This window comes from Mobula hypostoma, chromosome 3, assembly GCF_963921235.1.
Source record: "Mobula hypostoma chromosome 3, sMobHyp1.1, whole genome shotgun sequence".
Classification (NCBI taxonomy): Eukaryota; Metazoa; Chordata; class Chondrichthyes; order Myliobatiformes; family Myliobatidae; genus Mobula; species Mobula hypostoma.
The window spans coordinates 171,797,837-171,927,383 of NC_086099.1; the positions used below are offsets into that span (position 1 = coordinate 171,797,837).

Genomic DNA, 129,547 nt, shown 5'->3' on the forward strand with positions numbered 1-129,547 from the left:
CTTTGACCTCTACCTCCCCAGTCTGGGTCTCTGAGCTAAACTCTAATACACTCTTCAGTATTAGTGACTGACACGCTCCCGTGTCTCTCCAGATCCGCACTGGAACTGGTTTTAACCTCTCCTTCACTGACACCAGTCCGGCCGAGATAAACCTCTCGCGCCCTTCTTGGACTTTTTCAGACCTGTCCTTCCCTAGCGGTTCGCTTAACAGCTCAATACAGCCATTCAAAATTTCCGCTTTTCCTTTCCCCGTCTCCTTCCTTGGGGCAAAGCACCTGGACGCAAAGTGTCCGACTTTCCCACAATTATAACAGACGACCCCAGGAGACTTCCTACCAGACTGCTCCCGGTCTACCTTATCCTTTTCACTAGTCCCCGGCTTACTTTCTGACTTTTCCGGTGGACTCTCCCCGCCGTCCTGACCACCCTTCTGGTAGCCTTTACTCGGGGCAACCTTCATTTTATGCGTCAACGCATACTCATCCGCTAACTTAGCAGTTGCGGCTAACGTGGCTGCCTCTTTCTCATCGAGGTAGGGTCTCATACCCTCAGGGACACAACCTTTAAACTGCTCAATCAGAATCAGCTGCAGCAGTCTGTCATAATCCCCCTCTACCCCTTTCGAGGCGCACCAACGCTCACAATATGTTTGCATCTCGCGAGCAAACTCCAAATACGTGCGGTCCCACCGCTTCCTCGCATTCCGGAACCTCTGCCGGTATGCCTCCGGGACCAACTCATAAATCCTGAGGATGGCCTCCTTCACCACCTCATACTTCTGGGCATCTTCCGCGGATAAAGCGGAGTAAGCTTGTTGGGCTTTCCCTTTCAGTACACTCTGAAGTAAAACAACCCACTTATCCCTCGGCCATTCCTGACTTATAGCCACCTTTTCGAAGTGGAGAAAGTACCGATCCACATCGGTATCGTCAAATGGGGGAACCAGCCTAACCTCCTGGGTCGCCCGGAACCCTCCACCTTGGTTCGGCACGAGCCCCTGCTCGGCCCTTATCTTTAACTTCTCCAGCTCAAATTCCCTTTCCCTCTGTTTCTCCTCTCTCTCCAACTGTCTGTCCCTCTCTCTCTCTTCTCTCTCCAACTGTCTTTCTCTCTCTTGCCTTTCTACCTCTTTCTCTCTCTCCCGCCTTTCTAACTCTCTCTCTTTGTGTTCTAACTGCCGTACCCGGAACTCGTGCTCGAGTCTCAGTTTTTCAAGCTGTACCTGTACCGCGTCTCCAGCAGGTTTTTCAATAGACACCTCCCCCAGCTCACCTTGGGGAAACACACCTTTAGATACATAGTGCTCTACAATAGCTCTGTGTATCTCCTCTCTCCTCATTGTCGACTTCACCTTAGCAAGATTCACCCGTTTTGCCACAGCTATCAATTCCGATTTCCTGGCATCCTCTAATGCCTCCAAGGTCGGCGCCTTTATAAATTCCTCAACCTCCATTTCTGCTGTTTGTCTTTTCTTTCTTTCGGGAATTTTAACCCAATCAATTTACTCCGTCCCAAATTTAGCGTTCAAAATCGCGGACGAGAACCCCACTTATGTTACGTACCCCGTAACTGGGTTGCCAAACCAGCAGAAATGGATCACTCAGTTGGAGTCTGGAGTACTAGAACTAAGAAAGTTTTATTAAAGAAACAAGCAACACAGTAATCGAAAGGATAATAAATGCAACAATTCAACAATGATAACCACACATGTACACAGAATTAAGATAACAGCATCAATCAAGCTCTATCGTTGTCTAGGGGTAAATGACCAATTTCAAAATGACTCAAAGTTTAGTCCAGTTTGTAGTTCAGTTCGCAGTAATCGTTGCCATGGCGATGGACAAGGTGGGGGAAGAGAGACATAGAATAGGAACAACTGATCATTCAGAACGGCTTCACTCACAGACCAGCGGGATGGCTCACAAACAGCATTTGGGCGGGTCCTTGGTGATGTCACCTGAGGTCACCGACTGTGACCCCTCCTCCAGATGCGGTCGATCCTCTGCAGTGAACCCGGCACCCAGGCAAGGGCGGACACACACCGGGTTCCCGCTGATCGTACCTTTCCACCCTGGTCGTTGTCTGGCACTTCTCACCCACTCGTGAGAAGCGTACCGCTTCCAGGGTCTCGTTACCTCGGGTGGCGTGTGTGTCTGTCTTAGCGAACCTGTCCCTTTTTATCCCCCTGCTGGGGTATCGCCTGTCCATCACTTCAAACAGTTCAGGGTTCAAAGGGGGGAGCCGCTCCAGACAGCTCTTCCTCCCACATCCCTTCATTACACATCTCCAGACGCTGCTCCATTGTTCCTTATCTCTCCTTCCCCTGAGGGCAGGTGGCAGACCAACTGCTGATGCCACTGATGCTAGCCCAGGCCAGCAAACATCTTAATTTTATGTGTATTCTCGTAACAGTTGACAGACAAAGCCTTCAGGCGCTCTTTTACAACTCTCTTAGCCCTTATACAATTATGTTGAAAAGTGGCCCTTTTTAATGCTTGCCCTGGATTTGTCGGCCTGCCACTTTTACTTTTCTCTTTCGTACTTTTTGCTTCTACCCTCACTTTACACCCCTCTGTCTCTCTGCACTGGTTCCCATCCCCCTGTTGTGAACTAACCTCCTCTCGCCTAGCCTCTTTAATTTGATTCCCACCCCCCAACCATTCTAGCTTAAAGTCACCTCAGTAGCCCTCGCTAATCTCCCTGCCAGGATATTGGTCCCCCTAGGATTCAAGTGTAACCCGTCCTTTTTGTACAGGTCACACCTGCGCCAAAAGAGGTCCTAATGATCCAAAAACTTGAATCCCTGCCCCCTGCTCCAATCCCTCAGCCACGCATTTATCCTCCACCTCATTGCATTCCTACCCTCACTGTGGCGTAGCACTGGCAGTAATCCCGAGATTACTACCTTTGTGGTCCTTTTTCTCCTCCCTTCCTAGCTCCCTATATTCTCCTTTCAGGACCTCATCCCTTTTCCTACCTATGTCATTGGTACCTATATGTACCTCGACCTCTGGCTCCTCACCCTCCCACTTCAGGATATCTTGGACACGATCAGAAATATCCCGGACCCTGGCACCAGGGAGGCAAACTACCATCCGGGTCTCTGGACTGCGACCATAGAATCGCCTATCTGATCCCCTTACTATCGAGTCCCCTATCACAACTGCCCTCCTCTTCCTTTCCCTACCCTTCTGAGCTACAGGGCCGGACTCTGTGCCGGAGGCACGGCCACTGTCGCTTCCCCCGGGTAAGCTGTCCCCCCCCAACAGTACTCAAACAGGAGTACCTATTGTTAAGGGGCACAGCCACCGGGGTACTCTCTATTACCTGACTCTTCCCCTTCCCCCTCCTAACCGTGACCCACTTGTCTGCCTCCCGTGGCCCCGGTGTGACCACCTGCCTGCAACTCCTCTCTATCAACTCCTCACTCTCCCTGACCAGACGAAGGTCATCGAGCTGCAGCTCCAGTTCTGTAACGCGGTCCCTTAGGAGCTGCATCTCGATGCACCTGGCGCAGATGTAGACGTCCGGGAGGCTTGAAGACTCCAGGGCCTCCCACATCCGACACGGAGAACAGCAAACTGCCCTCACACTCATACTGCCCCTCTCCTCAAATAACAACAGAAAATGAATGCCAAACCTTCCTCGCCTCGCCCGTTTCCGCCTAAGCCCGTTGAGCCGAAGTCCTTAAGTCTTCACTCTGCTCCCGGCTCACTCCGCCGCCTGCAAACTACGCTGCCCGCTCTATGAGGCTCTGTTCCTTTTAAATCTGCCGCGCTGCACTGCCCGACGTCACACGCCTGCGCAGTCCCTAGGAAGATGTAAAATCTTTGTGGGTACAGTTACGAAACTGCAAAGTTAAGAAGACCCTCATAGGAGTTATTTACAGGCCTCTGAATAGTAGCCAGGATGTAGTCTACAAATAACATTGGGAGATAGAAAAAGCATGTCAAAAAGGCTATGTTACAGTAGTAATGGGGAATTTCAACATGCAGATAGAATGGGAAAATCAAGTTGATGCTGGATCCCAAGAGAGAGTTTGTGGAATGCCTCTGCGATGGGTTTTTGGAGCAGCTTGGAAGCTGTGGTTGAGCCCACTAGGGGATCAGAAATTCTGGACTGGGTGTTGTGTAATGAACCAGATATGATTAGGGAGCTTAAGGTAAAGGAACCCTTAGGAAACATTGATCATAATATGATAGAATTCTCTCTGCAGTTTGAGAGGAAAGAGCTAAAGTCAGACATATCAATACTACAGCAGAGTAAAGAAAATTACAGAAGCATGAAAGAGGAGCTGGCCAAGGTTGATTGGAAGGGGACACCAGTAGGGATGGCAGCAGAATAGCAATGCCTGGAATTCCTGGGAGCAATTTGGAAGAGGAAGTTCAAAAAGTTCAACGTAAAATTTATTATCAGAGTACAGACATGTCACCACATACAACCTTGAGATTATTTTTCTGCAGGCTTACTTAGCAAAACTATAGAACAGTAACTGTAAACTGTAAACATCAGGAACTGTTAGTGGTAAATAAACTGTGCAAATGCAGATATAAATAAATAGCAATAAATAACATGAATGAACTAACAATATATCACTATAATATAGAAATATTCTAAAGGCAGGGTGATACAGGAGTGGCTCACTAGGGAAGTCATAGCCAACATAAAAGCAAAAGAGAGGGGCATTTAATAGAACTAAAATTAGTGGGAAGTTAGAGGATTGGGAAATGTTTAAAAAGCAGACAAACTAGTCAATAATATCAAAATGATACCAAAAGTTTTTTCTAAATATATAATGAGTAAAAGAAAGGTGTGAGTAGATATTGGACCACTGGACAGTGATGATGGATAGTAACAGGGGACACAGAAATGGTGGATGAAGTGAATAGGTATTCATTCTTCACTGTGGAAGACACTAGTACTGTGTCAAAAGTTCAAGAGTGTCAGGGGAGAGAAGTGAGTGCAGTTGATATTACTAGGGAGATAGTGCTTGGGAAACTGTAAGGTCTGAAGGTAGGTAAGTTACCCAGACCTGATGGACTACACCCAGGTTTCTAAAAGGAATAGCTGAAGAGATTGTGGAGGCATTATAATGATCTTTCAAAGATCAATAGATTCTGGCATGGTTTTGGAGAACTGGAAAATGGTAAACATTATTCACTCTTCAAGAAGGGAGGGAGGCAGAAGAAAGGAAACGATAGTCCAGTTAGCTTGACTCAGTGGTTGGGAAGACATTGGAGTTGATTGTTAAGCATGCGGTTTCAGGGTACTTGGAGGCACATGACAAAATAGGCCAAAGTCAACATGGTCTCCTAAGGGAAAATCTTGCCTGACAAATCTGTTGGAATTATTTGAAGAAATAACAAGCAGGAGAATTAGTGGATGTTGTGGACTTAGATTTTCAGAAAACTTTTGATAAGGTCCCGCACATAAGGCTGCTAAACAAAATTAGAACCCAATGTATGGGATTTGCCTGGTGGCTGCTGATGGAGTAACAGCTCTCTGCTGGTGCTCCTAACTTACTTACTTTTGTCTCCAACCTTTTGAAATACTACTGTTAGATGGGTTATTATATTACTATGACTACCAAAGCAGCTTTGGAAGCTATTCAAAAGCTTACTGAGGAGTTTCAACAGTTCAGAAAAGAAGCGTCGGCTGATTCGCAATAAATCAGTACTGAAATTAAACAAATAGGTACGAAATTAGATGTTCAAGCAATCCTAACCGAACATGATAAGAAGATAAAGGAACACGAAGAGGTTATTACTATACTGGACGAGAGAATGAATGATTTGCAAAAGCTGTATGAAAAACAATCCAAGTCCAATGAAATACTGGGAGAGAAGATTATTGTTTTGGAAAACAGGAGTAGGAGAAACAATTTACAAATCTTGGGACTTAAAGAGCAAACAGAAGGAGATAATCCTAAAGAATTCCTTGCAAACCTTTTGATGGAATTATTCCTTGATATTATAAAGTCTCTGCCTTTGACTGATCATGCTCACAGATCGCCTATCTACGGATCGACTTCAAAATCAAAACCAAGATCAGTCATTATATGTTTCCATGAATTTCAAATAAAGGACCGTCTGATTCATGATGCCCGTGGAAAAGGTATGATTGACTACCAAGGTCAGAAGATTCGTATTGTTGAAGATTTTTCATCAGGAGTTATGGCAGAACTTGTTAAGTTTAAAAAAGTTATGGCGGAGCTATACAGCCAAAATTTTAAGCCTTCACTTTGTTTTACGGTTTGACTGAGAATCACAATAGAAGATGGATCATTTAAATGGTTTTGTGCGAAGGAGCAGGCGCAAGAATTTTTAGATTCAAAAAAAGACTCTGTGTGTATATATATAATGAATAGATTAAAAATGTTGCAAAAACAGAAATACTACATATTTTTAAATGATTTTAATATTTTTCAGTTTGAATAATTGCTCCTTCTGTTTGATAAACCTGTCTAAGCTTGTTTTTTTACTGTATATTATTTAGTCTTGGTTGGAACAGTAAATAACCTTAAATTCTTTGGAGCGGTTCCAACAGGCTTTCTAAGAGGATGTTTTCAGTGAGGGTAGATAGCGGTTGTTCTCTGATGGATTTTCTCTCTTTGGGGGGAGGGAGGGGGATGGAAAGTTCTTTTTTCTTGAAGCTGATTTGGGAATGTAGTCAATTCTGTTGCTTAGTTAATATATCTCAAGGTATGTTATTTGGGTTTAATATACATTTCCTGATTGTTTCTTTAACCTTTCTTATAGATAGTTTTAAAATGGATCAAAGTATTAATTTACTTAGTTTTAATGTGAAAGGGCTAAATCACCCCATGAAAAGAAATAAGATTTTTGCCTATATTAAAAAACTTAAGGTACCAATTGTTTTTCTTCAAGAAACCCATGTACGTAAGTATTACAATTCACACCTTTTTAATCGATGGAGGGGCTCTAATTCCCATTCCTTGTTTCAGGCCAAAGCCAGAGGGGTTTTGATCCTTATAGATAATAAAGTTCCCTTTGTTCAACATAAAGTAATTTCTAATACTAATGGGCAATTTGTTATAGTATCAGGGAAACTAAATAACAAGCTAATGGTATTTGCCAATGCGTATGCTCCAAATATAGATGACCCAGGTTTCTTTGAGCGTTTCTTTTTCATTTTTGCCAGACCTAAGTCTGTATTCATTGGTGATGGGTGGAGACTTTAATTGTTGCTTAGATCCAGCTTTAGATCGTTCATCTTCTAAACTAATGATACCAAATAAATCAGCTGTGTTTATTAAATCTTTTTTTAATGAAATGTGGTATTATTGATGCTTGGCCTTTTTTTCATCCAGTAGACAAGGAATACTCATTTTTCTCTCATGTCCATCATACATCCTGGAAGAATCCATTCCAGGATTGATTGTTTTTTTATTGATAGCCAAATGATTCCATCAGTTCGATCCTGTGAATATAAAGAGATTGCTGTCTCAGATCATGCTCCTGTGCTCCTATCTTTAAATCTCCCTGGTCTTCTTCAAACAAATGGGTTTTGGCAATTTAATTTAACTTTGTTATCTGATAAAGATTTTCTAAAGTTTATGGAGAGACAAATTACTCTTTTTTTTTTGAAGAGACTTAAGTTAGAGGAGACTTCTAGTCTTATCAGATGGGATGCCTTTAAGGCATATATATTTTCTATAGGCATCCATTAGTCTCATGAGACCATGGATCTGTGCCTTGGAAGGTTTCCAGGGCACAGGCCTGGGCAAGGTTGTATGGAAGACCAGCAGTTGCCCATGCTGCAAGTCTCCCCTCTCCATGCCACTGATGTTGTCCAAGGGAAGGGCATTAGGACCCATACAGCTTGGCACCGGTGTCATCACAGAGCAATGTGTGGTTAAATGCCTTGCTCAAGGACACAACACACTGCCTCAGCCAAGGCTCGAACGAGCGACCTTCAGATTGCTAGACCAACACCTTAACCACTTGGCCACACGCCAACACACAGGGCAGATATTAGAGGACAAATTATTTCTTATACTTCAAGTATTAAGAAAAAGGCTAATAAAGAGAGAGGTGATTTAACTAATCAGCTGAAACAATTAGACCAAGTGTATGCCTTGGCTCCAGAACCTGCCTTATATAAAAGAAGTGTTGAAACTAAAACTAAATATGATCTCCTTTTAACCTATCCAATTGAAACCCAACTTCTAAAAGATAAAGTCAATTTTATATTCATGGAGATAAAGCAGGTAAATTATTGGCTGATCAAATTAAAAACTTTATAGCTAAATGGCAGATTAAAGAAATATGCAAAGCTAATGGTGATAGGACAACTGATTATTTAGAAATAAATGATACTTTTAGAGAATTTTATTCTAAACTCTATAGTTCTGAATCTTCTAAGGATAACACTGTAACGAACATTTTTTTAGACCAACTAAACATTCCTACAATTTCTGCCGACAACAGAAAGTTGTTGGAACAACCTATTTCTTTTGAGGAAATTTTTGAGGCTGTGCGCTGATTACATTTGAGGAAAGCTCCGGGTCCAGATGGATTTTCTGGAGAGTTTTACAAGATCTTTTCCTCACTGCTTATACCTCATTTATGTTCAGTTTTTTCAGATTCATTCAAGTCGGGCAGACTCCCTCAATCTTTTTATGAGGCTTCCATTTCACTTATCCTGAAAAAGAATAAGGATCCAACTGAATGCTCTTCTTATAGACCAATTTCTTTACTTAATGTTGATACTAAGATCCTATCTAAAGTTTAGGCCCATAGGATTGAAAAAATTTTACCATCTGTCATTTCCGATAACCAAACTGGATTTACCAAAAATTGATATTCTCACTTTAATATTGCTGCATCGGCAAGTTTGCGGCACTGGAAGCTCATGGCAGGGAGAGTTTCTCCCTCCTACTATCTGTGTGAGATGATGGGACTTATGAGAGACTTTGAGACTGTTTTTTTTACTGTGCCCATAGTCTGTTCTTATCAAATTATGGTATTGCTTTGCACTATTGTAACTATATGTTTTAATTATGTGGTTTTTGTCAGTGTTTTTAGTCTTGGTTTGTCTTGTGTTTCTGTGATATCATTCTGGAGGAACATTGTATCATTTCTTAATGCATGCATTACTAAATGACAATAAAAGAGGACTGCGTGTCCTCATAATCTAATCTAATCTAATATTCATCAATTATTAAATATTATTTATTCTCCTTCTAACATGATATCGGAATGTGTGGTATCCCGAGATGCTGAGAAAGCTTTCAACAAAGTTGAATGGAATTATTTATTTAAAACTTTAGAAAAATTCAATTTTGGACCCATTTTCAAACAATGGATTAAATTACCTGATTTAGCTCCTTCCAGTAGGGTTATCACTAATTTTTATAATTCCAAACCATTTAAGCTTCAACGTGGCACTAGACAAAGCTGTCTATTGAGCCCTTTGCTTTTTGATCTGGCCTTAGAATCTTTAGCCATTGCCTTTCGAGAATCTAATGATATCACCGGTATTTTAAGGAGAGACACTTTTCACAAAGTCTCGCTGTACGCTGATGATCAGCTGCTATTTATTTCTAATGTTGGGACTTTGTTACCCCATGCGCTTTCTTTACTCTCCTGTTTTAGCTTGCTCTCAGGTTATAAATTAAACCTACATAAAAGTGAGCTTTTCCCTTTGAATAATTTGATACCAACAAATTCTAACCTTCCTTTTAACATTGGAAGAAACCAATTCACCCACTGTGTAACAATTACTAAAAACTATAAGCGTCTATTTAAAGAAAATTTTCTTACCCATTGAATCACATAAAAGGATACTATCAAATTGGTCGCCTCTTTCGTTATTGCTGATTGGCTGAATTAACTATTAAAATGAATATATTACCTACATTAATATATCTTTTTCAGGCATTGCCTGTTTTTATACCTAAATCTTTCTTTGATTCTCTTGACTCTATTATATCTTCTTATATATGGAAGAATAAGCATTCTAGATTAAATAAAATTCATCTTCAGAAAGATAAAAAGAATGGAGGATTAGCCTTAGCAAACTTTAGATTGTATTATTGGGCAGTTAAAATAAGAAATCTTACGTTTTGGTTATATTACATTAATCGTGAGGATTGTCTGATGTGTGTTTTTTTAGAAGCTAACTCTGTCAATAAATTTTCTATTATTTCTCTTCCTGGATCCTCACTTCCTTTGTCTCTGAGTAAGTTAACTGATAATCTGGTAGTTAAACGCACTACGAGAATTTGGATACAATTCCGAAAATAGTTTGGCTTATTGAGATTTTCTCTTTCCAGTCCCATTTTTTCTAATTATTTTTTAAAACCTCTATGATTGATGTGGCTTTTAAAGAATGGAATAGATTAGGTATTAAATGCTTTTGTTTGTAGAGGAAAGTCTCTTTTTCTTTGAACAACTGTTAACTAAATATAGTTACCCAAAACTCATTTTTTTCAATACCTATAAGTAAGAGATTTTTTACGGTCTCAAATAAGTACATTTCCTAAAAGACCTGATAAGAATCTATTAGTTGTAATTTTTAATTTGAAACCTTTTTATAATGGATCTATATCTAATATTTATAATATGCTGTTGGGTATGAGAAATGTTCCTTTAGATAAAATTAAAAATCTTTGGGAACAAGATTTACAGACTTCAGTTTCTGAGGAAACTTGGAATCAAATTTTTAAATTGGTTAACACTTCATCGTTATGTGCCCACCACTCTCTCCTACAATTTAAAGTGGTCCATAGGGCCCATATGACCAAGGAAAGTTGTCTCGCTTCTATTTAGATATATCTCCGTATTGTGATAAATGTAATAATGGAGAAGCTTCACTCATTCATATGTTTTGAACATGCCTGAGTCTTGGAAAATATTGGGCAGAAGTATTTTAAACTTTCTCGATACCTTTCAATGTAAACTTTAAGCCTAATCCTTTGACCACTTTATTTGGTATTGATGGAGGAAAGGAGATCATTTTGGAGTCATCTGACTTGCACATTTTGTCTTTTATTTCTCTTATGGCCAGAAGGACGCTCTTGCTTAAATGGAAAGATGCAGCCCCTCCTATTCACGCTCAATGGTTACATGATGTGATGTCATGTTTAAATTTAGAGAAGATTCAATGTTCAATCTCTGAATCTAGCCAAGACTTTCAAACATTGTCAGGACCTTTTTTGAATTATTTTCAAAACCTTTGATTTGCTGTTAAAGCACAGATGATGACTAATAATATTTTTTTCCTTTTTTCTTTACTAATCAGCTTCGGTCTTGGTAGTGGGTTAGATTTTTATATAATAAAATTACTATATTTCAATTTTACAAATTAATTAATCTGTATGAATATAGGGTAAGGAATCTTTATAAGTGATTTAGTATAATGTATTGATATATATTTTTTTCTTGTACTCTGTATTCTTATATGTAAAATTAATAATAAAAATATTGGGAAAGAACCAAATGTATTAGAGGAAAGATACTAGTATGGATAGAGCGTTTGCTGATTGGCAGGAGGCAAAGAATGGGAATAAAGGGATCCTTTTCGGATTAGATGCCAGTGACTAGTGATGTTCTACAGGGGTCTGTGTTGGAACCACTTCTTTTTACATTGCATGTCAATGATTTGAATGATGAAATCTTAGGCTTAGTGGCCAACTTTGCGGGTGTTACAAAGATTGGTGGAGAGGTAGGTAGTGTTGAGGAAGCAGAGAGGCTGCAGAAGGACTTGACAGATTAGGAGAATGAGCAAAGAGGTAGCAGATGGAATACAATATCGGTAAGTGTATGGTCATGCACTTTGGTAGAAACAGTAAAAGCATAGACTATTTTTCAAGTGGGAAGAAAATACAAAAATCTGAGGTGCAAAGAATTTGGAAGTCCTCACGCAGAATTCCCTGAAGGTTAATTTGCAGGTTGAATCAGAAAGGCAAATGCAATGTTAGAATTCATTTCAAGAGGACCAGAATACAAAAGCAAGGATGTAATGCTGAGGCTGTGTAAAGCACTGGTGGAGTCACATTTGGAGCATTGTGAGCAGTTTTTGGACCCTTATCTCAGAAAGGATGCGCTGACATTGGAGAAGGTTCACAGGAATGATTCCAGGAATGAAAAGTTTATCATACAAGCAGTGATTGAAGGCTCTGGGTCTGTACGCACAGGAATTCAGAAGAAAGAGGTGGATCTCATTGAAACCTATTGAATTTTGAAAGGCCGAGATAGAGTGGATGTAAAGAGGAAGTTTCCTTTGGTGGGGGAGTCTAAGAACAGAGGGCACAGCCTTAAAATAGAGGGATGTCCGTTTAGAACAGAGATGAGGAGCAGTATCTTTGGCTAGAGGGTGGTGAATCTATGGAATTCATTGCCACAGGAGGCTGTACAGGCCAAGTCACAGGGTGCATTTAAGGCAGAGGTTGAAGGGCTCTTGATTGTCAAGATGTGAAAGTTATTGAGAGAAGACAGGAAAAAGGGTTTGAGATGGAAATGGTTCAGCCATGATGAAATGGCGGAGCAGACTTGATGGGCTGAATGGCCTAATTCTGCTCCAATGTCTTATAGTCTCATGGTCTAAAATACTGATATGAATTCTATTGAATATCAAAGCTAGTGAATGAGACAGTCCTTTATATGTAATGGTAATTGTGCATGTTACCTGTCACTAATCAAACCAGATCAAACCCACGCATGAGAAGCATATAAAATCTCAGCAAACAGCACATAACAGAAACAGCACATCTTCTCACAAACCACCCGCATTGACAAGCATTTTCTACCCCAGCTATAGAAGACTTTAAAAATTCTCACATTGGCCTCTTCAATCACTGTGTACACAGAAATTGAATCATCCTCAATATCAAAGGATTGCCCAAGAAGATTACCTTATCTGTGCCATCTGGGTGGTTTCTAAGCAGAAACCAAGAAAATGAAACAATTGCTATAGTCTTCTAGGACCTTTGCACACCTAAATGCTGTTTATCTCAACGTATTGCATCCAAAGTGAAGAACTTGTGTTGCAATTTGGGAGGTTGGATATCAGGGTAAAGTACACTCAGTTATTTATTAGGTTACTTTATTAGATACAGCAGGTACATTCATAACTTCCACAAGAAAAATATAAATTAAGCACAATTTTTAAAATTATACTAAAAGTAAAGTGTCTTAGGATCAAAGTACTGAAAGTGGCCATAAGTAGCTAAGGCAGCAAAGCTGGGGTACAGCATGCTTGTCTTTATTGGCCAAGACATTAAATATAAGGGTAAGGAAGACACTTCTACAGATTGTTGAGTATGATGTTGTGGCCATCACTGAAGGATAGTTATAGTTGGGAGATGAATGTCCAAGGTTACACATTGTATCAGAGGGATAGGAAGGTAGGCAGAAAGGGTGACATGGCTCAGCTGGTAAAGAATAGCATCAAATCATTAGAAAGATGTGACATAGGATCAGAAGATATTCAGTCCTCGTGGGTTGAGTTAAGAAACTCCAAGGGTAAAAAGACCCTGATGGCAGTTATATATAGGCCTCCAAACAGTAGTTGGGATGTGGACTACAGATTACAATGGGAAATAGAAAAAGTGTGTCAAAAGGACAATGGGATAGTCATGGGAAGAGTTTAACAAGCAGGTAGATTGGGTAATGGATCTCAAGGGAGTGAATTTGTTGAATGCCTAAATGTCATTGAGCCTACTAAGGAATCAGCTATACTGGATTGGGTGTTAGTAATGAACCGGAGGTGATTAGGGAGATTAAGGTAAATAAACCCTTAGGAGGCAGTGATCATAATATGATTGAGTTCAACTTGAAATTTGATAGGAAGAAAATCTGACTGTGGAGTAAATAATATTACAGTGGTATGAGAGAAGAGCTGGCCAAAGTAAATTGGAAGGAGATGCTGGCAAGGAGGAAAACAGAACAGCAATAGTGTGAGTTTCTGGGGGGAAATGAGGAAGGTGCAAGATAGATGTATTCCAAAAACAAAGAAATATTCAAATAGCAAAATAGTACAACTGTGGCTGACAAGGTAAGTCAAAGCTAATGTATAAGTAAAAGAGAGGGCATACAACAAAGCAAAAATTAGTGGGAAAGAGGATTGGGAAGCTTTTAAAAACCTACAGAAAGCAATTAAAAGAATCATTAGGAGGAAAAAGATTAAACATGAAAGCAAGCTAGCAAGCAATATCAAGGTGGATAGAAAAAGCTCTTTCAAATATATAGATGAGAGTGGATATAGGATCACTAGAAAATGAGGCTGGAGTAAAAATAACAAGGGATAAGGGTATGGCTGATGAACTAATGAGTATTTTCCATCAGTCATTGTGGAAAACACTAGCAGCATGCCAGGTGTTGAAGGGTAGAAGGGAAGAGAGCAGTTACTATTATAAGGAAGAAGGTGCTGAAAAAGCTGAAAGACCTAAAGGTGCGTAAGTCACCCGGACCAGATGAACTGCACTCTCGGGTTCTGAAAGAGGTAGCAGTAGAGATTGTGGAAGTATTGGCAAAGATCTTTCAAGAATCATTGAACTTTGGCATGGTTCCCGAGGACTGGAAAATTGCAAATGTCACTCCACCTTTTAAGAAAGAAGGGAGGCAGCAGAAAGGAAATTATAGAGCAGTTAGCCTAACCTCAGTGGCTGTGTACATGTTGGAGTCAATTTTTATGGAGTACTTGGTGACACAGGACAAGCTAGGACATAGTCATATGGTTTCCTTAAGGGAAAATCTTGCCTGACTAACCTGTTTAAATTCTTTGAGAAAATCACAAGTAGGATAGATAAAGGGGATGCAGTGGATGTTGTGTATTTGGATTTTCAGGCGGCCTTCTGGATTTAGATTTTCAGTGCCAGAATGAGGCTGTTTAACAAGTTAAGAGCCCATGGTATTACAGGAAAGTTACTAGCATGGTTAGAGCATTAGCTGATTGGTAGGAGGCAGCATGTGGGAATAAAAGGATCCTTTTCTGGTTGGCTACCAGTGACTAGTGGTGTCCCACAGGGGTTAGTGTTGGGACTGCTTCTTTTTATGCTGTATATCAATGATTTAGATGATGGAATACGGATTTGTTGCCAAGTTTGCGGATGTTATGAAGATTGGTGGAGGGGCAGATAGCGTTGAGGAAACAGGAAGGCTGCAGAATGGTTTAGACAGATTTGGAGAATGGGCAAGAGAGTGCCAAATGAAATACAATGTTGGAAAATGTATGGTCATGCACTTTGGTAAAAGAAATAAATGTACAGACTATTTTCTAAACAGGAAATCCAAAAATTTGAGATGCAAAGGGATTTGGGAGTCCTTGTGTAGAACACCCTAAAGGTTAACTGAGTCGGTGGTGAGAAAGGCAAATGCAATGTTAGCATTCATTTCAAGAGGTCGAGAATACCAGAGCAGGAATGTAATGCTGAGGCTTTATAAGGCACTGGTGAGGCCTCACCTTGAGTATTGTGAACAGCTTTGGGCTCCTCATTTAAGAAAAGATGTGCTGGCATTGAAGAGGGTTCAGAGGAGGTTTACAAGGATGATTCTGGGAATGAAAGGGATATCATATGAAGAACATTTGATGGTTCTGGGCCTGTACTTGCTGGAATTTAGAATGATGAGGGGGGATCTCATTGGAACCTTTTGAATGTTGAAAGGCCTAAACAGAGTAGATGTGGAAAGGATGTTTCCTATAGTAGGTGAGTCTAGGACAAGAGGGCACAGCCTCAGGATAGAGGGGTGTCCATTTAAAACAGATGTGGGGAATTATCTATAGGCAGAGGGTGGTGAATTTGTGGAATTTGTTACCACAGGCAGCTGTGGAGGCCATGTCATTGGGTGTATTTACGGTCGAACTTGGTAGGTTCTTGATTGGTCACAACATCGAAGATTATAGAGAGAAGGTCAGGGAATGGGACTAAGGAGGGGAAAAGAAGGATCAGCCATGACTTCATGGTCTAAATGGCCTAATTCTGCCCCTACGTCTTATGTTGCAACTATGTAAAGGTTGTTTATGCCGCACCATTTGCCCCATTACAGGAAGGATGTTGAGTCTTTACAAAAGGTACAGAATATTATCAGGTTTAGAAGGTACGACCCATAAGGGGAGATTGGACAAACTTAGGTTATTTTCTCTGGAACATACAAGGCAGTGGGGAGATCTGATAGAGTTTATAAAATCATGAGTGGTATAATCGACAGTCAGAATCTTTTTACCAGGATACAGTTGTCATATACCGGAGGACATGTATTTAAGGTGCGGGGGGGGGGGTTGTGCAGGACAAGTTTTTTTTTATTAACACTGTAAGTGATAGGTGCCTAAAACAGGCTGCCAGGGTTAGTGAAGAAAGCAGATATGATAGTGCCATTTTAGGTAGACACATGAAATGCAGGGAGTGGAGAGATATGGATCATGTGCCGGCAGAAGAGATTTAGTTTAATTTAGCATTCTGTTTGACACGAACACTGTGAGCCAAAGGGCAAGTTCCTGTTCTCAGTTTTAGGATCCGCATTCTATGTTCTGCAAAAGTAGTCTGATTGTTTCCTGCAACCATAAGACTCTTAACACCTAGCATGGCAGCACATGCCTTTAATTATCCTGAAAATATAATTTTACAAACATGGACTCTCATTTCCAATGAAGAAATCAATATTGTAGCCATTTAGAACATGTGAAAATTAAATGCATTAAGGTTTTTAAGTAGTTCACTATTTAACTAATGCTCAAATTAAACTAAACAAGGAATGGTATGAAAATGAATCAACTGAATATTTTATTACTGTTATGTTGTAAGTCTTATGTTAAAATAAAATACTTACTAAAAGAATAAATTGATTTTATCTGCCAGTACTTAAAGTTACTATTTTGTCAGTTTTTGAAGTGGAAAAGCCACACTGTTCAAGTTCAAATTTATCGTCATTCAACCATACACATGTATACAGCCAAGCGAAGCATCATTCCTCTAAGCCAAGGTACAAAACTCAATACATATTGTACAGCCACACACAATACACATAGTTACGACCCAGTCCCAGAATAATATTAACACAAGTCTCTGAGTGGTATTGCCTGAAGTTGATATCAAGTGCAATGTTTATGTTTATGTAAGGCAGTGTAATGTTACTGGCACTATTGTAATAAAACGAGCAGGAGTAAAAGTGTGTGAAACTGCAGCAATAAAAGATGGGAAGTGACCAGTGCAGGATGAGAGTTTGTCCAAGTTGTAGAGTGAGGAGGTGGGGGATGGCAGGATATTCATACAGAGTGTACATATGTGCTGAGTGTCAGCAGGGTGTTAAGAAGTCTGACAGCCTGGGGGAAGAAGCTGTTACCCAGCCTAACAGGGCTGGTTTTTATGATGCTTATTCTTGCAAATACAGTTCACTTCCACTGATGAAGCTGCTGAAGTGAGTACACCTTTCCAGGAGTCGTCTGCAATGGAACGGAAATAAAAAAGGGTAAAACAACTTTTAAAGAACTTATAGATGACTAAGAGTACTTTTAGAAAAAGAAAAACAATAAAAGTTTTGAAATGAAAATAATCTGGTGGATTTTTCCTCTTTTAGAAGTATGACCAAAACATAAAATAAGAACATTGCAGTAAGTATGGAATAAATCCTTTTACTTTGACTGGAATGGGATCATTCATTTGGTTTGGCCAATGTATATAACATTTCTTCTACAGAACAAGGAACAAACTTAATTGAAACAGATTTTGGAAACAAAATCACATGAAGCATTACCAACTTGCTGGAATTTATTACTCATTAACATCAGGGGCTCCAGAGTTCAGCAACAATAGGCACATATCAAGAAGCAAATACATTTTAAACTGAAAACAATTTAAACTGATGACTACTGAACCATGAATAAAAGACATGAATCCAGAAGTGAACTGAGAGGGCTGATTTTGAAATTCATATGGCATTTGCTGATATGTTGAATCAAGAAGAGCTGGTTAAACTGCAATCACAGGAAGTTGCTGGAAAAACACTCCGCTGACTGAGGTCAAATCTATCATATAATAAAATATTTGTAGTTGTTGAAAACAACATGATTTTGCTGCCGTAGCAACTCAGAACAGTGTTTTAAGGGAACCCATTTCATCAATAACCTTCATAAGTGTAAGCAAGACCTGGACAACATTCAAAATTATAATGATAGGCAACTGGTAGAAACACCCAAGTGCCAAACGATAAGAATCTATAAAACACACAGTTGAACCACTTCTCTTGATAATGAAAGGTATTAACAGCATTGTATCCCTCACCAAGTTCTGGATTAAGAGTGGGCAGTAGCACCAATAGGTATTAACAACTCAGTCTAGCCCGCTTCCCATCCAGCCAACTAGAAGATATATCAATGGATTAGACATGGGCAGAAATGAGACACAGGGAGTCCCGTCAAGAATAGCATCGGGTAATAAATTTGGGAAATGCATTCAAACTTGGCAAGGGTATATGTATAAAGTGGCAGGACGTTAATGTTCAGAGTAAAAAAAAATTGGCAATGCATGACAGTCAATTCCTTAAGGTACTCCAACATGTAGATAAAGTGGCAAAAATAGCTAATGACATGTTAGATTGCTCAACAACTTGTTGGAGTGGTATAAGACATCAGTTACATGCAGTTCTTCCCTACCTCATCACACAAAGAACGTGAAGAAATTTAAAAGACTGACTAAAACTGACTTTACCCAATCATCTTTTTCTGCATTACCTAAAACTATCCTTCAGGTAGTTTACCTCTACCACTGAGTATTATACCTTTTATTTGGAACCTACCGTGTAGCCTTTGAGGCTTTGCCTTCTGTTATATGGTGCTATCGAATATATCCAATTTTAGAATCATTGATAGAACTGCCGAAAGTATATGCTCTGAATATAGGTAATAAATGCTCACAGTCCTATTTCTGCTCACATTTATTTGTTGATTTGTCCCCACTCTTAACATATGGACCAATATATTCTACGATTAGTATAGATGAGTGTGGTGGGCCAAAGAGCATGTCTGCATTCTATCACTTAGCTGATCAGAAAGAGCTGTTTTTAGCACTACTGCTCAGCAATGCATGAATCCCAAAAGGAAACATGAGATTATGGACATTTTGTTTTAATTTAGTAAGAATTTAAGATGCTTCTCAGAAGCATAAGCAAATAAAATTTCCCACCAAACGACAGTACAACAAGAACATAAGAAACAGAAGCCAGAGTAGACCATTCAGCTCCTTAAGCCTACTGTCCAATATCTAATAAGTTATTGATCAGTTTTGATTAAGCCTCCACAGTTCCTGGAGCAGAGTATTCCAAAGCTTCATCACTTTCAAAGTGAAGAGATTTTTCCTCATTATCCTAAATAATCCCAATTTATCTACAACCTATGAAGTATTTTTACCTTCTGATTGATTAGTATTCACATTGCTGTCCATCGCCAAACTTGGAAAAATGTTGCATTTGATCCTTGGCCAAACTGTTTACATACAGCCCCCAAGACAGAGAACCAAAGCCTTTGAGGAGGAAAGGAAGACTGAGATTTGGGGAGTGGACCCACTGTCAAAGAATAAGTCTTTGTTATCAAAACCACAAATGGAAGAGCAATTAAGTTATTGGATACTCAGACGGCTAAAATCACAGAAATCACTAAAGCTGTGAGGCTGGAGGAGATTCATAACTATTTCAGAGTAAAGCGTCGAAAGAATTTGTAAACAAGGATAGCATTCTAAAATTGAAGTATTCCTGAAATGTCCAAGGCAATGTTGATCAGCAAAGAAATAGGTAATGGGTGAAGGGGGCTTTGTGTCAGTAAGCAAGTAAGCAGTTTTGGATGACAGCAGAGTGAGGGAATCTTCCAAAATGCGGTGGAACAGACAAGTCTGTCGGTAACAAAGGCACGGACCAGTCTTTCAGCACCATTTGAACTGAAACTGAGACACCGTCAGTAAAAAAAAACAATGTGTGTTCTTATTGGAGTATAAGCCTCGATCACTGCAATCTTTACAGCACCTCCCCAGCAGGAACAGGAATCTTGTGTGCGGACTCCTCTATCCCAGGGGTATCTCCTTTATCTAGAGCTGAGCAGGGGCGGCCTGACCCCGCCCTGTCTGCCGGCTCCTCCTGCCGCCGTCTCTCCCCCCTTTCTCTCAGTACGTGAAGATGGCGCCGATTGAGGCCAGCAAGTCCCGGAGACGAACCGCTAATCACCCGGCGGCGACGCAGGGCAAATGTGCGGGCACCGGAGAGGGAGAGCAGCAGCGGAAACGGCGAGGGGCGGCCGGAGAGGGAGAGGAGGAGGAGGAAGAGAATAACTTGTGGTAAGACGCTGATGGCCATACCCGGCCCGCTCTCTGCGCCCCCGAGCCGCGCTCCGTCCTGGCCGTACTGACCCGCCTCTTGTCTTGTAGGTCCTCCATCCTGAGTGAAGTGTCCACCCGCTCTCGTTCCAAGTTGCCATCGGGGAAAGCCGTGCTGGTGACGGGTGAGTGCTCAGTCCCTTCGCTCCTTCTCCCCAGCTCCCGCTTCTCACGGCCCTTTGTCAGCGGTGACTCCCCAGGGGAGAGAAGGAACCGACCCTTCCCCACCACTGGGCCTTGCTCCTTCCCGTCGGCTGCCACTCATCTGCTCTTCCCCGGTCACCGGGGTTTTGTGGGACCCCAGCGGCGCTGCCTCTTCAGTTGGTATTGGGGGAGGAGGGTGGTCGTCGCGCCTCAATGTACGGCCCGAGCCACTGCCCCACCGGCGCTCCGAGGGTGATTCCACTCCTCTCCTGACCCTGGCCGGAGCGGAGCGGCGATAAGGATTCAGCCCCTTCAGTCGGCGGCTGCAGGCTCGACGTCGCCATGGCAACCAGCCTGATGAGCAAGGAGGCCGGGGCACCCTTCGGTTTTGACAGGCTCGTGGCTTTTGTTTTATTATTTTGGTGACCAAAGAAGCCCTTTACAGAATAACTCAGAACCTTGTTTTCCCTATGTCTTGCGGGTTCAAATAAATTAACGTTATTGTTGGTGTTGGAACCCTCGGATGGGAATCAAAGTATTTGTAGAAATATGATTTTGCTTTGGTTGTTTGATCTAGTTCTAAACGGTCTCCCCGCCTGTTCGTTCAAGCCTGTGTGGGGTGTGTTTTGTGCTTGGGCGGAAGGAACTACACAAAAAAAGGAAACTGCAGTCTTGACGTTATTTTGAAAGTGTGGTTTCAAGAACTATTCAAATGTCATGTGCTGAGTATAGAATATAGTATGTTCAATTGAGTTATTGTTGCATCTTTTATCATAATCTTAATCACGGTATTTTGTTTCTTCCATTCCCCTCACTTTTATTTCTTTTATATATCCAATTCTCTTATCAGTGTAATTGATGTATTTACCACTGTTTCAGGAAGATCATTCTGAAACTTTCTCGTTAGGATCCTTTTACAAGTGATTTAAAATCTGTGGCCTTTTGATCTATTGTCCCTTACAATTGTTGCATATTCCTTTTGATTCACCAGGTCTAAACTCTTTTACAATTTTAAAAATTTCTTTCAAATATTTTTCCAGCCTATCTGCTGTATCTAATTCCCCATCTTCATAACCACTCTAGATGTTGCTCCTTTTTAGCTTGTTGAAAGAAATGACGTCCTCACGGCTGAACCTTTTTGCCAAATAAGCTATTTGTATTGAATGAATTATTTTGTTGCTAATTGGAATATCTCAATTTTTTTAAAATTATGTATATTTTGTTCTATAGACATATATTTTTATTCACTTATTTCTGTTGATAAAGTGTATTTTTGTTGGAATGTGTATTATTAGGAAGTTAAACTTCTATCTACATATTGACCAACAAAGTAACAACAACAAACGTAGGCAGAATCAGCAGGGTGTACTAAAGGAAAAACCTTGCCTGACAAATCTTTGAAAAAATAACAAGCAGGATAGACAAAAGAGTCATTGGATGTTTACTTGGATTATCAGAAGGCCTTTGACAAGGTGCTGCATGTAAGGCTGCTTAACAAGATAAGAGCCCATGGTATTACAGGAAAGATACGAGCAAGTATAGAAAATTGGCTGACTGGCAGAAGGCAAAGAGTGGGAATAAAGTGGGCCTTCTCTAGTTGGCTGGCAGTGTTGGACTGCTTTTCATGTTGTATGTCAATAATCTGGATGATAAAATTGATGGCCTTGAGGCCAAGTGTACAAAGAAAGGTGGAGGGGTTGGTAGTATTGAGGAAGCAGAGAGTCTGCAGGAGGACATGATTTTGAGAATAGGCAAAGAAGTGGCAGATGGAGTACTGTGAGAAAACTACATATATGGTTATGCACTTTGGTAGGAGGAATAAGGGTGTAGACTATTTTCTAAATGGGGAGTAAATTCAGAAATCAGAGGTGCAGAGGGACTTGGAAGTCCTTGTGCAGGATTCCCTGAATTCCCTGAACTTGCAGGTTGAGTCGGTGGTGAGGAGGGCAAATGCAGTGTTAGCACTCATTTCAAGAGGACTAGAATATTTAAGTAAGGATATAATGCTGAAGCTTTATAAGGCATTGGTCAGACTGCACTTGGAGTATTATGAGCAGTTTTGGGACCCATATCTAAGAAAGCATGCGCTGGCATTGGAGAGGGTCTGGGGAAATTCGCAAGAATGATCCCAAGAATGAAAGGGTTAATATATGAAGTGTCTTTAATGCCTCTGGGCCTGAATTCGCTGAAGTTTAGAATAAGGGGTGATCTTATTGCAAGGCCTAGATAGAGTGGATGTGGAGAAGATGTTTCTTCATTGTGGGCAGTGGAGGGGTGTCTAGGACCAGAGGGCACAGCCTCAGAATGCAAGGGTGTGCTTTTAAAACAGAGATGAGAAGGAACTTCTTTAGCCAGAGGTTGGTGAATCTGTGGAATTCAGTGCCATAGATAGTTGTAGATACTGTTATTGGGTATATTTAAAGCAGAAGGTGATAGGTTCTTCATTAGTAAGGGTGTCAATGGTTACAGGGAGAAGACTGGAGAGTGGGGTTGAGAGGGATAGAAACCCACCATGATGGAATAGCAGAGCAGACTCAATGGGCCAAATGGCCTAATTCTGCTCCTTTTTTTAACGGTTTTATTGCACTTTTTTTTTCTGAACCACCTCTGTGGCAGCAAGGTCCACATTCTTGCCATTCTTTAGATAAAGTTATTTCTCAGTCTTGCATTAGTGTATATCATATATTTACTACAGGAGCTCATGTCATATGAAGATGCAGTATCCGTACTGAGATAGTATCCTCCCCCAGCAGATTCTAATGGATTCTAATGGTCAGATTCAAAGACACAATCAACCTGCCATTGGCTTGTTTAATTTTTAGGTCATTCTCAGCACAGCCATCATGGTAGGCTCACTTAGAAGTTGAATACACTACTTGCTGCGCGTGATGGTGGTAGAATTAGTTGCAACAGGGCCGCGACGTGAACACTTCTACCTTGGCCCCACTTGACAGAGCTGTTAGAAAGCATGCTTCAGAATCACCGGTTCTACGTTGAACTAGGTGGGAAGCACAGTAGGTGGCGTATTCAGAAGAATGGCCTTCTTCAGGGAAGTGTGCTTGCACCACTGCTGTACGACATCTACACGAATGACCAACCTACAGATGATATCACACGCCATTTTATATGTGCTGACGACTTGTGCATCACTGCCCAAAGCACTGATTATAACACCATGGAGAAAATGCTTTCTGAGGCCTTGGAGGGACTAACATCCTACTATGAGGAAAACCACCTCCGCGCAAACCCATCAAAGACGCTAGTCTGTGTATTCCACCTGGAAACGTGAAGCCAAACGACAGCTTAAAGTGACCTGGTGTGGAGCAATGCTGATGCATTGCGAGCACCCTATCTACTTTGGAGTCACCCTTGACAGATGCCTCACTTTCAAGAACCACATCAATAAGACAAAGGCAAAAGTGAGCACACGAAACAACATCCTAAATAAGCTCACTAACACAAAATGAGGAGCAAGATCGAAAACATTACGAACCAGCGCACTTGCTCTTTGCTGTTCCACTGCTGAATATGCCTGCCCTGCATGGGAAAGATCTACTCATGCTAAGAAGATGGATGCCGTTCTGAATGCAAGCTGCTGACTTATCACAGGTTGTTTAAAACCAACAAACACCAACAGCCTATATATCCTGGTGGGTATCGCTCCCCATGATATAAGGAGAACAGTAGCCAGTAAGAAAGAACGACTCCGTCAAACATCAGATGAGAGGCACCCTCTACATGGTCATACACCTACACCCAGCTGCCTAAAGTCAAGAAAGAGCTTCATGAACAGTGTTGTTCCATTACAATCAACTCCATCTGAAGCCCGCATCGCCTTGTGGAAAGACGGTCTTGCCAGTCTCAAACAACCCCCAACGATGGAAATTCCACTGGATGAAAGCCTTCCCCCAGGAGCTAATTGCAACTGGGCAACCTGGAAGTGCCTTAACAGACCTAGGACTGGTGTAGGTCGTTCAAAGGTGTCACTGAGCAAATGGGGATATACAACCAGCCTGACAACTTGTGAATGTGGAACTGAGCCATAAACTATGCAACATCTCCTTCAATGCCCATCGCTAGAGGAACCCTGTACTGTTGCAGATCTTGCCGAATTCAACAACAAGGCGCAAAAATGTGTCCAGTTCTGGCTGGACCATGTATAGACTATCCGTGGACACGATAAGAAGAAGACTTAGAAGTTTAGGATGCATGGGATCCACAGTAATTTGGCTGAATGAATTCAGAACTGGTTTGATCATAGAACATAAAAGGTAGTGGTTGATAGTACTTATTTTGGATGGCGGTCTGTGAGTAGGGGTGTTTGCCAGGTATCTGTATTAGAACCTCTGCTGTTAGTTATAAAACTCATATCAGTGGGAGGGTTAGTAAGATTGGTAGTGCTGTGACTTTGCAAACTAAGTGGCGATGTTTTGTAAAATGGTCAGCTAATGGCATTTTGTTTCTCCAGTGTAAAGGAAACAACATCATTCAAGTTTGTTTACTGGCATCTAACTGTACATATGTACAACCAAATGAACAGCTTCCCTCCAGACCATGATGCACCCACAAAACATATATCACACACAGCATGTAAAGCAAAATATTACCATGAATGAGTTAATAATATATCGTTCAAAGTGTATGTCGTGTGAAGCACAAGTAAACAGCTTGCTGTCCTAGTGACAAGGCCTCAGGGGTGGCAGGGTATTCATTAATCTAACAGACTGAGGGAAGAAGCTATTACCTAGTCTGGCAGTCCTGGTCCGGATGCTCCTGCACCTCCTTCCTGATGATAGTGGGATGGGTGGTAGAGATCCTCACAATGCTTCGGGCCCTTCATCTACAATGCTCCTGGGAGGAGGGAGACCCCAGTGATTCTCTTGGCAGTTTTATTATCCTCTGAAGGGCATTGCAGATTCCGTACCACACAGTGATGCAGTCAGGCAAGAGGCTGTGGTGTTCCTGTAGAAAGGGGGTGGGGAGATTTACATGCCTAAATCTCCTTAGAAAGTATAAACACTACAGTGCCTTCTTGACTAATGAGAAGGTGTTGTGGGACTAGGTTAGATCACCCATTATGTGCACACCAAGGAACTTTGTGCTCTTCACTCTCTCTACTGCAAAGCCATTGATGTGCAATGGGGAGTGGTCAACCTGCACCTTCCTGAAGTCCACAGTCATCTCCTTTGTCTTGTCCATGTTGTTCTCACACCATTTGACAAGCCTCTGTATGAAGTGAAGTGGTTTGTCATTTAACTACATACATTTGCATAAAATATAATGGTATACAGAAACAAGGTACAGAGCAAATTAACCAGTGGTGACACTTCGAATATGATACGGCTGGGAGTTCAGAAGCCTAATGACCGGGGGGGGGGGGGGGGGGGGGTTGGAATTGGAGGAATTGTTTCTCATCCTGACCATTCTTGTTTTTATGCATTGTAGTCTCCTGCCTGATGGTAGAAAGTCAAAGAGGATGCTGAATGGATGCGTGGGATCCTTGATAATGCTAAGGGTCTGTGTAAGCAGCGCTCCTGATAAGTGTTCCCAGTGGATGGTAGGGAGACCCCTATGATCTTTTCCACTGTTTTCACAGCCCTTTGTAGGGACTTCTGGTCCAATGCTCGACTGCTCCGATATCAGATGGAGATGCAATTGTCAGGACACTCTCAATTGTGCTCCTGTAAAATGCAGTTCAGATGGCGGGGGAAGGGGGGTGCCTTGCTTGCCTCAGTCTTCTTAGGAAGTGGAGGTGCTGCTGTGCCTTGTTCAAGGAGGTGATATTAAGGGACCGGGTGAGGTCATCTGTGATGTGAACTCCCAGGAACTCGGTGCACTTAGCTCTCTCTATGGAGGAGCTATGTATTCACAGAGGGGGATGGTTTGTCTGCGCCGTCCTGAAGCCCACAATGATTTTTTTTGTCTTTTCCGTGTTCAGGCTTGAGTTGTTCTTCTCACACCAATCCACCAGCTGCTCCACTTCCTCTACTTACTGTCTTATCATCTTTCTTGATAAGGCCAACCACTGTTGTGTTATCTGCAAACTTGATGCCCAGGTTTGAACTGGATTCTGCAACACAGTCGTGCGTCAGCATTGTGAGCAGCAGAGACTGAGCACACAGCCTTGGCCGATTCATTATTGATCAGAATAATGCCGACTCATCTTTGTTGCTGATGAGGCCAACCATTGATGCAGTTTGATTTGGATCTGGCAATGCAGTTATGACTCAACAGCATGAACAACAGCAGGCTGAGTACACAACCCTGGGGGTACTCACCAGTGCTCAGCGTGATGGAGCTTGAGTTGTTGCTGCCAACACAGACTGATTGGGGTCTTTCTGTCAAGAAGACAAAGATCCTTTTACAGAAAGAAGTGTTAAGTACCATCGAGGACAGTTTACCCACCAGCCTCTGAGAGATGATCATGATCACGGAACACAGTACATTAGAACAGTACTGTGAGCAAATAATTGAATAGTTGAAATCTTTTTCATCCTGAAAATTCCAGTGGTTAGTTTAGATCAAAGCTTCTTGAGTTCTAGTAGAAATTCTTATGTTTTATCATATCAAGCTTGCATGCTAAATAAGGAGATACATTTTGAAGTCTCAATGGATTTTGGTTGTTAACTTGCATGGAATGGATTATTTCTTTGGGTGTGAGTTTTGGTAGAATGAAAGCCAGCTCCTAATGTTTTCATTTGGATGCACTTGATGATATTGATACCCACCAGGGTATTCACATACACATTTGTTTGAATTCAGAACTATCCTAACAGAGTATGCTTACATTGCTATTTTGTAACTGACAATAAACTGCTATTATAAAAGAAGCTCTTCTACCAGCAATTTAATGCTACAGACACCAAAAAAAGCAGTGGTTTTCACAGGTGCCATCAGTGACACAAAGACTTTCACAGTCTGAAATTACCATATTTGGAGGCTGCTACTCAGCTTGGTCATAAAATGCCCATTCAAAGGGCTTGCTAGGTTCTATGGATACTTGACCAACATTTGAGAAGATACAGTGATGCAATTGTGCTCAATTACCTAGAAAGCATTTCAGCATTTATAGAACCCACAAATTTTAATTGCAGTTTAATTTCTAACGCGTTCACAACCGGAAGCTGTTTGTGTATAATTGCTTCCAGGAACTCTTTTTACATAAATGTGCTATCAATGACCAGTTCTAAACTACTAAGTTAGTTTAGAGATATAGGAGATTGCAGATACTGCAATCTGGGGCAACACACAAAGTGCTGGAGGAACTCAGCAGGTTAAGGAGCGTCAATGGAGGGAAGTGAACAGGTGGATTTTCAGGTCAAGAAATGTCGTCTACCCATTTTCTTCCAAAGATGAAGGATTTTGACTTGAAGTGACAACTGATGAAGAATTGTGACCTGAAATGCTGACTGTCCTTCCCTCCATGGATGCAACCTGACCTGCTGAGTTCCTCCAGCACTTTGTATGTTGCCACTAAATTAACTTAGTTATTTAATAATTCCAAATCAGATATAATAAACTTTGTAATATACCAATTAGTATGTATTATTCACAAAAAAAATACAATGTTTGTTTCTGGTGAGCAAGTAACCTTTTTCTGATCTAGAGAGAGAAAGTATTGGTTATATTTTGATGTGATGTTTTCAGATATGTTAATATTTTTCTCCCATTATTTATTGGCCAGGAGAAGATGGATCTGGTAAAACCACTTTAATAGCAAAACTACAAGGAGTGGAGGACTACAAGAAAGGACGAGGAATGGAATTCTTGTACCTGGATGTTCATGATGAAGATATTGATGGTGAGTACCATTCCATGCTTGAAATTTTCCTTCCATTAGTTCTCTGTGCTTGGATGCTCTTGGTGTTTTTTTTTACCTCCTTTATATAAAACATAAATATTTGGGTCTAGAAAGTAGTAATTAACTTTACAGCATTTATAATGTCTGATCAGGCTATCATTCTCCAGAGTTGCTCCTTCATTATCCAGATCAATGGGACTGCTGTACTTTAAGGAATTATAGTCAAAACACCCTCAACAAGGGCTTCTACTTCAGGCCCTAAGCATTATCCTTGGAGTCTGCCATGTATCCTGTATTCACTGGAGTCCTTATTAAAATATGTTGCCTCTTTGCAACATATTGTTGTTTTCACTCAGTCCCTCTTCATGCCAACACCCAGGTTATGAATTGCTCTTAAGAGCAGAGCCCTGTAGTAGCCTCCAAATGTAACAGCCACCAGCCAAATTGAGTTTACTTTTGTGTGTGGTACTGAGCAAACCATCCTCTTGTTTTCTATAATTTTAGGCATATTATTGTTAGTTTTTCCCAAGTACCTCAGGTAGACTTGCTTTAGGAGATAGATGTGTTTATAAGCATCTAGAGCAATTAACCCCAAATCTGAATTAGAGATAAATGTTCCTGAAATTGTTGTTGAGCTACAGACGTGATCAGTTTTTGTTTTATGGGTTACTTTAAGCTCCTGATAGATTTACCTAACAGGACTGAATAGTGCAAACACGAGGAATTCTGCAGATGCTGGAAATTCAAGCAACACACATAAAAGTTGCTGGTGAATGCAGCAGGCCAGGCAGCATCTCTAGGAAGAGGTACAGTCGACATTTTGGGCCGAGACCCTTCGTCAGGGCTAACTGAAGGAAGAGCTAGTAAGAGATTTGAAAGTGGGAAGGGGAGAGGTATATCCAAAATGATAGGAGAAGACAGGAGGGGGAGGGATGGAGCCAAGAGCTGGACAGGTGATTGGCAAAAGGGATATGAGAGGATCATGGGACAGGAGGCCCAGGGAGAAGGAAAAGGGGGGGGGGAACCCAGAGGATGGGCAAGGGGTATAGTCAGAGGGACAGAGGGAGGAAAAGGAGAGTGAGAGAAAGAATGTGTGTGTATATAAATAAATAATGGATGGGGCACGTGGGGAAGGTGGGGCATTAGCGGAAGTTAGAGAAGTCAATGTTCATGCCATCAGGTTGGAGGCTACCCAGACGGAATATAAGGTGTTGTTCCTCCAACCTGAGTGTGGCTTCATCTTGACAGTAGAGGAGGCCGTGGATAGACATATCGGAATGGGATGTGGAATTAAAATGTGTGGCCACTGGGAGATCCTGCTTTCTGCAGCGGAACAAGTGCTACACATGCCCTTACACTTCCTCCCTTACCACCATTCAGGGCCCCAGACAGTCCTTCCAGGTGAGGCGACACTTCACCTGTGAGTCGGCTGGGGTGATATACTGCGTCCGGTGCTCCCGATGTGGCCTTCTATTAATTGGCCGGACCCGACGCATACTGGGAGATCGCTTTGCTGAACACCTACGCTCTGTCCGCCGCAAAAAGCAGGATCTCCCAGTGGCCACATATTTTATTTCCACATCCTATTCCCATTCTGATATGTCTATCCACAGCCTCCTCTACTGTAAAGATGAAGCCACACTCAGGTTGGAGGAACAACACCTTATATTCCGTCTGGGTAGCCTCCAACCTGATGGCATGAACATTGACTTCTCTAACTTCTGCTAATGCCCCACCTCCCCCTCATGCCCCATCCGTTATTTATTCATATACACACACATTCTTTCTCTCAGTCTCCTTTTTCTCCCTCTGTCCCTCTGACTATACCCCTTGCCCATCCTCTGGGTTCCCCCCCCCTTTGTCTTTCTCCCCAGACCTCCTCTCCCATGATCCTCTCATATCCCTTTTGCCAATCACCTGTCCAGCTCTTGGCTCCCTTTCCTGTCTTCTCCTATCATTTTGGATCTCCCCCTCCCTCTCCCACTTTCAAATCTCTTACTAGCTCTTCCTTCAGTTAGTCTTGACGAAGGGTCTCGGCCTGAAATGTCAACTGTACCTCTTCCTAGAGATGCTGTCTGGCCTGCTGCGTTCACCAGCAACTTTGATGTGTGAGGACTGAACAGTGAATGCTTTTGTGATGAGAGGTTTATGTAAAAGTGATGTAAGTTGTTCTATAGGGGTAGAGGTGGGGAAAGGGGAGGAGGGGTGGCAGTACTGGTCAGGGATACTATTACAGCTACTGAAAGGGTGGGTAATGTAGCAGGATCCTCTTTTGAGTCAGTATGGGTGGAAGTCAGGAACAGGAAGGGAGCAGTTACTCTATTGGGAGTATTCTATAGGCCCCCTGGTTGCAGCAGAGATACCGAGGACCAGATTGGGAGGCAAATTTTGGAAAGGTGCAAAAATAACAGGGTTGTTATCATGGGTGACTTTAACTTCCCTAATATTGATTGGCACCTGATTAGTTCCAAGGGTTGGATGGGACAGAGTTTGTTAAGTGTGTCCAGGACGAATTCCTGTCACAGTATGTTGACAGGCCGACTGGGGAGAACGCCATACTAGATCTAGTATAAGATAACAAACTGGGTCAGGTCACAGATCTCTGTGGGTGAGCATCTGGGGGACAGTGACCACCACTCCCTGGCCTTCAGCATTATCATGGAAAAGGATAGAATCAGAGAGGACAGGAGAATTTTTAATTGGGGAAGGGCAAATTATGAGGCTATAAGGCTAGAACTTGCGGGTGTGAACTGGGATGATGTTTTTGCAGGGAAATGTACTATGGACATATGGTTGATGTTTAGAGATCTCTTGCAGGATGTTAGGGATTAATTTATCCCGGTGAGGAAGATAAAGAATGGTAGGGTGAAGGAACCATGGGTGACAAGTGAGGTGGAAAATCTAGTCAGGTGGAAGAAGGCAGCATACATGAGGTTTAGGAAGCGAGGATCAGATGGGTCTATTGAGGAATATAGGGTAGCAAGAAACAAGCTTAAGAAGGGGCTGAGAAGAGCAAGAAGGGGGCATGAGAAGGCCTTGGCGAGTAGGGTAAAGGAAAACCCCAAGGCATTCTTCAATTATGTGAACAAAAGGATAACAGGAGTGAAAGTTCGATCGATTAGAGATAAAGGTGGGAAGATGTGCCTGCAGGCTGTGGAAGTGAGCGAGTTCCTCAATGAATACTTCTCTTCGGTATTCACCAATGAGAGGGAACTTGATGATGGTGAGGACAATATGAGTGAAGTTGATGTTCTGGAGCATATTGATATTAAGGGAGAGGAGGTGTTGGAGTTGTTAAAATATATTGGGACAGATAAGTCCCCGGGGCCTGACGGAATATTCCCCAGGCTGCTCCACGAAGTGAGGGAAGAGATTGCTGAGCCTCTGGCTAGGATCTTTATGTCCTCATTGTCTATGGGAATGGTACCGGAGGATTGGAGGGACGTCAATGTTGTCCCCTTGATCAAAAAAGGTAGTAGGGATAGTCCGGGTAATTATAGACCTGTGAGCCTTACATCTGTGGTGAGAAAGCTGTTGGAAAAGATTCTTAGAGATAGGGTCTGTGGGCATTTAGAGAATCATGGTCTGATCAGGGACAGTCAGCCTGGCTTTGTGAAGGGCAGATTGTGTCAAACAAGCCTGATAGAGTTCTTTGAGGAGGTGACCAGGCATATAGATGAGGATAGTGCAGTGGCTGCGATCTATATGGATTTTAGTAAATTATTTGACAAGGTTCCACACTGTAGGCTTATTCAGAAATTCAGAAGGCATGCGATCCAGGAAAGTTTGGCCAGGTAGATTCAGAATTGGCTTGCCTGCAGAAAGCAGAGGGTCGTGGTGGAGGGAGTGCATTCGGATTGGAAGGTTGTGACTAGTGGTGTCCCACAAGGATTGGTTCTGGGACCTCTACTTTTTGTGATTTTTATTAACGACCTGGATGTCGGGGTAGAAGGGTGGGTTGGCAAGTTTGCAGACTACACAAGGGTTGGTGGTGTTGTAGATAGTGTAGAGGATTGTCAAAGATTGCAGAGAGACGTTGATAGGATGCAGAAGTGGGCTGAGAAGTGGCAGATGGAGTTCAACCCGGAGAAGTGTGAGGGTACACTTTGGAAGGACAAACTCCAAGGCAGAGTACAAAGTAAATGGCAGGATACTTGGTAGTGTGGAGGAGCAGAGGGATCTGGGGGTACATGTCCACAGATCCCTGAAAGTTGCCTCACAGGTAGATAGGGTAGTTAAGAAAGCTTATGGGGTGTTAGCTTTCATAAGTCGAGGGATAGTGTTTAAGAGTCGTGAGGTAATGATGCAGCTCTATAAAACTCTGGTTAGGCCACACTTGGAGTATGGTGTCCAGTTCTGGTCGCCTCACTATAGGAAGGATGTGGAAGCATTGGAAAGGGTACAGAGGAGATTTACCAGGATGCTGCCTGGTTTAGAGAGTATGGATTATGATCAGAGATTAAGGGAGCTAGGGCTTTACTCTTTGGAGAGAAGGAGGATGAGAGGAGACATGATAGAGGTATACAAGATACTAAGAGGAATAGATAGAGTGGATAGCCAGCGCCTCTTCCCCAAGGCACCACTGCTCAATACAAGAAGACATGGCTTTAATGTAAGGGGTAGGAAGTTCAAGGGGGATATTAGAGGAAGGTTTCTTACTCAGAGAGTGGTTGGTGCATGGAATGCACTGCCTGAGTCAGTGGTGGAGGCAGATACACTAGTGAAGTTTAAGAAACTACTAGACAGGTATATGGAGGAATTTAAGGTGGGGGGGCATTATATGGGAGGCAGGGTTTGAGGGTCGGCACAACAATGTGGGCCAAAGGGCCTGTAATGTGCTGTACTATTCTATGTTCTGTCTTTACTTCCTCTATACTAACAGATCATACGCGCTGCAATGTTTGGATCTTGGATGGTGACACTTACCATAAGGGTCTCCTGAAGTTTGCAGTTACTGCTGAAAATGTAAAAGATACTCTACTAATGCTGGTGGTGGATATGTCTCGGCCTTGGATGGCCATGGATTCATTACAGAAGTGGGCCAGTGTTGTTCAAGAGCACCTTGACAAATTGAAAATACCTCCAGAGGAAATGAAAGAAATGGAACAGACTTGTAAGTACAGAGCTGAATGGGCGTAGATCAATTTAGAGGGTGTGAAAATTTACTGCTGAAACTATACACACACAACACCTGTTTTTATAACATTTGAAACAAATCCATATTAAGGTTTGTTTTATATGTATTGAATATGATTAACACAAAGCCTATAGCAGCAGAATGAATCTTTAACAATATTTTTAAAGTTTATTGTTCTTTTTCCATACAATTAGAATTGGAAACCAGGGCACCACAGCATTTTGTTAATTTCTAGGGTTTCAAAAACTACTGCAGTTGAGGTAAATTTTGCAGATGTCTTCAGAATTTATCTAAGGTGTCAATATTCAGGAACTAAAATTGATAAATTGATATCCATAAGTTCAGCAAATAAAATACCAGTTTAAAAAATACAGCGTGATTGAACTTTGGGCCAGAAGTAGCTAGCCTTGAATTTGTGATATTGAAATAGATCAGGTTTATTGTACAATGTCTGTAGTATTGACAATCCATAATGAGCATTACCTTGATATATCCAGTATGTGTAATTTTTACAGAAAGGGGGAATTAAGTAAGGTTCTAAGTATCTTAAATTCAAGGCTATTGATTTTCTACATGAGGATTCTTTGCAAATGGTCATTATTGCAAACTGCAGATCAAAACACCTTTTGTCAAACTGATAACTGTCATCCATTCTATTTTGTGCAGCCTACGATAATGTTTTATAAAAGCTTGTGAGAATATAGATCGAGCTATCTCTTCACAGTAGTTATCAGGAACTCCAAAATGCTGGTTTATTGTAAAATCTTAAGTAGTTTTGTATGTATTCTGCAAAAATATAAACTAGAAGTCCGTAGAACGTCTTTATCCTTGTGTGTTAAAATGCATATTGGATATCAAACAAGGAAAAATGTCAAAGGAATTGGTTTTATAGTGATGAGGTATAACCCTTTCGGTCAATAGTACGAAATATGCCTCGCCTAAATAATAAACATGGTACAAAGATGACCGTTGCCATTTCTGAAATCTGTCTTTGTCATCTGCTAACACTTTCCAAAAGTGAAAATTAGTATGAAGCTTAAGAAAAAGTTCGCTTCCTAGAAAAAAAAGTTTTCCATTATATAGAGAGTATTGTTTTAAAAGTAGGTTGTGGCTTTTGAGTTACCTTGGCTTTTTTGCAAAGTTGCACAACATTTATTTTTTGTGAGAAGATGAAAGAAGAGGAAAGGATTGTGGTGTTCAAGCTTCCAGAAATAGATCTGGGACTAATCACGAGTGAGTCTCATGTCACTGGTAGGAAAACTAATGGAGAAGACTCGGATTTATCAATTTAGAGAAGCATAGCCTAATTAGGGAAAATCAATGTGGCATTATGCGGGGCAGGTGATGTCTGAGTAGTTTGAATTTTCCGAGAAGTAATGAAGGTGATTGAAGGTTGAGCAATGGGTTTTGTATATACTTTAGTAAAGTATTCAACAAGGACCCACATTGTAGGCTCATGCAGAAAGTTAGGATGCATGGGATCCATGGTGACTTGACTGATTGGAATCAAAGTTGCCATGCTCATAGAAGATAGGGTAGTGATGAATAGGTCTTATTTTATATGGCGGTCTGGACAACTCCTAAAGAACAGAAATAGCCAGGATTCCTTTTGTTTATTTGGGAAACTATGCTGTTTCATTGGGACAGGATCTTGTTGCCAAACAGTTTCTAAATAACTTGTGTGGCCGTTATACACTACACTGTGCTTGGGTCAGCCATTATTTATAGCATTAGTTGCTTGTGTTTGTGTTCAAAAACTAGTGATTTTGTCACTGATAATTGAGGAAAAAAATGAGCAGTAAGACAGTTTAGAAATAGAATTGTTTTGCTCACTGTGGTTCCAAACGTTCAGGCTGGGAGATGCCTAAAATGGCCAGAAGTGAAAATGCAACAAGTTTGGAACTACAAAAAATTTGAAGGTATTGAAAATCAGTTTTGAATGTTACAATGAAAATGAATATTTGGAGGATGCAGTTGTTGAAAGCATTATATGAAGGCAATCCATTATCTGCACTAGGTGTTTGCATCAATTTTGTTCACTTATGGTCAATCAAAAGTGTGTTGGTCATCCATTGTTGACAATTATAAAGAATCCTGTATTGGTGAGTTTTTAAAGTGGAAAAGCTGTTGCACTTGGGCAGTTACACTGTGTTGACCTCAGAAGTCCGGGTCCAGTGGTATGAGTAGTTGTCACAAACTTGGGTCTTCCATGTTACGGTGGATAACTGTGACTACTTCTGTGCCTTATCATGCCCTTTGCTCTCCATGAAGTTTTGCGGAGCTGTCCTCTTGGTCGTTGGATCTCATCTGCCAGTCCACCAGAGCTGATTTCACATGCTCGGACGGACATGTCCCTATTTCACTGGGGTATGAGGCCTGCCGGTGACCCTCACCTGGTTTAGCCCACCTGTCAAAGTGGTGTACCGGTGTGACCGCTGTCACATGCATACAACTACTTGGAGCCACAGATGAGAGCTGAGTGTCTGGTAGGGAACAAAGGTGAATGAACTGCCCCAGAATGGACACGAAAAGACTCTTTACCAGAGGTGCCACCCCTCCCTGGAAACCTCATAGACAGCATCATTCACTGAATATATTCCTCCATCAATTGTTATTAGGAACTAATACAGTTTTATAGTAGTAACCATAGAAACCATAGAACACTACAGCACAGAAAACAGGCCATTCAGCCCTCTAGTCTGTGCTGAAACGTTATTCCGCTAGTCCCATTGACCTGCATCCAGTCCATAACCCTCCAGACCTCTCCCATCAATGTACATATCCAGTTTATTCTTAAAACTTAAGAGTGAACCCACATTTATCACGTCAGATGGCAGCTCGTTCCACACTCCCACCACTCTGAGTGAAGAAGTTCCCCCTAATGTTCCCCCTAATCATTTCCCTTTACACCCTAAAGCCATGTCCTCTGGTATTTATCTCTCCTAATCTAAGTGGAAAGAGCCTATTCACATTTACTGTGTCTATACCCCTCATAATTTTGTAAACCTCTATCAAATCTCCCCTCATTCTTCTACGCTCCAAGGAATAAAGTCCTAACCTGTTCAGTGTTTCCCTGTAACTCAACTCCTGAAGACCCAGCAACATCCTAGTAAATCTTCTCTGCACTCTTGCAATCTTACTGATATCCTTCCTATAGTTAGGTGACCAAAACTGTACACAATACTCCAAATTTGGCCTCACCAATGTCTTCTACAACCTCCCCAACTCCTATGCTCAATACTTTGAATTTATGAATGCTGGGATGCCAAAAAGCCTTCTTTATAACCCTGTCTACCTGTGATGCCACTTTCAGGGAATTATGTATCTGAACTCCCAGATCCCTTTGTTCCTCTGCACTCCTCAGTACCCTACCATTTACTATGTATGTCCTACCTTGATCTATCCTTCCAAAATGCAACACTTCACACTTGTCTGCATTAAATTCCATCTGCCATTTTCTGGCCCATTTTTCCAGTTGGTCCAGATCCCTCTGCAAGCTTTGAAAGCCTTCCTTGCTGTCCACAATGTCTCCAATCTTAGTGTCATCAGCAAACTTGCTGATCCAATTTACTACATTATTATCCACGTCATTGATATAGACAACAAACAACAATGGTCCCAGCACAGATTCTTGAGGCACATCACTAGTCACAGGCCTCCAGTCTGATAAGCAATCATCCACTACCACTCTCTGTCTTCTCCCACACAGCCAATTTCGAATCCAGTGTACAACCTCTCCATGGATACCTAGTGTCTGAACCTTCAGAACTAACCTCCCATCTGGGACCTTGTCAGAGGCCTTACTAAAGTCCACGCAGACAACATCCACAGCCTTTCCTTCGTCTATTTTCTTGGTAACCTCCTCGAAAAACTCAACAAGATTCATTAAACACGATCTACCACACACACAAAGCCATGCTGACTATCCTTAATCAGCCCTTGGCTGTCCAAATACTTGTATATCTGATCTCTCAGAACACCTTCCAATAATTTACCTACTACTGATGTCAGGCTCACTGGCCTGTAATTACCTGGTTTACTTTTGGAGCCTTTTTTTAAACAATGGAACAACATGAGCTACCCTCCAATCCTCCGGCACTGTACCCGTGACTAAGGACATTTTAAATATTTCTGCCAGGGCCCCTGCAATTTCTACACTAGTCTCTCTCAAGGTCCGAGGAAATATCATGTCAGACCCGGGGGATTTATCTACTTTTATTCGCTGTAAGGCAGCAAGCACCTCCTCCTCTTTAATCTCTATATGTTCCATGACACTGCTGCTTGTTTCCCTTCCTTCCATATACGCTACGCCAGTTACCTAAGTAAATACTGATGCAAAAAAATTGTTTAAGATCTCTTCCATCTTGTGAGGCTCCACACATAGACGACTACTTTGATCTTCTAGGAGACCAATTTTGTCCCTTACTATCCTTTTACTCTTAATATACTTGTAGAAACCCTTTGGGTTTACCTTCACATTATCTACCAAAGCAACCTCATGTCTTTTTGCCTTCCTGATTTCCTTCTTTAGTATTTTCGTGCATTTTCTATACTATTCAAGTACCTTATTTGTTCCTTGTTGCCTATACCTGCTATAAATCTGTCTCTTTTTCTTAACCAGATCGCCAATATCCCTTGAAAACCAAGGTTCCCTATGCCTGTTAACTTTGCCTTTAATCCTGGCAGGAACATGCAAACTCTGCACTCTCAAAATTTCGCCTTTGAATGCCTTCCACATACTGAACACATCTTTGCCAGAAAACAACTTATCCCAATCCACTCTTCCTAGATCCGTTCTCATTTCCTCAAAATTGGCCCTTCTCCAATTTAGAACCTTAACTCGAGGACCAGACCTGTCCTTATCCACAATTAACTTGAAACTAATGACATTATGGTCACTGGACCCAAAATGTTCACCTACATATACTTCTGTCACCTGACCTGTCTGGTTCCCGAATAGGAGATCAAGTATTGCATCCTCTCTCGTTGATACCTCTATATATTGATTCAGAAAACTTTCCTGAACACATTTGACAAACTCCACGCGATCTAACCCTTTCACAGTGTGGGAGTCCCAGTCAATATGTGGAAAGTTAAAATCCCCTACTATTACAACTTTCTGTTTATTACATCAGTCTATCACGTACAAACCTTTGATTACTGGCTATACATGCAGTCCTCGCATGACTTTTATCCTCCTCCACCTCACTATCTGCTCTAACACTCTGGTTCCCCTCCCCCTGCAAATCTAGTTTAAACCCCTGGAGCAGCACTAGCAAACTTAGCCGCAAAGGTGTTAGTCCCCCTTCAGTTCAGGTGCAAACCGTCCCATTGGAACAGGTCCCACCTTCCCTGAAACAAAGCCCAATTGTCCAGAAACATGAAACCCTCCCTCCTGCCTCATCTCCTTAGCCACGTATTTAACTGCATTATCTTCCTATTTCTAGCCTCATTAGCACGTGGCAGGGGTAGCAATCCTGAGATTGCAACCCTGGAGGTCCTGTCATTCAAATTTGCACCTAACTCCCTAAACTCTTCTTGCAGGACCTCCTCCTTCCTATCCACGTCATTGGTCCCTGTATGGACCACAACATCTGGCTGCTCACCCTCCCTCCTGAGAATACCGAAAACTCGATCTGAGATATCACGGGACCCTGGCACCAGGGAGGCAACAGACCATCCAGGATTCTCAATCTCTCCCACAGAACCTCTTATCTGTCCCCCTGACTATCAAATCCCCTATCACTACTGCTCTCCTCTTTTCCCTCCTTCCTTTCTGAGCTGAGGGTCCAGTCTCGGTGCCAGAGATGTGACCACTACAACTTGTCCCTGGTAGGTCGTCCCCACCAACAGTATCCAAAACAGTATACTTATTATTGATGGGAACGGCCACAGGGGTGCTCTGCTCATTCTGTCTACTCCCCTTCCCTCTCCTGAAGTCACCCATCTTCCTGCCTCCTGACTTTTAGGGGTGACTATCTCCCTGAAGCTCCTGTCTATTTCTGCCTCTGCCTCACGAATGATCCGAAGTTCATCCAGCTCCAGCTCCAGTTCCCTTACTCGGTTTGTCAGGAGCTACAGCTGGATGTACCTTTTATAGGTGTAGTCATCAGGGACGATTGTGCTGTCCCTGACTTCCCACATACTGCATACAGAGCACTTGACTGCCCTAACTGCTGCCTCCATTACCTACTCCTAAGTTAATTAAAGGAACTTACCTGGCCTTACCTCACTGGGAACAGGCTCGTCCTCGGCCTCTGCTCGCCGAAGCCTTTCGAGCCAAAGCCTCAAAGTTCCACTCCTACCCTGAGCCACACACACATTGGCCGCTCCTCTTCAGTTACCCCTCCTTTTATTTGTCCCTGCCAATTATCTCGTACTCACTCCCTCTAATCAACTAATCAACACTCTGTTTAACCCTTCAGTTGCCCTCCACATTCCTTTTTAAAGCACGCTCACCTGAGCTGCTTCCCAGCACTCAGCGCCCTCCCAAGCCTCTCACTCCTCCTCCTGCTCTGACCGTTCCTCGATCACAGTAGTATTAGTAGTGTTCTAATGTGTTCCGTATTTCATTTAAATATGATTTGTTACTTAGTTAAATAGTAGTTTGTCTTTTGTTAATACCTTATTAAATATCTTTGTGAAACTTGGCTAATTGAGGCAACAATTTAATTGGGACAAAATGTGTTGGTACGGATGTGTCCCATGAATCCACTGTGCTCATTTAAAAAAAATAATCTACCCTGGTACATGAGTCACACAATGGTTCCTGCAACATTCCAGCGACAAAATTCTGCACATCTTAATCCCAGCCATTGCATTTGGCTTGTAATTGTGAGGGGTAGAGGAAGTTGTGGTTTGGTGATAATGAGATAAGGTCAAACAGAAAAGTGAGTGTTAGTTCCATGGAAATTGAGTCTCAGGAATTAATAACAGAAAACATAGAGATGTAGATGAATTAAATGCATATTTTGCTTCTATCTTTCCAACCAAGGTTGTAAATAAGATCCTAGATATACATCTTAGTCTAGAATTGGAAGGGAGAAACTTGGGGAAATTATCAGAGGAAATACACTGAACTACAGACTGACAGGTGGGAAATTGTTGGGAGACAACGGACAGGTCTCCAAAGTTTGTGGAGTATTAGATAGGATGACGTCCAATTGTCAAGTTTTGTAACATAGAAATGGGCTCTTTGGCCCACCTAGTCCAGGCTCATCTTTTCGGCTTTCTACATAGTTCAGTCTAAAATCACTGGATTATGTCTAAACAATAGAAACTACAATGGGATGAGTGAGGATTTGGCTCGTGTAGACTAGGAACACAGGTTATATGGTGGGACAGTTGAGGAACAGTGGAAGACTTTCAAAGAGATTTTACATGGTGCTCCAACAAAAGTGTATTCCAATTCAAAGCAAGGACAGTAAGGGTGGGGAGGGACAGCCTTGGACAACTAAGGAAATAAAAGAAGGCATCAAACTAAAAGCTCCTGTATACAAAGTCGCCAAGAGTAGTGGGTAACTGAAAGATTGGGAAAACTTTAAAAAGCAGCGAAGAACCACTAAGCAAGCGATAAAGAAAGGAAAAACCGATTATGAAAATAAACTAGCACAAAATATAAAAATGGATTGGAAAAGTTTTTATAATTATATAAAGTGGAAAAGGTGGCTAAAGTGAATGTAGGTCCCTTGGAGGACGGAAGGGGCAATTGATATTGGGTAATGAGGAAATGGCTGAGGCTTTGAATGACTGTTTTGTGTCAATCTTCATGGACACATCTAACGTGCCAAAGTGAGATGTTACGGATGTGATGGGAGGTGAGGACCTCAATACAATAGTTATTACCAAAGAGATGGTGCTGAGCAAATTTGTGGGCCTGAAGATAGATAAGTCCCCTGGTCCTGATGGAATGCATCCCAGGGTACTGAAAGAAATGGCAGAAGTTATAGTAGAGGCTTTGATGATAATTTTCCAAAATTCTCTGGATTCTGGGCAGGTCCTGGCAGATTGGAAGATGGCAAATGTCAAGCTACTGTTCAAAAAAGGATGTAGGCAAAAAACAGGTGACTATAGGCCAGTTGGTTTAACATCTGTAGTTGGGGAAAATGCTTGAAGCTATTGTTAAAGAAGAAATAGGAAGACATCTGGAAAGAAATGGATCCATCAGGCAGACACAGATTGACTTCAGCAAAGGCAGGTCCCTTTTGACAAACTTACTAGAGTTCTCTGAGCATATAATGAGCGCAGTGGATAGAGGGGAACAGATGGACGTTATTTATTTGGATTTCCAGAACGCATTCTATAAGGTGCCATATAAAAGACTTATCCATAAAATAGGATGCATGGAGTTGGGGGTGATGTATTAGCACAGATACAGGATTGGTTAACTAATAGAAAGCAGAGAGTTGGGATACATTGGTGTTACTCTGGCTGGCAATCAGTGGTGAGCAGTTTGCTGCAGGGGTCAGTGCTGGGCCTGCAATTGTGCACTGTATACATTAACAATCTGGAAAAGGGGACCGAGTATAGTGTACCTAAGTTTGCTGATGATACTAAATTGAGTGAAAAAGCAAATTGTGCAGAGGATACAGAGAGTCTGAAGAGACTCTCTTCAGACTCTCTACGTGAGTGAGCAAGGGTCTGGCAGATGGAGTACAATGTTGGCAAATGCGCAGTCATCCACTTTGGATTGAAAAATGAAAGTAGATTACTACTTAAATGGTAAAAATTGCGGCATGCTGCTGTACAGAGGGACATGGGTGGGCTTGTGCATGAATCACAAAAGGTTGGTTTGCAGATGCAGCAGGTTATCTATCAAAAAGGCAAATGGAATGTTGGCCTTCATTGCGAGAGGGATTGAATGTAAGAGCAGGGAAGTTATGCTGCAACTATACAGGGTACTGGTGAGACTGCACCTGGAGTACTGTCTGCAGTTCCAGTCTCCTTACTCAAGGAAGGATATACTGGCTTTGGAGGCGGTGCAGAGGAGATTCACCAGGTTGATTCCAGATATGAAGGGATTAGACTATGAGGAGAAATTGAGTCACCTGGGACTATACTCGCTGGAATTCAGAAGAATGAGAGGAAATCTTATAGAAACGTACACAATTATGAAAGGGATAGATAAGGTAGAGGCAGGAAAGATGTTTCCACTGGTCGGTGAGACTAGAACTAGGGGACAAAGCCTCAAGATTCAGGGGAGTAGATTTAGGATGGAGATGAGGAGGAACTGCTTTTCCCAGAGAGTGTTCAATCTGTGGAATTCTCTGCCCAATGAAGCAGTGGAGGCTACCTCAGTAAATATATTTAAGACAAGGTTGGATAGATTTTTGCATAGTAGGAGAATTACTGGTTATGGGGAAAAGGCAGGTAGGTGGAGATGAGTCCATGGCCAGATCAGCCATGATCTTATTGAATGGTGGAGCAGATTCGCCGGGCCAGGTGGCCTACTGCTGCTCCTATTTCTTATGTTGTTATGTACATTAATCCCATTTGCCTGCATTTGGACAAGTATACTCAGAGACCATAACTCTTTGCAATATATATTACTGATCTGACAAAAGAAACAAAGGTATTGTGGTCAGATTTGCAGACGATGCAAGTTGTGCAGAACATGCATGTAGTTCAGAGAGATAATGACAGGGTAGGCCAGTTGATAAATGGGGTAAAATGTGAAATTGCTCATTTTGGAAGGAAGAACAAAACAGCAGTGTTATTTAGATGGAGAAATGTCGCACCCTTTACAATGAAACATTTTAGCGCTTCAACGTATTTATTGTAACAATCAACACAGAATGGAAGTCAGTAGCTCACCCTTAATAAACCGGCGACCCGCTGAATGCCGATGCTGCCTAGTTGAAACATTGTTTTGCCATTGTGCATGTCAGTTGCTTTGACTGCCTGACTTTGTTTACTTGTGTTGTGAGTTGTCACTTGTGTTTGCTTGATGTACATATTACCAAAAAAATGCCATGCAGTTTTCAGGCCATGTAAAAAAAAGTTCCTGGTCAGAGCAATGGTTGGTCCGAACAGCTGTAAAAATAAATTATTGGGAATTTTGGCATCTGCTGCACTGAGATTGCAATTAGAAGTAACAAATATCAAACAGTAGGACAGCATAAGTGGATTGAAGTTTGTTGTCAACATTTGATGTTTGCTGGAAGATTCAGATTTCAGCACTTCTTGCCAAGTTCACCACATGATTTCATAACACAGTTTACCAAGCCAAAGAGCTTGGTGTTTGTATGTGTTGCTTAGAGTTATAAAGATCAGGCCAGCAACTGAAATATAAGAAATTTCCCCTCCAGTATTTTTCCAACCATTCCCCTGAAATCCCTCCCAACCCCTGGAGATGATAATGAAGTTAATAACAGCATTAGCCCCATATCCCATGATCTTTTTGATATTTAAAAACTTCTCAACAAATGTCCTGAATGACACAGCTCCTTGTTTAGAGAATTCCAAAGACCCATTATTGTCTCTGTGAAGAAACTTGTTCTCAAATGTCAACTGAGTAGCCAAGCCTTATTTTGAGACTTTGACCCCTGATTCCAGACAATCTAGTCAAGGAAAACATTGACACTATCGAGCTCATAAGAACTTTGAATGCATCAATAAGATCACCTTTGACACAAATTCAAAAAAAATATAGATCCAATCTGCTTTATCTCTCCTCGCATAAGAAACCCACAATTGCAATCAGCCTGGTCAATCTTTGCTGCATTCACTCTGTTGCAAGTAGATCGTTCCTTGGTTAGGGAAATTAATCCACTGTCTTTCATATGTGATCATGACATTAAAGGTTGATGTGCTGTTTGCCTTCCTAATTTATTGCTTGTACTTTCACTTGAACTTTTAGTGATTCATATACAAGATACCAAGATCCCTCTGAAAACACCTTAAAATGTTTTCCCAACATTTATTTTAAAGAAGCGTTAACCTGTTTATATTGCTACCACGCCTGCCTTTGCTGTGTTAGATTCATCAGTCATCTCCTTGTCTATTGACTTAACCTCTCAGTAATTCCCTGGAGCATCACTTTGCTCTCCAATTGTGAAAGTTGCCATAAGAAAAGGATTAAAATGGTGTGCTAACAGAACAGAGTACAGACACTTTACACAGCCTTTTATTGCTGCAACTTCCACACTGCCGCCCTGTTTTGCCACCTCATAAATAAAGCATGGATATATTACATAATCCTTTCCTTGGATCACTGATGTACTCCGTGAAAAGCTAGACTCTATCACTAAGCCCTCTGAACCCCTGATATTCACAGGCTCACAACTCAAAACTGAACCTTTTATTAGTATTGTTTTCCGTACTTAAAGTGGCCACTGAGTGTATGTTCGTTGGTTTTTGCTGCTGTAGCCCATCCATTTCAATCTTCATGTTGTGCGTTCAGTGACACCTTTCTGCACACCACTGTTGTAACGTATGGTTATTTAAATTACTGTCAGCTTGAACTAGTCTGACCATTCTCCTCTGACCTCTCTCATTAATAAGGTGCTTTCACCAACAGAACTGCAGCTCACTGAATGTTGATTGTTTTTTGCACCACTGACAGTTGTGCATGAAAATTTCAGGGAATCAGCAACTTCTGAGATACTTAAACCACTCCATCTGGCACCAACAATCGTTCTACACCATTAATGAGCAGGTGTTCAGTCTTACCTAATAAAGTGGTGGCTGTGTGTATAGTGCTCAGTGCTGTAAATAAATCTCATGCATATCACTTTATTGAAGGCTCCCTGAAAAAAAATCCAAATACACCCCAGGTTTGTTCTTAACCTCTTCTGCATGTTACAGGCTGTTTTTTTAAAAAAATTGAAACTGATCTCCCCATGTTCAGAACTGAATTTATTTTCTAAACACCCTGATGTGACATTATTCACTCGTTTTCCCTACAGCTTGTGTCAAACTAACTGGACTATAATTCCCTGTTTCTCTCTCTCCCCACCCCCCACCCCATTTCTTAAGTAATGGTTACATTTTTGGAACTGGTTAAATATTTTGGAACTGATGTTTTGTTAAATCTTGCAAGATGACAAACAATGCACCTATTTTCTTCATAGGCACCTTTCTCAATTTCCTGCGTGCAGGTCATTGAGTTCTTAGGATTTATTGCTTCATATTCTCTGATATATAGAAAACTATGGACCTTATGTTATGAAGTATGGTGAAATGTATACAATAGCCCTGGTACATTTTGAGAACATTTGGAAGAAAATTCAAAATATTTACAATCTGGGAAATGATATTTTTAATTGGAGGAATTTTTTTTAAAACAGCGACTCATTTTTGGTTTTATTAATGTATTTACACCATTTGTTGCCAATAATTTTAACTAGATACATGTGCATCAACAGCACAGCGTTAAGTTGCAATCGGAAAATCTTTCACAAAGAACAATATCGGGTTTTGTTGATGGGCATGTAGGGGAGGATGGATTACGTGGAACCAAGTAGGGGAAATAAGATTGATGGCAATATTGTATGAGTGGGCATAGACTTGATGGGCTAAGTAGCCTTCGCTATTGAGTACGTATGAAGGAAAAATTATGCTAATTTGATGCTTTATTATTTAAGTCTCTCTTTTTGTTTCCTATCTACAGTAGTGAGACAGTTTCAAGAATATGAAGAACCAGATAAAGAAATACCAGTATCTCCACAACGAAGGAGTACAGTGTCACAAGAAACGAGTGAAGAGAGTGTGGTCTTGCCTTTAGGCAGTAATACACTTACACATAATCTTGGCATTCCAGTCCTAGTAGTTTGCACTAAGGTATGTTATGAAAACATTAACTTGATGCACAATAGCTGGAGTAATTTACAGAGCCTGTCCTCCTTCCTGCTGTAACCCGTGTCTCTGGAGAAAGTACTTGCATTTAAAGAGTGGGTTAGATTGTTTATCTGGATTGAGCTGCAAATTGTTGATAATCCAAGCTTTTTCAGTTTTTACAGATACTTATAATTTACATTTGTTAGTTTGTGATCTCACTCTTCTAGTTTTTTTTAAAGCCATACCATATAACTGGCAAATCTTTAATACCACCATGTTAAATTAACCAAGATAAATTTTGACTTAACTGTTTAGTTTTATGGAAGCCGATGATAATATCATTTAGATTTGTAAAATAGGTGGATTTGAACCTTTCAGTCCAATAAATGTTTTCAAGCAAATGAGGACCTCAGTAGTTAAAACTGGGTATCTAAAATACTAAATTTTGATGAACAGAATTTTCTGGAAGACAAAAAAGAAACAGGAGTAGGCCACTTAGCTTATCATTCAGTATTGTGGTGAGCATTTGGTCCACAATAACAGACAAGGAAGCTCTTTAACTCAACAACAGTTTTATTGTGATAGACACAAACAGACCAGGTACCATGGCCCGGAGAGTGAATCCAACCAGTCTCACACAGACGGGGGGAGGTGACCATCACACACCCCAGTTACAGTTCGGGTGACCCACAAATACACGAGTAAATAACTGTATAACCCAAGCTAAAATGTAGCAATAAATGAACTGGAACTTCCCACCATAATCCTACAAAAGCATTTTAACATAGGAACAGTAAACAGTACTGGTCATTAGAAATGCAGGGGCAGGATGTCGACCACACCCCCACCCAGAATGTCACAATATATTCATGGTTGTTCATCCACATCAGTACAATGTTGCTGCCTTCTCTTCATATCCCTTGTTCCCTCTAGCATTAAGAAATATTCTTAGTTCCTCCTTGAACATACTTAGTGACTTGGCATCTGTGATAGTCATAGTCATACTTTATTGATCCCGGGGGAAATTGGTTTTCATTATAGTTGCATCATAAATAATAAATAGTAATAGAACCATAAATAGTTAAATAGTAATATGTAAATTATGCCAGTAAATTATGAAATAAGTCCAGGACCAGCCTATCGGCTCAGGGTGTCTGACCCTCCAAGGGAGGAGTTGTAAAGTTTGATGGCCACAGGCAGGAATAACTTCCTATGACGCTCTATGTTGCATCTTGGTGGAATGAGTCTCTGGCTGAATGTACTCCTGTGCCCACACAGTACATTATGTAGTGGATGGGAGACATTGACCAAGATGGCATGCAACTTAGACAGCATCCTCTTTTCAGACACCACCGTGAGAGAGTCCAGTTCCATCCCCACAACATCACTGGCCTTACGGATGAGCTTGTTGATTCTGTTGGTGTCTGCTACCCTCAGCCTGCTGCCCCAGCACACAACAGCAAACATGATCGCACTGGCCACCACAGACGCGTAGAACATCCTCAGCTTTATCCGGCAGATGTTAAAGGTCCTCAGTCTCCTCAGGAAATAGAGACGGCTCTGTCCCTTCTTGTAGACGGCCTCAGTGTTCTTTGACCAGTCCAGTTTATTGTCAATTCGTATCCCCAGGTATTTGTAATCCTCCACCATGTCCACACTGAACCCTTGGATGGAAACAGGGGTCACCGGTGCCTTAGCTCTCCTCAGGTCTACCACCAGCTCCTTAGTCTTTTTCACATTAAGCTGCAGATAATTCTGCTCACACCATGTGACAAAGTTTCCTACTGTAGCCCTGTACTCAGCCTCATCTCCCTTGCTGATGCATCCAACTATGGCAGAGTCATCCGAAAACTTCTGAAGATGACAAGACTCTGTGCAGTAGTTGAAGTCCGATGTGTAAATGGTGAAGAGAAAGGGAGACAAGACAGTCCCCTGTGGAGACCCAGTGCTGCTGATCACTCTGTCAGACACACAGTGTTGCAAGCACACGTACTGTGGTCTGCCAGTCAGGTAATCAAGAATCCATGATACCAGGGAAGCATCCACCTGCATCGCTGTCAGCTTCTCCCCCAGCAGAACAGGGCGGATGGTGTTGAACACACTGGAGAAGTCAAAAAACATGACCCTCACAGTGCTCACTGGCTTGTCCAGGTGGGCGTAGACACAGTTCAGCAGGTAGAAGATGGCATCCTCAACTCCTAGTCGGGGCTGGTAGGCGAACTGGAGGGGATCTAAGTGTGGCCTGACCATAGGCCAGAGCAGCTCCAGAGCAAGTCTCTCCAGGGTCTTCATGATGTGGGAGGTCAATGCCACCGGTCTGTAGTCATTGAGGCCGCTGGGGCGCGGCGTCTTCAGCACAGGGATGAGGCAGGACGTCTTCCACAGTACAGAAACCCTCCGGAGCCTCAGGCTCAAGTTGAATACATGGCGAAGTACTCCACGTAGCTGAGGGGCACAGGCCTTGAGCACCCTGGTACTGACACCATCCGGTCCTGCAGCCTTGCTTGGGTTGAGACGTTTCCGCTGTCTTCTCACCTGTTCAGCTGTGAAGCCCACCGTGGTGGTTTCGTGTGGGGAAGGGGTATAGTCATGAGATCAGGGTGGGGGACTGTGAGGAGGGGTAGGAGGGGTGAGTGGAATATGTGTTGGTTGGGGGCCGACAACAGATGGCTCATGTGGGGGATGGGCAGGGCCACAATGTCAAATCTGTTAAAGAACAGGTTAAGTTCGTTGGCCCTGTCCACACTGCCTTCAGCTCCTCTGTTGCTAGTTTGCCGAAACCCAGTGATGGTCCTCATCCCCTCCAGATCTCTCTCATAGAGAATACCTTGGGTTCATCATCATCTGGATGAAGAAATTTCTCCTCATTTCAGTTCTAAATGCCATATCCTGCATCCTGAGGCTGTGATCTTTGATTGTGAACTTTCCAGTTATTGGGGAATACGATATCTAGTCTGTCTAGTTCTGTTAAGAATATTGTGGGTTTTTATATGATTCCCTCTAATTCTAAACTCTAGAGTTTAAGCCTAAGCCACCTAATTCTTCCTTGTAAATCAGTCCTATTATCCCAGAAAGCAATATAGTAAAACTTTGTTGCATTCCTTCTATAGCAAGTACATCCTCTGGGAGACCAAAACTGCACACACAACTCCAATAGGGGTCTTATCAAGTCCTTGTACCGATGCAGCAAGATATTCTGCCTCGTACTCATGTCCTCTTGCAGTGATGTCCACCATACCATTTGCTACATGTGACTGCATGTTTTCTGCTAATTGTGTAGAAGGACACCCAGATCTAGTTCACCTCTCCTACTCCCAATTTATCACCATTCAAATAATCTGTTTTGTTTGGGAAAAAAGAACTTGTTTATTTTACATTTTTTAATTGTTTCCTAATTTGTCAAACAATTCCCCAGTTTTCAATTCAAAGTTCAAAGTATGTTATTATCGAAGTAGATTTCTGTCATCATATACAATACTGAGATTCATTTTCTTGTGGGCATTCACAGTAATATAAGAAATACAATAGAATCAAAAAAAAACACACCCAAAAGTTTGGACATACAATGTGCAAAAGACAACAAACTGTGCAAATACAAAAATAAGTTACAATAAATAAATATTGAGAAAATGAGATTAAGAGGCCTTGAAAACGAGTCTATAGGTTGTGGGAACAATTTACTGATGGGGTGAGTGAAGTTATCCCCTCTGGTTCAAGAGTCTGATGGTTATGGGTTAATAACTGTTCCTGAACCTGGTGGTATGGGTCCTGAGGCTCCTGTACCACCTTCCTGATGGCAATTGCGAGCAGAAAGCATGGTGTGGATGGTGGGCATCCTTGATAATCAGTGTTCTTTTCCTACGACAGCACTCCATATGGATGTGCTCAATGGTGGGCAGGGCTTTACCTGTGATGAACTAGGCTGTATCCACTACTTTTTATGGGCATTTCCATTGAAGGGCATTGGCGTTTCCATACCAGACTATGATGTAACCAGTCAATATACTCTCCACTGCACATCTATAGTAGTTTATCAAAGTTTTAGATGACATGCTAAATCTTTGCAGACTTTTGAGAAAGTAAAGGCACTGCCGTGCTTTCTTCAAAATGGCACTTGTGTGCTGGACCCAGGACAGATCCTCTGAAATGATAACACCGAGGAGTTTAAAGTTGCTGATGCTCTGCGCCTCTGATCCTCTGATGAGGACTGGCTCGTGGAGCTCCAGTTTCCTCCTCCTGAAGTCATAATAAGCTCCTTGGACTTGCGGACATTGAGTGAGAGGTTATTGTTGTGGCACCACTCAGCCAGATTTTCAATCTCACTCTATGCTGATTCGACCAACGACCGTGGTGACATCAGCAAACTTAAGGATGGTATTGCAGTTGTGCTTAGGCTCACAGTCATAAGTATAAAGTGAGTAGAGCATGGGGCTAAGCACACAGCCTTGTGTACCTGTGCTGATTGTGGAGATGCGGTTGTCAATCCAAACTCACTGGGGTCTGCAAGTGAGGAAATCGAGGATCTAGTTGCACAAGGAGGTATTGAAGCCAAGGTCTTGAAGCTTACTGATTAGTTTTGACGGGATGATAGTATTGAATGCTGAACTGTAGTCAATAAAGAGCATCCTGATGTATGCATCTTCACTATCCAAGTGTTCCAGGGTTGCATGAAGAGCCAGTGAAATGGCATTTGTTGTGATGGTAGGCAAACTGAAGCAGACACTTCTCAGACACAAGTTGGTGTGTTACATAACCAGCCTCTCAAAACACTTCTTCAATGTGGATCCATATGCTACTGAATGATAGTCATTGAGACAGGTCCCCGGCATTCTTTTTAGGCACCAGTATAATTGAAGCCTGCTTGAAGCATTTGGATACCTCAGATTGTTGAAACAAGAGGTTAAAGATATTGGTGAATGCTCCAGCCAGTTGATTAGCACAGGATTAGTCAACCAGGTACCCCACCTGTATCATATCAGTATATTGTCCCAAATTCTATATGATCATAAGACATGGGGACAGAATTAGGCCATTCGGCTCATCAAGTCAGCTTTGCCATTCAGTCAGGGCTGATTTATTTGCCATCTTATTAATCAAGAACCTATCAACATTTGCTTAAATATACCCAATGACTTTTCCTCCACAGCTGTCAGTGGTAACGAATTCCACAAATTCACCACTTTTTGACTAAAGGAATTCCTTCTAGTATGGGTCCTAGACTCTCTCACTATTGGAAACATCCTCTCCACATCCCTGATATCTAGGCCTTTCAATATTCGATAGACCTCAGTGAGAGCCCCCCTCATTTTTCTAATCATCAGCAAGTACAGGTCCGGGGCCATCAAACACATTAAATGTTGTGCTATTTCTTTGCTTCCAATTTAGGATACTCTCCAATTCTGACTGAGAAACCAACATTTGTTTTTACTTTTTCTCCTCTTCATATTTTATGAAAGTGTTAAGAGATAATTTTTATATTTCCTACAAACATGCTGTCATATTTCATCTTTTCCCTCTTATGATTAAGAAACTTGATTTTTTGGGGGTTTGGGGAATGCACTTGTGAAATTAAGATTAGAACATAGAACAGTACAGCATAGGAACAGGCCGTTTGGCCAAACATGATGCCAAATTAAACTAAATCTCTTCTGTCTGTAGATGATGCATGTCCTCCACCCATGTATATTCATGTGTCTTATCTAAAGGCCTTTGAAACACCTCTCAGATGGCTGCTTTCACCATCAGCCCTGACAGCCCATCCTAGCACCTACCACTTTATATATAAATAAAATTTGCTCCAAGCATCAGTTTCAGATGACGTTTGCCAATTAAACCAAATTAAAATGCAATACACGACAATCTGCACCAGACAATGGCTTTGCCTACTAATGGCAGTTAATAATTGTGATTAAAACAAATAACTCAGATTCACTAAATTATAAAAAAATCTTCATTAACACTTTTTAGTTAAAGAAATCTGTTTTAGCAATTTTGTAACTTTCTAAAACTCGTTAACTGTACTCAGATATTACTTGCTCTAAATTAGTGATTCCCAGACCTTTTTGGGTTGCTGCACCCTTGGCTCCCAGACCACATCCCCAGCGCCACCCCTCTCCCTTTCCAGTCATTACGTAAAATTTATAAAGAATCTTGATTTACAATGCACAGTGAAAGAAAATAGGAACTGCTAATTCCAAGCTCTGACAAATAATGGCAAAAATTATTCAAATATATTTACAGCTACAAATGAAATTATTTGTTTAATTACAGTAAAAACAATTTTCAACAATTTTGGAGCATACATCAGTAGTACAACTATTCAGTATTCCATTACTTTTCAACCTTTCAATGAGATGGATGAGTTTGGTGCAGTGATAACAGCTTTTCAACATCAGGCTGAATGTCACTCAGATACTCTCATTCAGTAATTTGCATTCTGAAAAAAGTTAGGCAACTGTACTAAGCCCTGCTCCACTAAATATGAGATGGAAAGGCAATAAAGAACATCTTGGCTGTTTTTCCACAGTGAAGGATAGCATTCAGAGATATCCTTCTGCAAACAAAAGTCTTGAAATGATTTTTTGAATCTCAGCTTCAGCGCAGTCATTTGGTAGCGAGATCAGATTTTCTCCATTCTTCCTATTAATTCCTCATTACAAGTGTTGTGGGTGGATTTATTACCCAATCTAAAATTTGGATCAAGAGAAGATCCTAAAATCTCTCTGACATATCTTTATGCAGCTCACCCAGATAGGAATAGTATACTTGAAGATCATCATCTGGAATTCTTTCTTTCTCTCCCAGTTCAGTGAGGCTCAGTAATTTGAAAAGGTCACAATGGCCAATGTTCCACTTAAATAAGGTTAACTATGTGATGACTGATTTGACTTTAATAAGATTCACTTCATTTCCTTGCAATTAAAGATTGATTTCATTAAACTGTATGAATAATTCTGACAAATAAGCAATATTTAGTTCTTGAGTTCATTACTGATCAAAGCATTCGAGACTTCAAAGTATTTTTCAGTTTCCAAAAGTGCGTAAAAACGTCTCAGACAGTTTCCTTTTTGGAGCCATCTGACTTCTGTGGGTAACTGCAAGCTTTCAAACTGTTCATCTTTCTCAATGCAAAGCCTTCAAAATAGTTGAGAATTGAGAGCATGTGACTTGAGTTTATTTACAGTTTTGGGATAGTGAGGTCAGCTGAGAAGATCGTCGGGGTCTCTCTTCCCTCCATTACAGACGCTGCACCCGTAAAACCAACAGCATTGTGAAGGATCCCACGCACCCCTCATACAAACTCTTCTCCCTCCTGCCATCTGGCAAAAGGTACCGAACCATTCGGGCTCTCACAACCAGACTGGGCAACAATTTCTTCCCCCAAGTCATCAGACTCCTTCATACCCAGAGTCTAGACTGACATCTACATCACTTATTATTATATTGTAATTTGTCCTCTACTGTGCCTGTTGTCTTGTTTATTATTTATTGTACTGCCCTGCACTGTGTTGTGCACTTTATGTAGTCCTGTGTAGGTGTGTAGTCTAGTGTAGTTTTGTGTTGTTCCATGTAGCACCATGGTCCTGGAGGAACGTTGTTTCGTTTTTACTGTGTACTGTACCAGCAGTTTATGTTCGAAATGACAATAAAAGCGACTTGACTTGATAACAGTATTTAATGATTTGTGCAGCTGATCACTTTGGTTTCTTTGTGACAAGATGTCTGTGAATTACAGTGAATGGTAAATATATTAAGTACAGCTTTTTTCAAGAAAGAAATCATGCCACGGTGGCGTCCTGCATTAATGGCACATCTGTTGCACAAGCAAGAATGCTGGTGTGTGGAATGTCCTTCTCTTTGAAAAACTGCTCAACAACTCAATATATTGACTCCCCCTGCCCCCCCACTTCGTATCTGTTTTCAGGCCCCTTGCAAATAATATCTCATGAACTATGCTTTCAACTTTAGTAGAGCGAACATAACCAAGAATTAGATAGGTTACCTGGCAAAGTTGACTCATCCAACTACAAAGCAAATTGTTATCCCAAGTACATTACAATGCATCTTCCACATACAGACATTTCATCTTTGAACAGATTTGTTGCTGACCAGAATCACTATTTGGTCTGATGACTTATACAAAGCTGTACTCAGAACCTCCCTTAGGGCTGACAGAAGTAGTTCTTTTCCAATTGTATGGGGCTTTCCAGATTTAGCAATGAGCAATGAAATGTTGTTCTTTGAAGTATTTTTCATTTCTGAAAGTTTTCACAAAGTGACTGTAAATAAGCCAAATTCCTGTTTGTTTTATCAGCGTATTCTCTTCAAATGTTCAAGGAGCCTGAACAGTTTCATTCCCTCATTTGAAAATAACTTATTCACACAACAGACACATTGGCTAATGTTGGTTACTTGGTGCTAGTATAAATCAATATTCAGATATTCCATACTATACAGATTACTTTAGACACATTGGCTAATGTTGGTTACTTGGTGCTAGTATAAATCAATATTCAGATATTCCATACTATACAGATTACTTTTCTTTTTTGTTTAGTCTGCTTCTGCCATTTTCATTACAGATAACAACCACAGTCAGTCATCTATTGTTTAAGTCTAGCTTCAAGTGCTACCATCAGTAAAGGCGAAAATGTTGATGTCATCATAGCTCAGATAAAACCTGGCTCTCTGCTAGAAGGTACATAAAGTGGGACAGCGGTATTTTGGTTGGGCCTTGGGCTGGAGAAACATGCTCAAGACCATTCGAAAGGGCAGATACGGATCTTTACCCCATTGAGAGCCATGTCTGATTCACAGGAATTGCTTCACTGTGCGATTAGAATATGGGAATTGTACTAACTAATTGTAATGTGCAGACCGGACCTGGAGATAACATCATATCTCATGTCTAGATTCCTTTTGATACGACAAGTACAGAAGTGTCGTATTGCTTTTCAACAACTATAATGTGCTTCGAGGGAAGTAGTATCTATCATCAAAGATCCTCACCACCCAGTTAATGTTCTTTTCTTGCTGCTCCCATCAGGTAGAAGGTACAAGAGCCTCAGGACTCACCACCAGGTTCAAGAACAATTACTACCCCTCAACCATCAGGCTCTTGAACAAAAGGGGATAGCTACACTCACCTACCCATCTATTGAGATGATCCCACAACCAATGATCTCACTTTAAGGACTCTTTATCTTGTTATTGCAAGTTCTTGTTATTTAATGCTAATTTATTTATGATTGTATTTGCATAGTTTGTTGTCTTCTGCGCTCTAGTTGATCTTTCATTGAATCTTGTTATAGTTACTAATCTATAGATTTGCTGAGTATGCCTACAGAAAAAAAACCTCGGGTGTATATGGTGACATATATGTACTCTTGATTATTTACTTTAAACTTTGAAATTTTACAAGAATGGTGAGTTAGCAAAAGATGAGGTGATTACATGATCATTGTAATCAATTATGAGGCACTGAGTATCAAATGCTTATAATAAGTAATTATTTCTTAAATTAAGCCTGTAATCCCTTAGCTGCCCTCATTACTACCAGCACCTGGATTAGTCCGTTAGAAACTCCCACCACCCCTAGGGGGCAATATCACCCACTTTGGGAACCATTGCTCTAGGCGAACGTGGCCAGCATTTTATGTGGTGAATTCCTCTCTGACTTAAACTTGGGGGTTTTCTCCTGAGATTGTTAGTCTCTGGAGTTACTGCTATCAATTATCTCATAAGTTAGTTTTTATATATTTCTTTGTAAACTTCTAAGACATTGTTTTGCTTTTATTACCAATTATATGACTATAAGTTTACTCCTTCCCCATACATAAACTCCTTTGATACTTTTGAATTCTCCTTGATTCCCATAATCACTTTGGCAACTTGGTCTGCAATTATCAGATAAAGGTAAAGATAAAAATCAGACTTGTACAGTTTTGTCCCTGGGATATTGTATGTGTCTCCTGGAATCAGGACTAGTGGGGAGAAGTACAGGACTGTTGCTGTCTCAGGTGAAAAAATTAATGCAGTTACGTTCTCACACTGACCAAACATTCAGATGTTAATGCGAGCCCACATCTGATCATCCCTTCAGCTTCATACTGACCTTTTGTTCTTTTCAATACTTCCACCTAACTCTTTCTTATCTCCTCAACTGTCTATACATTTTATCTCCTACCTTAAATTCATGTGCTCTCATATATGACATTTCTACCTTGGGGAAAAAATTCCGACAGTCTGCCCTATCCCTCTCATAAACATCTGTCAGGTCTCCCTTCAGCCTCCAATGGTCCAGAGAGAAAACAACCCAAGTTTATCCTACTTTTCCTTATAGCTAATACTTTCTAATCAGGACAGCATCCCAGTAAACCATTTCTGTACCCTTTCCAAAACCTTCATATCCTTCCTGTAATAGTGCCACCAGAATTGCACACAGTATTCCAAGTATAGCTTAACCAAGGTTTTATACAGCTGCAACATGACTTGTACTCAGTGACACCTTTTTTGTTGCTTAAGTAGTGATTTTCTTTGTTTTTTAGTGGGGACCATCATGTTAAAATCCAAATTGGGATTTCTAGGTCAAAACTTTGGTCCATTAAATGTAAATTTATGCAGTAAAGGTTACTCTGTTCTTGGATATGCCTGTTAATCTGAGTTATCCTGGAAAATATAAACACAAGAAACTCTTCAAGTGCTGGAAATTAAGAATGGCAGACACAAAATGCTGGAGCAACACAGCAAGTCAGGCACCATCTGTGGAAAGGAATAAAGAGTGATGAAGGCTCTTGGCCTAAAAAGTTGACTTTTCCCATAGATGCTAGTTGCCTTGGAAAATTCTTTATTTTGGCAAATTGGAATAAATAAAGACTTTGCAAAATGCCTTAGGCTAGGAAGCCAGAAAAGAAGCGAGCCAAAAATTTTGATTTTGGCAGAAAACAATACAGTGGATTCTGGTTAATTGGGCCATCATTTTGTCTGGACAGCTGCTTATTTGGGGCAACTCTTCAAAAACCCATTCTTCATTTACTAGGGCCATGATGCAGCTTTATTGGGTTAGGAAACAGTTACTGAACAGTTTCTGACTAGCGTCACCACTTATGTGGTTGTTAAACCCTACACTGTGCTCAAAGCAAACGGTTTTTAAATAGCATCAGCTATATGTGCTTGTGTTGTGTTATCCATTTTGGCTGACCAATGCCGATTCAAAAGGCAGTGATTTTTGATCATTTTTTTTATTTTGACTTTCAAAAATTTCAGACCCTTGCCATGGTACTATGAAAAGATTTGACACTAGCTGAAAAAATTACCCTACTGGTCCAAATTAAAAAGCCATCCGCCTATCAGCACTTATTTAATGTTGGAGTACAACACCACTTTATATAGGAAGGCAATGAAGGCAGGCCATTGCCTGTACTAGATGGCTGATTTTGTTCGTTTACAGTCAATTTAAAGAACATGGTATCATACACTGGAATAATTCCTCCGTTAATAACTATTAGGAACTAATACACAGTCTTGTAGTACTCTAAAGCTGTTATAATTTGTTCTGTATTTCATTTAAATGATAATTTGTTACTCAGTTAAACGGTAGTTTGTCTTTTTTCTTATACCTTTTGAACTATTTCATGAAACTTCGACTAATTGGGCAGACGCTAAATTGGGCCAAAATGTACATGTCCCAATTAACCGGAATCCACTGAATTGACTGTAAATAAAACTTCTGCAATATTTGAAAATATTCCTTCGTCCTGGCTTTCATCTCCTCTTTTTCAATCCAAGTACTAAATTGATTATCCACTGAGAGTGAGATGCCCCATAATGGCATTTAGTGCACTCCAGCATTGTGTATCATAGTTTTGTGGATGGCTGCAACATAGTTATTGCCATTTTAAAATTGTACCTTCAATGACTGAGATGATGCGTTAATCAGCTAAGTTTTGTTTTAAGTACAGGAAACAGCTATCTGATTGGGAGGCTCAGTTCTTAATTTATATCAGTTAGTACTAGAAAGAGCTTGTTCAATAATTTTTTACTAGTGTATTTTTTCTCTTCCCTGCAGTGTGATGCGATTAGTCTGCTGGAAAAGGAGCACGATTACAGAGATGAACACTTCGACTTCATTCAGTCACACATTCGAAGGTTTTGCCTTCAGTGTATCCTTTTCAATCTTCTTCCCTGAGTGTTATTCACATGATATTTGTCTCACTCCCAGGTTATAATGTTTAACAGTAGGTGATGATAAAACAATGAACTGATTTCATTCTGTAGCATTGTGCATCCTGGAAAGAAATCACCTTCTAGTCCAACTTTGTGTTTTTTTAAAGGTTTAAGATGTAATACGTGAACAAAAAATGCACAACGTTATATTCTGAGACAGGAGGAACTAAGTAAAAATATATCATAATGTCTATCCAAAATTTATTGGAATTTTCTCTAGAAGTGTTGAGTGAAAAGTGATAGATGATGTAAAAAATGGCTTTGGAAAATGGACATTGGATAAGAAACCATAATTCATTCATTTTAAATGAAGGAAGTGAACTAAAGGCGAAGGATGCTGTTCTGGGGAATTACTTTAACATAAACTTAAAGCTGCATTAATTTGATTTGAAAAACCACAGCTATCATCTATGTCAGCCAGTAGAAGTTGCATCCATAAGGGTATAATTTTACCAGTAATTTATTGGATGTGAGCATTGCTTGCTGGGTCAGCATTTAAGATCCATTTGTTCCTTAAAAGCTGACCTACCAAGATTGAGTGATTCACTGTTGTATTGGGCTACTGCAACTCCTAGTGAAGTATTGTTGGGATGGATGAGTCAGAACTATATAGCACAGAAACGAGCTGTCGTCCCAATTGGTTCATACCAACAGTGATGCCTGTCTGCGCAAATCCTACTTGCCTGTATTCTTTTATTCAGTTCCTGTCGAAATACGTGTCCAAACGTCTTTTAAACATTTTGCCTGTCTCTACTACCTCTTTTGGCAGTTCATTTCATTCAACCCGGCATATGAAAGGTGTGCCCCTCAGAATCCTTTAAACTTCTCTTCTCTCACATTAGATTAGATTAGATTATGAGGACACGCAGTCCTCTTTTATTGTCATTTAGTAATGCATGCATTAAGAAATGATACAATGTTCCTCCAGTATGATATCACAGAAACACGAGACAAACCAAGACTAAAAAACTGACAAAAACCACAGAATTATACTAATTTTTTACCCTTAATTGATCATATTACTCAACTTTCATTTAAATGGTCTCCATTATATTTAACTTTGGTCGGTCGTTAAGATGTTTATTCTGCCTAAATTTTTATATATATTTCAGGCATTACCGATTTTTGTTCCAAAATCTTTTTTTGATAAAGTTGACTCTAAAATTTCTTCATTTATTTGGCAAAATAAAAACCCGAGACTGAGTAAAATACATTTACAGAAAGCTAAGAGAGATGGAGGTTTAGCATTACCTAACTTTAGGTTCTATTATTGGGCAATTAATATTCGACACATGAAATCTTGGTTACTTGACCAAGATACACTATCCATTCCTAAATGGGTAGCATTGGAATTACAATCTGCTCAAGGTTATGCACTTGGCTCTATTTTAGTTTCTTCTCTTCCTTTTGATTTGAAACGCCACAAACAGGTCTGTAACCCGATAGTTAAATATACCTTACGTATTTCGTTTCAATTCAGAAAATTTTTCGATCTTAACCAATTTGGGCTAGCGATCCCTATTTTAGGTAACATTTTTTCCTCCCTCTTTCACGGATCGTGCTTTTCAAATTTGGAAGACTAAGGGTATTTCACGGTTTTTGGATTTATTTTTAGATGGTTCCCTTATGTCTTTTGAACAATTATCTAATAAATATAGCTTACCAAGAATTCATTTTTTTAGATATCTCCAAGTTAGAAATTTCCTAAGTACTATACTTTCTTCCTTTCCAATGCTCCCTCCTACATATATTTTAGATACTATAATTAACCTTAATCCATGTCAGAAAGGTGCAACGGTTATTATTTATAATATTATTATGAAACTTAGGAAAGCTCCATTTGATAAGATTAGGTCAGATTGGGAACAGGAATTGGGTTTTATTATTTCGGCTGATGACTGGGTGCAGATTTTACAACTAGTCAATACTTCCTCTATCTGTGCTAAACATTCCCTAATTCAATTTAAAGTTGTCCATAGAGCACATATGTCCAAAGATAAATTAGCTCGTTTCTATTCTCATATTAATCCTTTTTGTGATAGATGTCAGGGGCAGATAGCTTTTAACTCATATGTTTTGATCCTGTCCTACTCTGGAAACTTTTTGGAGAGACATTTTTAATATTATCTCAAAGGTATTGAATATAGATATCTCTCCCCATCCTATTACTGCCATCTTTGTATTACCTAAAATCTCCAGTAATCTTTCTCCTTCAGCCCGTAGAATGATTGCATTTCTTACTTTAATGGTGAAAAGATGTATTTTACAACATTGGAAAGAGACTAATGTTCCAACTATGTTTTTTTAGTTTTCCCAGACGATATTATGCTTAAATTTGGAGAAAATTAGAAGTAATCGTCATGATTCTTCAGTTAAGTTCGATCAGACCTGGAGATCTTTTATTCAACATTTTCATTTAATGTAATTTTTTTTTCTCGGTCCATATTTATATTCCCTTGTTTTTTTTAACTTTTTAATGGAGCTCGGGTTTGAGGACGTGATTTTAAGTTCCTTAACTCTACTTGTTTCCTAGTTAGCCCATCGCTTTGCTTTGTTTTTTAGTTTAGTTCACACGGTGGGTTTTTTTTTGGGGTTTTTTCTTTTTCTCTATTGATATATATAAAATTTAGTATACTATTATATTAACTTGTTATTTTATGTTTAAATTGCACTGTTTGTATTAATTTTTTTCTGTATTAATATTTCCTGTAATATATTATATTCTAACAGTGTATTAGTGCCTATATGGTTTACCTTCTGTGTACTTACTCAATAAAAAGATTTAAAAAGAAAAACCACAGAATTATAACATAGTTACGACAGTGCAAAGCAATACCGTAATTTGATAAAGAACAGACCATGGGCACGGTTAAAAAAAAGTCTCAAAGTCTCTTGAAAGGCCCATCACCTCACACAGACAGTAGAAGGAAGAAAAACTCTCCCTGCCATGAACCTCCAGTGCCGCAAACTTGCCGATGCAGCGCCCTGGAAGCACCTGACCACAGCTGACTCTTGAGTCCGTCCGAAAACTTCGAGCCTCCGACACCGAGCACCGAGCGCTTGGACCCCGGCCCCGGCAACAGGCAATAGGCAAAGCCGAGGATTTGGGGCCTACCCCTCCAGAGATTCTGGATCGCACAGTAGCAGCGGCAGTGAAGCAGGCATTTCAGAAGTTTCTCCAGATGTTCCTCCATGCTTCTCACGTCTGTCTCCATCAAATTAAGTTCCTCGGGGTCAGTATCACAAATGACCTGACTTGGTCCAACCAAGCAGAGTCCACTGCCAAGAAGGTCCACCAGCGCCTTTACTTCCTAAGAAAACTAAAGAAATTTGGCTTGTCCCCTAAAACCCTCACTAATTTTTATAGATGCACTGTAGAAAGCATTCTTCTAGGGTGCATCACAACCTGGTATGGAAGTTGTCCTGTCCAAGATCGGAAAAAGCTGCAGAAGATCGTGAACACGGCGCAGCACATCACACAAACCAATCTTCCGTCCGTGGACTCACTTTACACCGCATGCTGTCGGAGCAGTGCTGCCAGGATAATCAAGGACACGATCCACCCAGCCAACACACTTTTCGTCCCTCTTCCCTCCGGGAGAAGGCTCAGGAGCTTGAAGACTTGTACAGCCAGATTTGGGAACAGCTTCTTTCCAACTGTGATAAGACTGCTGAACGGATCCAGACCCGGACCTGCATCTCGGTTTTTTTGCACTACCTTACTTCTCATTTTTCTATTTTCTATTTATAGATTTTTAATATTTACTATCGATGTATAATCCAGGGAGCGGGAAGCACAGAATCAAATAAAGCTATGATGATTGTACGTTCTAGTATCAATTGTTTAGCGACAATAAAGTATAAGTATAAATCAGGATTATGCATGGTACCTACTTAACAAATACTGATATCATTTCGGAGCGGCCGCGCGCACTGTGTCGCGCTGCCATCTTCTCCTCCCCTCCCCTCCCTCTTTAACACTATGCCCTCTAGTTTAAGACTCTTGTACCCTGGGAAAAAGACTCTGACTATCTACCCCATGGCCTACATTATCATATCCGTCTCCATAAGGTTACCCCTCTACCTCCTGTGCTTCAGTGTGAATGAATACAGCTTGTTCAATCTTATACACAAATCATGGAGGGAGGAGAAGATGGCGACGCGATGCAGCGCGCGCGGCCTCTCCGATGAAATTATATCGTATTTGTTAAATGGGGCCGTGCACAATCCTGATTTGATAGAGACGGACGTGAGAAGCACGGAGGAACGTCTGGAGAAACTTCTGAAATGCCTGGTTCGCTGCCGCTGCTACTGTGCGATCAAGAATCTCCGGAGGGAAGGCCCCAAATCCTCGGCTTTGCCTGTTGCTGGCGGGTGGGGCTGGGGTTGAAGCGCTCGGCAGAGATGGTGCTCGGTGCTCGAGGGCTGGTCAGAGGCTCAAAGATTACGGACTGACTGAGAGTCGGACTGTGGTTGGGTGCTTCCAGGATGCTGCATCAGCAAGTTTGCGGTGCTGGAAGCTCATGGCAGGGAGAGTTTTCTTCCTTCTACCGTCCGCGTGAGATGTTGGGACTTTCAAGAGACTTTGAGACTTTTTTTTTACCGTCCCCATGGTCTGTTCTTATCAAATTACAGTATTGCTTGCACTGTTGTAACTATATGTTATAATTATGTGGTTTTTATCAGTTTTTCAGTCTTGGTCTGTCTTGTGTTTCTGTGATATCACACCGGAGGAACATTGTATCATTTCTTAATGCATGCATTACTAAATGACAATAAAAGAGGACTGTGTGTCCTCATAATCTAATCTAATCTAATCCTTCCATTCTAAGCAACATCGTGATGAATCTTTTCTGCTCTCTAATCCTAGATCTTTTCTGTAGTGTGGTGACCTGAAATGTACGCAATACTTAAAGTGAAATCTAACTAGTATTTTATGCACCTACAACATGACATTAAGCTCTTACACTCCAAGCCTTGATCTATGAAGACAGGTGTGTCAAACTCTTCTGCACTACCCTATCTGCCAGTTTTACTATTTTCAAAGAATTACGAACTTGCACCATAAGGTGTCTCCTTACATCAATGCTCCTAACATCCCTGTGATGTATTTTTCATGCCAGTATTTGATGTCCCAAAATACATTGCCTTGGGTTGTTCAGTGCCAGAAGTGTGGTGATGCTGGGCAGGCTGCCCAGCACAATCCTTTCAAAATGACACATTTCTCTGTATGCTTCAATGTGCATGTGATAAATAAAGCAAGTCTTTCTTTTATCTTTCTTTTCTTACATCACACTTGCCTGTCACTACTCCATCCAGCTTTATAGCTGATCTATGACCCTTTGACAACCTGTTTCACTATCTATGATTCTCCCACTTTTCATGATCTGCAAGATTACTAATCAGACCACAAATAACAGAGGTACCAGCACTAATCACTGCATGGTCAAAGAGTTGGGATGTATTACAAATTTGGAATGCTGTGCAACTTGGAAGGGGGCCTACAGCTGATGATATTTTACAAATGCTGTCCTAGCTTGTACAGGTTATGTGTTTGGAGGCATGGGACATTTGAATGGCTTTGACATGTAACTGAAGTGTGTTTTGTAGGTAGCACAAACTGCACCCATGATATTTATTATGAATTTGGTTCCAATCATGCAGGCTATTTTGTCCAGTACTGTGAACCAAGTTGAAAGTTTGAGCATGGCTTACTCTGCACTGGCCTGGATTTTACATCACTTTAATGATTTGTATATGGCGGAGTGGTTTAGGGAGTCAGAAGGTGAGTCACTCACCAGGATATGTAATCTTTGGTGTAATTTGTGGTTGGTGCACTTAAGTCTCTTCTCACTGATGACATCCAAGATACTGACGATAGAGGTTTAATGATAGTAATGCTGTTCAATATCAATCGTATTTGATTCGATTCTCTTTTGTGGAGATAGTTATTGCCTGGTACATGTGTATTACTACTTACCTGATCATTCCTGATTTTTGTCCAAGTCTTGCTGCATTAAGGTACAACGCTGATCTTTTTTTGAAGAAGAATTGTTAATACTATTGAATCATGTATGAACATCCCCACTTTAAACCTTGTGACAGAAAGAAGGGATTTTTTTCCCCCCAAAAATATACTTTATTCAGAAAGGTGATGAACCTTAAACTGTGGTCCTTCTCCAATGGGCCTTCGCGGTGGCCGCACCAAGATTGAGTGCATTCCTCAGCATGTATTCCTGCAGGCGAGAATGTGCCAGCCGGCAGCATTTAGCCACGGACATCTCCATGTGCTGGTAGACCACCAAGTTTCGGGCTGACCAAAGGGCGTCTTTCACCAAGTTGATGATCTGCCAGCAGCACCGGATGTTAATTGATGAGGCAAGTGAACCTTGGGACACTGCCTGCAAAATTCCTACGGTAATGTTCTAAGACTGGGATGATTGACTATATGACAACTGTCATGCTGTTCTACATTATGAGTTACCATACAATTCTAAACTGCCTACCAACGTTCCAGGCAGCATCTCTAGGAAGAGGTACAGTCGACGTTTCAGGCTGAGACCCTTCGTCAGGACTAACTGAAGGAAGAGCTAGTAAGAGATTTGAGAGGGGGAGGGGGAGATCCAAAATGATAGGAGAAGACAGGAGGGGGAGGGATGGAGCCAAGAGCTGGACAGGTGATTGGCAAAGGGGATATGAGAGGATCATGGGACAGGAGGTCCAGGGAGAAAGACAAGGGGGGAGGGGAAACAGAGGATGGGCAAGGGGTATAGTCAGAGGGACAGAGGGAGAAAAAGGAGAGTGAGAGAAAGAATGTGTGTATAAAAATAAATAACGGATGGGGTACGAGGGGGAGGTTTGTCTCCAACTTTCACCCTGCCCTCAAGTTTACCTGGTCCATTTCCGACACCTCCCTCCCTTTTCTAGATCTTTCTGTCTGTATCTCTGGAGACAGCTTATCCACTGATGTCTATTATAAGCCTACTGACTCTCACAACTATCTGGACTATTCCTCTTCTCATCCTGTCTCTTGCAAAAATGCCATCCCCTTCTTGCAATTCCTCCGTCTCCGCCGCATCTGCTCTCAGGATGAGGCTATTCATTCCAGGACAAGGGAGATGTCCTCCTTTTTTAAAGAAAGGGGCTTCCCTTCCTCCACCATCAACTCTGCTCTCAAACGCATCTCCCCCATTTCACGCACATATGCTCTGACTCCATCCCACTAGGAATAGGGTTCCCCTGGTCCTCACCTACCACCCCACCAGCCTCCGGGTCCAACATATTATTCTCCATGACTTTCGCCACCTCCAACGGGATCCCACCACTAAACACATATTTCCCTCCCCACCTCTCTCTGCTTTCCGCAGGGATTGTTCTCTAAGCGACTCCCTTGTCCATTCGTTCCCCCTCCCCCATCCCTCCCCAATGATCTCCCTCCTGGCACTTACCCTTGTAAGCGGAACAAGTGCTACACATGCCCTTACACTTCCTCCCTTTCTACCATTCAGAGCCCCAGACAGTCCTTCCAGGTGAGGCGACACTTCACCTGTGAGTCGGCTGGGGTGATCTACTGCGTCCAGTGCTCCCGATGTGGCCTTCTATATATTGGCGAGACCCAGCGCAGACTGGGAGACCGCTTTGCCTGACACCTACGCTCTGTCTGCCAGAGAAAGCAGGATCTCCCAGTGGCCACGCATTTTAATTCCACATCCCATTCCCATTCTGACATGTCTATCCACGGCCTCCTCTACTGTAAAGATGAAGCCACACTCAGGTGGGAGGAACAACACCTTATATTCCGTCTGGGTAGCCTCCAACCTGATGGCATGAACATTGACTTCTCTAACTCCCGCTAATGCCCCACCTCCCCCTCGTACCCCATCCGTTATTTATTTTTATACACACATTCTTTCTCTCACTCTCCTTTTTCTCCCTCTGTCCCTCTGACCCTTGCCCATCCTCTGTTCCCCCCCACCCCGCCCTTGTCTTTCTCCCTGGGCCTCCTGTCCCATGATTCTCTCGTATCCCCTTTGCCAATCACCTGTCCAGCTCTTGGCTCCATCCCTCCCCCTCCTGTCTTCTCCTATCATTTTGGATCTCCCCCTCCCACTCCCACTTTCAAATCTCTTACTAGCTCTTCCTTCAGTTAGTCCTGACGAAGGGTCTTGGCCCGAAATGTCGACTGTACCTCTTCCTAGAGATGCTGCCTGGCCTGCTGCGTTCACCAACAACTTTGATGTGAGTTGCTTGAATTTCCAGCATCTGCAGAATTCCTGTTGTTTACCAATATTCTAGTTTCTTAATTACTCTACTTTGTTACTTTCCTTAATACAGATATTTTAGATGGTGCTGCACTTATTTATACTTCAATAAAAGAAAATAAAAATATTGATTTAATGTATAAGTACCTTGTCCATAAGTTATATGGATTTCCTTTCCATTCACCAGTACTGGTTGTAGAAAAAGATGCAGTATTTATGTAAGTTCAGTTTTGAATTGCAAACATTTTCCTCATACATATTATAAATGAAAAGCATTTGTTTGGCAATCAATTGTTTTTTCATTCAATTCTGGGTTCGATATTTTAAGATGATTTATCCTTTTTATCTCAAGTAATACAGGCAATCCCAAGTTAGGTCAGAGTTTCAATTCCTGTGAACATGTTCATAAGACAGATATTTGTGTTAGTCAGAAATGAACAAGGACTGTGTGTAAGAGAGGATTACAGAAACATCTGTAATGGAAGATCAAGCAGGCACAGGAAAAGCGACCGGCCAACCTCACTGACTCAGTGAGCCTGCTCAGCTCAACACCCGATTATTGCTCAAGGAGGAATGGGGAGAGATGGCACATAGAATTGCCCTTTCCCCCAACTGACAGAAAATGCCCGCAGCCCTGCAGCAGGTGGCAAATCCATCCCCGTCCTTCTTGCCGGTCTCCAGAACACTTATTTGTATGTACTGAGTAATCATGGAGAGCCTATAACTTAAATGAGCCAGCTTGCTGCTCTTTTTTTAACTAAACAGTTTTAAAAAATGTGACAAAATACAAATCATTTCACTTTTACTAGATATGCAGAATGATTGTTTTAATAATTGATCCTGTAAAAATGAGCCTATGAGCCAAATTCATATCTGGTGTCTTTTTATTATGTCACTGAGGACACGTTTTTGCCTGTAAATCAAGGGGCTTGAGTTTGCGGCAGTAACTCCTCGCTGTTTGAGCAGGAGTATTTTTTTAAGATATAATAGATTTCATTAATTGGGACACATCAGGACCAGACATTTTGTCCCAATTAAGCGGCTGCCCTAGTTAGCTAAAGTATCATGGAAATAGTGGAAAAAGTTTTTTAAAAAGATAAACTATCATTTAACTGAGCAATAATTTATGTATTGAATTGGAATACAGAACAAATTACAACACTACCAATACTACTACAGTACTATAAAACTGTATAGTACTATACTATAAAACTTAATAGTAATGGTCAGAGGAATTAATCCAGTGTATGCTGCCATGTTCTTTTAATTGACTGTAAATGAACAAAATCACTCAGACACCTAGTGCAGATAATGGATTGCCTTCATACAATGCTTTTGATAATTGCATCCTCCAAATCTTCATTTTCATTGTAATATTCAAGATTGTTGATGCCTTCAAATTCTTCATAGTTCCAAACATTGCAAGTAGTAAAATAATTTTATTTTCACTTCTGGCTGTTCATGGCATCTCCAAGCCTGAATTCTTGAAATGGCAATGGGCAAAACAGTTCTCAATTCTCTTACTGCTTATTTCTCGCCAACTATCAGTGACCCAAAAAAAATCACTGCTTTTTGAACACGAACACACACACACACACACACACACACACTCTCTCTTTAAAAATTGTTGGCTCTAAGCATGGTGCAGTGTCTTAACAGCCACATGACTGACTGTAGTTAGAAACTAGCAAAGCTCCTGTCTCAATTAAGCGACATAGTGTCCCAAATAAACAAAGGGGATTTTGCCTCAATTCGATTTTGTTTTTCTAAGTAGTCCCAAGAAGGCAGCTGCCCCAATTATTTGATGGCACAATTAGCTGGAATCCTCTGTATTTCAGAATGTTACTTATTGACTAAATCTTTTCCTCATTAAATGTGATTAAAATGTGCAAAGGGTCTATAAGCTACTGTATGTTGTTGAACAAGTGAATTACAAATATTCTTACAAACATTTGCTAATACAAATTGAGCACTCCTTCCCCAAAATGCTTTGGCCGGATGTGTTTTGGATTTCAGATTTTTTTGGATTTTGGAATATTTGCATATATTTAATGAGATACCTTGGAGATGGAACCCAAGGTGGCAGGCTTATGCTCTGTGTGACTATGAGTACTTTGTTTTGCACCTTGGCCCTGAAGTATTGCTGTTTTATTTGGCTGTATTGATCAATATTCATGTATGTTTGAATGACAAATTGAACTTTGGTAAGTGTAACATGAAATCCATTTACAGTATGTATACAACTTATACATAGTATAAGCTGGGGGTAATATTAAATAACATTATGCATAAAACAATAATGTGTACATTGAACCGTCAGAAAGGTAAACTGTCACTACCTTGGCCATCTAGTTGGACAGTCAGTGGATGTTTGGAATCACCATCATTACTGATTCTGAATTTATGTGCTACTAGTAAGCACTCTTTGTCTTCCACTTGTTCATCACATATATGTACTGATATAGCCAATCAGCATCTCAGATTTTCATCAGCAGCAATCTCGGTAAAATCATCAATGAATTTCCCAAACACAAGGAAATCTGCAGATGCTGGAAATTCAAGCAACACACACAAAATGCTGGTGGAACGCAGCAGGCCAGGCAGCATCTATAGGAAGAAGTAGAGTCGATGTTTTGAGCCGAGACCCGACAGGTCTTGGCCGGGAACGTGGACTGTACTCCTTCTTATAGATGCTGCCTGGCCTGCTGCGTTCCACCAGCATTTTGTGTGTGTTGCTTGAATGAATTTCCCAGCTTCTTTGTGATTAGCAGATGCATTATCACTACCAACCTTTAAAAATTTAATGCTGTACATTTCTTAAAATTCCGTAACCAGCCTGCTAAATATTCACATACATTCAATTTTCATTTCCTCATGATCGACCTGTGCTTGCTTCATGATCAGCATACCATTAAGCAGTATATATTCACTCCAATGCAGATGAATTCACTCTTTCACTACACAATCAAGACTTTCAGTTTTCACTTTATGCAGTGTTTTTGTGTTTTTCATTCACTTCTGTTCATTATATATGTGAGGTCACATCTCAAAAGTGTCTGCAGTGCACAGAGACGTGTGCATTGCCTGGAAACCTTCCTAACACTTTGTGGAATTTTCCATTTGTGACATCATGTCAGTGCTCAAAAACATCATTGAATTTCAGATTTTGGAATATCTGATGAGTGCACAACCTTACAGACAGATCTATTTTCAAATTCCACTTCATATTCTTTCAAGAAGATATCATAGTTTCCATCATTTTGAAACTCGGGTCATATAATTATAAACGTTTCAATGGCATAAGCTTTCCTGGTATTTTAAACAGGAATGTTATTAGTTCATATTTTTAAGATTCCAGGAGAAATTTTAACATATTACCAGAGCAAATTAACTTCGTGTAATTGACTTGGCATTGATTTTTATACAAGTAAAGAATATTTAGACTTTATTTCCATTTTGTGCCATTCTTTAACTCTGTGTGTTAACACTTTCTGTAAGACCTTGTTAAAGGGTTGATCATTTTATTGCTTTGGTTATTGTTTGAAATCAAATAATCTTCCGTAGTCCTGCAGGATGGGACAATGAAAAGAAAATAGGAATTTTGTATGAAAATTTTCAGTCGTTAAAACCTGATGACAAATTTGAAGATGGCATTATGAAGCCTCCAGTAAGAAAGGTATCTTTTTCCATTTTTGTCCTGATACTAAATCATTCTAGTGGATTGCCATATCATTTTATAGATGAATTAGGTAATAAGGAAGCAGATTGAATAATTTTGATGATTAGAAGACTTGAGATTCACTCATGACATTTTGGATGCTACTGTCTGAGTTGCTATTTAAATTAGCTTACAAATCTGTCTAATTGTTTTGTAGTTGTACTGCTTTAAGAGTATGTACCATACACTTAATATTTAAAGATTCCAGTTTGCAGTATGCTGTTGAACTTGCATTTCAAATTAGACTGTGGTAACCAGTAACATCTTTTCATCTAACTACCACGAGAAGGCAGACTGCTAACTTCACAGTCTTGATGAGGCAGCTCATAAACTGCATTGTGTCATTCAGTGCAATGATCTGTGGCCTTGAGTGGACAAGAAAATTATTTCATTTATGAAATAATGCCCTTTATTCAAACAAAACGTTAAAGCTGATGGAATAGAAAATGTTACAATTTTTTTTTTAGTGAAGTTATTTTGCAGTTATTGATTTAGACCTCTAAAGTGGGTACTAGACCTATACAAGTGTTTTGTATATCTTTAAAAATTATCTAGATACATTATTCTACTTTAGGGCAGCAATTTCAGCCTTCCTTCTTTTCTCTTGCAGTTTGTACATGAAAAAGAAGTTTTATCAGAAGATGATCAGGTCTTTCTTATGAAACAACAGGTAAAATACTTATTCAAATGTTAAAAACCAGGAGTTGGGGAAATCTCAAATTAATACAGTAATAGGAAATAATAGAAATAATCAGGATATCAGACCAAGTGGAGAGTTTTGATGTTTAATGTTTTGTTCTTATGTTTCAATTACAATGCCTTGTAAAAGTATTCAGCCCATTGTTCACATAAATGGTATTACAACCAGGGGTTTTAATTTAACTGAGAATTTTTATTTATGAATCGCATACAGGTTTCCCCCGCCATCCGAAGGTAGAACGTTCCTATGAAACGATTCGTAAGCCGAAATGTCGTAAAGCGAAGAAGCAATTACCATTTATTTATATGGGAAAATTTCGAGAGCGTTTGCAGACCCAAAAATAACCTACCAAATCATGCCAAATAACACATAAAACCTAAAATAACAGTAACACATAGTAAAAGCAGGAATGATATGATAAATACACAGTCTATATAAAGTAGAAATACTTTTCCACAATCATTACTGAACTGTTCTCCATAGCGAAAATCTCACACAAGCGCCGTTGGCAGAAAATCTCACGCAAGTGCAAAAACCCGGCGCAAGCGCTCTCCAGTAACCTTTAAGCTAAGCTGATGCCAAACCATACCAAACAACACGTAAAAATACACAGCCGATATAAAGTAGAAATAATGTATGTACAGTGTAGTTTCACTTACCGGAATCGGGACTGCACCGAGCACACTGGTGATGGTGTGTTAGACTGAGTTGTCGCAGATTGGCTGGTGCAGTGGCCCCCACCCTCTGGGCCGCCGACAGATACATTGCCGTGAAGCATGCAGGGGTCCAGCGTTAGCCGGGAGGCATCCAGCACATCATTAAGAAAAAAGCCGAAATAAACATGCTAATTAACTAGGTGCTGCCGGGCATGTAATTGTCGGCCCAGATCAGTGCCCATTGCCAATTGCATCGCCTTTGATCTGGGCCGACGTTTAAGTGTGGGGTGGCACCTAATTAATTAACATGTTTATTTCGGCTTTTTTCTTAAAGATGTGCTGTGTGCCTCCCGGCTACTGCTGCATTCTCCACAAATCGGTACAGTATCTGTCCGCGGCCTGGGTGTTGGGGTGGTGGGACACTGGGGTGTCATCTCGTCATCTATTTCCATTAGAGCAGGCAGCTCATCTTCTCCTATGACTGCCCACCTCGATGTCAAAGGTCGAGGTTCGTCGTCTGCTGTGGCTGATGTGGAAAGCTTGCTTGACTGCTGAGCCTTGCGCATTTTTCTATCACACAGTTCTTTGTAAGGACTCAAACCATGCTGCAAATATCTCCTAAACCTACATTCCCTTTCAAAATTAAAGTCGTACTTATCATTGCAGCGAAAATCTCACGCAGTTGCTTCACGTTCATTTCGCTACTGCACTCTGTTTCGATTGTTATCCTTTCCTCTTCCAATTGCATCAGCTCTTCATCTATCAGTTCTTGGTCATAGGATGCCAAAACCTTTTCAACATCATCTTTGTCAGCTTCCACAAGCCAAACTCACTTTGTCCTTACTTCGTTCACCATGATCGAAATGCTTAATTATGTCTAGTTTTACGCTAAATGTAACACCCTTACGAGCTCTTTTAGGCTTTTCCGACACCATAGTACTCATCTTGCAAACAGCTGCTTGGGGCGCACGCTGAATTTTTTGTCGCGCGCTGCTTTTTTTTCGTAACGGTGAAACCACCTTCTGAAAGCGAAAACAGGGTACTAATGTTGGTCTTTCGTAACAGTGAGGTTTTGTAAAGCGAACGTTCGAAAAGCGGGGGACACCTGTACTCCTTTTTTCACAGTAGAGCCCAAAAACAGGGAAAATTGTAAAGCATGAAAAAGTAACAATTCAAAAAACTGAAATGTCAGCAGTCCGAAACTATTCATCTCCCTTTGCTGAGTACTCAGTTGAACTACCTCTTGCGGCTATTACAGCCAGTAGTCTTTTTGGATAAGTCTCTATTAGCTTTGCACAACATGACAGGGTAAAATTTCCATTGCTCCTTGCAAAATTGCTCAAACTGTGCCTGGTTAGTTGGGAAGCAGCAGTGTATAGCAATCTTGAGGTCCTGCCAGAGATGTTCGATCGGCTTAAGGTCAGGCCACTAACTGGGCTACTCAAGGACATCAATGTTTTTTCATTTCATGCCACTACCATGGTTGTTCTGGCAGTGTGCTTTGGGTTGTTGTCCCGGTGAAAGATGAACTCCATCTCCAGTTTAAGCTTTCTGGCCGAGGCTAGCATGTTTTTATCCAGGATCTCTGTATTTAGTAGCATTCACCTTCCCATCAATATTGACCAGATTTCTAGTCCCTGCTGCTGTAAAGCATCCCCATAGCATGATGCTACCTCCACCATACTTTACAGTAGGATGGGTGTTACCTGGCTGATTCATAGTATTGGATTGATGCTATACATACCACTTGTAAAAAATTAAAAAAAAATCTTTGCTTGTAAAGACTTCACAATGCATCACTTAGAAGATACTGTAAAGATTTGAAAGAAGGTCTTGTAGTGGAATGAAACCAAAGTGGAACTTTTTGGCCTCAACACTAAGCAGTATATGTGGTAGTATATAGTCATCGTAATAAATTGAGTAAACCAGATATTACCTGTAGGTAGAAAGTAGCCAACAGTATAATACAACCAAAACAGGAATACATAGTGTTTGACTAAATACAGATTTAAGTTCTGTTTTTGTGTAGTATATAATTTAAAAATAGAGACCGATGCAGTGAGGAACAATGCACATTTTATTGCTGTATCAGAAATATCCTATTTTTATCACCTGAACATACTCCCTCATGTAGGTCATACTGTGGTGAAAAACAGTGGAGGCGAAAATTTCTATCCCTATCTGTATTCCACATGAAATAGAAACACTATCTTTTTGCAGGGGGAAGTGAGCTGTACCTAGACAACATCAAAGTTGCTAGAATTTCCAGCATCTGCAGAATTCCTGTTGTGTACCTAGACAACTATTGTTTTTCAGTGAATTGGAAGTAAGCTGGGGTATTAATAGGAATATCATTCATTAGTCCAGAAGATCTGACAGTCAGACACCACCAAAGTTGTATTGGCATCTTGTTACTCATGCAATATTATAAAATCCTAAATGACATGAGCATACCCAATATTACAGATTGCTGGATGTTCAAAACCAATTTGTAACACAATGTAAAGGTGCTCATTTTAAATAGTTTTAGAATATTCTCTTAATTGCTATTGAGGATAATCGTGGCATTGAATAACAGTGATTAACTTGCCACTTGCCCTTTCATGTCTTTACTAAATATTATTTATTGTTCATAATTGGCACTTTGAAATATCGCTGTTTAAATTATGCTGTTTAAAGTTGTGATATTTTCTTGGATTGAAAGTAAGAAGCAGAATGTCAAAATTTGTTTGTTATGTCAAATTGGGACTGTACCCAAAATAAGATATTAATAAGATTTGAGAATGGGTCTGTAAAAACAAAAGTTCAATATAGATATTAGGGCAACTTCTTAAATTGTGTAGCCAGATAAGTGCATGAGATAAATAAGTATCTGTCATGAGGTTCAGGTGAGTCATGCAGGAGAGAAAGGTTATGTAGAACAAACACTGTTGTAGACTAGATGAGCTAAACGGTCTGTTTATGTTATAAGTAGTAGTGCTGCAGTATTTAGCTTTTTACACTTGCAAACATCTTCTAACAACAGTGGAAAATAATCTTGAAAACATAATCCCCTAGATTATATACACAGTAGATTTAGCGTATACTGGAAATCCAGAGCAACACACACAAAATGTTCAGCAGGTCTGGCAGCATCTATGAAAATGAATAAACAGTGGACATTTTGGGCCATGACTCTTCATTTCCATTGGTGCTGCCTGACCTGCTGAATTCCTCCAGCACTTTGTGTATGTTGTTCCTCTAGATGGTATGTTTTTTTTTATTTTGGTAACTCTGGGAGAAGTAAAATTTGTGGATTTCTGCTACAATTATAATATGTCTTCTTTTAATTTGTAGTCTTTCTTAGCAAAACAACCACCTCTTTCAACTGGAAGACCACTAGTGAGTAAATATAATTTGTGTTTATGTGAAAGTCACAGCATTGTACATTAATAGAACTTTTTACTCTCAATTTGTAATACAGTTCAACATAGTTAGATAATTATGGCCTGTTTAACTTTGATTGCTAAGAACGCTGTAGAAAATAGACTTTGCTTGCATACGTGAGATAAATTGAAAGTTTGGTTGCCTATGCTGAAAACAAAATAATAATTTGTACAGAGAAGTAATTCTTTCACTGTAATTAAATTGTCAAGTTTAAATTCAAATAATTTGGTAGCAATTTACATGGTTAATACTCTGATTCATGGTGCAGTGAACCAATCCAACCCAATTTTAACATACTGAGAACTGAAAGGCACCATAACAAGTTCTAATATTTGCAGATCAATATAGGAGAGTTGGGTCAATTTGCAATGGTTCTGATCACTGTCCAGTGGTTCACTGAATATGCATGGATATAACTGTCATTCTGTACCTGAATAGGAATCAGTTGTGACCTAGACTCTCCCTTCTTCACCTACCCCACACCGTTGTCAAGCATTATATCAATAAACCAAGTGACTTGGGAGTAAATCTCTGCTTATGCAACACAACACTGCTAAAGTATCTACGTTTTTGAGAGAAGAATTTGTAAAAGACTGTGTGTGAATTGGTTGCAGTTATTATTGTGGTGCTATTCATTTGCCAGCTGGAGACTAGAACAGGGGTAGGCAACCTTAAGCACAAATAATTTTCTAGCATGCATTATTCATTAATTTGAGGCAAAACATAACTAGATGTAGTTAAATGGATAATTCCCATATTTCAAGTTTTTTATGGCATTTATCTGGCCCACCGTCCGCTCATTAATACACGATCCGGCCCACAGAGGCAAAATGGTTGCCGACCCCTGGACTAGAATATTCTGCCACAATGTGTGCCCATTGCCAGCTTGACAATTTTTGTCCTTGTCCAATGCAGATGTTAGTCTTTATGAATGAAAATAAAGACCTGATTGGTTTCTGCAGCAGCCTTTGCTTTCCCTTTTTTCGATTGCTTCTGGGAAAACCAGTTCACATGTTTTTTTTTTAATTCTTTGCATGATTGTCATCCCTGCAGATTCTGAGATCTTTACTCTGACAATCAACTCACTGAGCACATTATCAAATTTTAATAATACTCTCAATACTTATGATATTCGTACCCAACTCTCCAGCAATGATCCCAAGGTCCATGCTGTTTCAGTTTCTGCTCTCACCCTGTCCCCTCCAAACAAATTCAGCATGGCCTTTATGGACCATTGGTACCCTCTCAGAATCACCCAATCTGGAAGTTGGCATTTTAACCTATACACAGTGTTGCATTAAAACGATGCCCAAAATCTAGGGCTTCACAGACCTTCCCTTTTGAGTTTGGGCAGTTAATATTGCTAGACTTCTAGACTACCTTGTGTACCAGAAATGTTCAAAATTCTTCTATAGGGGCACTTAGGCAATGAATCTTTCATACCTGCACTTTATTGTATATCCTGAAATCTTGTTTTGTCTTTGTTCAGGATTCCTCAACAAGAGTTGCTGGAGGTTCTCCAAGAACACCAAGTCGATCTGGAAGTGCCAATGTTGTTAATGTAACTCCTATTCCTGCAGGAAACAAAAAGATTGATCCCAATATCAAAGGTATTCCTGAAATACTTTTGTCATGCATTCATGCAGCACAAAAATTCCTGAGGTTTCCAACATAAGGCACAAAAACAAGCCCTTCAGCCCATGTTGATGTTTTGACCATCTACACTAATCCATTTACTTGCACTAGAACCATAACCTTCTATACCTTCCCTGTTTTTATCTCTCTAAATGCCACTGTCTGCGCATAATCTTTGTAACTGATTACACCAGCTCCTCTGGTGGAGGGTTCCAGATATCAATCACTGTGTAGAAGAACTCTCTCCTCAAATCTCCTTTAGAACTTCGTCCTCTCACCTTAAACTTATGCTCTTTTATTTTTGATACTCATTTCACAGGGGAAAAAGTTTTGACTACCTGGGGCTGGCTGGTGGCGCATGACATCGGTGCCAGACCCAGGAATGGAGGTTTCCAGTTTGGAAACCAGTCGGGTCCGCTCCCGAGTTGAGTGTCCGTGCCAGGTTGAGTGTCGAGATGGCAACTCGACCTCGTAAAATAAAGGGAAAACTATTGCGAAAATGTCTGTGTGAGGAGTGGTGCGCCACACAGTCTCTCTCTCTCGCTCTGCGCCTTGTGAAAAGCCATGTAAAAGGCATCAATACGGACGCACACAGACGCACACGCATGCAGGCACACGCCAAAAAAAAGATTTGACTACCTGACTACCTTTATCTCTGCCACTCAGTGTTATATTCTTTCATCAAGTCACCACTTACTCTACTTTGTTCCAGAGAAAACAAACGCATTCTATACAATCTCTCCCCATCACTAAAGTCATCCAACCCAGGCGGCATCCTGGTAAATCTTTGCACTCTGTCCGACACTATCACATCTTTCCTAGTGTGGCAACAGGAACCACAGACAATGAGGTTTCAACATAATGTTCTTTGCCTGCCCTATAAAGCACATCTACTTGTGCTGTTACTTTCAGGGAACAATAGGCATGTGGCCTTCAGTTTCCCTGTTCATCAACATTCCTTAGCACCCTACTATCTATTGGATATGTTATACCACTATTTGACTTCCCAAAGTGCATTATCTGGCTCTTGTTAGGATTAAATACTGTCTGCCAGTACTCCACCTAACTTTCCATCCGACTTATAACCCTGGACACACTTCTTCACTTTCCACTACACCACCAACTTTGTATAATTTTCAAACTCACTAACTATATGTCCTACATTCACATTATTAATATATATCATAAACAGAAAAGGGTCCCCTGTCAGATCAGGAAAAAAAAACTCCACCATTGTCTCCTATCACCAAGCCAATTTTGAATCCAATTCATTAGCTCACTTTAGATCCTGGGTACTTTAATCTTCTAGACCAACCTACTTTGTCAAATGCCTTACTAAAGTGAATTTAGACAACATCTTCCATTCCTGCTTTTATCATGATTCTTTACCTCTTCAAATAACTCAATAAAATTAGTGAGGCTGTATTTTCCACATTCTAAGGTATAGTGGCTTTCCCTAATCTGCCCCGCTTGTATACACAGTACTCCTAATACACGTAGTGACATGGAAATCTCCTTAAACTTTACTGCCAAGGAATTTCATTAACTCTTTTCACCCTTCTAATTTTCTAATTGTTATCCTATAGGTTCATGAAGGGACTTGCTTGGTTGTAGTTTCCTATAGTTGTTCTAGTTTTTTTTCACCCCTGATCAATTCTATGAACGTTTGTCATTCAGGTTTCACTAATTTTGCTATCTTTGTTTTTTACCCATACTGAATGTTCTGGTTCTGAACTCATGTTAATGCTCTTCTTAAGGACTTTCATTTGTCAAATGTTGTTTTTAACTGCAAGATCTCCTCCCAGTTTATTTTGCCAGGTCCTCTTAAGTACTATCAACATCAGCCTTCTACCCTCCCCCCCCCCCACCCACCTTTAGGACCCATGACTTGGGAATAAGCCTTACCTCTTTCTGTAATCACCTTGAAACTTGCAGAATTATGCTTACTATTTCCAAAACTTACACACCTGCATTTCATTCCCAAGGCCATCCTGTTCCCTGTTAGGACAATCTATTTATTGTCTCAGAGACAATCTTGGACACACTTAAACTGCATCCGATCTAAGCCCTTTGCACTTTTTTTTTTAAAGTGTCTTTGAAAATGTAGCACCACTTGCAAATCTATCTAATCCTCATCTATTAGTCATTTTTCTGGGATCAACCTGAACTGGACAAATTAAGTAAGTGATCAGAACAGTGGTAGCTGACATGTGATATGGCAAAAGTGAAGTATTACAAATATAATACAATTTTACATGTCCTGACTTTATTCATCATCCTTCTGTGTAGAGGTTAATGAAAGCCTCTGAAAAATATAAATATACCACATTTATTTGTTCCTTCGTAAGCTGCTAGTCACATCCTCAGAAAATTAGACATTTCCATATTTCCCATGATTTTTTGTATTCAAAGTGAACCCTTGCTAATTTTGCATTCTTTTCCAAGTTCTTGCAGCCCAGTTATTTGCCAGCAATTTATATTCTCTTTTACTTTGTCAATTGCTTGATCTTCCCTTGCCAAGTTCTAAAGTGATCCTAATCCTCAGACGTGCTACATTCTTACTAAGTTTATAAACCTCATCTTTTGGTTTAATATGACTTTCAATTTCTCCCGTAAGCTGTAAGCAGACTGATTTTCCTGTTGTGTATTTGTGCCTTAAAGGCATATATATTTCTTTTGCCTTGAACATTGGTCTTGCTTACCTGGGTGCTGGAAACTGCATATTAGCAGGCTCTTCCTCAATATCATTACCTTCCTATTTAGCTATAATCTCTGTCTAAAGTTTTGTCACAGTAACAATAGTACAATTTAGGTTATCCTGGACCTGTTAATATTTCATTTGGTAGTGTTTCAAGTGACCTTAGGCAGACTCTGAAAGTGTACCTTCAATGTGCAAACTTCAAAATGTCTAAAATTGACTAATTCTTGAAGCAGCATTTGAGGAATACAAGGGGAAGTATCAGCAAAGCAAAACAGAAAATGAAGAGCAGTGAGAGTCATAGAGGTATAAAACAAAAGTGGAGTAGAATTTGTTGAATATGAATAGATATTGACAACATCAAAGAATCAGTGAAGTTGGAATAACAATTGCAGCAAGATACCATAAGACAGAGGAGCAGAATTGGGTATTCGGCCTGTCAAATCTGCTCTGCCATTCAATCGTGATTGATATATTTTCGCTCTCAACCCCATTCTCCTGCCTTCTCCCTGTAACCTTTCACACCCTTGCTATTTCAGAACATACCAATCTCCACTTTAAGTATTCCCAATGACTTGGCCTCCACAGGCATCTGTGGCAGTGAATTCCACAGATTCACCACTCTCTGGCTAAAGAAATTATTTTCTATCTCTGTTCTAAAGAAACATCCTTTTATTCTGATGTTGTGCCCTCTGGTCCTAGACTCTCCCACTTTTGGAAACATCCTCTCCACATCCACTTTCTCTAAGCCTTTCAATATTCGATAGGCTTCAATGAGATCCCCCTTCATCCAGATATCCCTCTAGACTCCAGTGAGTACAGGCCCCGAGCTATCAAACACTCCTCAATGCCAGCACATCCTTTCTTGGATATTGTGTCCAAATCTGCTCACAATGCTATAAATGCAGTCACCCAGTGCCTTATAAAGCCTCAGCGTTACATCTTTGCTTTTATATCCTAGTACTCTCAAAATGAACAATAATATTGCGTTTGCCTTCCTTATTCCCAATTTAACATGCAAGTTAAACTTCAGGAAAACCTGCACTGGGACTCTGAAGTCCCTTTGCACCTCCAATTTCTAAATTGTTTTTCAATTTTGAATTCACTCTCTATTTAGAAAATAGTCTGTACTGTCATGTGTCATTCAGCTTGTTCTTCTAAATATAAAGAAACAGACTACAACAAACTCAGAGTGAATCAAATTATAAGGGCATTTACTACTTGCAAGGGAAGTCCTCCTCCATAGTTATCAGTAGGTAACTTCAATCTTACAAATCAATCAAAACGGATCATTTTTATGCGTTTACAGAGTCCAGTAATTCATCAACTTCATCTCTTTGAGGTCGTTCCATCTGTTAATTGCATTCCTGTCTTATCTCACATCCATCTTAAATAAGCCATATTTGTCTGAGATTTCTCCGCCCAACAGCAATGTCCTGTTTTCCTCTGCTTTCAGTCATGCAATATCCAAACACTCCCTGCTATAAATCACGCCGTTTGCAAGCACATCCAAACACATCAGCAAACCTGCAAAGCACTCTGGGATCACACAGGTTCCATTTTGTCACATTACATTTTACAAAAGTTATAAATTCATAAAACCTTCAGGGTTACAGGTATATTTCCACAGTACTTTTCTTCCTTCTACCAAAAGTGCACCTACCACTTCTTTGCCCAATCTCCTAGTCTATCCAAGTCCTCCTGCAGATACCCTGCTTCCTCATCACTACCTACCCCTCCACTTACCTTTGTGTTGGCCACAAAACCATCAATTCCTTCATCCATATCATTAACATACTGTATAATGTGAAAGATAGGGGACCCAATACCAACTCCTGCAGAACACCACTAGTCAGTGGCAACCAACCAGAAAGGTCCTCCTTTATTCCCACTCTGTCTTCTGCCAGTTAGCTAGTCTGCTATCTATGCTAGTATCTTTCCTGTAATACTATGAGGTCTTACCTTGTTTAGTAGCCTCATGTATGGCACCTTGCCAAAGGCCTCCTGAAAATCCAAGTTAGCAACATCCACTGGCTCTCCTTTGTTTATCCTGCTTGTTATTTCCTCAATATATATTTGTCAGGTAAGATTGTACATTAAGGAAACTATGCTGACTTCAGCCTATTATGTGCCTCCACCTTCCCCAAAACATCATTCTTAATAATGAACTCTTAACATTTTCCAACCACTGAACTCAGGGTAACTGGCCTATAATTCCCTGCATTTTGCTTCCCTCTCTTCTTAAAGAGTGGAGTGACATTTGCAATTTTCCCATCCTCTGGAACAATTCCAGAATCTAATTATTCTTGAAAGATCACTACAAATCCTCCACTATCTCTTCAGTTACCTTTTTGAGAACCCTGGGGTGTAGTCTGTCTGGTCCAGGTCACTTACCTACCTTCTGCTGTTTCAGCTTCCCAAGCACTTCAGTTTAATAATATTGACTAAATTCACTTCTGCCCCGGCACTCTTGAATTTTTGGTGGGCTGCAGGTGGGTTTCACAGTAAAGACTTGCTCAGAATGCTTATTCAGTTCATCCACTATTTCTTTGTTCCCCATTATGACCTCTCCAGCATCATTTTCCAGCAGTTCAATGTCCACTCTTGCCTCTCTTTGGTATCCTCTTTTATAGTATTGTCTAGTTTAACTTCATATTTCATCTCTTTTCTCCTTATTGTTTACAGTTGCTTTCTGTTGGTTTTTCAAAACATCCCAATCCTCTAGCTTCCCACTAATTTTTGCTATATTATATGCCCTTTCTTTTGCTTTTCCTTCCCTTGTCAGCAACAGTTGCCTCAACCTCCCTTTAGAATACTTCTTCTTTGAGATGAACTAATCCAGCGCCTTCTGAATTACTCCCAGAATCTCCAGCTACTGCTGCTGCTGTACCGTCACCCCAGCTAGTGTCCACTTCCAAACAGCTCCTCTGTAGTTACCTTTACTCAACTGTGATACTGAAGCATCTGCTTTTAGCTTCTCCCTCTCAAACTGCAGGGTGAATTATATGATATTATGATCATTACCTCTAAGGGTTCATTTACCTTAAGCTCCTAATCAAATCTGGTTCATTACAGCCAGTCCAGAATTGCCATTTCCCTAGTGAACTCAACCATAAGCTGCTCTAAAAAGTCATTTCGTAGGCATTCTACAAATTGCTTCTCTTGGGTTCCAACACCAGCCTGTTTTTTTCCAATTTACCTTGCATATTGAAATCCCCAATGACCATTGTAACATTGCCTTTTTTGATATGCTTTTACTATCTCTCATTCTCATTGATGCCCCACATCCTGGCTACTGTCCAAAGGCCTGTATATGACTCCCATCAGGGTCTTTTTGCCCCTGAGATAGGAACATGCCTGCCCTAGCTCGCAGAGTCAGCTCCAGCAGACCGGGCGGGCGAGATCTACAGTGAGATCCAACAGCCAGGAAGGCAATACTGCAACACTGTGGAGAGCGAAGGGTATGACAAGGCACAGAAGATGCCATGGTCATCTCCTGCAATCAGGGAAGACCACAGTTTGAGAGTTTATTTGTGCCACTGGACCCAGACTTCTGAGGTCGATTGAGTGGAACTACTCTGGTGCAATAGCTTTTCCACTTTAAAAACTTCTTGTAGAGTTTGCCTGTTATCGTTGGACACTATAGACAACCACCACATTATTCTGGAGTACTCCGTACCCTCTCCTTCATTCTCCTTCCCTTTTACAGTATCTCCATGTTGAACCCCATACTATTTATTTTAAAGCCCTATCCACACCGCTAGTTATACAATGCACCAGGACCCCCATCCCAGCATGGTTCAAGTAAAGCCTGTCCCATTGGAACAGCTCCCTCCTTCCCGAATACTGGTGTCAATGTCTCACCAATTCAAACCCACTTCTCCCATACCAATCATTGAGCCACACCTTTAACTCAGATCTTATTAACCCCATGTCAATTTGTACATAGCTGAGGTAATAATCAAGTATATTACCTTTTATGTTCTGCATTCTAATTTACTCTCTAGCTGCTCAAATTCCCTCTGCAGAACCTCTTTTCTTGTTCTTCCTACAATGTTGGTACTTGCATGGACCACAACAATTGGATCTTACCCCTCCCACTCTAAAATTTCTCTGTCCGTCACATGAGCTGTCCCCAACTTGAACATCAGCCAGACAGCACAGTTTTCAGGACTGTTGATTCCTCCAACAGCAAATTGTGGGTTTTTTTTCTCCTCCTTACTATACTATCCCCAATTACCATTCTCTTCTCTCCACCCTCTTGAATGGCTCCCTGGACCATGATGCCACGGTTTGGTTGCTCATCCTTCCTAAGCCTGCTCTCCCATCCACACATGGAGCAACAATCTCAGACTTGTAGGGCAAGCTTAAGGGCCGAGGCTCATCCAGCACAACCTTTTGGATCCCTCTCTTGTTTTACTCACAGTCAAATGCTCTTGTCTGTGGTTACACACTAAATTTGAAGTACTTCATCTAATGGATGTGATTGCCTCCTGAAACAGTGTCCAGGAAACTCCTCCCTGATGCATCTCAGTGTTTGGAGCTCAGATTCCAGTTCATCAACTTTGAGCCTGAGTTCCTCAAGCAATGGACATTTGTTGCAGATGTGGGCAGCAGGAACCACAGTGGGATCCATCAGTTCCCACATCATGCAGCAACAACACATTACCTGATTCTGCACTCCTATTTTATTAAAATTGTTGCAATTTGTATCTTTTTAGTTAGCTGCCATAAATAAAAATAAAATCCTTCCTTGCCTTTTCACTTACTCCTTGCCTGTGCCTCCTTGTAGAGTCAGAGCCTCAGAGCGTTGACTCCTGCACTGGCTCTCACAAACAATGGTTGCTCCAAAATGGTCCCTGGACCTTGACCTCTGCCTCTCCTTGCCAATACCCCATTTCTCCACTCTAACTGTCTACTGGCCAGTTTGTTGGAAATGAACTCAGTCCTTTTCTAAAAATGATTTTTTAAAATCTTTGGTTGTTAATTTCCTCAAACTGAATATATATCTATTAAGTTCCTCAAACTGAATATTTTAAACTTCATTGTGCATTTCTTGAAATGAAAGTTACAGCCAACTGGGCTTCATGGACAAATGTGTACACTAAATTTTTGATCTAAGTCTGTGATTGTTCATGTCAATAAATTCCTCTAAATGCAAAGCAAAACAGCAATGCTGGCGATGTACAGAAGGCTAGGGAACATCTGTAAGGTGACAAATGGTGAACTTTTCCAGTCAAAGACCTTTAACTTGTTTCATAGAGTTAACTTTTTAGAGTAAACTCCTGTTCTCTTTCCACTGATATTACTTGGTCTGAGTGTTTCAAGCATTTTTATAATAGCATAAGATGCTTGAAATGATCTGGCAAATTACTATTCTAATTTAGAATAATCCCCTTTTTGTATTTTGCACATATAGGAGCTGCAAGTGAAGGTGTTCTGGCAAATTTCTTTAACAGTCTTCTGAGCAAAAAGACAGTCTCTCCTGGAGGAGGTGCTGGTAATTTGCAGGGTTCGGTAAAGAAAGGTGGTAAGCAATTAATTCACTCTTTGAGACATCTTAACTGTTGAGGTTTACATACTGTGATAACACTTGCAAAGTATTTTGGATGGTATTTTAATTTTTGATTAATTTGGGCATTTTGTACGATACAAGTATAAAAGATTTGTACAAATGCATTAGAGATTAACATACAAATGTATTTTTATGCAGTATAAGACTGTTAAAAGCTTATCCTTTTAAGGAAAACCATTTTGCAATGTTATTCAAAAAATATTCTTTGGGATTTTATCATAGGATTTTTATATCAGGATTTCTGGGATCTTTTGATGAAGGATTATTACTTTAATGAAATCTGGATGGTTTAGGTGATCTGTGTTAGAATATTCCTGCATTTGAGTCCTGTCCACTGTTCAAACATAGCAATAGTGCTATTGATTTGGAGCAATGAAAGGATAGTGCATTTAAAACTAAAAACAGGCTCAAGCTGCTGGTAGGTTGCTTACATTTTTAAAAATCTCACTCTCAATTCTCTTTGACAGATAATCAACCCTCTCCTGAGAATGAGTTACTCAGTTGAATATTTGAATAATGATAATCCCTCAAATTTTAGAATGTAGAACAGTACAATACAGTACAGGCCTACAATGTTGTGCTGACTTTTTAACCTACTCCAAGATCAATCTAACCCTTCCCTCCCACATTTTCATGTACCTATCTAATAAGTCTCTTAAATGTCCCTAAACACGAGATGTTGGAAATCCAGAGTAACACACACAAAATGCTGGAGAAACTCAGCAAGTCAGGAGGCATCTAAGAAGAATTAACAGTTGTCATTTCAGACCAAAACCATTCAATAATACTGGTACTTGGACCAAAATGTCAACTGTTAATTCCACCCCCCCCCCCCAGATGTTGCCTGACCTGCTGATTTGTGTGTAGCACTCTTAAATGTCCCTGATGTACCTGCCCCTACCACCATAAGACCATAAGACAAAGGAGCAGAAGTAGGCCATTCGGCCCATCGAGTTTGCTCTGCCATTTTATCATGAGCTGATCCATTTTATCCTATTTAGTCCCACTGCCCCGCCTTCTCACCATAACCTTTGATGCCCTGGCTACTCAGATACCTATCAATCTCTGCCTTAAATACACCCAATGACTTGGCCTCCACTGCTGCCCGTGGCAACAAATTCCATAGATTCACCACCCTATGACTAAAAAAATTTTTTCACATTTCTGTTCTGAAAGGGCGCCCTTCAATCCTGAAGTTATGCCCTCTTGTGCTAGACTCCCCCATCATGGGAAACAACTTTGCCACATCCACTCTGTCCATGCCTTTTAACATTCGAAATGTTTCTATGAGGTCTCCCCTCATTCTTCTAAACTCCAAGGAATACAGTCCAAGAGCGGACAAACGTTCCTCATATGTTAACCCTCTCATTCCCGGAATCATTCTAGTGAATCTTCTCTGTACCCTCTCCAACGTCAGCACATCCTTTCTTAAATAAGGAGACCAAAACTGCCCACAGTACTCCAAGTGAAGTCTCACCAGCGCCTTATAGAGCCTCAACATCACATCCCTGCTCCTATACTCTATTCCTCTAGAAATGAATGCCAACATTGCATTCGCCTTCTTCACTACCGACTCAACCTGGAGGTTAACTTTAAGGGAATCCTGTACGAGGACTCCCAAGTTCCGTTGCATCTCAGAACTTTGAATTCTTTCCCCATTTAAATAATAGTCTGCCCATTTATTTTTTCTGCCAAAGTTCATAACCATACACTTTCCAGCATTGTACTTCATTTGCCACTTCTCTGCCCATTCTTCCAATCTATCCAAGTCTCTCTGCAGACTCTCCGTTTCCTCAGCACTACCGGCCCCTCCACCTATCTTCGTATCGTCAGCAAACTTAGCCACAAAGGCATCTATTCCATAATCCAAATCGTTGATGTACAATGTAAAAAGAAGCGGCCCCAACACTGATCCCTGTGGAACACCACTGGTAACCGGCAGCCAACCAGAATAGGATCCCTTTATTCCCACTCTCTGTTTCCTGCCAATCAGCCAACACTTTATCCACGTATGTAACTTTCCCGTAATTCCATGGGCTCTTATCTTGTTAAGTAGCCTCATGTGTGGCACCTTGTCAAAGGCCTTCTGAAAATCCAAATATACAACATCCACTGCGTCTCCCTTGTCTAGACTACTGGTAATTTCCTCAAAAAATTGTAATAGGTTTGTCAGGCAGGATTTTCCTTTAAGGAATCCATGCTGAGTTCTGCTTATCTTGTCATATGCCTCCAGGTACTCTGTAACCTCATCCTTGACAATCGACTCCAACAACTTCCCAACCACCGATGTCAAGCTAACAGGTCTCTAATTTCCTTTTTGCTTCCTTGCCTCCTTCTTAAATAGCGGAGTGACATTTGCAATCTTCCAGTCTTCCGGAACCATGCCAGAATCTATCGACTTTTGAAAGATCATCGCTAATGCCTCTGCAATCTCCACAGCTACTTCCTTCAGAAGACGAGGGTGCTTTCATTCTGGTCCAGGAGATTTATCGACCTTTAGCCTATTCAGCTTCCTGAGTACTTTCTCTGTCGTAATTGTGACTGCGCACACTTCTCTTCCCTGCCACCCTTGAGTGTCCGGTATCCTGCTGTCTTCCTCAGTGAAGACTGATGCAAAATAAATGGCAGTGCATTTCACACACCTACCTCTGACAACCCCTATACTTTCGTCCAAACACATTTATAGAATGCCCCTGCTTATTAGCCTTTTCCACACTAGGGAAAAAGTCTCCACCTATTCTCTCTGTCTATGCTCTTATAGTCTTATACACCTCATTCAGGTCACCTCTCATCCTCCTTCGCTCCAAAGGAAAATGCCCTAGCTCACTCAGCTTATCCTCATAAGATATGCTCTCTAATCCAGGCAGCATGGTAAGTCTTTCTAAAGCTTCTCTATCCTTCCTATAATGAGGTAACCAGAACCAAACACAACACTGCATGTGTAGTCTACTGAGGGTTTTATTGAGAGCTACGGCCTCGCAACTTTGAACTCAACCTCCAATTAATGAAGGCCAACACACCTTGTGCCTCCTCAACCTCCCTATCACCCTATCTATCTCACTTTGAATAAAAGTATCCTGAAGAGGTTGAAGAAAATAAACAGCCAAATAGAGGCAAGGACTGCAAGAAACAGCATCATTACCATTTCCAGTACCATTTATAGGCCTGGCAGACTGATTGCATCTTCCTATCCTGGCCCACCCTGCTAATCTTTCTCCATCCCAACTCTATTTCATGCCCGTCTTCTGTCAGCTCTGGCTCTCCAATTTCTTTTTTTTTAAAACCACCAATCCTTCTCCATTCACACCTCCTTCTCCTAGTAACTCTCACTAGCTATAATACAAAATTCAACCACAAATTATTCTGCTTCAGCCTCCAAGTGTTTTAAAATGGTGGTCCCGAATAATACACTATCTATTGTCTACATTGGGTCTTTTCACATAGTGTTGATTAACTGGAATGCCTTTGATGTGGTTGTCTTTAAATCAGGGGTCCACGCACCCCTTGGTTAATGGTAGGAGTCCAGGGCATAAAAAGGGTTGGGAACCCCTGTTCTAAATGAACCGTCACTATATATGTTGTCCAACTGGGATGGTTCCTTAAAATTCAAATGTCATGAATTATGTCATTTCTTGTGCTGAATTAACCTGGTCAGCTTTTATCAGATGTAGTGAGTTAATGTTATATTTTCAGTACTTATGTTTGAATTCATTTAGATAATTTCCTTATCAACTTTCTAATAACTTGTGCATTCAAATACAAAAAATGCTCCAAATTCAAATCAGATTTATTATCACTGACACGTGACATGAACTTTAATTTTGAGCAGCAGTGTAGTGCAATGACATAAAAATTTATTAAAAATATCAAAGGTTATAGGGAGAAGGCAGGAGAACGGAGTTGAGAGGGAAGGTAAATCAGCCATGATCAAATGGTGGAGCAGGCTCAAGGGCCTAATTCAGCTCCTGTGCTTAATGGTCTTATTTACAAAAATAAATGAAGAAGGCATTTAAAAATAAGAATGAAGAGAGGGTGTTCATGTGTTCAAGGACTATTCAGAAATCTGTTGTCAGAAGGGAAGAAGCTGTTCCTAAATCATTCTCTTCTCTCTGATGGTAGAAATGAGAGGGCACGGCCTGGGTGGTGAACGTCCTTAGTGATGGATGCTGCCTTCTTGAGGCACCACCTTTTGAGGATGTCCTCAATGGTGCGGAGACTTGTACCCATGATGGAACTGCCTGAACCTACACCCTTGGAAGCCGCCTATGTTTCTGTGCATTTGAGCCTCCATATCAGGCTGCGATGCAACCAGTCAGAGTGCTTTCCACCATACATCCACAAAAATCTGTAGGAATTTGGTGACACACAAAACTCTTCATTTCCTAACAAAGTAAAGCCAATGGCATGCCTTCTTTGTGATTGCATTAATGTTTTGAGCTCAAAGACGTTGACACGCAAGAACTTGAAGCTGCTCACCCTTTACGATGCTGATTCGTCAGTTAGTACTGGTGTATGTTCTCCCAACTTCCCCTGCCTGAAGTCCACAGTCAGGTCCTTGGACCTGCTGTCATTGCGTGCAAGGTAGTTGTGGCACCACTCAACTAAGATTCTACCAATAGCAGTGAAATACAGTATAGATAGTGAATTGTGCTAAGCAGCACAATCATGGGAGTAGAGCAGTGGGCAAAGCACACGTCCTAAAGGTGTACCTGTGTTAATAGTCAATAAGGAGATGTTACTACCAGTGTGCACTGACTGTGGCCTTCCTATAAGGAAGTTGATGCAGTTATGGAGGGAGGTACAAAGGCCCAAGTTTTGAAGCTTCGTTGTTAAGGAATGATGGTGATGAATGCCTGGCTGTAAGCAACCAACAGTAGCTTGATGTATGTCTTGTTACCTAGATGCACCAAAGCAGGCTAGAGAGGCAATGAGTTTGTCTGTTGTAGACCTTTTGCAGCAGAAGGTATTTTACAGTGGGACAAGGTTGTTGCTGAGGCTGGAGTTAAGTCCAGCCATAACCAACCGTCGAAGCACTTCATTACAGTAAGTTTGAATGCTACCGGGCAAAAGTCATTGAGGCAGCTCACCCTCCAAAAGTCATTGGGCACCAGAATGATGAGTGCCCTTTTAAAGCAGGTGCGAACCTTAGACTGCAGCAGTGAGAGATTGAAGACGCACTTAAATACCGCAGCTATTTGGTTGAGAACATTTGAAATGACTGATTGTTCAAGAAGCTTTCAATTAGATTGTTAATTCATTCAGAATGACTTAATTGAAAGCAGAGAAAAACATTCAATTCCCAGTAAGGACATTGCTCATTCCAAGAGGTGAATGGGTAATGTATTAGAGAATCCTATTCAGGAGTGGACTGAAATATTAGGCAAAGAATAAATAGCTATTATTGTTCTTTTAAACCTTTTGCAGTTTTGGTGATTGAATTGAAAAAAATTTTGCACATGTTTACGTTTTAAAATGGCTAAACTTTTCAATTGAAACAGAATACGTTAAACATCTATTTGTGAATTTATACAGTAATTTAAAATAGTAATTTTATCAATGAGCAGTTCACAATATAACAGAATAGTTACAATAAATGTGAACTCAATCATCTAATGTTTGTCTTAAATCTAAATTTTACAAGTTGTGCTTTTATTTTGAACAGAATAAGGGGCAAGAATGTTATACTAATATTTAGCATTTGTTTACTTTAGAGCACAATTGATATGATACATTCGAAATGCAATTTTTCTTTTACTAGATTGTTGTGTTTTGGGAATATTGGTTCTGTTTCTTTAAATAATGCTACTGAAAATCATGCTAGTATTGTCTAGCAATGAAATAACTTACACTGCTTAAAGGGATGTTACTGCATAAAGTTAGAAGAAAGTCTGTTGGTTTCACCTTTCAGTTAAGAATGCGATCTTTCTGTTCTTCCACCATTTAATACGTTGGCATTTGTTAAAACACTGAGATAATTTCATCACAAACAAATGCTTTACTTTGAACATTACATGTTCATTGCTTTTCCTGTGGTTGCAAGCATCATGCTCTGCTACACTTAAAAAATGATGAATGATTTTTGGAAGATACAAAGAAAATAGTGTTTCACATTTTAATCAGGTTGGAAATGTGTCCAACAGAAATCTTCCTCTGCATTGATGAAAATCAGTAAGTTTTAGCATTGATTTTCAAGTCTCGTTTTTGGCTTCCGATAAGCATCAAATTGCCTTCAAAATTTCAAATTCCCTTGTAGAAATATGATCTCAGATTTAGGATTAAGAATGCAACATATTTGATTGCTATTTAATACTCAACCCACTTTACCCAGGTGAATTGTCAGCTGTACATAGTCCTACAGAGATCAACAAAGGAATGGTTGATGAATGTGTGAAAGGATCAACTGGGCTATCCAGTGTGCATCTTTTGTGTTGATAATGTGATGTCACCACTGTATTTATGACACACCTTCATTTATGCAATGACCTAGAATGTAAAAAGACAAAGACTCCCAAACAATAGAAGTGTATTGATGGACCAACAGTTATGATAGGGCTTTCTTCACATTTTGGAAATTTAATAAACCAGAAATGTTTACTCTACAATATCTGCAGGAGATTTAGAACAATGTCTTTGCATTAATGTGGAAATGACTTTTAAATGAATGCTGACTGTTTATAAATTGTTCTGTTTCTGCGTAGACTAGTTGTGTAGCATCTCTAATCCTCAGTATTAATTGGTTTACATTTAAAAATAGGAAAATCTGTATTATTACGCAACCCCAACTTGTAGAGGAAAGTGGCAAGGTGCTACAGCTACCCAGCTACTTGTCAAGTTTATTTAGTGATCGAAAGGGAGAATTGGCCAGTAAATTACGAATCTCCAGTTACATAGATGTTGTCAATGAGTTATTCAGTCATAGAGCACTACAGCACTGAAACAGGCCGTTCAGCCCATCTAGTCTATGCCAAGTCCCATCAACTCACAGCCACCACTTCCACTGGCAGCATATTCCACACTCGGGTCACCCTCTGAAGATGTTTCCCCCAAGATTTGTTCCCCTTAAATATTTCACCTTTCACTGTTAACCCACGACTCCTAGCTCTAGTATCACCCAGCCTCAGTATAAAAACTTACCCTATCGTAATTTTGTATACCTCTATCAAATCTCCCCTAATGCTCCAACACTCTAGGGAAATAATGTCCTAACCTATTCAATCTTTCCCTGTAGCTCAGGTTCTCAAGTCCCAGCAACATCCTTGTAAATTTTCTTTGTACTCTTTTCTTAATGATATCTTTCCTGTAGGTGACCAGAACTACACACACTATTCCAAATTAGGCCTCAGCAACATCTTGTACAATTATAACATGCATCTCAACTCCTGTACTTAATACTTTTGATATATGAAAGCCAGTGTGCCAAAAGCATTCTTTATGACCCTGTCTACCTGTAATGCTAATTTCAAGGAAATATGGTTCTGTATTCACAGATCACTTTGTTCCACTGTGCTCCTTAGAGCCTAACATTCACTGTGCAAGTCCTACCCTGGTTGTCCTGCCAAAGTGCAACAACTCACACTTGTCTGCATTAAATTCCATCTGCCATTTTCCCAGCTGGTCCAGATCCTGTAGCAAATTTTGATGGCATTCCTTGCTGTCCATTCTTCCCCAATCATAGCGTCATCTGCAAAATATCTAATCCAGTTCACCATATTATCAGCCAGATTTTTGATATCGATGACTGCTAAAACCAATCCCTGTGGCACACTGCTAGTCATAGGCCTCCATCTACCACTACTCTCACAAAGCCAATGTTAAAACCAGTTTACTACCTCATAATGCCAAGCAACTGAACCTTCTTGACCAGCCTCCCATGTAGGACTTTGCAAAGGCCTTGCTAAAGTCCATGTAGTCAATGACCACTGCCTTTCCTTCATCAGCTTTTCTAGCTAAGTTCCTCAAAAAGCTCATAAGATTGGTTAGACATGACCTGTCTATCCAAATACTTGTATATCCTGCCCTTAGAATACCATCTAATAATTTACCCACTACTGATGTCAGGATGACCAGCCTATAATTATTTTTCTTGCAACTATCTGCTCTCTCTACAGATTTGCTCCTCTAATTACCACTGGCTATTGGCTGTTCTGTAATATAATCCCAGTAACATGGTCATCGCTTTCTTATTCCTCAGTTCTAGCCAGATAGCTTAAGTGGATGATCTCTCCATTGTGTCCTGTCTAAGCACTACCGTGATATTTCTCCTGACTAGTAACGCTACCTTATATAGCCACCCGTACCCCCGCATCCTGTCTAAAACAACAAACCCTGGAACTTTGAGCTGCCAGTTGTGCCCCACCTGCAAAAGTCTCACTAATGGCTAAGCTATCATAATTCCATATGCTCATCTGCCTTACCTACAGTACTCGTTGCATTGAACTGGATGCAACTCAGAACATTGTTTCTACCATTGGTTCCTGTCAGTATGTAGGCTTAACATCATCTTTCCCCACAACCACTCCACTCCTGGCACTCTAATTCCATCCCCCTGCAACTCAAGTTTAAAGCACCAGACCCCCCCCCCCCCCCCCCCCCGACACAGCATCAGCAAACCTTCCTGCAAGGATATTGGTCCCGTTTCAGTTCAGGTACAACTGTTCCATTTGTATAGATCCCGCTTCTCTGAAAGCCCAAAATCTGCGGCCATCCCTCCTGCACCATCTCCTCATCTACAGTATGCAACTATAGTGGAGCTTTCGTTGCAATGCATATGGATGTTGCATATCCATATCTGTGCCTTATGTGGGTTGTTTTTTCTGATAATTAGAAATACTCGGATTATTTCAAAACAAAACATTTTGTTTTCTGCTAATATCAATGTTTATTGGGTGAGTTTTAGTTGAGGAAATGTTTTCAGATTGGCAATTCACAGTTGTTTTCCTAACTCGGAGCAGAGGTTTCCATTCCCTTCAAGGACATGAAAGGAAAGAACTTGCTGTGCTTTTCATGATCTCATGAAGTTCCAAAAAATGGGTACAATAACTTTTTTAGCATAGTTCTAAAGGAAAGAATAGCCACACTTTTACTAACACCACTGGGAAAGTTGACCAGACAAACCTGTGGGTTGGGAGACTGGAAGTAATGAAGAAATCAGAGGTCCCCTACGTTCATTCCTATGGTGAATAATGCCATAGGAATTTCTTCATCAAGGGCACAGATGAAGCTTAATTTAAACATACAATTCCAAAGGAAGGAGACTCGGACCAGTTGTTGTAAATCATCTATAGAATTTAGCCACAATCAACAACACAACAGGGATTCGCCCAAATACTATTGGAACAATATCAAGCTGTCCTCATATTGCTACATATGCTATTTGACCCATTGACCCATTGCTATTTGAAGGAAAATCATATTAGTTGCATGCAAAACTGAATTGTTAAATGATTTGGAGTAATTTCAATAGCACCTACCTTAAAGGATAGATTTAATTCTTGGATTTGACTTGTTACATCTTATGTCCAATACATTCTTGTTCTAATTTCCTTCTTGTTCTGTATGTGGTGACAGTTTCTCCAAGTTGTTGGCCTCGATAAGGTCAGTGTTTCTGCTTAAGTTTTTGGAATCATGAAGATCACGCAAATTAATTTTATTCCACGATGGCTGAGCATGTCCATTCTCATTTTACTTTAAGCTTTAATGTCATTCCCGCTTAACCTTGGACATAAAGGAACCCCATTTTAATAAATTTATAGAAAATAAATGATCCTTAAAATATTGACAAAGATATAATATACAAATATTTCTTAAATAGTCATTATACTGCTTCTCACACAAAATGCTGGTGGAATGCAGCAGGCCAGGCAGCATCTATAGGAAGTAGTACAGTCAATGTTCCGGGACTGAGTTGCTTGAATTTCCAGCATCTGCAGATTTCCTCGTGATTGTACTGCTACTGATTGCCTGTTAGTGTTTGTTCTGATATGAAAGACAAAGTTGTCCTAGACTTTTTGTCATGCTTACTTTGGCCATTAAAAGAAAATTATTTTTCTTCATAGCATATGTGTTTCGATTGTAGACACATGAGGTCAGTGCAGTACAATTAATTGTTTTGCGTGCACTAGAAGTATTGCCAGAAGTCAGCGTGTAATTGATTGCTCCTGTGTTAGACATGTACAAGAATTTGGTTTATTTGGATGAAAGCGCATCATATCCGAAACATTAAAATCCCTTCCCTCTTGAAGTGTTAGTAATGGTTCTGTACAGTAAAAATTTGATGAAAGTAGTGAAATAAGTGGACATGATCATAAAAGCCATGAACATTTTCTGAAGCACAAACTGGAAAGCAGAATTAAGTGTTAGAAACCAAGGCTTTGCAAATAATGTGAATGGGCAGAAGTGAAGCAAACTCAGGCCCAAAAGATTGTCAGTGTTGTGAGCTGAAATGGCTGATATTCAGAAGGGAATTGCGTTAACACAATTTTATGTTCTTTTCTATGACAATTAAAAGTACTTGTTAATAAGGATAATGTAAAATAAAAGGTTCAGAAACCATTTAATATTTATCTGCTGTCAATCCTGCCCAGATGACATCCGTAGATTTGCTTTTAGCAAGGTCTCATTGAAATATACAAACCAGCCTTTACAAAGAGATGTGTGGAGTTGATGTTTCAAATGGCTGGTGTGTTGAAAGTCGGAGGTCATGTTCTTCAATTAAGGATTCAAGATGGAGGTGAACAGCAAGTAGAGATTAACTAGTTTCTAGAAGTTAAAGGAATTAAGTAATTTAGAAATACGGTGAAAAGTAGCTAAGTTAGAAGATTAGTCGTCATCTTATTGATAACCTAAGCAGTTTCCTGTTTCCCAAGTTGTTACAATAATTGTGGTCAGAAAAGATTGGTAATTTCATGATTTGACCAGCCAGCTAGATACTCAGCTGCACAATGGGTATCTCATTCTCCATATACAGTTGCAAGAAAAAGTTTGTGATCCTTTTGCAATTATCGGGTTTTCTGCATTAATTACTCATAATGTGATCGGATCTTCGTCTGTCACAATAATAAACAATCTGCCTAACGAAGAACACAAACTGAGTACAGCATTTAAACAATCACAGTTTAGGTTCAAAAAAGTATGTGAACCTCTAGAATAATGCTTTCTACAAAAGCTATTTGGAGTCAGATGTTCCAATCAATGAATGCTGAAGGAGGTGATAAAAAACCCAAGAGTAACATCAAAAGACCTGCAGAAATCTCTAGAACTTGCTAAAGTCTCTTCATGTGTCCACTGTAAGAAAAACACTGAACAAGAATGGTGTTCATGGAAGGACACCATTGCTCTCCCAACAAAAAACATTGCTGCACCTTTCAAGTTTGCAAAAGACCACCTGGATCTTCCGCAACACTTCTGAGACGATGTTCTGTGGATAGATGAGACAAAAGTTGGACTTTTTTGCAGAAGTGCACGTTGCTATGTTTGGAAGAGAAAGGGCACTGCACACTAACACCAAAACCACATCCCAACTGTGAAACATGGGTAGAAGGAGCATCATGGGCTGCCTCAGGGCCTGGGCAGCTTGCATTCGGTGAAGGAATAATTATTTCAAAATTGTACCAAGACATTTTACAGAAGAATGTCAGGATAGCAGTCCATAACCTGAAGCTTAATAGAAATTGGATGAACAAGACAATGATCCAATACACAAGAGTAAGTCAACAACAGAATGATTTTAAAAGAAGAGAATTTGTGATTTGGAATAGCCAAGTCAAAGTTCTGACCCTAATCCAATTGAGATGCTGTGGCTGTTCATGCAAGGTATCCCAGAAATATTGATGACCTGAAACAGTATTGTATGGGGGAATGATCTAAAATTCCTCCTCATCATTTTGTAGGTCTAATCAGCAGCTAAAGGAAACATTTGTTGGAGGTTATTTCTGCTAAAGGAGGTTCACATCATTTTCTCAGCCTAGACTGTGAATGATTAAACTGTGTTGAATAAAGACATGAAAAGTACAATTGTTATTAGTTTAGGCAGATTGTGTTTGTCTATTATTATGACTTAGATAAAGATCAGACCACATTTTTATGAGTAATTCATGCAGCAAACTAAGTAATTGCAAAGGGTTCACAGCCCTTTTCTTGCAATGGTGTAAGAGAAAATAGGTTAAATGTTTTAGCAATAGTTTCCACAACAAAATGTACTAACGTTTGTATTTCTTTAATTGTGAAACTATAATTAATATAGTAATGGATTTGTACTTCCAATACAGAAGAGAACAATGGGATTTCTAAAAGATTTTTCCACTACCCTCATTTATCATTTAATATTTTATAAAATAATTCATACTCTCCATTACCCTTTCCAAAACTGTTGTAGATTCTGCTTTCAGTGTCTTCTCAGGTAGCTAAGCTCGCTCTTTATTTATTTATTTAACAAAGTTCTATTTTCTACATAAACTTTACAAAAACATTTTGCATACCAATTGCCAGTTTGTTGTTTAATGCAAATAATTTTGATTAATTTTATTTTAATCTTATTTCTGAATAATCCCCTCTTTGTGGCTTTTCTTTATCAGACTTAAAGACCCTAATTTCTCATCTGTAAGACGACCCAAAAAAGATGATTGTCTCATCCTTTCTGCTTCAACTTAATAAACTAGCTATTGAGAATAAAGCCCACTGATCATTGACAAAGTTTCTGATATAAAAGTTGTAGGCCTGCCTAATTGTCTCTAAAAAAAAAATTATTTTATATAATTTCTCCAGTTTTTTCTTGATTTATTTAAAACCATGTTAAATATATTATTTCAATGAATCTTGACCACAGTGCAACAAGTGAAAAACACAAGGTTGGCAGCTTTTTCAAACTGATGTATAGCTTTTATTTAAGGATATCGAATGGTTTCATTGGTTCTGTGTATTATCAGAGGACGTATGCAGTATACAACCTGAAATACTTGGTCTTCACAGACATCCATGGAAAACAGAAGAACCATAAAAGAATGAATGACAGAAAAATGTTTGAATCCCAAAGCCCAGCCCCCCCCACACAAGCAGCAACCTCCCCCCTCCCCCACACCCATTTCAGCAAAAACCGTCAGCACCCACCAAGTAACAGCAAAGCCCCCAAAGACAGACCATGATGTGCAGTCAACAAAAACATTTATTTACCCGACAGTTTGACATGCCATGTTCTCTCTCTCTCCCTCCCTAACAAGGAACAGAGAGATGTCACCCATTTTACAGCAAAAAGGAAGACTAACAATCACTGTTACGGGTTTTTATTCTACGATTCTCTGACTCGAGAATGAGGGGGAGAGGGGGAGAGGATTAATTATAGAGGAAGCTGGTGACTAATATCAAAGATATATCAAAGAAGATATTAAAAGCTTTAAGTATATAAAGGGTAAAAGAGTCGAGGGTGGATATAACACTGGAGATATTGTAACGAGGGATGCAGAGATGGCAGAGGAACTGAATGCATATTTTGCATCAAGCTTCACAGTGGAAGATGTCTGCAGTATACTGGGCATTCAATTCTGTCAGGGAAGTGAAGTTTGTGCAATGAAAATTACGACTGAGAAAGTGCTCAGGAAGCTTAATGTTCTGAGGGTGAATAAATCTGGACCTGATGGAATGCACCCCCCCAGGTTCTCAAGGAAGTAACTGGAGAGATTGTGGAGGCATTAACGATGATCTTTCAAGAATCGATACATTCTGGCATTGTACAGGATGACTGGAAAATTGCAAATGTTAGTCCACTATTTAAGAAAGGTGAGAGGCAGCAGAAAGGAAACTATGGACCTGTTAGCCTGACTTCAGTGGTTGGGAAGTTGTTGGAATCGATTGTTAGGGATGAGATTACAGAGTACCTGGAGGTACATGACAAGATAGGCCAAAGCCAGCATGGTTTCCTGAAAGGAAAATCCTGCCGGACAAACCTACTGCAGTTCTTTGAGGAAATTACAGGCAGTGTAGACAAAGGAGATGCAGTAGACGTGGTGCATTTGGATTTTCAGAAGGCCTTTGACAAGGTGCCGCACATGAGGCTGCTTAACAAGATAAAAACCCATGGAATTACAGGGAAGTTACTAGCATGGGTGGAGCATTGGCTGGTCAGCAGAAAACACAAAGTGGGAATAAAGGGATCCTATTCTGGCTGGCTGCAGGTTACCAGTGGAGTTCCACAGAGTCGGTGTTGGGACCGCTGCTTTTTACGATGTATGTCAGTGATTTGGATTACGGTATTAATGGATTTGTGGCTAAATTTGCTGATGATACAAAGGTAGGTGGAGGAGCGGGTCGTGTTGAGGAAACAGAGCCTGCAGAGGACTTGGATAGTTTAGGGGAATGGGCAAAGAAGTGGCAAATGCAATACAGTGTTGGAAAGTGTATGGTCATGCACTTTGGTGGAAGAAGTAAATGGGCAGGCTGTTATTTAGATGGGGGGAGAATTCAAAATGCAGAGATGTAAAGGGACTCGAGTCCTTATGCAATATACCCTAAAGATTAAACTCCAGGTTGAGTCGGTGGTGAAGGCGGCGAATGCATTGTTGGCATTCATTTCTAGAGGTATAGAATGTAAGAGCAAGGATGTGATGTTGAGGTTCTATAAAGCACTCGTGAGACCACACAAAGTATTGTGTGCAGCTTTGGGCTCCTTACTTTAGAAAGGATATGCTGACATTGGAGAGGGTTCAGAGAAGATTCACGAGAATGATTCCAGGAATAAAAGGATCTAGCAGCTCTTGGGCTTTATTCCTTGGAGTTGATGAGAATGGGGGATGGGGGGGGAATCTCATAGAAACATTCAGAATGTTAAGAGGCCTGAACAGATTAGATATGGCAAAGTTATTTCCCATGGTAGGGGATTCTAGGACAAGAGGGCATGACTTCAGAATTGAAGGACATCCTTTTAGAACAGAGATGAGGAGAAATTACTTTAGTCCGATGGTAGTTAAGCTGTGGAATTTGTTGCCACGAGCAGCTGTGGAGGCCAAGTCATTGGGTGTATTTAGGGGAGAGATAGATAGGTTCTTGATTAGCCAGGGCATCAAAGGGTATGGGGTGAAAGCAGGGGAGTGGGGATGATTGGAAGAATTGGATCGGCCCATGATTGAATGGCAGAGCAGACTCGATGGGCTGAATGGCCAACTTCTGCTCCCATATCTTATGGTCTTATCATTGTTGATACCTTCAAATTCCTTATGGTTCCTAACTTGAAGTAATGAAATGGTTTCTTTTTCACACCTGACCATTTCTGGCATCTCCAAGCCTAAATGCTTGAAACCACAGTGAGCAAAACAACAGTTCTGGATTGTCTTACTGTTGTTACTTGCAAACTATCCATGACAAAAATCAGCGCTTTTTTTAAAACACAAACGTGCAAGTGGTGCTATTTATAAACTGCTCGCTGTAAGCATATTGTAGTGCCCAACAGCCACATGACATGCATGTGACTGATGCTAGTTAGAAAATGTTTTGCAAATGTTCACTTTGTTTTTGTTCTTTAAGAGTTGTCCCAAAGGAGTGTTTGCCTTGATTAATAGATAGCCCAATTAACTGGATCCACTGTGTTTTCACTACTGTTAAGAATTTGTTATTAATAGTTGGACCCTACCAACTGAGTAGTTAAGAATTCCATCACATTCTTGGTTTGAGCTTTGTAGATGGAGATCTATGATAGCTCAGGAAATTGACTGCACTGCCAAGTACTCTGTCTCAACAATAATCTTGTAACCATGATGTTGATATAGGACTTAAAATCTAAGAAGCTATTCACTACTTAAAGACTATCATTATGATCAGAGGTTAGAATTTCCTAGCTACACAGGAAATAACAAGACATAATTCAATGGATCCAGGGAGGATGAAGTGGAACCAGATCTAACAAGAAAGTTGTTTTATTTAAAATCACGATAATCACTTCAAAAATTTTCTGATTAGCTGGTCAGCATGAACATGAGGTTAGTTTTGATTTACCATGTTGTAGAATCAACTGTCTTCAGAAGTTTTTTTTTCCTCTAAGTAAATCAATATTTATTTGCCTTTGCATTTTTGAAAGCTTTAATCAATCAGGAGATTAGAAAGCAAACTTTACATGTATATTTGGTGTCCAGTTTGTATTTTGAGCAATATCATCGATCCTCCTGGATTATAAGGGATACAGATTCATTGTTGAGAAATTGCAGGCTTATCAAAATTGGAGGAAGGAATAGTGATGCTGAAAATGACCTAATGCAGAGTAATGAATTTGTTTCAACTACACATCAACAAATATAAGAGCAAGATTTGTGCCTTGCACATTTTATCATAAATTCTGTCATTTTCCAGATATTGATATTTGTCATTAATGCCTTTAGCTTCTTAAGCATGAAGCATGCAGCCTGCTCTAATTTTTTTTTGGATGGAGTTGGAGGGAAAAATGGATTTTGTGGATGCTTAAATTGCTAGAAAATTACCCTGAAATAAGTATATGGTTGTCTAGTTAAAATACCATTCAAGTGTCTCTGGAATAGATATTGTAGTGGTTGTGTTTGTATCTGTGTTTCCCTTCTTGCACCTATTGGGAAAAAAAAATCACTGGAGATCCCAATAAATGAGGAGCTTAACTCTGCAGAAAATACTTTTGTGGTAGTTAAAGGATTCATGAAATGCTGGCAATATCACAAAAATAAGCTGCACAATTACTTTATTCTCGTGTTCATTGAACTTCTCTCAAACCTGCACAAATAATCCCAGCTGTGGAGGAAGAAATTTCATTCATAGTAAAAAAAAAACAAATAAAGGCACCTAGAAACAGTTATGCATCAGCTGTGAGCCAGACAGTAATTGCTGAACATGGAGTAGTACATCACAGTATAAGGTACAGGCCCTTCAGCCCACAATGTTGTGCTGATCTTTTAACCTACTCCAAGATCAATCTTAACACTTCCCTCCCTTATAGCCCTGTTTTTCTTTCATCCATGTGGCTACCTGTGAGCCTCTTAAATGTCTCCAGTAGGGGAAATATGCTGCTTCCAATATACACTGTTAATAAATCTCAGTTCATTTTGACCCCGCCATTCATATAGCATTTGGCAGTTTGATTCTATTTTGTTTTGGTTTAGATTCATTTTGAGTAGTACCAATTCAGTATTTATGAAATAACAACAGCATAAAACCATAAGAGATAGAAGCAGTATTTCACCGTCAATACTTCCACTAATTCTCTGCACCAGTTTTTTTGCCAATTGGTTTAATATTGCAGAATCTCAAACACTGCAGAGTGGGAATTATTCTTAATATTCTTATTTTTATTTTAATCTGGAGAGGTACCAAGGAATAGATCTACAGCAAAACCAAATGTCCCTATATTTCCTTATTTAGCTCACATTCTTGACTGGCAAATCTTGCAAGGTGGAAAATTTTATACTTGTTTGTTTGTGCCACTTACTCCCATCTAGGACAGCAATAAAGGAATTCAAATTGGAATCAGTGGAGATGAAAATTTAGCTGACAGAGTAAAAGTGGATGGCATAACAGCACATCTAATAATGCTACCGCCTCAAATTGCTAGTGACCCAGGTTCAGTCCTGATCACCAATACTGACTTCAGTTTGCTCATTCCCTCTGTGATCTGATTGAGTACTTCAGTTTCCTCCCATGTCCTAAAAAATGTGCTATTTATTTATTTTTTGAGATACAATGCAGAATTGGCTCTTCGAGCCACGCTGCACAGCAATCCCCCAATTTAATTCTAGCCTAATCACAGGACAAATTACAATGACCAATTAATCTACCAACTGATATGTCTTTGGAATGAGGGAGGAAGTCGGCACCCGGCGGAAACCACGTGCAGTCTCGGGGAGAGTGTACAACTTCTTTACAGCCAGCGACAGAAATTGAACCTGGGTCACTGGTAAAGAGTTGTGCTACCCAGCTGATAAGTTAATCGGCAGTGGTAAATTGTCCTTGGTTTTTAGATGCTTTATAATCTTAGGGGGGCTGATTTTCTTTTAAATGAGAAAAATAAAGTGGGTTTGGTGAAGGGTATATGTAACTGGGTGTTTAATGGTTGCCACAGATTCAGTGGGCTAAATAGTCTGTTTCCTTCCTATGTCAATCTATAAATGTAAGGCAAGTATATAGACTATAAAAAGTAATCATCCCCACCCCACCCCCACAGAAGTTCTCATGTTTTATTGTTTTACAACATTGAATCACAGTGTATTTAAGACCATTAAATAAAGAGGCAGAATCATGCTATTTGGCCCATGGAGTCTGGTCTGCCATTCAATCATAGCAGATACTTTTTTCCCTCCTCAGCCCCACTCCCCAGCCTTCTCCCCATAAACTTTGATGCCGTGGCAAATCAAGAATCTATCAATCTCTGCCTTAAATACACCCAAAGACCTGGCCTTCACAGCTGCCTCTGGTAACAAATTCCACAAATTCAGCACCTCTGGCTAAAGAAATTTCTCCGCATTTCTTTTTTAAATGGATGCTCCCCTATCCTGAGGCTATGCCCTCTTGTCTTAGACTCTCCCACCAAAGGAAACATCCTTTCCAAATCCACTCTGTTAGGCCTTTCAACTTTCAAAAGGTTCAGTGAATCCCTCCTATTCTTCTAAATTCCAGCGAGTACAGGCCCAGAGATATCAAATGTTCCCCATTTGATAACACTTCCATTCCCAGAATCATCCTTGTGAACCTTGTCTGGACACTGTCCAATGCCCATACATTTTTTCTTTGATAAGGAGCCCAAAACTCTTCACAATACTTAAGGTGAGCCCTCACCAGTGGCTTATAAATCCTCACCATCACATCCCTGCTCTTCTATTCTGGACCTCTCGAAATGAATACTAACATTGCACTTGCCTTCCTCCCAACTGACTCAACCTGCAAGTTAACCTTTACGGTGTTCTGCACAAGGACTCCCAACTCCCTTTGCATCTCAGATTTTTGGATTTTCTCCCCATTTAGAAAATAGTCTTCTCATTTATTTCTTGCTACCAAGATGCATAACCATGCATTTTCCAACACTATTTCATTTGCCACTTTCTTGCCCATTCTCCTAATCCAAGGCCTTCTGCAGCCTCCTTGTTTCCTCAACACTACCTGCCCCCCACCAATCTTTTTATCATTTGCAAACTTGACAACATCTAAATCCGTCATCTATTCTAAATCATTGATATACAGCATAAAAAGAAGTCCCGACACCGACCCTTGCAGAACACTACTAGTCACTGGCAGCCAACCAGAAAGGGATCCTTTTGTTCCCAATTGCTGCCTCCTACCAATCAGCCAATGATCTAACCATGTTAGTAACTTTCCTGTAATACTATGGGCTCTTAACTTGATAAGCAGCCTCAGGTGTGGCACCTTGTCAAAGATCTTCTGAAAACCCAAATATACAATATCCACCGCATCCCCTTTATCTATCCTACTTGTGATTTCTTCAAAGAATTCCAACAGGTTTGTCAGGTGAGATTTTCCCTTAAGGAAACTATGCTGACTTTTTCCTATCTTATCCTATGTCACCAAGTACGCCATAACCTCATCCTTAACAATTGATTCCAACATCTTCCTAACCACTGAGGTTAGGCTGACTGGTGTACCATATCCTTTCTGCTGCCTCCCTCCTTTCTTAGAGTGGAGTGACATTTGTAATGTTCCTGTGCTCCAGAGCCATGTCAGAGTCCAATGATTCTTAAAAGATCATTGCTTATGCCTCCACAATCTCTACTGCTACCTCTTTCAGAAACCTAGGGTGCAATTCATCAGGTATGGGTGACTTATGCACCTTTAGGTCTTTCAGCTTTTTGAACACCTTCTCCCTTGTAATAGTAACTGCTCTCACTTCTCTTCCCTCACACCCTTCAACACCTGGCACACTGCTAGTGTCTTCCACAATGAAGACTGCTGCAAAATACTCATTTAGTTCATCTGCCATCACCTTGTCCCCCATTATTATTTCTCCAGTCTCATTTTCTAGTGGTCTTATTTCCATACTCATCTCTTTTATATTTTATATACTTGAAAAAGCTTTTTCTACCTACCTTAATATTGTTTGCTAGCTTTGCTTTCATATTTCATCTTTCCCTCCTAATGATTCTTTTAGTTGCTTTAAGTTTTTAAAAGCTTCCCAATGCTGTTATCTTCCCACTAATTTTTGCTTTGTTGTATGCTTTTATATTAGCTTTGACTTCCCTTCTCAGCCACAGTTGTACTTATTTTGCCATTTGAGTATTTCTTTGTTTTTGGAACACACCTGTCCTGTACCTTCCTCATTTTTCCCAGAAACACAAGACATTGCTCTTCTGCTGTCATCCCTGCCAGCATCTCCTTCCAATTTACTTTGGCCAACTCTTCCCTCATACCACTGTAACTTCCCTTACTCCACTGAATTACTGCTATGTCAGACTTTACTTTCTCACTATCAAATTTCAATCCTATTGAGTTCTAAGGGTTCCTAAGGCTCCTTAATCATCTCTGGTTCATTACATAATACCCAATCGAGTATACCTGATCTCCTAGTTGGCTCAATGACAAACTGCTCTGAAAAGCCATCTCGTAGGCAATCCACATACTTACTCTCTTGAGATCTATTACTAACCTGATTTTCCCAATCGACCTGCATGTTAAAATTTCCCATGACTATCATAACATTGCCCTTTCAATACATCTTTTTTATTTCCCACTGGAATCTAGTCCACATCTCAGCTACTGTTAGGAGGTCTCTATAAAACTGCCATCAGGGTCCTTTTAGAACATACAACATAGAACATAGAATAGTACAGCACATTACAGGCCCTTCAGCCCACAATGTTGTGCCAACCCTCAAACCCTGACTCCCATATACCCCCCCCACCTTAAATTCCTCCATATACCTGTTTAGTAGTCTCTTAAACTTCACGAGTGTATCTGCCTCCACCACTGACTCAGGCAGTGCATTCTACGCACCAACCACTCTCTGAGTAAAAAACCTTCCTCTAATATCCCCCTTGAACTTCCCACCCCTTACCTTAAAGCCATATCCTCTTGTATTGAGCAGTGGTGCCCTGGGGAACCACTCTAACTATTCCTCTTAATATCTTGTACACCTCTATCATGTCTCCTCTCATCCTCCTTCTCTCCAAAGAGTAAAGCCCTAGCTCCCTTAATCTCTGATCATAATGCTTACTCTAAACCAGGCAGCATCCTGGTAAATCTCCTCTGTACCCTTTCCAATGCTTTCACATCCTTCCTATAGTGAGGCAACCAGAACTGGACACAGTACTCCAAGTGTGGCCTAACCAGAATTTTATAGAGCTGCATCATTACCTCACGACTCTTAAACTCTGTCCCTTGACTTATGAAAGCTAACACCCCATAAGCTTTCTTAACTACCCTATCTACCTGTGAGGCAACTTTCAGGGATCTGTGGACATGTACCCCCAGATCTCTCTGCTCCTCCACACTACCAATTACCCTTGTAGTTTCTTAACAGCCCACAAGGATTCAACATCTTCCAATCCAACATCACATCTTTCTACTGATTTGATGCCATTCTTTACCAGCAGAGACATGCCACCCCTTCTGCCTACCCTCCCAACTACAACTATCATTCAGCCACAATTTGGTGATGGCGACAACATCATACCCAGCAATCTGTAAAAGTGCAACAAGATCATCCACCTTATTTCCTATACTCTGTGTGTTGAGAAACAACACTTTGAGTACTGTATTTGCTACCCTTTTGATTCTTCATCCCCAGTTCACTGATGCTCACCCTACTGGCTGCAGTTTTGTCCTATAATCTACCTGCCCTTCCTGACAGTCTGACTGTTTGCTATCTTTGCTTTTTTTTTTAAAGATCATCTGTCCTATACTGAGTCCCTTCATTCCAGTTCCCACCCTACCCCCCCCCACACCAAATTAGTTTGAACCCTCCCCGACAGCTCTAGCAAACTGGCCCGTGAGAATATTGGTCCCCTTCTGGTTCAGGTGCAACCGGTCTCTTTTGTACAGATCATACCTCCCTCAAGAGATCCCAGTGATCCAAGAATCTGAAGCCCTCCCACCCCCCCCCCCCACACCAGCCACGCATTTATCTGCCAAATCATCCTGTTTCTACTCTCACTGGCATGTGGCACAGGCAGCTATCCAGAAATTACTACCCTGGAGGTCCTGCTACTCAGCTTTCTACCTAGCTCTCTAAATTCTCTCTTCAGGACCTCTGCTTTGCCTTCCTATGTCATTAGTACCAATATGTACCAAGAATCTGGCTGCTCTCCCTCCCTCTCCACACTGCTGTGGATGCACTCCATAACGTCCCTGACACCTAGGAGGCAACATATTGAGTACCCTGTCATTACCACTCCCCGCTTCTCCCTCGTTCCCTTCTGCACCGCAGAGCTATGCTCAGTGCCAGTAACTTGGTGCCTGTGATATCCCCTGGGAGATCATCCCCCACAATAGTATCTAAAATAGTATATTTATTATTGGGGAAATGGCCACGGGGTGCTCTGCACTAATTGCCTAGTCACAGTCCTATTCCTTCTCCTGACAGTCACTTGGCTACCTGCCACCTGCAATTTAGGGGTGACTACTTCCCTGCAACTCCAGTCGATGGTCTCACTCTCCCTTACAAGCTGGATGCACTTCACACAGATGTAGTTCCCTGGGAGACTCTGGGTCTCCCAGGATTCCCAACATCCAGCTTGAAGAACACATAAATTATACTAAGTGCCCCTGACACAGTAAGAAAAAGGGGAAACTTAACAGAAACTTACCTGGACAATTTACCCAGGGCCAACTCAAGAAGCCTCCTCACTGTGCACTGCTCCTGCTACTGACTGGGCCACCAGAATGACACCAAACACCCGCAAAACTCTCCTTTAAACGAGCACCACTGATTGGGGTGCCAAATTTAATTTGGCTTTTTTTGACACATCAACAGAAAAAGAATCCTGTCAAAGTGAAAACAGAACTCTGCAAAGTGATCTAAATTAGTTACAAATATAAAATACATAATGATGAATTGCATAAGCATTCACCTCCTTTAATATGACACACCAAATCATCACTGGTGCAGCCAGTTGGTTTCAGAAGTCACATAATTAGTTAAATGGAGATCACCTGTGTGCAGGCAAGGTGTTTCAGTTGATTGCAGTAAAAATGCACCTGTAGCTGGAAGCTCTAACTGCTGGTTAGTCAGTATCCTGGCAAAAACTACACAATAAAGACAAAAGAAAATGCAAAGCAACTCTACAAAAAAGGTTATTGAAAAGCACAAGTTAGGAGATGGATACAAGAAGATTTCCAAGTCACTGAATATCCCTTGGACTACAGTTAAGTTTATCATCAAGACATGGAAAGCTATGGCACAGCTGTATATCTGCCTAGTGCAGGCCGTCCTCAAAAACTGAGTGACTGTGTAAGAAGGGGAGTAGTGGGGGAGGCCAATGACAACTCTGGAGGAGTAACAAGCTTCCATGGCTGAGATGAGAGAGACTGTACATACAACTATTGCCTGGGTGCTTCACAGTTTTATGGGAGAGTGGCAAAAAGGAGACCACTGTTGAAAAATACTCACATGAAATCTTGGCTAGAGTTGGACGGAAGGCATGTGGGAGACTCAGAGGTCAGCTGGATGAAGGTCCTATGGTCTGATAAAAACCAAAATTGAGCTTTTTTGACCATCAGATTAAACCCTGTGTTTGGCAAAAGCCAAACATAACACCGCACATAATTAACACTCCATCCCTACTGTGAAGCATGGTGGTGGCTGCATCATGCTGTGGGGATGCTTCACTGCAGCAGGTCCTGGAAGGCTTGTGAAGGTAGAGGGTAAATGAATGCCGCAAAATACAGGGATGCCCTGAAGGAAAGCCTGATGCAGTCTCCAAGAGAACTGTGACTTGGGAGAAGATGATCCCAGCCATAAAGCCAAAGCTGCACAGGAATGGCTTAAAAACAACAAAGTTAATATCCTGGAGTGGCTAAGTCAGAATCCAGACCTCAATCCAATTGAGAATTTGTGGCTGGAATTGAAAAGGGTTATTCACTTATGATCCCCATGTAATCTGATAGAGCTTGAGCAATTTTGTTAGATGAATAGGAGAAAATGATAGTGTCCAGATGTGCAAAGTTGGTAGAGACCTATCCACACAGACTCAAGGCTGTAATTGCTGTCAAAGGTGCATCTACTAAATACTGACTTGAAGGAGGTGAGTAATTATGTAATCAATTATTTTGTGTTTAATGATAAATTTAGACCAATTTGTAGAAATTTGTTTTCACTTTGACATGAAAGAGTCTTTTCTGTTGATCAGTGTCAAAAAAGCCAATTTAAATCCACTATGATTCAATGTTGTAAAACATGAAAACTTCCAGGGGTGGGGGTGGTGAATGCTTTTTATAGGCACTGTACAATGAACAAGGTTAACTATTTTGCAATGTTAACTCTATTCGGTCTACTAATAATGGCAGTAGCTTTCAGGTTAACAAGTCAAGAAAAGCCAAGTTGAGAAACCCAGTCTTGGACACTTCTCTCTCCCTCTTCTCTCTCCCCTTTCTCGATCTCTTGGTCTCCATCTCTGGAGACGGACTGTCCACTGACATCTTCTACAAGCCCACTGACTCTCATAACTACCTCAACTATACCTCTTCCCACCCCGCCACATGCAAAAATGCCATTCCCTATTCCCAGTTCCTCCGTCTCCACCGCATCTGCTCCGAGGATGAGGTTTTTCATTCCCGGACATCTCAAATGTCCTCTTTCTTTAAGGATCGTGGTTTCCCTTCTGCTGTCATCAATGATGCCCTCACCCGCATCTCCTCCATTTCGCGCACTTCGGCTCTCACCCCATCCTCCTGCCACCACAACAGGGACTGAGTTCCCCTTGTCCTCACCTACCACCCCACTAGCCTCCAGATGCAACACATTATCCTCCGCAACTTCTGCCACCTTCAACAGGACTCCACCACTAAGCACATCTTTCCCTCTCCACCCCTCTCTGCCTTCTGCAGGGATCGGCCCCTCCGTGACTCCCTGGTCCACACGTCCCTCCCCACGGATCTCCCACCTTATCCCTGTAAGCGCAAGTGCTACACCTGTCCCTACACCTCCTCTCTTGCCACCATTCAGGGCCCCAAACAGAACTTCCAAGTGAGGCAACACTTCACTTGTGAGTCTGTTGGGGTCATCTATTGCATCCGGTGCTCCTGGTGCGGCCTCCTCTACATCGGTGAAACCCGACACAGATTGGGGGACCACTTCATCGAGCGCCTCCGCTCCGTCCGCCAAAACAGACAGGATCTCCCAGTAGTTACCCACTTCAACTCTGCTTCCCACTCCCATTCAGATATGTCCATACATGGCCTCCTCTACTGCCATGATGAGGCTAAACTCAGATTGGAGGAGCAACACCTCATATACCGTCTAGGTAGTCTCCAGCCCCTTGGTATGAACATAGAATTCTCCAACTTCCGCTAATTCCCTCCCTCTCCCTTCCCCTATCCCTATGTCACTCTGCCCCCTCCCCCAGGCTGCCTACCACCTCCCTCATGGTCCTGCCTCCTTCTACTACCCATTGTGTTTTCCCCTATTCTTTCTTCACCTTTCCTGCCTATCACCTCCCTGCCTCCCTTCCCCCACCCCTTCATCTTTCCCCTTACTGGTTCTTCACCTGGAACCTACCAGCCTTCTCCTTCCCACCCTCTCCCCACCTTCTTTATAGGGCCTCTGCAGTCCTGACGAAGGGTTCTGGTCCAAAACGTCAACTCATCGTTTCCACTGATGCTGCCCGACCTGCTGAGTTCCTCCAGCGTGTTGTGAGTGTTGAGAAACCCAGTGGCTGGCTGCCCTCAGGTGACCTGACTCAGAAATGGTGCCTCAAAGAAAGCAGCAAAGAAAATAAATAATGGGATGTTTAATGAATTGCATCAGATTTTCTATGGAAATTTCTATGGAGTTTTCCCCCAGATTACCTTTTATTTAGTGGTAATCCTTGCTTCTTCATTCCAGAGCAAATTTAAACTCCTCTATAGTCAAATTCAACTGTGGGAATTTTTAAAAACTTAGCCAATACTAGCAACCTCTATATTACAGTTATTTGCCCTTACAGAATTCACAAATCACCATCCAAAATTGTAAAAAACACAATAAAATTCGCTCTGATGGAATCTGTGGGGGAACATAATTTAACAGTTTTTTTCCAGCTTGGGTTTCTTAATGGATGTGCAGATGGCATGGTTTTGCATTACTGAAATTGCACTGCCCCACCCCCAGTAATGGGAATCATCTGTATTGTAAAATTTTCATTTTAGCACATTGGCAATTGAGAGAATTGGAGAATGTTTAATCCTTTTTTTTTCTAAAGTGGAAGGTTACTTCTATTTACCCCAGACCTTGTTCAACTTGCCAAGAGTCCCAAGATGCAATGGCCATTTAAATAGATAGCTGTTTATGTTCCTGTGTCATTGTAATAGTTTCCATTGAGAAATCTGCAGTCAAGTCTTTGGACCTAGCAATAAATTGATAAATTTGTAATATAAGACATGGGTTATTTGAAATGTTTTCATGTTGTTTAGATGTTACGTTATATAATTAAATACAAGGCTATATGAAATAGCTTTTAAAATGTATTTTCATTGGATTCAGTAACAGTTGTACAAATCTACAAGTGTTGATTAATAAAATTTCAAATTTTGGATGTTTTTCAATTAAAGAAATATATTGATTTATTATTGTCACATGTACCAAGATAGAGTGAAAAGGTTGCCTTCCATACTGCTCATACAGATCAAATTGTTACACAGTGTATTGAGCTAGAATAAGGTAAAACAATAATAATGCAGAATAAAGTGTAAAAGCTACTGAAAAAGTGCAATGTAGGTAAACGATAAAGTTGCTAGATCAGTAGAAATGGACAGTACACGGTGAAATGAAATGTTACAACATACTCCAAATGATAACAAGATTAAAGAGAAAATTTTGAAATAATTTCCTTACAATCAAGGAGGAACATATGGTACTGTTTGTTAAATTCAACTTGAGTTATTTGCTAATTAAGCACAGGATGGTCAGAATGACCTGTTTAAAGTGTGTTAGAAACACTTTAGCCATAATTTGTACATAGTAACTGAATTGCAAGACATTTTGCTGATAATTTAGGTGTATTTATCAAAAATCTTGTTATGACAGCCTAGTGGAAGGATTTCTACACATCATTTCATGCATTGCTGATGTTGTGTCTGGATAGTCCTGATTTTATTAAATTGCATTCTACCCAGCTCCTCCTTAACTTGTGCTGTGCATATTGTCTTTTATATACCCCATTACTTGATGATATCCACATCAGTGGCTAGTCACAGTCAATATTTAATTATTAATTAATTAAATATTTTACAAACTTTCAGTATTACAGTGGAGTTAGTTGCAAATTACTCACAAAACTAATAAGTATAAAATTCTATTAGAAACTGATCATATTAATGAAAAGTGAAATCTTCCACCCTAACCATTTAGAAATAATATCACAAACACAAGAAAATCTGCAGATGCTGGAATCCAAGGTAACACACACAAAATGCTGCTGGAACTCAGCAGGCTAGGCAGCACCTATGGAAAGGAATAAACAGTCGACGTTTCAAGCCAAGAGCATTCCATGTGTGTTACCTTAGTAATATTATCCTTTTCATAACTCTGCTATCCTAACTAGTTGTGGCAATATTGGGCAATTTTTGATTCATGGCTTTTTGAGATGTACATTTCATTGAACCCTTTTGAGATACAAGATTTAGTTAGAATTGACTTCCATAACAAGTCCATCAGTTTTATTTTTTCTTCAAGCTATCATTTTGGTATTTTCTTATAGAGACTAAAACCACTTTTTTAGGAATCTAAAATCATGTTAAATTACTTAAAATGTTGTGCAGTGATTTTCTGCTCTTGATGTTTGCACTGATTAGTACAGGGATTTATAAAATACTCTAAAGATAATTTTAAAATTCCATTACACTAATGCTACAGTTATTGTTGTGTATAATTAAAACATTGGAGCTTTGCCTATTTTAGATTAATTAAAATTTTTTAGTTTTGTTGAGCAAATTCTTTTTTTATATATATATATAAAACCTGAAGATCCCTCAAGTCTTTTAAAGTTGTTTCCTCACATTTCTTAGAGGCAAACAAAACTTGCCAATACTTATGGTGACTACTACTGGGAAATATTCAGAGTACGTGTTAAATTATAATATCTGTCCCACTTTAGTTCATGAAACTGGAAGTCATTTTCATTTTTAAACATGCTTGGGATTAAAATGTTCCAATTTAAAACTTTCACATCAAGAACTTCAAAACTGTCATGAAATAAATTGAAGACATGAACATTAGGAGAGAGTGGTTTGAATTAGCTGCATGGCATTCTAAAATTATAATTAAAATCAAAATGCACTATGGTTTCTAAACTATAAATGGACTCATCAGTGTCTGCAGTTCCATTATTCCTTGATCAGATTCAAACAGAATCCTCAATTTGATTCACAAAAGATGGGAATAAAAATATCTTTATAGCTGTTATTTTAACTCCATTCCACCTACTTGCTGAAAGTGACAGGCATTTATTTACAGATATTTATGCGGGGTTTTTTGTCCCTTGGAAATAAAGTGAATTCTTAAATACTATTTGATATGATTAAAATAAATTATCATTCCAATCATTACTTTAAATGTTACGAAGTGATAACCCATATTTTAATTGTGTTCTGCTTTTTTTTAAACAAGTGAATTCTGTTCTTTGTAATAATCAAAGCATTTTTGGTACCTGTATCCATTACTTACCTAATACCTCAACCAATGCACTTAGTTAAATAGCCAATATTATTTAGGTGTGCTGTTGATTTAGATGCCAAAAATCCCATGTGCCCAGGCAACCTCAATTTCCTTTGTGCTACTATTTCAATTTGAAAATTTCAATATTACTTCTCTCCTAATCAGGATTAATATCACAGGTACAGTGGCTATTAAAAGTATCCCCCCCACCCCCCGCCAAAGTTTTCATGTTCTGTAGTTTTACAATATTGAATCACGGATTTAATTGACTTTTTTGACATTGATCAATAGAAAAAGACTTTTCTGTTGCAGTGAAAATAGAATATTACAAAGTGATCTAAATTAATTACAAATATAAAACACAAAATAATTGTATGAATACTCACCTCCTCCCCTTTAATATGACACACCAAATCATCACTGGTGCAGCCATTTGGTTTTAGAAGTCACATAATTAGTTAAATGGAGATCTGTTTTTGGAGACCTGTGTGCAGTCATGGTGTTCCAATTGGTTTTAGTAAAAATACACATGTATCTGGAAGGTCCGACTGCTAGTGAGCCTGCCTCCCAGCAAAAACTACACCATGAAGACAAAAGAACACTCCAAGCAACTCCACGAAAAGGCTATTGAAAAGCACGTCAGAAGATGGATACAAGAAAATTTCCTAGTCACTGAATATCCCTTGGAGTACAGTTACGTCTATCACCAAGAAATGGAAAGAGTATGGCACAGCTGTAAATCTGCCTAGAGCAGGCCACACTCAAAAACTGAGTAACCTTGCAAGAAGGGGACTAGTGTGGGGGCCCACCAAGAGACCTATGACAACTCTGGAGGAGTTACAAGCTTCAGTGGCTGAGATGGGAGAGACTGCATCTACAACAGCTGTTGCCCAGGTGATTCACCAGTCACAGCTGTATGGGAGAGTGGCAAAGAAAAAGCCACTGTTGAAAAAGGCTCACGTGAAATCTTGGCTAGAGTTTGCCAGAGGTAATTTGGGAGACTGATATCAGCTGGAAGAAGGTTCTATGGTCTGATGAAACCAAAATTGAGCTTTTTGGCCATCAGACTAAACGCTGTGTTTGGTGTAAGCCAAACACCCCACATCATCAAAAACACACTATCCCTACTATGAGGCATGGTGATGGCTGCATCATGCTGTGGGAATGCTTCACTGCAGCAGGCCCTGGAAGGCTTGTGAAGGTAGAGGATAAAATGAATGCAGCAAAATACAGGGAAATCCTGGAGGAAAACCTGATGCAGTCTTCAAGAGAACTGCGACTTGGGAGAAGATTTGTTTTCCAGCAAGAAAATGACCCCAAGCATGAAGCCAAAGCTACACAGGAATGGCTTAAAAACAACAAAGTTAATATCCTGGAGTGGCCAAATCAGAGAATAGACTCAATCCAATTGAGAATTTGAGGGTGGACTTGAAAAGGGCTTTCACTCATGATCCCCATGCAACCTGACAGAGTTTCAGCAGTTTTGTAAAGAAGAATGGGGGAATATTGTAGTGTCCAAATGTGCAAATGATAGAGACCTATCCACACAGACTCAAGGCTGTAATTGCTGCCAAAGGTACATCTACTAAATACTGACGTGACGGGGGTGAATACTTAAGCAATCAATTACTTTGTGTTTAATAATTGTAATGCATTTAAACCAATTTGTAGAAATTTGTTTTCACTTGGACATGAAAGAATCTTTTCTGTTGATCAATGTCCAAAAAGGCAGATTAAATCTACTGTGATTCAATGTTGTAAAACAATAAAACATGAAAACTTCCAAAGAGGATGAATATTTTTTATGGGCACTGAATATGTTGTGAAATTTGTTGTTTTGTGGCAGCAGTGCATTGCAATACATAATAAAAAGCTATAAATTACAATAAGATATATATTTTTTTAATTTAATAACTAGTGCAAAGGGGGGGTGTTGAGGTAGTGAACATGGGTTCATCGTCTATTCAGAAATCGGATGGCGGAGGGGAAGGAGCTGTTCCTGAAACGTTTAGTGTGCACCTTCTCCTCAATGGTAGCAATGAGAAGAGGGCATGTCCTGCATCATGGTGGTCCTTAATGATGGACGTTGTCTTTTGAAGATATCATTGATGCTGGGGAGGGCAGTGCCCATGATGGAGCTGCCTCAGTTTGCAACCTTCTGCATCTTTTTCTGATCCTGTGCAATGGCCCCTCTGTACCAGACAGTGATGCTCAACACATTACAGCTGTAGAAATTTGCGAGTATCTTTGGTGTCACACCAAGTCTCCTCAAACTCCTAATGAAATATAGCCGCTGATAAACCATATTAATTCTACATTTGCTGATAAGTCATCAGTTTCTACTGCATTGACAGCTAGTGAATCCAATTTTGAGTAAATGATTCAGCTGGAATATCTGGTGAAAGGAGCTTTTAAAAATATATTTTTAGACATTCATATTGATCATGTAAAATGCTTCAATTCTGCTGTGTTCCTGTGCAAAGGTTACATGATTGGCCATCTGAAAAAAGCCAATTACATAAATTCTTCAAGTAGTCTCTTTAAGAAGCCAGTCATCAAAATAGTTTATACTTCCACAGTTGATTTGGTTTATTTCCTTTATTAAGACAAAAAATGAACATCCCCTGATAGATTGCATCCACAATCATAAGGGTCATATTATTATATCACCTTTCACCTGCCTCCTCATAAACTTGCAAGTGAGATTGTCAAAAGACACCAAGGGATCCTCACAATGTGCAAGCTTTTAGAGACCCAAAAACAAATTAGTGTGACAGGTTACCTGGAATGTAAATCATACTTTAGTTGTTATTTGGTTAGTTCTGTCCCTATAAAAGACAGAATTGCTTTAATTACTTGAGATTCTTCAAAGTCATTGCATGTGATAACTGATAATTGCTCATTTCAAAAGTGATTAAATGTTCAATTAAGATTACAGACAGATATATAACTAGTTTTTCCTGGTGTTTACAATGATCATAATGATTTCAAGCTCCTTTCTATTTGTAGGTCATAAACCTGTATTAACGGATGTACAAGCAGAACTGGACAGAATTGCACGTAAGCCAGAAGCTGTATCTCCCGCCCATACATCCATAGCAGAAGACAAAGCATCCTGAAGAAAAGCTACTGTGTGATTCTTAATACTATATTGTTGGCTTTGCCTTTCCTTTTTCCTTCAGAACATGTACTGAGGATCATAGGCTGTTTTTGTTTTGAAATACTGGACTACTACGTTCGATGAATTGTTCGTTGTATGTACAGAAGCTATTGAGAGGGAGTTTGCTGCAAAAATGATTCTATTGATGTGTTTTCTGAGGAAAATAATGAGATGAATTTAATTATTGGACTTTGCATCTCTTTGTTAAAATAATGCTAATTTGCAGCCAGTTTTGGCGAGTTATTTATATTTCCCAGGTGTTCAATTGGGAAATGTCAGATTCAAATCATAACTACGGTGCCTAAAACGAAGTATCTAGAAGTTTTGCTGGCTAGAGGCATAGCAGGAATCCAGGCTATTTAAATAAACTTTTCACAAACTTGCATTACAGAAATACTGCCTCAAAGATGCATTGCTGGTGGCCAAATTTTAAAAAGTATGCTGAACAGAAGTACTCTTTAAACAGCCTGAACAATATGGTGAAATGCCTGATTTTTGTATGGTAGCCTGTTAATTGTAAACTGCAGTGTTAAAATTGGAAAAAGGGGGCAGTGGTCAGTCACCCAAGGAATGTACATTATTTCAACTTGAAACTTTCATCCTTTGTTCTGGTTGTTTTATGATACTTCTTTCACACAGTTCTGTCTGGTTTCTGTATTGTGCTGTTTCTAACTACAGAAAGATGTAAGGATTGTAATCCTTCAATAAAGTTGTATTTATTCTCTTCAACAGATCTAAAACATGTTGGTCCTTTATTCAGGAAATAGTAGTTTATGTAATTCACAGTTAGCTGTTCTCTATGCCAATTTTGTCTATCATTTAGGAGGATACTTTTAATGTTCTCTGCCCCTATTAAAGTTCACATGGATGTGCTTCAACCAAGACTTTTTTTCTCACCTATTTAATTGTTTTTAAGTGTTGGTCGCATCTAGCAGGCCCAGAAATTGTGTGGTTATTTCCAATAATGAAAATGGAAGAACATTAAACATTAGATTAAATGAATGCTAACAATCAAATTCTCTGCAGACTACACCACTTAAAGGTGATCTTTATTTATATGGCTACTTTGTTTTGGTCATTTCCATACGTGCCTTGTTTTTAATGTGCTTCCGTTGTTGCTCAGATAAAGCATGCCCTTCATGCTTATGTCAGCTCTTGAGCACAGAGTTCCATTCCCTAATTCTGAATAAAATTAAAGGTCATAGATTTAAGGTAAGGGATATGAGATTTTGAAGGGAAGCTTTCCACCCAAAGAGGGGTGAGTACATGGAATGCCTTACTGGATAGAGGAAGGAAGCAGAGTCACTGAGAGCATTTAAGAGATGTCCAGGAGAGCACTTGAATTAAATAGTCATAGAAAGCTATTGGCCAAATGCTGGAAGGGACTAATATAGATGGGTGTCCACAAATCGGTGTAGATGTGGTGGACTAAGTGGCCTTACTACAGTCAAACTTTAATGAACATCTGTGTCATTCTTCAGAAATGTTGGTGGTTCAACATCTAGTTCACCAAAGGTCCATTTCCTGCCATCCCTTTAAACACACTGGGTCCCATTTCCTGTGGTCCTTTTAAATACGAGGTCCCATTTTCCTTGCATTTCTTGTAACTCTCTTTCCTGTGCACTCTTTGAACATACAGGGCTTGTTTTCCATGCTTCCTTTAAATTAACTGGGAGTCTGTTTTCCCTGCTTCCTTTGAATTCACGAAGAACCTATTCTCTGTACTTTTTAAGTACACCAGGCTTCATCATACGATTCATAAGGGTCCTGTTTTCAAAGCTACCTGACTCCATTTCTAATAATTACTTAAACTCACTCTGGTCCCATTTCCTATTTTCTTTATATACTTAATTGAATTTGCATTCCATTGCTTCTTTTAATACACCTTGACCTGTTTTTCATACTTTCTTTGAACCCACTGAAGTCATGGTTCCAATTGCCTACATTCCCTTGAAAATCTTAGGACTACTTCCAATGATACCATTAAAATCACTTGGGTTCCATCTCCTGCACTCCAATGATACTCACCTTGGCCAAGTTTGCCACATATAAAATCACTGAGGCTTTGCTTCCTGTCCTTTTAAACTCACCAGAGCCCCCTTTCCTGCACTCCCTGTAAACTGACGCCAGATTATATTTTTCAAATTCCCTCTTGGAAAATTTATTATACTACTATTTAACAACTCTTTCAAAACAGTTAAAGGAACATCCAATCATTGGAAAAATCTGCCAGTCCAGGCTCATCAAAAGGAGTTCCACAGTAGTCTCGGTCCTTACTGTTACTCTTTAGCCTGTTCTTTTAGGATCATAAAGTCATCAAAAGGTGGTGTATTGGCATCGCACCAAACCTCAAGGCAAATTCAAATCTGGCTGGCTCCTTGCAAGCTTTCCATCTGTACTGGGTTGAGTGTCAAGGTAGCAACTAGGCCTCGTAAAAAAGACAAAAATGCTAAAGATATGGCAAGGTTGCTGCTGGATGTGTCACAAGGCGCAGAAAGGAACAATTACAAAGTCATTGAAGCATGAAAATAGGCCAACTGGTCCATGTCAATCAAAATTCCCATCTAAGCTAATCCCATTTGGCCCATATTCTTCTCAAACCTTCCTGTCCAAATCATATACTTCTCCAATTGGCTTTTAAATTATGGTAATGTAGCTATTTCAGCCTCTGGCAATCATTTCACATATGGACTACCTCCTGGGTTGGGTAGGTTTCTGTTAATTCTCCCATCTTAAACCTATGCCATCACATTCTTGATTCCCTAACCCAAGGAAAAAGACTTTTTGCATGATCAGTCCGACATCAGTAGTGAGAGAGTTACTGAAGGGAAATCTCAGAGATATGGATAGATGGACCAGCAGTTAGATAGATGGACTCTGATTAAAAGGAATCTGCATGACTTTGTGTAGGGAAAGTCGTGCTTAACAAACTTTAGAGTTCCAAGAAGAAGTAATCAAGAATGTAGATGTAGATGAAGGTAGGATAGGGAATGTTGTCTATCTGGACTTTAGAATTCAAAATTGACTCAGAGATGGGAAACAGAGGGTGTTTGTTAGAGGCTGTTTTTCAGAATGGTGGCTGATAACTAGTCGTGTGCTGCAGGAATCTTCGTTGGGACCCTTATTATTCATTATTTACATAAATAATTTGGATGCAGATGCACAAGACTTGATCAGTAAGTCTGGTGATGACACAGAATTAGGAAGCGTTGCTGACAGTGAAGAAAGCTATTGTAGATTACAAAGGGATCTTGAATAGGAAAGTGGACTGAGAAGTGGGGGATCAACTTCAATATAAATAAATGTGAGGTGATGCATTTTGGAAAGTCAAACCAGCATAGTACTTGCATTATGGATGGTAGGGTTCTAGGGAGCATAATGGAACAGAGGGACCTAGGAGTACAAATACATAACCCATAGAAAGCAGCATCGCAGGGTAGTAAGGAAAGTGTTTAGCACACTTCCCTTAATTAGTGAGAGCATTGAGTATAGCAGTTAGGACATTATGTTGCAGTTGTACAAGTTGTTGCTAAGGCTGCACTTAGAGTACTGTACAGTTTTGATCACCCTGTTACAGGAAAGAGTACACAAAAGTAACATGGATGTTGTGAAGGCTAGAGTGCATGAGTTATGTGGAGAGGTTGGCCAGCCTACGTCTTTATTCCTTGGAATGCAGGAGAATGAGGGGCAATTTCATAGAAATATTTCAAATTATGAGACATAGATAAGGTGAACAGTAACAGGTTTTTTTTTTCAGGGAAGGAAGTCCAAAACTAGGGGGTATGGCTTTAGAGTGAGAGGGGAAACATTTCAAAGAGATCTGATGGGCACCTTTTTCACGCAGGAGATGGTGAGTATGTGGAACAAACAGCCAGAAGTGCTTGAGGCTGATACAATATCATTAAGAAACACTTGGATAGGCACATTGAGGTGAAGGACTTGGAGGGATATGGGCCAAATGTATGAAATTGGACCGAGCCAGGAGGCACTATAGTCGGCATGGACATGTTGGTCCAAAGCATCTGTATCCATGCTTATTGATCTTTGACTATTTACCCTGTTTATGCCCTCTTCGTGATTTTATACACCTCAATACGATCAACCCTCATTCTATGCTCCATGAATAAAGTCCTAGTCTGCTCAACCCATCTATAATTCAGTCCTTCAAGTCCTGACAAAATCCTTGTAAACCTTTAAACATAGAACATAGAATAGTACAGTACAGTACAGGTCCTTCAGCCCACATTGTTGTGCCAACCCTCAAACCCTGCCTCCCATATAACCCCCCACCTTCAATTCCTCTATATACCTGTCTAGTAGTCTCTTAAATTTCACTAATGTATCTGCCTCCACCACTGACTCAGGCAGTGCATTCCACGTACCAACCACTCTATCTGAGTAAAAAATCTTCCTCTAATGTCCCCCTTGAACTTCCCACCCCTTACATTAAAGCCATGTCCCCTTGTATTGAGCAGTGGTGCCCTGGGGAAGAGGCGCTGGTTGTCCACTCTATCTATTCCTCTTATTATCTTGTACACCTCTATCATGTCTCCTCTCATCCTCCTTCTCTCCAAAGAGTAAAGCCCTAGCTCCCTTAATCTCTGATCATAATGCATACTTTCTAAACCAGGCAGCATCCTGGTAAATCTCAGTACCCTTTCCAATGCTTCCACATCCTTCCTATAGTGAGACGACCAGAACTGGACACAGTACTCCAAGTGTGGCCTAACCAGAGTTTTATAGAGCTGCATCATTACATCGTGACTCTTAAACTCTATCCCTCAACTCATGAAAGCTAACACCCCCTAAGCTTTCTTAACTACCCTATCCACCTGTGAGGAAACTTTCAGGGATCTGTGGATATGTACCCCCAGATCCCTCTGCTCCTCCACACTACCAAGTATCCTGCCATTTACTTTGTACTCTGCCTTGGAGTTTGTCTTTTCAAAGTGTACCACCTCACACTTCTCTGGGTTGAACTCCATCTGCCACATCTGTAACCTATCAATATCTCTGCAATCTTTGACAATCCTCTACACTACAACACCACCAACCTTTGCGTCATCTGCAAACTTGCCAACCCTCCCTTCTACCCCCACATCCAGGTTCTTAATAAAAATCACGAAAAGTAGAGGTCCCAGAACCGATCCTTGTGGGATACCGCTAGTCACAACCCTCCAATCCGAATGTACTCCCTCCACCACGACCCTCTGTCTTCTGCAGGCAAGCCAGTTCTGAATCTACCTGGCCAAACTTCCCTGGATCCCATGCCTTCTGACTTTCTGAATAAGCCTGCCCTGTGGAACCTTGTCAAATGCCTTACTAAAATCCATATAGATCACATCCACTGTACTACCCTCATATATATGCCTGGTCACCTCCTCAAAGAACTCTATCAGGCTTGTTAGACACGATCTGCCCTTCACAAAGCCATGCTGACTGTCCCTGATCAGACCATGATTCTCTAAATGCCCATAGATCCTATCTCTAAGAATCTTTTCCAACAGCTTTCCCACCATGGACGCAAGGTTCTCTGGTCTATAATTACCCAGACTATCCCTACTACCTTTTTTAGAAACATAGAAACGTAGAAAATAGGTGCAGGAGTAGGCCATTCGGCCCTTCGAGCCTGCACCGCCATTTATTATGATCATGGCTGATCATCCAACTCAGAACCCCGCCCCAGCCTTCCCTCCACACCCCCTGACCCCTGTAGCCACAAGGGCCATATCTAACTCCCTCTTAAACATAGCCAATGAACTGGCCTCAACAGTTTCCTGTGGCAGAGAATTCCACAGATTCACCACTCTCTGTGTGAAGAAGTTTTTCCTAATCTCGGTCCTAAAAGGCTTCCCCTCTATCCTCAAACTGTGACCCCTCGTTCTGGAACAAGGGGACAACATTCGCCTCCCTCCAATCCTCCAGTACCATTGCTGTGGACAACGAGGACATAAAGATCCTAGCCAGAGGCTCAGCAATCACTTCGCTCACCTCGTGGAGCAGCCTGGGGAATATTCCATCAGGCCCTCGGGACTTATCCGTCCTAATGTATTTTAATAACTCCAACACCTCCTCTCCCCTAATAGCAACATGCTCCAGAACATCAACCTCACTCATATTGCCCTCACTGTCATCAAGTTCCCTCTCATTGGTGAATACCGAACAGAAGTATTCATTGAGGTCCTCGCTCACTTCCACAGCCTCCAGGCACATCTTCCCACCTTTATCTCTAATCTGTCCTACCTTCACTCCTGTCATCCTTTTGTTCTTCACATAATTGAAGAATGCCTTGGGGGTTTCCTTTACCCTACTCGCCAAGGCCTTCTCATGCCCCCTTCTTGCTCTTCTCAGCCCCTTCTTAAACTCTTTTCTTGCTACCCTATATTCCTCAATAGACCTATCTGATCCTTGCTTCCTAAACTTCATGTATGCTGCCTTCTTCCACCTGACTAGATTTTCCACCTCACTTGTCACCCATGGTTCCTTCACCCTACCACTCTTTATCTTCCTGACTGGGACAAATTTATCCCTAACATCCTGCAAGAGATCTCTAAACATCGACCACATGTCCATAGTACATTTCCCTGCAAAAACATCATCCCAATTCACACCCGCAAATTCTAGCCTGATAGCCTCATAATTTGCCCCTCCCCAATTAAAAATTTTTCTGTCCTCTCTGATTCTATCCTTTTCCATGATAATGCTGAAGGCCAGGGAGTGGTGGTCACTGTCCCCCAGATGCTCACCCACTGAGGGATCTGTGACCTGACCCGGTTCATTACCTAATACTAGATCTTCTATGGCATTCCCCCTAGTTAGCCTGTCAACATACTGTGACAGGAATCCGTCCTGGACACACTTAACAAACTCTGTCCTGTCCAAACCCTTGGAACTAATCAGGTGCCAATCAATATTAGGGAAGTTAAAGTCACCCATGATAACAACCCTGTTATCTTTGCACCTTTCCAAAAATCTGCCTCCCAATCTGCTCCTCAGTATCTCTGCTGCTACCAGGGGGCCAATAGAATACTCCCAATAGAGTAACTGCTCACTTCCTGTTCCTGATTCCACCCATACTGACTCAAAAGAGGATCCTGCTACATTACCCACCTTTTCAGTAGCTGTAATAGTATCCCTGACCAGTAATGCCACCCCTCCTCCCCTTTCCCCCACCTCTCTATCCCTTGTAAAGCACTGAAATCCAGGAATATTGAGAATCCATTCCTGCCCTGGTGCCAGCCAAGTCTCTGTAATGGCCACTACATCATAATTCCATATATGTATCCAAACTCTCAGTTCATCACCTTTGTTCCTGATGCTTCTTGCATTGAAGTACACGCACCTTAGCCCTTCTGCCTTACTACTTTCACACCCTTTATTCTGCATCTCTTTCCTCAAAGCCTCTTTATATGTTAGATCTGGCTTTACTCCGTGCACTTCTTTCACTGCTCTATCGCTCTGGGTCCCATCCCCCTTGCAAATTAGTTTAAACCCTCCCGAACCATGCTAGCAAACCTACCTGCAAGGATATTGCTCCCCCTCAAGTTCAGGTGCAACCCATCCAATCCGTACAGGTCCCACCTTCCCCAGAAGAGATCTACTTGATCCAAAAATCTAAAACCCTGCCCCCTGCACCAACTCCTCAGCCACACATTCAACTGCCATCTCCTCCAATTCTTACCATCACTATCACGTAGCACTGGCAGCAATCCTGAGAACGCCACCCTTGAGGTCCTGTTCTTCAGCCTTCTGCCTAGTTCCCGAAACTCACACTTCAGGACCTCATCCCACTTCCTGCCTATGTCTTTTCCGCACACTTTCTAGCTCGATGGAATCATTACTACACCATAGCAACCAAAGCTAAGCAGGACATACCACTCCAACTTCTACACTTAATGCCCTGACTGATGAAGGCCAATGTGCAAAAAAAAATCTTCTTCACCATGCTGTCTGCCTGTGTCACCACTTTCTAGAACCTTCTGTTCTACAACAGTCCTTAGGGCCATACCAATACCATGAAGGTTCTACCCCCCCCCCCATTGTCTTCACAAAATGCAACATGTTGCACTAATATGAATTAATCTCTATTTGCCAATCCTAGGTCATTTACCTGGATGATCAATATACCACCTATTTTAGTGTCATCTGAAAACTTATTAACCATTCCTTGCAGATTCTCATCCAAATAAGCCTGACACGCCCACTGTTCTACCTTCTCTACACATGACTGTGTGGCTAAGTGCATCTCAAATACCATAAATTAATTTACTGACGACACCAGTGTTGTTGGTCGAATCACAGATGGTACAGAAGTGCAACAGCCTGGCTGTTCGGTGATGTTGCAATAACCTTACACTCGGCATCAGCAAGACCAAAGAACTGATACTGCACTTCAGAACGGGGAGCTCAGGAAAACGTACACCAGTCCCCATTGAGCGGCCGGCAGTGGAAATGGAGTCAGGTTTAATATCACTGGCTTACGCTGCTAAAGTTGTTGTTTTGCAGCAGCAGTACATTGCAATACATAATAATAACAAATACTATAAATTACAATAAGAAATATTGTTTTAACAATTAAGTTAAATAAGTAAAAAGAAAGCAATAAAATAGACATAGTGTTCACGAGTTCAATGTCCATTCAGAAATCTGATGGCGGAGAGAAAGAAGCTGTTCCTAAAGGGTTAAGCATGTGTCTTCAGGCACTCTACCTCCTACCTGATGGTAGCAATAAGAAGAGGGCATGCCCTGGGTGATGGTCGTCATTAATGATGGATGCCGTCTTTTTGAGGCATCACCTTTTGAAGATGTCCTCAATGCTGGGGAGTCTAGAGCCCATGATGGAGCTGGCTGAGTTCTCAACTATCCTCCATTTCTCCAGATGGATCCAACTACAGCAACATTCAAGAAACTCAACACCCTTTCCCCCCTCTCCCGCCCCTCAAGCAGTCTGCTTGACCAGTAGTAAATCCAACACTATAAAGTATTTTATTTACTTTATCCATGCTTTCTTGGTAGCCCCTTGTAAACATACGACCCTGAAGGGCAATGTAAGGCAAAAACATGGGAATATCAACTAATAAAAGTTCCTTTCCTGTTATACACCAATCCAATTCGAAGAGGTGTCATCATTCCTTTTTGTCCCATTGTTCAAATTCTTATACCTAACACATAGACAGTGATGGTTTAGGAGGAGGACCAATCCAGTCCCCAGAGCAGGTGTGGGGATGAGCTATGAATACTGGTCTTGTCTCTGACCATCACCTGGGAATAAAGAAGGAAGAGAGAATGAAGGAGGCAAAGTCAAAACTGTTACTGTTGTTTCTGACAATATATCATATTTACTGGTTGTTATAAAACATACTTAACTTTAAGTAGTATTGTCTGGAACTTTGGAACAAACTGAAGAGCATATTACCTAGTTCTCAAGTGGATTTTCACTACAGGAAGTATATCACTGAACATTGTCTTTCATGGGCTTTTATTAACCCAGATCTTGTTGGGATCAGTTGTTTAGAATAACTAATTATACCAAGGTTGCTACCCCTAGATTCCTGGTTGAAAACTGCTCAGTTCCTTGCTTCCATCTGCTTTCTTCATGACAGTTGGCCATAAACTTACCATTGGTTACAGATTAGTATATAGCTGTCTTTGGCTGCTGGTATGCTGGCTTCTCATAATGGGTTTCTATGAGCAACAGTACAAGACAGGAAATGATAAACATAACAATAATATTGCACTCAGAAACAAAGTTAATCAAAGGAAAATGTTCTTAAATATGAATCCAAGAAATCACATCTGAATAGACAAAAGCATTCCTAACAAGAGAGAAATGAATAGCACAAATGGGGACCAATCACCTTGACTGAATAGTCTTCCAGAGATGTGATTGTCTGTTTACGAATTTTGGGAACTAAATATTCCAGGATATTTGTTCGGAAAAAAGAGATAAAATGGAAAAAAGCTCCATGAAATTGTGTGATAGAGGACTCTAATGTACAGGTTGTTTTCAGGGAGGCATCCCCAAGACACATCACGTGCTGCCAGAATATCATCGGCTCAGTGCAAGATTCTCTTTGGCCTTCCTGAAACATGTTAGTCTTCCATAATATGATCTTATTACAGCAAAATATCCCTAATGGATTGTGGCTTACTGGAACATTCCAGGCCACACGAGTACACGCTGAAGGATGCACTGAAGCTCAGTGCAGCCAAGGCAAAAGTTTTGTGGGGAAGGGCTAAATCTAAGGTCCTAAGTCTGGGGTAGTAGCCTCTCAAACACTTTAAGTATATATCATCCCAGAAGGGCAGACGAGTGGCAATAGTGCTCTATACACAAAATGTGCTAACACTACCAATGTATAGAACAGTTAACACTGTGAATATATAGACAGAACACTATGAATGTAAACAGACCCATGAATAGTGTTATTGTATGTATTTTTTTATGAATAACATTTATTTTTGAATAAAAGAAAGGAAAAGTGTGAGATTAGGGTAGAGCGAGACTGGGGGAAGTGGGGGGTGTGGCGCGCAGGGTAGGAGTAGCACTGATTATAAAACCAGCAGTAAGGAATTTGAATCAGTATTGATCGTGATAAGTGATTTTTAAAAAAGACACAAAATAAAGGTTGTAATAGCTTACAGGAAGGTTTGTCAAAAGCACCTGTTGTATAGGACTTCTTGCATTTAAATGGGAAGTTGACTCTCTCATATTATGTTGATACAGTGTTTTCAGACTTGGGACTCACACAACACTGGTCCTGGACACTAGAAACCAGTTTACATCTGGGCAGGTCTCTTGCAAACACGAGCTGCTCTTTCAAATAATTCTTTTTAAGTACTTACTCATGCAGATTCTTTAAATTGTCATCCTAGAACTAACTGTCCTCCGTTATTACTCTTGTTGGAGACCATGCAACTTATGTATGAACTTGAGAAGATGTTATGCAAACCACTTACTGTACTGTGAGGGACAGCAGATTTTCATGGGTGATTTGGTAGGAATTGTGTCCAACTGCCTAATTTAGTGGAGAGGAAAAGGGCTTAAATTGAAGTCTGAACAGCTATCTTTTTCACAACTTGAGATATTAGACTTCTTTGGCAATCAAGGGGGACTATCTAAATCTAGCTACCTGCAAAAAATTATCTCTATCTTCCATTTCCTTTATGATAGCAATCAATTCTTAACCATTGTTCCAGTACCTTTCTTCTCTGTGTAAAAAATATGCCCCATTCATCTCTTTAAACATTCCCCTGTCATCTTAACTTTATATCTACCCTATATATGCCTTTCATAAAGCTATGCACTTCCATCTGCCTAAAATGTTTCACAGAAGACAATCAAAATTTGTCCCACCCCTCCTTATAGAGATATACTCCCTAATCCAGGCAACAACTCAGTTAATATCTTCTGCACCCTCTCCATTAGACCATAAGATATAGGAGCAGAATTAGGCCATTTAGCCCACCGAGTCTGCTGCACCATTTCATCATGGCTGATCCATTTTTCCTCTCGGCCCCAATCTCCTGCCTTCTCCCCATATCCCTTCATACCCTGACCTATTAGGAATCTTCCACTCTGGCTAAAGAAATTCTTCCTCACCTCCATCCTAAAAGGACCCTCCTCTATTCTGAGGCTATATCCCCTGGTCTTAGGCTCTCCCACCATAGGAAACATCCTCTCCACATCCATTCTAACAAGGTTTTTCACCATTCCATAGGTTTCAATGAGGGTACCCCTCACTCTTCTGAATTTCAGTGAATACAGGCTCAGAGCCATCGAATGCTCTTTATATGTCAAGCCGTTTAATCCTGGACTCATTTTCACAACCTCCTTTGAGCCCTCTCCAGTTTCAGCACATCCTTTCTAAGACTAGGGGCCCAAAACTGCTCACAATGCTCCAAGTGAGGCCTCACCAGTGCTGTATCAAGTCTCAATATTACATCTTTGCTTTTATATTATAGTCCTCTTGAAATGAATGCTAACATCGCATTTGCCTTCCTCACTACAAACTCAACCTGCAAGTGAACCTTTAGAGAACCTTGCACAAGGAATTCCAAATCTCTTTATGCCTCAGATTTTTTTATTTTCTCTCCATTTAGAAAATGGTCAACCCCTTCATTTCTTTCATCAAAGTGCATGACCATACACTTCTCAACACTGTATTCCATCTGCCACTTCTTTGCCCATTCTCCTAATCTCTACTTCCTTGAAACTACCTGCCCCTCCATCTATCTTCATATCATCTGCAAATTTTGCAACAAAGCCATCAATGTCATTATCCAAATAATTGACATATAATGTAAAAAGTATCAGTCCCAACACAGACCCCTGTGGAATACAACTAGTCAACCAGAAAAGGCTGTCCTTATTCCCACTCTTTGCCTCCTGCCAATCAACCAGTCCTTTAACCATGCTAGAATCTTTCCTGTAATACCATGGGCTCATAGCTTGTTAAGCAGCCTCATAGTGGCACCCTGTCAGGGGCCTTCTGAAAATCCAAGTACACGACATCAACT

At 40.6% G+C, this 129,547-nt stretch overlaps 1 protein-coding gene across 1 annotated transcript; it reads left to right on the top strand.

Annotated features, from left to right (window-relative positions):
• The first annotated feature begins 19,987 nt into the window (after nt 1-19,987).
• On the top strand, nt 19,988-117,962 carry LOC134344388 (cytoplasmic dynein 1 light intermediate chain 1-like). The gene is made up of 13 exons (XM_063044093.1): nt 19,988-20,281; nt 20,372-20,445; nt 28,149-28,265; nt 33,148-33,378; nt 46,013-46,182; nt 58,247-58,340; nt 66,748-66,883; nt 70,230-70,341; nt 70,994-71,053; nt 75,076-75,120; nt 76,655-76,775; nt 84,918-85,028; nt 116,878-117,962. The coding sequence occupies exons 1-13, from the start codon at nt 20,124-20,126 to the stop codon at nt 116,985-116,987; spliced, it is 1,539 nt and encodes a 512-aa protein (XP_062900163.1). The 5' UTR covers nt 19,988-20,123; the 3' UTR covers nt 116,988-117,962.
• The last annotated feature ends 11,585 nt before the right edge of the window (nt 117,963-129,547 follow it).

What these genes read in the sequence shown, in the direction of transcription:
- LOC134344388 (XM_063044093.1), top strand. Translation starts at nt 20,124, where the DNA reads ATGGCGCCGATTGAGGCCAGCAAGTCCCGGAGACGAACCGCTAATCAC. An exon ending in TCATGATGAAGATATTGATG is followed by an intron (nt 28,266 to 33,147) that starts GTGAGTACCATT and finishes CTATACTAACAG; the next exon opens with ATCATACGCGCTGCAATGTT. An exon ending in TCCTAGTAGTTTGCACTAAG is followed by an intron (nt 46,183 to 58,246) that starts GTATGTTATGAA and finishes TCTTCCCTGCAG; the next exon opens with TGTGATGCGATTAGTCTGCT.